Source organism: Chamaea fasciata, unplaced genomic scaffold, assembly GCF_029207755.1.
Source record: "Chamaea fasciata isolate MVZ Bird 193981 ecotype frontalis unplaced genomic scaffold, bChaFas1.0.hap1 SCAF_20, whole genome shotgun sequence".
In the NCBI taxonomy this organism is placed as follows: domain Eukaryota; kingdom Metazoa; phylum Chordata; class Aves; order Passeriformes; family Sylviidae; genus Chamaea; species Chamaea fasciata.
This window is the reverse complement of record NW_027094105.1, coordinates 7,238,902-7,364,523: the sequence shown is the minus strand read 5'-3', so window position 1 is coordinate 7,364,523 and position 125,622 is coordinate 7,238,902. Positions and strand designations below refer to the sequence as shown.

General features: G+C 43.9%; 4 protein-coding genes across 19 annotated transcripts; 2 read left to right on the top strand and 2 right to left on the bottom strand.

Moving 5' to 3' along the window:
• Positions 1–8,351: 8,351 nt before the first annotated feature.
• GFI1B (growth factor independent 1B transcriptional repressor) lies at positions 8,352–19,688 on the bottom strand. Of its 2 annotated transcripts, none has more exons than XM_066201133.1 (7): positions 19,474–19,688; positions 14,426–14,554; positions 12,923–13,069; positions 12,140–12,402; positions 11,734–11,871; positions 11,124–11,289; positions 8,352–10,681 (listed from the first exon to the last, which is right to left on the bottom strand). In XM_066201133.1, the coding sequence occupies exons 2-7, from the start codon at positions 14,538–14,540 to the stop codon at positions 10,503–10,505; spliced, it is 1,008 nt and encodes a 335-aa protein (XP_066057230.1). In that variant the 5' UTR covers positions 14,541–14,554; positions 19,474–19,688; the 3' UTR covers positions 8,352–10,502. The 2 variants fall into 2 exon arrangements, with proteins under 2 accessions (XP_066057230.1, XP_066057231.1); XM_066201134.1 differs by having other exon boundaries at positions 14,426–14,550.
• Positions 19,689–23,640: 3,952 nt separating this feature from the next.
• TSC1 (TSC complex subunit 1) lies at positions 23,641–49,758 on the top strand. 13 transcript variants are annotated; one of them, XM_066201547.1, is made up of 24 exons: positions 23,641–23,787; positions 24,846–25,057; positions 30,956–31,018; positions 32,073–32,248; positions 33,110–33,213; positions 33,847–33,999; positions 35,665–35,809; positions 36,834–36,988; positions 37,275–37,348; positions 38,771–38,949; positions 39,388–39,497; positions 39,719–39,842; positions 40,205–40,320; positions 40,549–40,621; positions 41,192–41,290; positions 41,383–41,950; positions 42,173–42,216; positions 42,736–42,902; positions 43,798–43,980; positions 44,321–44,431; positions 44,934–45,056; positions 46,012–46,199; positions 46,306–46,467; positions 46,731–49,758. In XM_066201547.1, exons 4-24 carry the CDS (start codon positions 32,143–32,145, stop codon positions 47,209–47,211), a joined length of 3,465 nt encoding a protein of 1,154 aa, XP_066057644.1. In that variant the 5' UTR covers positions 23,641–23,787; positions 24,846–25,057; positions 30,956–31,018; positions 32,073–32,142; the 3' UTR covers positions 47,212–49,758. The 13 variants fall into 13 exon arrangements, with proteins under 13 accessions (XP_066057644.1, XP_066057646.1, XP_066057649.1 ...); XM_066201545.1 differs by lacking the exon at positions 23,641–23,787 and adding an exon at positions 23,813–23,929; XM_066201548.1 differs by lacking the exon at positions 23,641–23,787 and adding an exon at positions 24,128–24,744.
• Positions 49,759–54,394: 4,636 nt separating this feature from the next.
• SPACA9 (sperm acrosome associated 9) lies at positions 54,395–58,023 on the bottom strand. The gene is made up of 3 exons (XM_066201422.1): positions 57,880–58,023; positions 55,263–55,465; positions 54,395–54,728 (listed from the first exon to the last, which is right to left on the bottom strand). The coding sequence occupies exons 1-3, from the start codon at positions 58,021–58,023 to the stop codon at positions 54,395–54,397; spliced, it is 681 nt and encodes a 226-aa protein (XP_066057519.1).
• Positions 58,024–58,906: 883 nt separating this feature from the next.
• Positions 58,907–125,256, top strand: AK8 (adenylate kinase 8). Of its 3 annotated transcripts, none has more exons than XM_066201427.1 (13): positions 58,907–58,998; positions 61,260–61,344; positions 65,190–65,239; positions 65,935–66,048; positions 71,552–71,620; positions 77,439–77,520; positions 79,039–79,110; positions 79,707–79,907; positions 82,629–82,760; positions 85,006–85,095; positions 98,705–98,846; positions 122,613–122,693; positions 124,717–125,256. In XM_066201427.1, exons 2-13 carry the CDS (start codon positions 61,263–61,265, stop codon positions 124,952–124,954), a joined length of 1,353 nt encoding a protein of 450 aa, XP_066057524.1. In that variant the 5' UTR covers positions 58,907–58,998; positions 61,260–61,262; the 3' UTR covers positions 124,955–125,256. The 3 variants fall into 3 exon arrangements, with proteins under 3 accessions (XP_066057524.1, XP_066057523.1, XP_066057522.1); XM_066201426.1 differs by lacking the exon at positions 58,907–58,998 and adding an exon at positions 59,306–59,468; XM_066201425.1 differs by lacking the exons at positions 58,907–58,998; positions 61,260–61,344 and adding an exon at positions 64,785–64,861.
• The last annotated feature ends 366 nt before the right edge of the window (positions 125,257–125,622 follow it).

Here is a 125,622-nt window from a genome sequence, read left to right as displayed (position 1 = left end):
GCTGAGCCCAATCAGGTTCTCACCCCAAAACCAGGAATTATTATATCTCTGTCTAAGAAACAGGGCAGGGATCAAGTTTTCACTCTGCCTGTGGTTCACACAGACTTGGTGCTGTCCCTGAAACATGTGAAAATGAAGTTTTTGCTTTGGATTCCAGAGGAGAAGGGACTCACCTGAGTGCCCAATGGGTTCATTTAGCTTTGGCCTAACCTCTGCATCAAGGGGCAATGCAAGAGCAAAATGCCATTAAGACTTTTTTTTTTTTTTCCTGCTTTACAAAGCACAGATGAAGGCTAACAGTGAGAAAATGAAAGATGTTTCTTGTGGGAGATCTCCCAGATTGTTCTTCTGGCAAAGCGAATCGGGGCTTGGGGGCAGGCACTGGAACACATGGCATCGATTCCTGGCAGAAAGCCAGGTTTGCTGCATCCCAGCATGTGTGGGGTGTGCTGGGAGGGGCAGGGCTCTTCACCACATCCCCAGGTCCCTTTACCTCAAGTGGACTTTGGCTGGAGTGGCCACTGCCAGGCAGTTTCTCCCTGTGCCTTCTCTGTTGCGCCAGACCTAAAGGGATAAAGCAGAACAAGGCAGCAGCTTCAGGAGGTGAAGGTCTCCAGCCATTCCCCCCTGTTCCTGAGCTCTCCCTTTCCCACGGGGATCCAGCATGTGGGACATCTCTGCCACAGCTGAGCCCTGTCCCCCACCGCTGTGGGGTCTTTGAGTCAGGGTTGGTGGCATGTCTGTGTGTCTGTGTTACAGCTGCTGCTCTTCCTCCTGCTCATCCCAGCAAGGTGGGAACTGGGTGTGTTCCTTCTGTGAGAGCTCTGGGATGGGGTAGAAACAGAACCAGCCCCAAATACCCAGGAGCCAGCCTCCCCCCACAAAACCATAAGCCTGGCTTAGAAGTTGTGATTAATAATAAAAGAACTGTTTGCAGCCTGTAGGGTGCAGCAGTAGCACACTTTGATGGAAACAAAGAATACCAGTTTGGAAGGGATCTCAAGGATCACCTGATCCAACCTCCCTTGGCAAAAGCCCCGTCTAGAAAAGACAACCCAGCACCCTGTCCAGCTGGTCTGAGAAGTGTCCAGTGTTGGGGAGTCCACCACTTCCCTGGGAAGGTTTTTCCAATGACTGATTGCTCTCAGAGTGAAAAACTGTCCTCTGGCATCCAGTTGTAATCTCCCCAGGAGTAACTTGTACCCATTACCCCTCATTTTTCCCATGTGACTCCTCCTAAAGGGAGTCTCCATCTTCTCTGTAGCCACACTTTAAACATTTGAACCTGGTGATAAGTTCTCCCCTTTTTAGGCCGGCTGACTTTGGAGTTCTAGAGCTCACCTGAGTATTGCCAGAGCAGAGGGGAGACTCCCGGAGCTGTGAAAGCAGGTGGCAGCACAGCACAGGGAAAAGCTTTAAAAGGAGACACCCCTGGCACCCTTTACGTGACTTACACAGCAGCAATGTCCCGGGTGAGCCCGAGGGGAAAGCCTCTGGTTTGTGCCATGGTTCCTTCTTTTGTATTTCCTAGGGAAGACCAGCACTGCAAGTGTGTACCCCAGAATTCTGTTCCCTCTGGCAACAGTTCATCCATCCCATATGTGTCCACAGTTCCTGAGCTCCCCTTCCTTCTGTGCTTACTTTTTGTGTTGCATTTAATCCAGGGGAAGGCTGCATCTCTCTCACAGGTACTGGTGGTCTCACTGGGCTGAGAGATTCCCCAAATGTGGCATGAGCTCTCCATAAATTCCAAACACTTATTTTCCCCAAGATTTCATGGCATTCTTGGAAGTCTGGGCTCTGAGTGGAGTGGAATGCCATTAGAGGAAATATTACACCTCCTAGCTGAGATCTGGCTGGAGTTTCTCTTTTACTTTTTATTCTATGGAGTTGTTACACTGATCCTGTGTTTCACCTCAAGGAGGAAACAAAACGTTTATGGAAAAGGGCTGTGATAGAAAAATATGATGCAGTGGCCAAAGCTGTCAGGAGTTAAAACATTACTTCCAGCTGCCTTCTGCTAATGACTTGCATCCTTTTTTCCAGGAACAGTGACATTCAAAGTGCCTGGCAAGGGGCGTCCAGACTATTGGAAGTCTTGGTTTCAGAGAGCAGAAACTCCTTCTGAAAATAACTTTCTTAGGGGAACTCTGTTCCAGTGTAAACCAGACTGGACTGTTCAGTTGTCATCTATACCAGTAAAAATCCCTATCAGCCCTGTGCAATGCCCAGATAGTAGAGGGTAGAAAATGCTTCATTTCCTTCCACATTGTATCCTCTTACTCTTAGCAATGTTTCACAGCATTAAGGATCCAAACTACAACATTTTTTTTCATGTTTTTATTGCTCCCCTTCAAAGAAACCTTGTCTTTATTGCCCATTTTCATCCTTGGCTCGTCTAACTTCACCAACTTTTATCTCCCTCCTTCGAGCTGCAGCTTTTCCCCGCTCATCTTTGTAATCTGACATTGTGATTTGTTCACTTGTGTGCTTGTTTTTCTCCTCGAAGAAGATTTGCTGAATCATTGGGGAGGAGGCAAGAGCTGCAGAGGCAGCTGGTGGCCAGTGATAAAACCACAGCCACATCCAGCCTTCAGGGTTTGCAGGTGACAGCCCTTCAGCTGAAGGCTTGAGTCACATTCCCTTCTGAGCTAAGATTGCTGGGCACTTTGGGATTGAGGAAGAGAGGATGAGGAGGTGGTACCCCCAAAGTAGAAATTATTGTTCCTGATGACTACAAAGTTTCTGTTGTACCTCCTGCAAAATTAATAACGATGCAGTGAGAACTTGCAGGCTGGGGGCTAAATCCTGCTGCCTGTTGGATGCTGTGCCCTTTTGAAATCCTTAGGCACGATGAGCTGTTCAGATGCAAAGTATTATCAATCCTGCTGAGTTCACCACCACCACCACGGTTGTGGCACAGGGACACGGCTCTCTGACTTTCCAGCTGTTTCCCTGCATTCCAGGTAACATGAGAAACCTCAGCTGTCTCATGCACACTCAGTCTGAAACCCAAGGTCTTCTGCCCTCTCAGCTCTGCCTTTAAGACACTAGAAAATGAGTTTTGTGCAGATCTCATAAGTATCATTCAGAAATAAATTCTTACCAAATAGTACATGATACTTTTCCTAAGGAAAGAGTTTCAACTTGGGATGTTCTACTTAGTTTTAATACTTCAAGGAGGTAAGTTAAAGTTGATTAACAAACAAGACTGCAAGTCCAGCTCACCTGAGTTCCATTTCTTGTTGTCCTACTCAAATTTGGGCAAATATTTTAGGGTGAAAAATGCAGGTTGGCAGATCCCAGTGCAGAGACCTTGCTTTGGTGCTTTATGGGGTTTTTGTGGGATTTTTCATGATGCCAGTCCAGGGTATTGCTGTGCATGTGCAGGAATTCTACCTTGCTCTTATCTGCAGATCTTGAAGCTGCTACAGGCTGGATCTAAATAAGGAGCTGAGGCAGGGATGCCTGACTGGCACACTGCTTCACCATGTCCACACTCTCAGGATGGGGCCCTTTCAGGAACAGGAATGCTCTGTCATCTCCAACTTCCCCTTCCTCAACTGAGACAAGAGATAATTTCTACTTTGTAAAGAGAAAAAACCAGTGAACTTGACCACTGCTAAAAAATCCCACCAAAGCTCCTAATATAGATTAGCCTGGGGTGTAAGATAAAGTCCCATGGCTTTAAAATTATCCAAGAGGAAGGCAGAATCAATGGAGACAGGTTTTTAAACCCCTTGCTCTTCAAGAGGAAGCCTTGACCTTCAGAACTGTGTTGGCCAGTGCTGAATGTGGCTGTTGGAGCTTGCTGAGGAGCCCTTGATGCACAGAGGAATTAAATGGCTTAGAGGTTGCTCATGACCTAGAGAACTGTAGATTATGGGCTGGAGCAGAATCAGCTGTGAGAAACTCAGCCTGACAGTGGTGCAGAAACCACAGGGCTGTGACTCAGCTCGTGTAACTTTAGATGCCTACAGATACTGGGCTCCCTCTCTTCAGGGAGAGAAGTAGGTGCATACTAGGCAGGACTTCAGCCCTGGTTTACATAGTGCTTTAAGAGCAGAAAAATCATTTCCTAGATATGTTTCTTATCAAAAAAAGGAGCCTTTGAGTCATGAGGTCACAGCAGAGGTCTGCTGATCTACTGCTGAAGGTTTCCTGCCTCATATCCCATGGAGAGCTGGGGACAGCACTGCAGGATGAGCCAAGGATGAGAACATCCTCCCAGCACAGGGGCAGGGCTTGCATCTCAGTAAAATCCCCAGATATAGGCAGGACCCGAGACACCAGCCTGAACCAAAGGTGGTTGGATGCAGAATGAGGGCTGTCCATACGGTCTGGATGAGCCGTGACCTGCTAACAGCACGGTCTGGCAGGCTAAAGAAATGTGTTAAAGCCGCAGGTGTGACACTGGTTCATCCTGCAAAACCCTGGTTTTCTTCAGGGAAACCAAGTAGAGGAAGGGCCCTGCAGGAATCTCTCATTCCCTTCCCTGTCTTGGCTGAGGTGTTTGCACAGGGAGCTTGCACAGCTTCAGGGAAGCTCATCCAAACACAGGAGGGTGTCCCTGGTATGATCTTCAGCTGAATTGATTTGGTTATTGCTGCCCTAGGAGAAGATGTGAAGGGGTATTTGCTGGCTCATGCTTTTGGAGCTCAAATGGGAATGGTCAGGATTTTCCCCCTTCTATTCACTCAGGGGTTTTTTTCTATTTTTCAGAGACAGAGTAATCATCTGTACACCAAACCTTAGTGACTGGTGCACCTGTGAAGTGGTAGATCTCCCTCCCAAACCTCAGGGAAGGCAGCACAGGGGAGAAGCTGCTCTGGGCACTGAACAGGAGCAGCTGGCTCAGTAAGCATCAGAATTGTTTGTTGCAAATCTGTCTCTCACACTGAAAAAACCTTCCCCATGCACTCCTTCAGGACCCAATGTTCACGTTTGCAACTCCCAGGCTGCACTTACCAGGGTTATTTGCATGGATGGGGGCTCCCCGGGTGCCTGGGTGGCAGAGGCAAAGGGCTGACAGGCCCTTCCTGCCAATCTGTCTGTTGTTCAGATGAAGTGGTTGGAAAGTGCTCACTCTCCAGTTCCCTCTTTGGCTCAGGCGCTCTGATAAGGCCTGGGCTGTCCTATCTTGCCCTGGGAGCTGTTCCTCCTCCCTAACAGGCTCCCTTCCCCGGCTGACAGTTAGCAGCCGGCAGTGCTTGATAAACTTATCAGACCAAAGCTGAGCTCAGTGCACACTCAGCTCCTCCCCAGCCCCAGATTTCCCCATTCCTGAGGACTCTCTGCTCTCTGCCTGCCTTGCTGGCTGGTGCAGTGAACACAGATCCCCCTTGGGCCCACAGGTCAAAATCAGCCCAAGGACCAGATTGAGAAGTGCTCAGATTGAAGCAGCACATTCAGAGCGAGGGCATTGAGTGGGATGTTTACAGCATCCATATCCAGCTCTGCCTCTCTCCCTGCAAGATTATCCACCAGTGGAAATACTCTTGTCTGGTTTATCCTCCCTGTGTTGCTGCTGGTTCTGAGTTTTTTGGGGTTAGTGCAGGGTCTCGCTGTGCCTGGCTGGAGGATTGCTGAGGCAGCTGTGCAATGAGGGTGCTTGGCTGGATTCGGTTCCTATCACTGGTTATTGGTGTCACAGTTACACTCGGACGTCCCAGCCCAGATCAAGGCTCCATTGTGCGAGGTGCTGGATGTGGAAGATAAGGAGGAGCAGTCTCATTCCGGACTATCTTACCGTTGAAATAAACAAATGAAATGAAGGGGAGAGGGGGAATGATTATCCTCCTCTCACAGATGGGGAGAAGAGCTTCTGAGAGCTTCACAGTGTGCTGTACAACTTCAGAAATCCAGCACTCGAGTCTTGCCCAAGGTCATGCAGGAAATGTGTGGCAGATCTTAAGTCTCAGTTTAAAGTTGCAGCCTTAAGATCAGTGTGTGTCCATGGTGACTGTTAGTTTTAAGATGGTGGGCCAGGAATTGTGCAGAGATCTGTGTTTTCTGACAACTCATTCAGCAGAGATTCACCATCCCTGAATAATTCTTGTGTGGCTGTTCTTGGTTGCCTCCCTGAGTGGATGTGCTATTCCAGGTGAAAAGGGGGGGGGGGGGGGGGGAATCTCTGCTTTGTGAGCAGATTAAACGTTTTAAAAATGGTTTGTGATGTACTTTTTTTAAATTATTCTGTAGCAGCTTTGCAGGATGAGCTCCATATACAGTCCCATGTTAGGCCCTTAATGGCAGGCAGGAATGTTTTCCCTGTGCAAGGAAATGTGCATGCAGCTATTTCTGGGAGATTGCCCCACGCCTTCAAGTTTCCTTTTGTGTGCTGTGCTGATCGGCTGGAATTAAACTGCTGCCATGTGTCCATCACCTGTGACTGGGGAGCAACCTGCTGTGAGGACAAGGGACTCTACTCTTATCACTTTTTCACTGAAAACTCTTTCTTGTGACGTCTAAGGCAGGAAACAAGTGGATGCAGCAAATAACTTTAACCAGTAGAACCTGCACCCAACTGGAGTCTAACTCTTCCCTGTCCGCCCTCTCAGTTCGTTTTAGGGCTTCCCAAACAACTGCCAACACAAGAAACTTCAGAATCTTGCCTTCTCCAGGACTGCACTCTGTGAAGTTATTCCAACCTGAAGATAAGTTCCAGCCTAATGCCCTGCTAGCTGGGAACACCCCTCTGCTTCCTGCAATGTCCCGTGGCTCTGTCCTCATTAGGAAGACAGATTCATCCCGTGTCCAAACTGAAATCCACCCTTAATCACAGCTCTTCTGGGCTGCTGCTCTCAGTGCCTCAAGGCTGTCTGGAAGACAGAGGCACCTCTCTCCTCCTGACAGATGCCCGGGGTTAGTGCTTTGCATGTCCCTCATTTGCTAAACAAAACAGCCCAGAGACCAGGATTTTTTTTTTTTTTTTTCCTAGCAATAAAGGGAAGAAGGTGTGAAGGGGACCGGGGAAGTGCAGGATACAGAGCGGGCTCAAAGAGAGGCAAAAACAATCAGCTCTTTCTTCAGCCACAAAGATTAGTTGAGATTTTGCTTTTTGCTATCTGTTTCCTTGGCTGACCGACCAGAATGTTTGTGATGCAAGGGGAGGTGGAGGGAAAGGGGTTGTACCGGAGTGATCAGAACTGGAGGAGGATTTGCATGTTTGGAGAGCGAGGCCAGGTGTGTCTGGAGTTGCTGCCAGGCCTGGTCCTGACAGGTGCTGGGCATCCTTGGGTGCCCATGGTGTAGATGCCCCAAGGATCAGGGCAGCCCTTTGCCTGCTCTTTGTAGCAGGTCTGCCCACGGCTGGTGCTGTGCTGGGGGGGAAGAAGGGGCAGTGGGGGCTCTGCCTTGTTTTTTCTTCAGGCTGTTGGCAACCACAGGCCTCAAGCAATGCCAGGGCATGGGCATTAGGTGATCTTAAAGTGGCAACTCATTACTAGAGAAGAAGAAACTGTAGTGTCTTAGTGGAAATAACTGCAAGTTAATTCCCTGTCCTCCTCCTCCTCCTCCCTTTTGTCACCTCCTGTCTCTGGCTATTCTGTCTCACTGCTGCCTTTGCCAGTGCCCTCCCCCCATCCATAGGCTGTACCTCTGACACGCCGTCTGTGCCTGTGGGAGTGGGTCAGCCTGGTTCCCTGCACTGCTCTGGCCACAGATGTGTTCTCCTGTGCCCTGCAGCTGCACACTGCCTGCAGTCATCGCAGTGTGCTCCTCCACTCGCTGCCCATCCAGCCAAAATCACCCCTGGATCTCCTGGGATGTGCTCCCCAGGCTCTTCACAAACACCAGGCTAAGGGTTAACAATACCAGCTCTCTCCTGGCACTGCCTCCTGCAGTGTCACTGCTCTTCAGGAATATCTGGGCTCAGTAACCCACCCTGGAGTCCTGGGGAAAGAGCAGGCAGGACTGGGGTGATGTGCGCTCTGTTTGGAGGGAGAAGCTGTAGGAGCATACAGGAGAGAAGATCCCAGTTGTCCATTGAAGGTTACAGCTCCTCTGTACCTTGGATCAAGGACAGGAATGAAAATCTAATGGACACAGCAGCTTTTCTACAAGAGGCTCAGAAGAAGCAGCTGTCTGGTTTAGTTTTATGAGTGGTCACAGGCACTCTTGCCAATCGATGTGTGCCAGCTCTTGACTCCAAATGGCCAAAATTGGGAAGCTTTACATAAGTCAGACACTCCTGCTGTCCCCAGGGAAGTCTGTGCTGGTGTGCCTGTGTGGTTTGGGGCTGGAGGGTTTTGCTCCTGAGCAGCCCACATGCTGACACCCTCTTTGAATATTTCTGTTTGCAGATTAGTAGAGGACAAGGGGAATAACAAACACAGTTTGCATATTGGGCAGTAGTTTTAATAAGCTGAAATGACCTTACCTTGAGCAAGGCTTGTGCACCTGTGGGTGTTCACAGGTGTGTGTGGGGCTGGGGACCAGTTCCATCACAGCTTCTGCACCTTCCCCAGGATGGCTCAGGGAAGGACAGCAGGGATTTACTGGGGGCTTTGGCACTGTCTGTTGGACACACACTCCGTGTATCTGGTGTCCTGCTCTACAGAGCTGGCTCTGACTCTGTGGGGCTCTGCACCAATTTACCTCCAGGATGAAAGTCTCTCTAATGGGAGCCCTTTCCTGTGTGTGAATTTCCATCTTTACTCCCACTCAAACCAGAAAGAGCAATCCTAGACTCTTTCCCTTCTCCTTTTTTCACCCCATCCCCACTGCCTGTGTCCCCAGAGTCAGGTATGAGCCGTTCTTTAAAGGAGTGTTTTGAACATGAAACACACCATGTTAGCCCAGTTATTAAGAAGGAACAGATTTATCAGATAAATCCCAGCAGGCCTGTACACATCACTGTCTGGTATAGTGCAATAAAAATATACATTAGACTAAGTATAAATACATATTTACAGTGTACAAGTAAAGCCAGGAGTACAGACTCTGGGTTTGAGCTTCCAGGTACGTATTAATGACTTACAGCTTAGGCACAGAATAAAAGGGGCAAGTACATTTTGGGTCTTAGGAGAATAACTTGGGATTTACAGCAGTGGAACTGAGGGCAGTTCTCTCTTGGCAATACATGAATTTTCCACTTGGACCATTTTGTCTTTGCCCATGATGGCAGCTTTCCCTCATAAGCCTGTGGAGTGAAATGGCCACAGCCTGTTCCCAGGGTAATTCCCACTGGTGCCATTGTCCAAGGCTGTGTGTTCAGGGATGCAGTTATGGAGCGAGCCATATGCTGCTACAATGCCCCAATTAACTGAAAACACTTGTCTATGCTATAATAATGCTATAATAATACTTTGTTCTTCCTGTTAAGAACTCAGGGGACTCCACAAACCTGAGTGAATGGCCCCACGTCACCAGGAGGGGTGGGAAAACAAAAGCCCATTGCAGTGACTTGCCAAAGGTTATAGAGAGAGAATTTGGCAGAGCTTGGAGGAGAACTGGTTCTTTACTTGCTCCAGTGCTTTGCTTCAACCCCTAGACCTGGCAAAAGGAGGAAATACCACTGCTCTCTTTGTATAATATTTGTGAGGTACTTGCATGCTCTGCCAACTTGTACAGGCTCAGTCACTTCCTCCTGAGGAGAGTGCCTGGCAAGCAGAACTCTGGCCCTTGACATCGATATCCAGGGTCACTCCTGCCCAGGCAGTGACTCAGGATTGCTCAGGACAGCTCTAAGCTGGGATGTCCAGCATGCAGGGAAATACTGTGGCACATACCAGCCTCTCCCATGGTACCAAGACATGGGGATGATTAGCTCCTGCCTGGTGCTGTGCTGTGGCACTTCCTGGAGCCTGCTTGGGATCTCTGCAGCGTGGTGTGTCTGGGGAATGTATTTAGAGACCCCTGTTATCTGCTAGGGATAGGAGCTGTTTCTTCAGTATTTTCCTCCCACTCCAAGCTAAAAATACAGCACAGTTAACTTGTCATTTGATCACAGTAAATGCTCTGCTGAAAGAAATGACTTTAAGGTGTCTGTTGGCAGAATTTATGGCCTGGGCAAGTCTCCGCAGAAGGCCTGTGCAGGTTGAACACAGCTGACTGAATGCAATCTATTTGCATGCCCTGGGCTTATCTTCCCAACCATCAGAGCAGAACATGGTTACAGCACCAGCTTGGCACAGATTGTTGCTGCCACCAGCCCAGGAGTCCCCTCTTCCCCTCTGGGCAGCCTGACGAACTGGGTTCTGCTCCTGGTGTAAATCCAGAGTACTAGTGACCTTGGAGGAATTCCTCTGGATTTACACTTGAGCAGGTGATGTCAGATCTGGGCTGGTACCTGTTGCAGGTGAAAAGTGAAAGCTCCCACAGGTTTCTTTGGGATGTGCAAGGCCCTGCGGTGCCAAACACCAAAGCCAATGCATGACTTGGCCAGTCCCCAGGGGAACACAGGACACCCTGGGAGCTTTATCAGGTGGATGGAGGTGCTGGGGCAGTCTTCGTTCCTGGAGCATGAAGTGGGAGCTCCAGCAAGGACCCGGAGCCAGCCCTCACTTGAGGCTGTGCTGGGTCTCTCGGTGCCTCCGCAGATCCACCTTGCGCTGGAAGCCCTTGGCACAGAGCTCGCAGCTGAAGGGTTTGAATCCCGTGTGTTTGCGGCTGTGGGTGATCAGGTTGGAGCTCTGGCTGAAGGCTTTGCCACACACCTGGCATTTGTGGGGCTTCTCCCCTGCAGGGCACAGAAAATGGTAAAAAATTGTAAAAATGGTAAAAAACTCCCACATGAACAGCTGAAGGAAGAGAGATAGAAATGCATTTTAGCAGAGTCAGACCTGCTCGGGCATCAGGGGGCTGCCAGCCCAGCTCTGCTGGTGATGTGTCTGGATTGTGATCCAGCACCAGAGGGTGGGAAGAACCACTGAGTGATCCGTTCCCTGCCTCCACGGCTGGGTACAACCCCCAACAAGCACCAGAGGCTGGCCAATAACCACCTCCTTGTCAGGCAGATGTGCTTCAGCCTCCTGCTGTCTCACCCCACATGGAATAATGACTTCCCAGTGCCTCTGGACACTTTTCCCCAGTTTAATACCTCGGTGTCTGGGGACTGTGTGTGCACATCGTCACTATGGGCTCTAATTTTGATTTTCTCATTGGAATATTTGGTTTCTCACCTGTGTGGATGTAAGTGTGCTTCTTCATGTCCGACTTCTGGTGGAAACGCTTCCCGCAGTACTGGCAGGGATAGGGCCGAGTGTCCGAGTGGATCAGGAGGTGAGTGGAGAGGGTGGAGGAACGTTTGAATGTCTTCCCACACATCTTGCACTCAAAGCTTCTTTCCTGTTGGGGAAGGAAAATCATGGGACGTCTGAGGCTGCAAGACATGTGACAGAGCTTGAAGAGTGATGAGAATTGTAGATTTGATAAGCAAATCTCCTTGGCTCGTGGACTGATAGTGCTGGGTGCAGCACAAAGGGAATGCAGGGAGGGTTAATTATGGAAATGGATCACATCTTGTGATCCAAACTCCTGCACCCTTTAGCAGGGGGTGAGGCACAGAAGAGTGAGTAGCAACAATCCTCCCTTCCCTTCCAAGGAATTCTGAAGGGCAGTCTGAGATTTGTGAGACCAAGAGCTCTGACTGTGGTTTTCAGAGCTCCTGCCCTTGTCACCGCGGGCACAGGAAAGGCATCACATCTGTAACCCAGCAAGGGTCACTTCCTCTGTAATGGATTGAGCAAGAGCTGAGGTCCAGAGCTGGTTCTCTGGAACCACACCACCCACCTGGGAGTGGATGTTGGTGTGCTGCTCCAGGCTCACAGCGTGCCCAAAGGTTTTGCCACACACTTCACAAGCAAAGGGACGGGTTCCGCTGTGAGACCTCCGGACATGGACCTCCAGTCCATGGGGAGTGGAGAACACCTGCAAAACAAAATCCCAGGGATCTTTCTGACATGAGGTGGCTGCATGTCCATCTCCGTTTTCAATTCCTTCTCTATTTTTAACCCTCCCCTCTGGGAGAACTCATGTGAACGGCGCCATTCCCAGTGCCTTGTTCTCCTGACTGCAGGCCCCACTCTGAGCAACACACTTTGGTGTGACCAAATGAAGAATGGGTTTCATGCTTCCTGTGTGCAATGAAAATTCCTCCAGACCCTCCCCACCCCAGAGGTTCTCATCCAACACACACCTTGTTGCACTTCACACAATGGAAGGTCTCCATGCCTGAGGAATAATGCAGGCTGTAATCCAGGGGGGGCTCGGTGCTGGGCAGGAGGTGGCTGCCATACAGGCTCACAGGGTGCTCCAGCAGGGCTGACTGCATGCTGGAAGACATCTGCTGGTAGCTGTATGGCACATGGAAAGCATCCCAGGAGAAGCCAGCTTTGTAGAAGGTTGGGGTGCTCGCTGTGTTAGTGCAGTCCTTGATCTGCAGCCCTGGCATGGCCATCTCTGAGTTTGTAAAGGAGAGAGAGAGGTGAGTGTCACACCATTGCCTGAAGTTGGACACCTGTAAAAACGTTCCCCACCTTGCCTGACCTCGGGAGCTGCAGTTGGCAGCTTCTCCTTGATTCAAATCCTGATTCCCCCTGTCGTGACTTTGATTTCAATCTGAGGGAATTTTATGGCAAAGAATGCCATGGAAATTTGATGGATAAGGGAATACTAAGTCCCCTGCTAGCCCTCCTTGATGGAGTATTTGAACAAGTATCCTGTGGGCCTTGACCCACATAGCACAGAGCTGTATTAAGATGGGGCAGGTCATTCACTGGGAATGACAGCACTATCCTTCATTCTTTCTGATGTGGACCAGAACTGTAAAGGGAAATAGAGAATGCTTCTGCCTGTGGCAAGTTTGACCATTGATGTCAAAGTAAGAGCTCTCATTTACTGAAAATCCAGGCCCAGTTTTAGGGGCTCTATAACCATCTCAGCCCTGACCTCTTTACATTTGGGGTTTTGGAGAGCCAACCTTGAGCTGAAGGGCCTGGCAGCATCCTGCTCAGGTACTGGACAGGGACACTTTCTTCTTTCAGTTCAGGTGGATCCTTTTCTTGTTTGGGAACCACACACCCCAGGTCCTGTTTCCTGATGTCCTCTGGTGTCCTGTCTCCTGTGGCTGTAAAGAGCAGTGTCACAGTTATGTCACAGTTATGTCACTCTTGCTGTTCCAAGAAGAGTCTGTTTAGGTGAGTTTTGTACTCGTGTGTGAACTCCTGCCTGGACACAGCAGCCCATGCTCAATTCCCTGAGGAAATGCAGAGTGATGCAATCAGCATTCAAGGTCTGCCCATTGCTGAGGAAGGGAAATTCCAAACAGGATGAGATAGGCAAGGCAGAGGGGGCAGGATGAGATGATAGGATCCTTGACACCTGATACAGTTAAAGAAAATCAACCCTAGAATTATGTCTGTACGAATAATTTCCCTATTTAAAACCATTTCCGTTTGTGTGGGTAACTAACAATCACTAACTTATTAACCTCCCCACCCCTCTCCTGAGAGAGCTGGGTATTGTTAACCCGGATTTATGGACAGCCAAGTAGGGAAGCAAGTCCTTATGCACTGAGTTTTGTGTCCTTCTCCCTACACTCTCACTTATTTCTCCATGCTTGTCCCAGCCTTTAAAGACACCAACCAACCCTTGTTAAGCTTTGTAGTAAGAGTCTAAAATGGACAGAGGTCCAACATGTGTCTCCTTTCTGCTGGACATGGGACAGATCTGCTGAAGGACAGTATTTATCTGTTGTCAAACCTGCCACTGCACCAGAGACACAACAAGTGGCTGCAGGATGATGGCAGAAATGGAAATTAAAACGTTACCTCCCTTCTTTTTTATCAAACTTATCTGAAGGCTAGACTCTAGTTTGATAGCCAGGGCTAGAACAAAGGGTAAATTGATCCTAAATTTGCATAAAGAAAATTTGAATGGTGCCTGAAGGAAGAAGATAATTACTCTGGCCCTGCCACTGCTTGGATGGCTGTGGGGGAGTGAAAGCAGAGAGAGGTCAGCAGGGATGGACAGAACTGTGCTGGGTGGTGTTAACACCAGGAAGAGATGGTAACACCCCGAGGTAGAGAAGATGTGTGGAGTCCAGAGGGAATGTGGGCAGTGAACACAGGAAACCAGAGATGGAGCTGGCAGAGCTGTTTGTAGAACTGACAGCCCAGTGCAAGCTCTTTTCCCAGCTATTAGTGGCCTGAAGTTGGTCATTTTTCCCAAATGTGACCCACTCCACACAGCATCTCATAGCTCAAATCTCCCCAGCAGCCCAGTGGGAAACAAAGGGAGGATCAGTGTGGATTTGGTGTAGAGGAAGGACACACAGTAAGGGATCAACTTGCCCTTAGACTGACATCCCTGTGTGGAAGCCCTTGGATGCTCTTTAGCTCACTCATCCTGCTTCCTTAGCTGCCTACTGAATTATTGATTCACCTCAGTGTGTTCCTAAAGCCCAGGGGATGGATTGACTCACCAGTGAAGGCAGAGGTGACTGGAGCCCACGTGAGCACTGGCAGGTCATCTTCCACACAGCGGTGCTGGTGATAGGTGTGAGCCTTTTTGCTCTTCACCAGAAAGGAACGTGGCATCTTCCATTCACTTCCTGGGATGAAACACAGAAAAACACCAGGTAAACCTCTGTGGCTTGGGGAGTAACTTCCCACTTGTCTCAGATTAAATGTACTCTGTAAAAATCACACTTCACAATCTACCCCAGGCTGAGGCAAAGGATTACAGAAAATGAGACAGGGACAGGCTCAACCCAAGAGCTGTGTTACAGACCAAAACTGTCTGTGGCAGACACGTTGGAAGCCAGGACCTGACTCTTGTAGTCCTGCTCTGACTACAGGACAGGCTGCATCTCTGATCTTCTCCTCCCTGACAGGACACAGAGGGAACCACGGGTTAGAGATCCCCATCGGACAAAGTCTGAGTGTTTGTGCTGCACCTGGAAGGGCCCAGTCCCAAGCCATGGCCTGGGCTCTACTGTGAAATTATTATATAAATAATAATGATAGAATCTACATCAAGAATAGGTGAGAGACAGGGAAATCCCTGCAGAATGATGCATGGAGGGTTTCCCTCTTGCTTGAGTCGTTGGAGTTCTGGCTGACAAACACCAGAGCAGAGGCAGAGCAGGAGGGCTGGCTGAGAAGTCACCTTTTGGACCCAACTCAAATATTACAGACCGTTGAAATGGCGGGTTAGGGACAAACATAAAATGCTGAAATTTAATCATCCCAAATTCTCCTGCAATGCCTGTGTTATCTTTGCCACCCAGAACGCAGCCCGCCCTGTGCCCGCTCCCTGGGGCTGGTAACTGCTCTGGTGGAGGCAGGGTGGCAACAGGGACCATGTTGTGTGCAGTAATAGCAGCTGGTGCCTTATTTGCATGTGCATTTGCATTTTCCCTTGTAATTGTTTGGGACAGAGGCACTAAAAACAAATCTTGCGATATTTCATTTGAAAAGTCAGCATTTAAGTCGTGGCTCTCTGTTGACTGGAAACTGTTATTACGTTTTGTTCCTTCTTGAGAGCAGTTCAGTGGAACCTACTTATTTACTAAAGAAAACCCCCCAAAATCCATAAAGGTTGCTCCTGTTAAGCAGGAATGATATGAAATGTCTGTCCAAGGACAGAACAGTCCTGGAATCCCAAACAGGCAGGGATGGAAAGGTCTGCTCCCCAGAGTTCAGAAGTGTCTGTACTACCCCTTCATGCTAAATATAATTACAGAGCACAGTGGCGTTTTGTTTAAAGGTCTGAAGGTCACATTTACAGTGGTGCCTGAAGCTGTGGGATTCCCACAGCCAGGTCTGCTGGGGACAGGGGGATTGCCAGGGTACCCCCAAGCCCAGCTGCCTTTAGATATGCTGCTGTCTTTTTAAAATCTGGTCCAGGATTCCCACTGTTCCAGCTATGATTTCAGGGATAACTCCTGTTGGCTCTAACCATTTTTCTCTTCTGAAATGACTCACCTGTTTTTCTTCTTTTTTTCCAAGAAATTTACGTGTAGCTTGAGATGAATAATAGAAAGCTGAGGCCAAGAGCAGATTTCTAATTTAATTTTAGAAAAAGGACAGAACAGCACTGAGGATGAACCATAAGCAGGCCCTTGAGGGAAGGGGCACTGAAGTACAAGGCAGCTTTTTGCTCTCCTGGAACTCTCTGCAGAGGTTCATTCAAAGAGCTGTAAAGAGTCTCTGCCCAGGGAAAAGCTGCAGGCACAGAAATAGCTCAGTGCAAGCACAGGGGTGTTCTGCAGTGGGTTAGAACCCTTCAGCTCAGCCTGTGTCCCCCCATTCCATCAGCACTGCTGAGTTCTTGGTCAGCCTCAGCTGAGCTACCTGTGCACTGACCCAACCCTGCATTATAGACCCATCCCAAGTTAAAGTGCTGCCTTTAGACCTGGAATTTCCACTGCTGTCACAGGGGTTTTCCCATGTGGTGGGGCAGCACTATGTCCACAATGGGGAGTATTCATGCCAGGAAGCTTCAGACATCGCATTTCTCTGCCTGAATTAACCAGCTCGTTTCCCTGGGCTTCCTCCACGGTGGGGGAAGAGGCAGTGGCAGTGGGTAGCTGTAGGGTGAGAGCCTGCATCCAGCTGTGCCTGCTGGAACAGCCACTCTCCCTGCCCTCAGGCTAGAGAGCCCTGGAGAATCCTGTGACAGCAGCTGGGCAGCTCAGCCAGGTAAATCACAGGGCTGGAGATGGGTGGTTTAAGCAATCCAGCAAAGTTTTACGGCAGTGCCCATATGCCAAGTACACATAGCACTAAGTACAGCCCCTCTTTTCTAGTGCTGGTTGAAAGCAGATGTCCATGAATAAAAAGAATCTTTCTGGATGTGTTTGCCCCAGCCTGTGTAAAAGTCAAATTTGGTCCAGTATCCTGACTGCTGATAAGGGCCACGACCGAGCACAACCATCTTCAATGGACAGAACGTTGCAAAAGGAAGTCACCTTCCCCCACCCCATTTTACAGAAAAAAAAAAAAGGAACTGGGAGCCCAAAGCCGAGTTAATTAACAACTGCACTGGACTGGCTTTGTGATTCACACAACCAGGCTAGAGGAAAGCTACAAGCAGAGATTGTGGGAGGAAAAAGGACTGGTTTTCCTCGAAACTCCAGATTATCTGTAGCAAGAGATCAGCTGCTCCTAATGGCTCACTGTATTTCCCAGGAAAAGCAGTGCTGTGGACAGTGGACCCTGCACCCTGCTACGTTTTAGAGTTATTGAAGCTTCTGACAGAATTTAGCTTCAATCTTTGCTGAAAATTAAACTTTCTTTTTTGGGAGTCTGTTCATTTCACAGCCCCTGTGGCAGCAGTTTCTACCTGGACTGGTAAGTGCACAAGGGAAATTATTGCTTGGGCAGGATTGCCCATCCAAAACAGAAGTGTTCTGGCATTTTTATTAATTCAATATAGGACATAAAACCAGTAGGTGGCTAGAATTGACATTCTTATTAGCCTGCCCTCCATGCAGCTGTATAATAATGTTATAATGTGCCCTGAGGAAAAGACAGCAGGAGCCAAGGGGAGAAAAGCAGATTCATTATTTTGGGTACCTCACCTGAAGCACCTTAGAAGGGTTTCTTTCACCAGTTATAAATTCCCCAGTTATAAATTCCCCAGTCAGATCTGAAAGCAGATCCAGCATTTGCATGCTCCAACTCCAAGTTCCTTCATCCTCAGAGATGCTTTTGGATGATTTTGCAGAGTATCTCAGGTAAAACTCCAACAGGACACTGAAACATTGCAGATGGGCTTGGTTTTTAGTTTAGGGCTGGCTTCTGACTCCAGGATCCTCATTTTACTGGATCCCATTTTCCTCACAAAGCCCTAACTATCACTTCACTGCATGACAGCTCTCAGCACCCAAACCCACAGGACTGGTCCTGTGATGTAATTTAGAGGAAATTCACACTCTCTGTGAATTATGAACCCTTTGGTGGGGATGGTGTTTGCATGGTTGTGCCACGCTGAACCCAATTTGCAGTGAAAGCTCCATTCTAAAGCTGATTTGCATTTTGCTCTAAATTCAAGTAATTCTGTTTTCAGATTTCCAAACTTAATTGTAGAGACTAAAAGCTTTTTCTTGCTACACTCAGTGAAACATTAAATTTTAACTGGCATTACAAGGCTGGTACTCACTAGTAGTACATGACACTACACCTTCATATAAGTTGATGAGCATACAAAGTTTTAGGCTAAAAAGGGCTTTGCCTTTCCATTGTTTAATTTATATTGTTTATATTTATATCTTAATATTGCCCTTTCCCTGCTTTTTTTTTCCTTCTTTTTCTTTTTTCCAGGAAAAAGTGAAGCTTCCAAAAATAAGAACAGCTTCTCTTTCAAAAGATTATATTTTTGAAGAAAAAAAGCCCAAAGTAGAACACGATGCATCAGTGGTTTAAGAGCCCAAATAAAATAAGAGGTTTTATGGACTCTTGATTCTATAAATACAATGTCAAATTTGAAAGAATTTCAACTCTTTACAACAGAATTAATAATCTCTTCACTAGTCCACCCTTGCAAAATCCAATGTACTCAGGGAAAGTAATTTAAACGTGACATTTTATTGGAAAAATGATCAGGACATTTTTAACTCTTGTGGTAAGACTGGATAAATGGACATTATGGCAGGGGCAGCAAATTATGGTGGAAATTTTGTCCAAGAAATTGAACAGAAATTCTGGCATAGCTGCAACACCCAGAAAAAAATATTTAGACTGTAATTGCAGCACTTGCTCTCTAGAAAGCTCACATAGCTCCCTGTGATGGTGGGAATGCCACTGGCTCTAGGAAACTTTGCCTGAGACTTCCATGGATGGAATTACACAGTGCAATCTCCCAAATTCCAGATCTCCTTAATGTACAGATGCAATTTCGATGTGAACTTGCAAAGCATTAATGTATTGAATCAATCTTGCGATATGAGAAGCGCCTATAAATAGCTAATCCCATATGCTAAAGATTGTTAAATTAATCAGCCTATATTTTAAAAGGGTGGGAAAATAATAAAAGATGGATTCAAAGCAAAAATCCTGAATGGGAGAGGAATTGTCATCTACAAAAACTGGCCCAGGTGATGGCAGAAGAGGTGTGCTGCTCTCTGAGTGTAAAAGCCTGGCCCTATAAAAGAGCAATTAAAAGGAAAAACGCAGTTTGCCCTCTGCTCAATCGCAAAATAAAACACTCCACAGCTCCTGCTGATGGAGCTGGCTGGGGCATAGGTACCTGAGCCCGTTGTCACATCTCTTATATTTTGTTCTATCACCATTTTCACGTGTGAAAGTGAAGTACATGGCATATAATTTCAAAAGGTTCAATTCAAATGAGTCAGGTGAACTATTAGCATAAAGGAATCCTCAGGACAAGTGGCTTAGGCAGTGGAACATGTTACATATTTGCAGACATAAGCAAAGAAGAAGAAGGAGGAAAAAAGCTTAGAAAATCATATCAGAAAAATGAGAAAACCAATGCAATTTAAAGTGTTTAAAAGAATAAATCAATCACCTGTTTGAGGGACTTTGCTTTACTGGATTTGCCTTGAAATCTCCCCAGACAAGCGAGACGTTGTCTTCTCTCGGGACTCCTCTTCCACTTTTTCACTTGGTTGCAGTCGGCTGAAATAGATACTTCTCCTTTTTTCACTCTGTTTTTTTTTCCCCCCCTGTTCCCCTCCCTGATTTTTCAATCAGATTATTTGTGTCAAAATCTGGCGGTGAAGAAACAGCCAATAAGAGGCAGAGCCCAGAAAAGTATTTGCTTATCAAAACTTCCCAGGACTTTGACAACTTGAAGAGAATTCACGATGCCCAGCTCGAAGCCCTGGGGGCAGCACCTTTCACTTTTGGGGGCAGCTTCGTCTTCTGCAGGAATACTCCTCTGTCATATTGACAAAAAGCATGACACAGGAAATAATGTACTGAGCAGGCATTTGTTGTTTTGTCTTTTCCTTAAAAAAAATAAAAAATAAAAAAAAGCCCTTAAGAAACCTGTATTTTTACACACATTCATCCTCGCATCATATCTCTCACAAGCAGACACACCATCTGTCTCACACACACACACACTCACATTCTTGGGGCTCATAAACAAAACCATCGAGCACATATGCACAGAATTATTTTATTCCAGAATGGATCTTTTATCTCTCCAATTTCCAAGGAAAAACGAATAAATACTTGCATGGTACAACCGAAGAAGATGCGTGTTAATCACCCTTCATTTTCCCAGGCATATGTGTGTGCAATCCTCACATATTTTGGGCACTGCTCTATCTATATACAGCTGTATATAGGGTATAAATATAGATTTAAGAAAGCTCATTAAGCAAGCTCATTAACAACAGCTTTGCAAAAAGCTCTTCAAGAGCAATAATAAGAATTTGCACTTCTATCGCTCGCTTTCAAAAAAGGCTTGAGACTGGGTTTGCAAATGTGAAATAATTGAATGTCAGAGTAATGGAGCAGTGGAAGGAGGGAGGATGGAGCAGGGGCACAGTGACTGTCCCCAGGTTGTTCTCTAGCACAGGTGGGAACAGGAGCTGGAGAACAGTTTTTTCTTTTAGATTCCTTAGGCATCACTCTTATTTGGAGACAAACAAGGAGAGCTGAAACCTCCAAATACTTGGGAGAGAGAGAAGGGGAGTAATTCCTTGATTCTACCTATCCTCTAGTTATCCCAACCCTCCTGGCCGTGCAGGTGCACAGTGGCATGAGCTCTGTGTGCCCTCGGATGTCTCCTGTGCTCACAGCTCTCTCTGTGTATGGTGGAACTGGGAGTGCAGAGATGCCTTCCAAGGAATTTATCATTCCAGAGGTAAATAGGTGTACAGCAGCTGTTGCATGCTGAGTACTGGACTGACACCAGCAGGGAAATTCCTCTGGAGATGGAGTTTTCCTGCTCCCTGGGAGCTTCCAAATGCATTTCACTGCTTCCTCCAGCTGCATGGCTCTGCTGGGTCCCTTTTCCTGCTGCAGCTCAAGGTGAGGAACATCAGGAAGGAACAACCTTTGTTCTGCCCCGGGGCCAGCGGGAGGCTGGGGCTGCCCTGACAGAGCAGATGTGCTCCAGGGACACTCAGGGATGACAGCAGAGGGATTCTCAGTCCTGCTGTCCCCAAGGCTGCGCCAGGACAGGCACGAGTGGCAGCAGTGACATTGCCCCACGGCCGGGCTGTGCAATGGGGTTGATGCAACTCGGAGATAGGAGCGTGGATTTCACCCGCATTGAGAAAGATTCAGATTTTGATCTTAACCCATCTGTCATTTACTGAGCATAATTAATTCTCCTTGTTTATAGAAGAGAACAATCCCTTTTCCCTGCTCCCTCCTCCCCTCCATATTTATCTAGCTGGGTTTTGCATGAAAGAAACGTTCCCAAGGCATTGTGCATGGAAGCTGATTTGCATCCTCTTAAACACAGGCATTTGAGGGATTACATTTCCCGCTACAAAAACAAGCATTGTAACAGAAACTCAAAATGTACATTGCAGCTTCAGGGTTTCTGATGAAGACAGTTACAGGAATTAAAACAGGAAAATGACAAGCTGCTGAAAAGGACTGAGATGTTATTTTGTGAAACATTGGAGCTGGCTTCTGCCAGCATCCCTGAGCACAGAGTTCCCGTTGATAAAGTGCAAATGGCTGCAGGACGTGGCTCTTAAACTCGAAACAGTCAAAGTAAGTCAACCACACAGAAAAAAGACCCTAGAAAAGTAGTTTTGTCAAGATCTTTAAGGTCCCTTCCAGGCCACTCTAAGATTCTATTTTCAGTAAAACCTCCCCAGCCAGCTGATTTCAGAGGTGTTCCAAGGAGCACTGGGCACAGCCCTGTGGAAAAGGAGGATGGCTCCATCCCCAGTGTCAGCAACAGCTGGATCAGCTCTTCTGCCTCCCCAGGCAGCCACGAGTTCACAAGGCCCAGATATAAGTGCAGACAGACGGATCCCTGAGCTAAGGGCACAGAAACTCTCATTCAAGACCAATGTCACCACACCGCAAAGGCTGAAGGGACATGGGGACACTGCTGTGGTTTCTCCAGCTCTCACCCACTCCTTCTCCCTTTATTTCATTTCAGGGATTCCTGTAGAGCAAAAAGCTGCGGGATGGGAGTGCAGTCAGCTTGTTGTGTTCTACTCTTCTCTGGGTTTCTGTCTATGGCTTCTGTTCATCTCTCCACTAAAAGCACCATCAAAGGGTGACTTACACAAGCTGAATTATAAACCCAGAGAGCTGGAGGTGCATTTGGGGCTGGAAGAACCTTAGAGCTGACCCCGTGTGGTCATTCTTATTTTATGTTCTTCCTGTTGATATCATTTTCCCCGTTCTCTCTTCTTCAGGCTCAGCAGAGAAGGGAGAGCCACAGAGAGCTTATCTGGGCTCCCAGAGGCTTGTCCTGGCCCTGACCCACACAGCCCATGGGGGATGTAGAGAACCCTGCTTGCACACAAGGACAGTTTAATTTTGTGTGCTGCTGTGAGTGCTTACTACGTGTCACATGCTCTAGTGCATCCTAAGTAAATAGATCATTAAATGTACAGCTCAGTAATAATAAACAGGTTAATTACAACGTAACACGTCACTTTAAGTGCAGTTGTTTCTCCTTTCAAATCCAACAGCAAAGCCCTGCTATGGCATCCATGTTTTCTTTGTCAATTTGACTGTTACAGCAATTAAGTCCCAGTAAAATAACACGACTAATTGCTTCCAGCTCTTTTCTGAAGCTCGTCTTAATTTCCACTCTTTTTTCTGTGGCAGATTAAACAAACGTGTCTTCTGCACATCAAAAAAAAAAAAAAAAAATTACCATCACTCTGTCCAGACCATAATAAATATTAATTGCCAGGCACAAGGCAGGACTAGATTAAAAATATGCTCGCTTCAAGCAACTCTTATCTCATCCTGAGGCAGGATGCCCCACTGCAGGTGCAGCAGGAAGGAACTATCTCAGTCCTGCAGGGATCAGAGCCGGGAAACACAAAAAAACTGCTGCAGAAGTTAAAAATCAACCGATGCCTCTCTCAGATGGGGCTCTGATCTGCTTTTCTTCCCTTGGACCTCATTTCCACCTGGTAAATTTAATGAGATGTGGAGTTTTAAACCTGTTGCACATGGCACACAAAACCGAAGGCTGCAGATCCTTCGCCGCGGTAACTTCCTTTCTTCCCACCTTACCCTGCATTTTCCACAGGGAAAAAGATTAACCTTTATCCGCAAGGATGGGATGTTCGCGTTGTGTGGCTGCTGCGTTCTAAGGGGGGGGAGGGAGAAAACAAAAACAAGGACAGGATCCTTGTGCACGGTTTGGATGAACAAGTCCCAAGGGATCCAAAACCAGGAGAAGGAAACAAGCTTTGCACGCTCATCAATTAAAATCAATGAGATTTGGGGCGCGTGCCCGGGGGCTCCGTCCGGGAGCCACCACAGCGGCGTCCCGCCAGCACCGCTCGGCACAGGGCGGCACTTCCGAGACGCTTTTTTTATTTCTTTTCAGCACATCCCCGCACTTTACACGGGACTGCCGGGTGCGAGTCGGGAGAACGGAGCAAACCCAGAGCACCAAACCTCCCTCGGCCGCGTCCCCTCAGGGCCGGGCCTTGTTTACCGCCCGCGCGCGGCCCCGCCCCCCGCATCACGCGACCTCCGCCCGCCGCCGCGCTGCCCCCGCCGAGATCCCTCCGCCCCGGGATTCCGCGGGGGCGCGGCGGACCCGGGCTCGCCCCCCGCTCATCCCCCGCGGCGGGAACGTCCCGTGAGGCGGGAGGGGCGAGCGGGGCGGGGAGGCAGCGGGAGAGAAGCGGGGAAGCCAGCGGAGAGCCAGGCGGTGAGGCGGGACTAGGTTGTGCGGCGGAGGGATCCGAGGGGCGAAGCGCTGTGATGGGAGGGGGAGGCAGGGCCAAGATGGCGGCGCCCTGTGGGCCGGAGGAGCCCGGAGTGGTAAACAGCTGAGGGGAGGAGAGGGAGAGGTGAGTGCGCCGGGCCGGACCCCGCCGTCACCGCCGCGGCGACACCGGGGACGGCCGCGGGGACGGAGAGGAGGAGGCAGAGCAGAGAGATGAGCGGGGAAGCAGGGAGAAAGGGCTGGGGGAGGAGGCGGCAGGAGAAAGGGAAGGGGTCGGGGGGATGGGGAAGGCGGGGGGGTGATGTTCCCCCTCCGTCCCCTTTGCTGCCTCCCGCTGTCCCCTTTCCTTCCTTCCAGGCAAACTTGCTCCGGGTCGCTGCCCGGGGGGGCTCGGGGCTTTGCCCCCACCCCCAAGGGTCCCCGACCACCCAAAGCGCCCTTTTAATTCCGCGCTTTTTATCGAAAAAGGCTCAGTACCCCCATTGCAAAGGCTGAGTAGCGATTTCCAGGTTTCCCCTGCCTGGGTTGTTTTCCGAGGAGGTTCCCTTGTCCGGGGTTGGGTATTTAATAAAGCAGTTGTTAAAGTCTCGGCGAGGAAGGCTTTTCTCATTTCCTTGCTCCTGGGTAGGTAATGTGAAGTCAGGATGTTGTTTATTTCTACAATAAAACATTTTGCTTCCTGTTATCACAAAGAACTTGGAAGGCTGCAGTTCTGAAGTTTTCACCCTTTGTTTGCGATGGATTCAGCCTCTGTCATTGTTTTATCAGTTTAGGCTGAGCTTCTCTCCTCGCTCTTCTCTTCGGGCTTGGGGTTTTTTTGTTTTTTTTGTTTTTTTTTTTTTAATGAATCTTTTACAAGGCAACGAGTGGAAGGAAGAACGTGCCTTAAAGGAATGCATGATTCAAACCCCCTGGAAATGACCCAGAAACCGGCATCAGGTTTTGTGTGCAGAACTCTTTCCAGAACTGCTGTTTCCAGAGAAGCTTCCAGTGGGTGCTAATACAGGTTTTCATTCTTTTTGTGTGGTCTGATCCTGCAGTTTTCTGACTTTAACTTCTGGGGATAATCGTTGGAAATCCGTCAGAATCGAAGCACTGCTGAAGTGATCCCGTTAGGTGAAAACAATTCCTCTTCACTTTGCATGTGTGAACAACTAGAAAGGAAATCTTTGAAAACTCTGGAAGTTTTAATAATCAGTGCAAACCTTGGGAATCCATCAGTCTGCTGTTGCCTTTGCTGAGCAGCAGTCAGGTACTCTGATTATCAGAAACAGCCATGCCACACTGAAGTTTAAAATAAAACCAGGGGCTTAAAATCCTTTATCCAGTGAAAACTCTTTTTGCTTTCTTTTTGTTTGTTCATTTGTTCTGGGGTTTTTTTAGCAGCCCAGGACTCCATTTGTGGGGAATTGCATGGACTTACACCGATGAAAATGTAGTCAGAATATCTAATGTGTCATGAGATAAGCTTTAATTAAAATGATTTTATCTCTGGCTCTGTTTAATCCTGACACCTTAACTCTTTGTTACCTTGACGGTGACTAAAAAAAGTGGCATTATTAAAGGATTCCCATGTGAGATGGGCTGGCCAACTGCAGATATTTTGGTGTTTGGACAAATATTTGTCCTCAGTAACTATTTGTAGTTTAAAATGAATGCTGGCTCTATTTGCAGCTGGGCTGCTGGGGTGTTGACTTGTCCTGATTCCTGAAATTCTTCCAACTGCCAGGCACCTTCTTGTCAGCCCTGACAGGAGCTGGGGATGTGATTCAGCCTCTGGATGGCCTGTGACACGTGCATGCTGCAAACACACACAAATATATATTTGGAAAAGATGCCTTTTCATTTATTAGGGAGAAATCCTTCTCTGGGATGATGGGGAGGCCCTGGCACAGGTTGCCCTGAGATGCTGTGGCTGCCTCTGGATCCCTGGAAGTGTCCAAGGCCAGGCTGGATGAGACTTGGAGCGATTTGGGAGAGTGAAAAATGTCCCTGTCATGGCAGGGAGTGGAACTTGATGGTCTTTAAGGTCCTTTCCAACCCAAACCATTCTGGAATTCCTCAATAACAAGCAAATGAAATAATCAAAGCAACTTTGCAGTGGTGGGAGCAGGGGGAGGGCATCAGATTTTGTGGCAAGTTGCAGACAGGTGTGTATTTAAGAAAGAACGTTCCAGCTTAGTGTCTGGTATTATGTGTTCATGTAGTTTCATCAACATAATGAGGACAAGTAATGATGTTTCCTTTCTTAGCCTAAGCGTTTCGTTGAGTAGCACATTAAGATCCAGAGGAAAGTTCTTGCAGTGGGGAATTGCTGTCACTTTCCTGGGCATTATTCATGTTTTGTTTTTTGCTTTACAGTTACACATCGTCTGCTGTTGTTCTGTGTAATGCTGGGTTTAATTCTTGCAGCAGTTAAAATGCCTTGATGAGTACATTAGATAGGTTGCAGTGGTTTCAAGGTTTACTGAATTGCTGCCTAACTCTGTGAATATTTTAAAAGGTTCCTCTTGGGGGAAAAAAAAAAAAAAAAGCTGCAGAGATTTAGTAGTTCACTCCTTGTGTTAGTGCCAAGTTCAGAGCTCTCTGATCACCTGTTTGCAGTTAAAAAGATTCCATGGTTGGGCTGACTTTCCGTGTGTAGTGTTAATTAAATTGTTCTAGAAAGCCAGGGCTTGTTCTTATTTATTTATTTGCTATTAATATATGCAGCTGTGTGTAAGGAATTGCAGTAATTCCCTGACTCCCTTTAGTAGCTGCCTGGTTAGCCTGGCTCCTGCCAGAGGGTGAAGTGACAGCCCTTCCGTGTTTGGGCTTTTTATGACATGGATTGTTTTTAAACAATTTTCCCTCTGACAGAAATGTGATGAGTAGCAATTAGCAATAACGTATTAGCACAGCAGAGAGTCCAAAGAATTCTAAATATTGCTGACTATGATTTTCTGTCTTTGTTTGGGCTTGCTGGTTGGTTTTTTGGTGATATTCCTGTTCAGCACCTGTAACAAAGTACAGAAGAATGTGTGTAATATCAAGCTATAACTATAAATAATGATCTAGTTTAGTTATAGAATCTTGTATCAGATCTTAATATAACCAGGAAAATATTTACTATTAGAAGAAGGCAGATACCTTCGTTCTTTAAAGATGAATAAATAAATTAAATTGTTTGTATTGCCAGTTGTAGTGATCAGGTTGAAATGAGGTTTAGAGTTATTATTTCTGGGTGGTGAAAAAGGGAGTTATCGGCTGCTTGCTTTCCTATGCCACCAATGGTTTTACTCCCTGCTGGAACTTTTCATTCATTGCTTATGTCACTTGTATAATGGGAACGTTCAGTTTAACTGTGAGGGAAATGTAAGATTGGGCATGGTTAGGAGGCAGAAAATGGGCTTCAGTTTTGTGTGCTGAATGGGAGGGGGGGAGGCTTAATCCTTCCATGACCAACATTTCAAAGATGAGAGTGAAAAGGGCTGCTGTGTTGTCAATCCGAATTTTTCTCTGAACACAATTGCTGTGAAATCCTGTCCTCGTTCGTGGCTTTTGCCAGAGCAACACCTGGGGATGTGACCTGACCTTACCTATAGAAATCAGATGGAAAAATGTCAATCTGGACCTGTGGTGTTGAAATCCCCTTTTCTCACGGGGCAGAGGGGGCAACAACCATTTACTGACACACCCGAAATTTAAGTGCTGCTTAATGAGGAGGGAGAAAACGCTGCTGCTGATCCCCATCCCCGGGGCAGGGGCTCCCGGTGCCTGAATTCGGGTGTTGCTGCAGCAGAGGCCGAGGGTGTGTTTGTGGTGTGTCCCCCTCCTCCCCACCCCTGCCAGCCGCATAACTGGCACTACCAGCTGCTTTTTCGTTTGCCTTGGGATAAAAATACACTGAACAGAAGAACATCTTCTCTTGACAGAAATACTTAGAGAAGTCATAATCTTTGGGAATACTCTGCTGTCTCTTTCTCTGTTTAGTCTTTTCCAATTAATATTTCTGTAGTCTGTTACTACAGGCTCTCCCTTTTTCTCGAGTTTGTAGCTTAAACTGGTTTGTGTTCTTAAATTAGCTACTGAAAAAAAGAAATTTAGGCTTGGTTCTTGGCTTCTTCTTTTCCTTCTGTAACATGGCTCCAAAGCTGGATTGGTACTTTAATACTTTTTACTAAGTATATCTTAAAGAAAGCACTTGAACATAAGAAGTGCTGTTGGTGTGATGTTTTCCAGTGAGATTAGAAAGTCACATTTTAAAAGGTATTTAAACCGGCTTTTTTCTACTCTTTACTAACCAAGTACTTTATTTAGATCTTCTGTATAAAACTAGTTTTTAAAGTTAGTGAAGAGTCATTGACTCAAATCACATGGAAAACTTACTTGGTTTAATCCTATTAGTTGCAAGAATGGCTGCAGGGATGTGGAAATCCTTCTGCTGAGGGAATGGCTGCAATATCTGGGGATGGAAGCATTAGAGAGGCTCATCCTGGAACTGTGTATTTGAGCAGGGAGCCATGCTGGGGATGTGATACTGTAAAGGTATCAGGGATGTACAAGTATCAATTCCAGATACAAAATATCCGCACGGGCAGTGCCTGATCCTGCTGTTTCCCAAGGTGATGGGAGCCCCTTCACCTGCCCCGTGCTTATCTACAAGATTTGAAAATCACATCGCCAATTCCTGGTGGGACTGTGATAAATCACACTGACAGCACGGAGCTGAACTTCATCCCAGAACACGGAGGTTTCTGTCTAAAAGCCTCTTGCCTGTAAACTCCTTATTCAGCTGCCTTTGCCTGAGAAAAGTGTGACATGATTTAAAACTACTGCTGGAATTTCCTGGCTTGTTCATTTGTGTTGGGCACAGATTTGGAGCATCTCAGTCTTACTTAGAGTTGAAAATGACAAATGACTTTACCTTGAGAAAGCTGTGATTTGCTTTTTTTTTTAAGTTGTGGCCATTTGTGTACAGTGGGGTGACAACATCGACTGGTTTGGTGTAACTTAAGATAAACTTCCACCTCGTGAGGTACCTGTGTGTAACATTGCCCCATTTTTAGATGTGCTTTGTAAATATTTTATTAATATTTTTGAATACTTTTGGAGTGGAGACTGCTCCACTTTAAAGTACTCCAGTGCACGATTGACAAGTTGAACTAAACGATGCTGGATTTATTGGCACAAGGTCACTTCAGCCATCTGTTTTAGTCAGGGAGCTTGGGAAATGATCCCTTACCTACCTGTGTGTCCTTATCAGCCTCGCCTTTGTCTGATGGCAGCGTTTGTTCGTGCCAGCACAATGGCACAAAGTTTGAAATCCTCTTAACCTTCTCAACATTTAAACCGGGGGTTTCCCCAGCTGGCTGCAGAGGTGTTGTTGAGCCTGACTTCCAGAAGCCATCCATAGAGTCTCCAAAAGTGTGGTTTATGATTTCACCAGGCTGCAGATTTTCCTCTGGCAATATCAGAATCAGTGAAACTGCTGTTGAGTTTGGTGTGACAAAGATCTGGTCCAATGTAATGGTATTGTTCAAGGAAAATAAAAAAAAAAAAAAATCACTCTTTTCACTGGTGTGGAATAGGAATCAAAGGGAGGAGAGTTGACAAGGTTTTTATGGGGTAAAAAAGCAGAGACTCGTGTTTCTGCTGCCTTAATTCTCAAAACAGGTTTTGCTTGCAGTTGCTCTGGGGGTGTGGCCATGCATCTCTTTTGTTAACAAGACTTTAAACAACTAATTCACGTTGCTTAGGAAGCTGGTGAATCTATTGCTTAACCATAGCTGAGGCTGTGTCCTGATAGAAACTGAGGGACAGCAAGGCCTCTTTGAAAGATGTGTTCTCAGAAATGGAGGAATAGATTCTTTGCAGTGAGCTGCTTCCCCGTACAGTGTTGCAAATGCAGTCATTGAGTCAAATCAATATTATAATGATTACTAGAAATGGAAAAAGCAGCTGATTCCTTAAAAGGATTAACAGAGTGGAAGGCTGACTTCTTAGGTTGGGTGGATGTGTGGCTTTAAACCTTTTGAAAGGATGGTGTCACTCTCTGAGCGTTGTTTGTCTTGTAAACAGCAAGCCTTTGAGGAAGGAGTTGAGGCTTGGGAATCTGCACAATGTAGGGAAAAAAAAAAAAACAGCAAAAAACCCCAAACCAAAATCCTAAACCACAACAAATGCCAGCTCTGATTTCATGAAAAGCAACAATCCATTCTGCTTTCAGTAAAAAGCAACTTCCTTCACCCCGAGTCTCTTTTCTATTATTATCCCAGTCTTGCTCACACCACCAGCCAGCCTTAAGTCTACAGGTTTAGCGTTTTGCCAGCATTAGACTAGAAAGGAGATAGCATTTAAATCTAAACACTTCAGTGATCAGACTCTGCTGGCTGCTTGTTCAGGACCTGAAGTTTCACTTGGACTGTTCAGTTGGGATCATTGAAGGCTGAGGGTGAGGGCAGTTCTGTTCTGCAGTGGTGATCACTGCAATGCTCCAGCCAGTTTGCTGCTACTGAAATGCCATTTGGGAGTGTGGTGCCATATTATCACCTTTGAATTTGCAATCAGTGCCAGGTTAAGTAAGCTGATGTCTGGTGGCACTAAGAAAAGTGACCTTGGGCACTTCTGCAACTGCAGAGGGATATGTTGCAAATGACAAAGTTTACTGGTGGACACATTAACTCCTGCTGTCCAGTGCCTTTGTTAAACAGAAATATTCAAGAAAGCAAAATATGTATAGGTAATTACAGCATTGTCATTTAAAACAGAGTAGTGATCTGTGCTCCTTGGCTAATGCCTGAAAATGTTTTGAATAGAATTTAAAGGCTTAAATTAATTACTGTATGTTCAGAGTAGAGAAGAATCCTTTCTGTGTGAGATTCTACCTGCCATAAATAAAACTTCAGCAGCTTTTGAGGGGTCACAGTACAAAACCACGTCTTGTGAAAGTTTGAGGTGATTGCACAGCTTAACCTGTGGACAGTTCTGGAAAGGGCAACTGCAGCACCTTTTGGTGTTTTTCAGACTGAGGACTGACTGTTCTCATGCAGGGGCTGCACAACTCTTCTGTGTAAAAAACTTAATGATATTCTGGGTGTATATACCTGGTGTGATAAGGGAGAAATAATATATGCCTTTTCTTAACCTCTTTCTGGTTTTCCTTTATTAGTGATCATGAAAGGTGTGTGGCTGACAGCATTGCAGACAGAAGCTCAGCTCATCCACAGAACAGGTGCTGTAAACACAACTGCAGTAGAAAAACAATTTTGTGTGTAAGCTTGCTATGTGTCAGTCTTGCCTTCCATGGGGGAAGTGAAAATTGTATTCTAGCTTGGAGTGGGAGGGAAGAAGAAACTCTTGCTGATAATTATATTAGATGTGATCTAAAGCCAGATTTGTTCTTCCACTGGGAAAGGTTTGGTATAGGATTCTTCTGGGTGAAATAAAAACTGATTCATTTTGTGGTAGGTAGGTCAGTGTGACACCTGAGTCCCTCTGGTGCTGGGACATGGGAAGAAGCCATTTTAAAAGCCTGACTTTGCTGAGATTTGGTCTCACTTAGCACTTTGCAGCTGACCAGTTGTTACCTGCACACTGCTGATTTAATACTTCATGCAGCTTTTGCACTGCAGAGTTGGTGATCACAAATCCCATGAGTGCAGTCAAGGTGTGTTGTGCTGCTCGGGCTGTGTTTGGTGTGCTCAGGCTGCCCAGTAGCAGCAGCTGCAGCAGCCCTGCTTGAGTTTCCCAACAGCTGCAGCCTGGCCACGTTGCAAAGTCTTAAAGCCCAAATCTCTCAGAGTGCAACAATGCAGAGCCCAGGGCAGTGAATTCCTGACCTGATCACAGGAGTGGAGAAGGATCTGGAGTGTGTGTTTTCTCAAATTTTAGTCTTATCCACAGGCCTGAAAAGGTGGTTTGAGGAGGAATTGCTGTAAGAACTCAGGAATGGAGGGATTCCAGGGAGCTTTTTGCATTTTATTCAAAACTTCAGCTTCAGTTTACTGACCAGGAGAGCAAATTTAAAAAAAAATATGGTAAGAGAATGCTCTGACAGTCCAGATACTGAGGTCTTCTGCAAAACAGATTAATGTCTTTGTGAAAAACACGAAGAAAACCCTGCTCATGACTCATTGGCTTTTTGGAAACTCTTACAGCTTTTATTGCAGGTGGAAACCCTAACAATCCTCTCAGTGTTACATGGGCACTTGTATGGAAAAGAAATAGGAGGGATGAGAGACTTGGAAAGGGAAAAGTTCACTCATGTGCTGTCTCTTCTCTCCTAGTCTGGTAGAAAGACACCAATGAAGAACTTCCTGAAGTTTTAACCTCCACATTCATGTCAGTACGTGCATCATGGCACAGCAAGGAAATGTTGGTGAGCTCCTCTCAATGCTGGATTCTCCAATTCTGGGTGTCCTGGAAGATATAACAGCTGCATTCAAAGATAATCTCATTTGTGGTATGTATCCTTTTGTGTAGTTTTGGGAAGGGTTTTGCTTTTACATCAATAAAGGTAGAATAATGTGGGGGTTTTTTTCCATCAAACTCTGTCTTTGCTAATGCAGCTTGAAAGAAACTCTTGATATTTGGGTTTGAAATTGCTTTAAGGATGGAGGCTTCTCTTCAGTCCATTCTGCTTAATGGCCTGGCTCTTGGAAGGTCTGTTACATAATTGTTAAAACACTGTTACAAAATGACTGGCTTTTCCTGAGGCAGAGCCTCAAGTGTGAGCTGATGAAACTTTCTTTGTCAAATGTATCTAGAAAGAATTAGGTGTCACCTACATGATGGGAACCAGTGGGATTTTGTTAATAGTAATAGAAAACACCAAAAAACCCTACTGCCAAACAAAACAGCCTCAGACTTTGTGAGAAGTGATTGCTGCTGTTGAAGCATCACTTGTGCTGACAGAGCCTTTTCAGAACATGAGAGCACTGCCAGTGTCCTTGTCCCTGAAGTTGCTCTCCATTATCTGCTGAAGAGAGAGAACATCAAGTCACTCCTGAACACTTCACTGGGTAAAACACCCTTGTAGCTCAGCTACCTGTAGGGTTTTATGGTTAGGCAGGAATTGTTGGTTGTTAAAAAACCTGATCCCTTTCTCTGAGCTGAATGCAATCCCTTGAATGGTTTGGAACCAGGAAATGTAGTTGAGAGGTCTCATTTTCCCAAAGGTCTGCTAAACACCAAGCACTGCTTTATGCTAGAAATTGTGTAATAGTTGCTTAAAAGTTCTGCAATGTCCTTGTAGCAAGTGCTTCATTTTTAGTGTACTGAGAATGTTTTTGGGTTTTTTTTCTTGCTGTCCCCAAACTGACAGACCGTGGGCCTATGCTTGTCAACAACCTGGTGGACTATTACTTGGAAACCAATTCTCAGCAGGCACTGCATATTCTGTCCACTCTGCAAGAGCCTCATGACAAGGTAAAAAAAATCTTGTTATGGCAGATTTTAGCCTGGTATTGAAGCAACCTTTAAATAGCATCTGTTAAAACTCTAGGAGTTCCAGTCTGGTGTAGAATTACCTTGCTGTAGAGATGTAGTATCTCTGTAGTAAGAGTAGTTTAAGCTTTTAAAAAAAAACAACTTCAGAGGTCTCTGTTTCTTGAGTTGCTTAAACTGACCCAATTAAGCAAAGAACCTCTATAAAGGAAAGGGTTTGGAAGATTAATGTTGTCTCTTTATAATGCCCCTGCTGCACGATGTGTTAGCCTAAAACAAATTGGGTATTTTGAGAGCAAGATTGATTTTAAATAGATTGGAAGTGGCACTGCAAATTGGCTGCTGCCCAGATTTTTTTTTTGTTAATTATTATTATTTACTTATAAACATTTTAAAGTGCAGCGACTGCTTCTGGCCTGTGTAGTTTGCATTTGTCTGCCGGTAGTCTCAAAGTTACTGCAGGGTTTTATTTCCTCTGGGATCCTGTATATTTGTAAAATGTCCATAGTTTCCATATTGACAAACTCCTGAGTATAGACTGGTCAAAAAGAGTGTAGAGCAGTTAAATATAAATACCTTTGTTTTTCTACCACTCTCTGCAAAATCCTTTATCAGCATCTACTGGACAAAATTAATGATTATATGGGCAAAGCTGCTACTCGTTTACCCACCCTCTCCCTGCTGGGACACGTGATAAGACGACAACCGTCTTGGAAACACAAACTTTCTCAAGCACCTCTCCTGCTTTCATTACTTAAATGTCTCAAGGTAAGAGCTGTCAGTGCTGTCTGTGAAACACTTGGTGTAAACTTGCATATAGATGCAAGGCATTTGATTCCTGTTTTGATGTCATTTAGTTAAGCCACAGTGCTGTTAATATCAGCTGAATACTCTGTACTCATGCTGTTATTGCTGACAATCTCGTTTCTAAAACCCACTGTCACTGTGAGTTAGGAATGTTTATTTAAACTTTTCTGAAATAAGGTAAAGACAAGAAGGCCCTTGGTGAAGTTGGTGGATATCTTAAATGTGAACCTAATGAGAAATACAGCAACTTCCTACGGGTGCAGTTTGAATTTGTGTGTCCTCTACTTGTAGTGTAGATGGGCCATGCAATGGACTGTTCCCTGGTGAAATTACCTTGGAATTAGCACATTTTCCCTTCTTAGCTACTGACATGCTGGATTACAAGGAGGTAGCTCTTTCCCCAGGCTTTGTGGGTTTTTTCCTCATCTGCAGATTGATCAGGTATAATGCTGTACAGCACTGTACCAGTGAGTAAGGAGTGAAAAGTGCTTTGAGACTTAGAGTGCATTGTCAGTAATGGAATTTATTGTGATAGTGAAGAATCCACAGAAGTCATGAAGTCGCATTTAAATGCACGATGCAGTCTAGTGCCAGCACTCTTCAAAACAAAACCTCCACAAGTTTGTAACTGCCAAAGGAGCCGCTCCAGCTGCTGTTACTGGAGCTCCTGATGTGCTTGACAAGATCTGTTGCCCTTTGCAGTGTGACTGAGGGAGGAGTGAAGTGTGTCAGAAAGCTGCTGGGAGTAGGACAGAGATGTGGAAGTGCTGGGGATGTGGACACAGGGTAGGGATGGACAGGGAATGTGCTCTGATAGGTTTTGTGTGTCTGAGGGAGAGTATAGGCTGTAGACACACTGAGGAGGATAAATCCCTTTAAACTGACTGTCCCATCAGCTTGAGTGGCTCCTGGGAGATACCCAGAGTGCTCAGCAGCACCTGCCCACAGCTGACCTGTGCCCCCTGTGCTGACAAAGCAGAGCAGCTGCCAAGGAAAATGTGCATTAAACTGAGGAAGCAAGGAAAGAGTTTGAACACTTTCTGTGTCCTTCCCTAAAATATGGTTCTCCCTTCCTGTTTCATCCAGCCAAGGGTTTGTACTGCCACATCCCTTTCTTGTGGCACAAGACAAGGTGTTCTAGTCATTATTTGAATTACTGCTGAGTGAATTTTCCAGCAGCCAGGTTTAGTAGAAAAGCTTTTGACCTCTGTGTTGGTAACTGGCCAACACCCTTGAATACCCTGATCATATCTGAAGTTTCTGAGCCTCTGAATGCTGTGTGTGTTTAGCTCTGGGAAGGAAGGAAGGTGGCACATAAGATGCTTCACATACCAGTAATTGTTTTTACTCAGCTGTGGAACTGTGGTGATGTTCCCTTTTTAACCAAGCCAAGTGTTCCTACAGAAAAGCAGCAGAGTAGGAGCAAGAATCCCAAATCTATTTTTTCTTCAAATTGTTCTGTATGAAAATACTCAATAATCTTGGATCATTAAGTTCTGGTAGGTTTCAGAGGGACTATTTCAACAGAGAACTTTTTCCATGATGATGATTCAATGTTCACTTCATCCTTGGAAAAAAATTAAGTTCAACACATTTAACTAATGCAGGTTTTTTCCCTTCTTGCAGACTGACACAGATGTAGTAGTACTCACCACAGGTGTCCTAGTGCTAATAACCATGTTGCCAATGATCCCTCAGTCTGGCAAACAGTACCTTCATGATTTCTTTGGTATCTTTGGGCGTCTCTCAGCCTGGTGCTTGCAGAATCCAGGTGAGATTTCAACTTTGTTGCATGCAGTTGTGGTTTAGCAGTATCCTTGTGTCTGGTGTGCAGTTGATGAGCACATTTCTTTTGTGAGACTCTTAATGGTCTGAGATTATTTAAACACAGAATATCATGTCTTAAGCCCACGAGCTGTTCTGTTCTTTGAGAACATGGGCAAGTTCTTTCCTCAGAATTTAAAAGTCTCTTAGAATCTTCTATGTGGTGCTGCTACTGCATGAAAATTCACTGAACCAAAGTACTGCCCTGATGACAGTGAAAAGCAGAGATTGATGTTAATGGAGAGAGAAGGGAAAATGCTAACGTTTGAGGCAGATTTGGGGGAATTTGGTATTCCCAGATATCAGTGGGGAGGGGAGAGAAGCCACGTATGTGAGTTTATTTTAATGTGCAAGTATCAATAGTCATGAAGGTTGATAAAACTGGTTTTCTCAGAGCCCTGGCTTTGCTGAATTTGTTGTAAGGGGTCTGATGTCTAACACCAGCAGTATCTGTGACTGTGGCTCATGGCTGAATGAACAAATGCTGTGTTAAGCACATAGAGCTGCTATTTAGAGAGCCATTCTGCATTGCAAGTAGGATTGGAACTTCTGAGGTGAATACTAAGATTTGTCTGTTGCGATTACTTTTGGTGGCTATAAGCTTTTAGTTTTTACCTTTGGAAGTGAAACAAACCTTGGTTTCTTTTTTTATCATTCAGTCAGTCTTACTCTGGCTCACTATCTAGAGGAGTTTCAGGTTTTAACTTGAATAAAAACAGAGCTGTGCTTTGAGAATGACAGCGCACTGGCTGGAATTAATGGTCCTTATCTTAATTTCTGAGTTTGCTGTGAGCTGATGACTAAGTGTTGCTTGTTTTCTAAGAAGACTTCACAGTTTCACTAGGGACTATTTGTACCTCAGAAGACTTGTTCCAGTTAACGTTTCAAATTTAAAAGTACTTTGCTTGCATTCTTAGAACTTCTGTTCTTTTCTCCAGTGTAATGAAAAAGATTTTAACTACTTTTTCCAGGTCATGTGGCAGAGATTTATCTTGTCCATCTTCATGCCAGCGTTTATTCTCTCTTTCATCGTCTTTATGGAATGTATCCTTGCAATTTTGTCTCCTTTCTGCGCTCTCACTACAGTATGAAGGAAAACCTGGAGACCTTTGAAGAAGTAGTTAAGGTAAAATGCTGCTCATCTGTGTATTTATAGCTATATATTCCAATTTCATACAATTGATTTGCCAGTTCAGCTGAGGGCTGTTCAACAAAACAGTATAAAAATGAGCACCTTGACTGAAATCTCGGTTGGTACCAACTCTTGAAGCTGTGGTGATGGGTATTAACCTTATCTGTTAAATGTAACTTTCTGAACTATTGGGATCAGTAGTTTGCTCCTAAGCTTTGTGTGGTTTAGTGCAATCCAAAGGTGCTGCACTGATAACAAAAGTCCTTCTTCTTCCTCCCAGCCAATGATGGAACATGTGCGAATTCATCCAGAGTTAGTGACTGGATCCAAGGACCATGAACTGGACCCACGAAGGTATTGTATGTTCTCTCTGCTATTAGGAAAGGCTCAAATTGAGCAGCTTTCTGTGGGGTTATTTCAGAAGGCTGCAGCAAAACCTTTTCTGTCAACAACAGTTTGTGTGGGGGTGTTTTGCCACCCAGATTTGTAGGTGCACCAGGTAAACACGTAGACTTTCCTCATCCCAGCTTACAGCTGGATGAATAAGCAAAAACTGTTGTGAAAGGTCATTAACAGCAGTGTTGAGCTTCTAAATTCATTTTGTGTCTGGGATGGCATATGTCTTCTACTTTATCTTGTTTTTATGACTTAATGATCAAACATCCTCATAAAAGATCTAAAACAGTTTGCCTATAATGAATAAAGTGAAACTGCCAGAGATGCTTCATTGGGTGAAGGTTTGGGTCATATTCCTTGGATTTGTTGAAGTATTTGATGGGATTTAAGTGTTTAAAATGGCTTCAGTGTGTCTTGTTTTGGTACCTAGATATTGGTTCATTTAACAGATCAGTTCTTTTAACAGGTATGTGTTAACATTATCAGCTGTATTAGTTTTCTTTAGCAATAGGCTCATTTGCCTGCAGCAGCACCACTTGCTGCTTTTCTCTTGTCTCCACAGGCCCAGCCACTGAAGAGGAGAATTTGACTCTTGTTGCTGCACAGTAGTGCTCTTGCCCTGCTTTTCAGAGCCACTAGGAAATCACTCCTAACTGGGAACCCATTGAATGTCACAATGCTCAATTTTGCAGGGGGGAGGGTGGCACCACTCAAGAGCACAATTGGCACAAACCTACCAGTGGAAGCCTTCTGTTTTGGTATCTTGGACAGAGAGTATTTTACTTTCCAAAGCAGCCCAGCCTTTAATAGACAGCCTTCAAGGCTTTCCCTTCTTTACAGTGAACATCCATTCCCTGAAGTATTGGGCAGATCTAATCTGGCTGCTTTATTTTGTGAGAAATAGTTTTCAGGATGAAGGAGATAGTAATAGCAAAAAACATTCCCCAAACTTGGGAGGCAAAACACAGATCTGAAACTGGTATTGCAGACAGTGTTTGCTTAAATAATACAGATTCCCTCACTGCTGGCATGTCTAGATTTTGACTACCAACATCTGAGTGTAGTTGAGCTGATTTCTACAGCTGCTGAAGCTCAGGATCAACCAAGTCTTCGTATGCTGTTCCTCCTTTCCAGAGTGCTCCATGGCAGACCTTCATGGATCTCTGTGTCAAAGCTGTTTGTCTCCTCTTTGAGACCCCCTCTCACAAGTCATCTGGTTGCAATTTCTGTCTGGTGCCTTGTTCCAGTTTGGCTGGGAGCATGCAAAGCTGCCTGGAACAAATGAGCCATCCTGCAAGCCAATTCCTCCTATCTCCAGGAACTCTTGTTTTTAACAATAATTGACTAACTTACTCTTTTGGATCCAAAAACTGTCTGCAGGTGGAAAAGACTAGAAACTCATGATGTTGTGATAGAATGTGCCAAAATCTCCCTGGACCCTGCAGAAGCCTCGTATGAAGATGGTTATTACTCTGTGTCTCGGAAACTCTGCACAAGCTTAAAACATCATCAAACTGACCCCAGTGCCAGCTCTTACATTGACACACAGAGCAGCTATGGTAAGACCTGCCTGATGGCTAATCAATCCCCAATTGCTGGAGGAGAACTGGCCCTAGAGCAAAAAAAAAATCTCACTAATTTATCCCACTTAAAATCTGATTCCTAAGCACCAGAAAATAAACCATCATTAAAAAAATAAATACATAGGTAGATTTCCTATGTGCAGACATAGACAGTGTGTTCTCACCATTGTCTCTTCATCCCCTTGTCCTCCCTACCCCAAAACAACCAAAAAAAAAAAAAAAGCTATAGTATAATGTGTTCAATAGATATTTTCTTGGGCTGGAAGAAAAGTTTCTAGCTACAAATGTGTATGTTGAATGGATTTGAAATGCTTTGATTAAAAGCCTTTAAGTCCTAGCCAGAAGAGTCATGGGTTTGTATTTGATGTGTTGGATGCTTTGGAATTTTGATTTTCTGTTTTATTTAACTTCCAGGGACTTCTACCCCATATTCCACTCCTCGGCTAACACTATCACAAATGCCAGGGCAGCTACCTCAGATTCTGAGCCCACAGTCCACGAGGCTGTCAACTGAGCCACAGCAGGTAAAGCACAAGATGAAGCCCAGCAAGTTTTCATTCTTTGCACTTTCATAGTTTATTGTGCCAGTCTTAAAAATCCATGGTATTGAGCTGTGCTGTGAATTCTTCAGAAGCTGGTGTTCATTTCACATTTAACCTCTGCCTGATTTCCTGTGGGAAAACCTGGATGCAGGTGCTTCACATGTTCCTCTTCTGAGCTCTGCTGTGTTTCCCTCCGTGCACAGGTCACCATCTGGAGCCCTTCTGCAGTGTGTGGTATGACCACGCCACCGACATCCCCTGGCGTTGTCCCATCAGAGTCATCCCAGTCTGCATCACAACCCTACAGCAAAGCTTTTGGCACATCTGGTACGTGCTGCCTTTTGGAATTAGGCCTTCAAGGTTTGTTTTACTGGAAAGTCTGGCTGTAAATTTGACTGGCAGTTTTTAAATGGGAATGCCAGTTGATATGCTTGAGTGATTACTCCTGTGAACTGAGTACCTCACCTAGAGCAGCGCTGAGGCAAACTGAGAGGAAATCTGTGAATTCAGTGCCAAAGTCTGAAACAACTTTTAGGAAACTGCACTTTTGTCTTGATAAACAGTTGAAGGAGATTTAAGAAGTAAACAAATGCTACGAGATGGTGTTTAAATGTACAATTTTTCACATGCAATATTCAGCTGAAAGGAGGAAGGGGGAGCCTGCTGAGAGAACTTGTGCTCCTTTTCAGCAGGGGGGAAAGGAACACCTTTGGGAACACCAGCCACATCTCCTCCTCCACCCTGCACTTCAGATGACTTTGTGCATGTTTCACTCCCTTCAGCTGCTGCCACACCTCCTAAAAAGGTATTACAAAATTCTTCTGCTAAACTAATCTGGGTTTTTTTCATTGACTTGCCTAAATGCAGTGACCTTAACTGAGAAAGAAAAATCAGAGTAGGTGGTTTATAAAAAAATTTTGCATTTCACTGCAAAAACTCTTCTAAATGTAGACAACTATTGCCACTTCCAGCTGCACAGTTGCCAAGGAAATCTAAGGCAATTAATGTGTTCTGGGTTTCTTTTCTTTTCCAGGAGGACAAACCAGATTCTGGGAGGCCTTTACTGTACCGACAGCAAAATGTCATAAACAGCGATAAATCATTGGGTAAACTCCATTTTCCTCTCTCCATTACTACAACGTGTTGTAAACAACTCCAGTTTTTATCGACACTTGTTCCAATTCCCAAACACTTTTTCCCATTTTTTTTTCCCTGAGTTCTTTGTAATTCCAGGATCCTGCTTTAACCTGTGATTCAGATTAAAACCTTCTTGTGATGCTTCTGATTGCTAAAGGGGGGTTAATGCTAATTGGAAGTAGAGCAGTCACAGTGCATATGATGAGCCACCTTATTTTATTAATTTAATGGGTTAAATTGCAAACAGCACATCCTTCCTCACAGAGGTTGTGCAATAGCAAATGTTAAGTTTACAGAATTATATTTTGGGATCAGGACTGACCTGTGACTGATCTCTGAACTGTTTTCCATGTGGAATGGAACAGGAGTCAGATACCTTCCTCCTGAGGAAGCATCTGAAGGGGAGTCAAGCTTTTATTCTGAGCACCTTGCAACCGTAAAAGACTTGTGCTTTGTGCTGTGCTAAGGCTGGAGAAAACAGCACCTGTACAACTAACTTTTTGTTTTCTGTTTGTGTTGTTTTTTTTTTTTTTTCCCAGACATCCCCAGTAGTAAAAGTTCGGTAACCTTAAGTGATCTTGCAGAGTTTTTAGGTGGGTTGTCGTTTGAAGATAGCGCTGAGAAGGACAGGGAGGAAGGTAATGTCTACCCTCCTTACCTACATCTTAGCTAAGGAATTGTTTATTCTGTTGAAATACCAGATGCATCATGATGCTCCCCCTCTCCTCAGATGCAATATCTAAAGAGATCTCCGAGATCACGACCGATGCTGAACACATGGTGCCTAGAGGAGGATTTGACTCCCCATTTTACCGCACAAACGAAAGTCTGTCAGGCTCTCAGAAGAAGACCCACTCAGCAGCCTCCAGTGTTCAGGGACACAGTCAGACCTCTGAGCCTTTAACATCTCTGGACAAGCCTGGGCCTGAGGGTGCACGGGAAACACCCAAACAAACGTTTACTCCCATAGACAAGCCCTGTGGAGGCCCTGGGGAAAGCCCTGCTGGGAACAGGGAGGGAACCTCTGGGGAGCCGAGTATTCTCACTCCCAGCCCTTGTAAAGTACCAGCACAAAGGAGAGTGGTGTTTGGGAGTGGGCAGCCTCCCCTCTATGAGCACCTCTTTGAGGTTGCATTACCAAAGACTGCCTACCTCTTTGTTGGCAAGAAGACTGAGGAGCTGCTAAAGAAAGCCAAGGGAGCCCAGGATGAAGACTGTATGTCCTCGACTTCTCCCGTGGAAGTGCTGGACAGGCTGATTCAGCAAGGAGCAGATGCACACACTAAGGAGCTGAACAAGTAGGTGACTGAAAATCTTACTTTGCAAACTTTATTGTTATTCTTTTTTTGTGCTGGCTTAATTTTAAGCTGTGCCAGACAAGCAGTTGCGCAGTTCCTCCCTAATCTTTTTATACCAACTGACCTTAATTGTGCTTTTACCAGGCTATAAGCTCTTTTGAGGTGAACATTCCATTTTTTTTACTTAAACTTACCTGTTAATGCTGCATTTTCTTTTTTCAGATTGTCTTTGCCAAGCAAATCTGCTGACTGGACTCACTTTGGAGGTGAGGAAATTTCTTGTGTTTTGGCAATCTGTTCCTCTATTATTAGACTTGCTTAAACAATGACCTGCATACTTTTTGCTTGTGGGTTTTTAACTAATGCTGCAGAAAGATGAAGCCCTCCACTAAGTCATGGTTTATCTGCTTAGCAAGTAGCTGTGTTCCAGAGAGATGAGCTGCTTTTTTCATCTTTGAAAAGTGCAAAATTGTAGACGCTTCTGCTTTTGACCATTTCCGTTTTACTAAGCTTCAGAGTGCTGCTGGTCATCTGGCAGATCCTTGCACCTTCTCACTGCTCATTGAAACTAAAACTGATTAGTTTTCTCACTTCTTTATGTGTCTATGTCTTAGTTTTGTGCTGTGAGGTTTCTGTGGTGATAGTGGCTTGGCTTTTTTTTTTTTTTTCCTTAATCCATTTGAGGCCTAGATCCGTTGCTTTGGGAAAAACGTTTATGATTTTGTGTTGGAGATCAATTGAAGCAGAGAGAGCAGCTCAGTGACCTCTTCTGTCTCCCACTGCAGGTTCTCCCCCTTCAGATGAGATTCACACCCTGAGGAACCAACTGCTCCTGCTGCACAACCAGCTGCTGTTTGAGCGCTTCAAGAGGCAGCAGCACGCGCTGCGCAACCGCCGCCTCCTGCGCAAAGTCATCAAAGCCACGGCTCTGGAGGAGCACAACGCTGCCATGGTGAGCAGGGACACGGCTCCACCAGTGGCTGAGGCACACTGGTGCTGATACAAGTGTTAATTGGCCTGGCTGGTGTCTTTTGGTACTGCTCAATTAACAACGAAGCCTCATTTGTCACTTTATTGAAGTTGGTGTTTGTGGAGTGACTCGTGCACGAGTTCTGTGTGCTGTCATTATCAGTGTCAGTAGTTTGTAGTTGACTGCAGGCAGCTGAATCCTTCATGCTTCACCCCTACCAGCACTTGCCTTTGGATAATGGTAAAGCCATTCCCCGGCTTCCCTGTTAGTGGAGTGGTTGTTCAATGCCTGGCAAAACACCTTACGGCATATTTGATAAAGTGTTGTCCTTTTGTTCCTCAGATAAGGACTAATAGCAAAAGCTTTGAAAACTCAAGTGTTGTTTTCCAGAGGTGTTCACTGTGATAGAATTTGAAGGTATAAATGCACTGAAGGATGTCTCAGTACAGATTTAGGTGTGTTTCATAATATATTTTCATGTTATAGCTAACTGTCCATCAACAGTTTCACCTCCTGATAATTAACTGCAAGAGCCAAAAGTAGACTTCCAAGTAGGTTTTGGAAGATGAACTATTGTTTCAGCTGTGAGGCCCAAGCCCCTGTTGAAAGCATGTGGGAAAACAGGCTATTGCTCATTGTGCCTTTGAATGTGGCTGTGAGTTTTCAGCCTGTCCACTCTTATCACCATTTCATCTCCTTTTCAGCCAAAACCAAGCCAAGCTCCAACAGCCTTGAGAATATGCTCTGCATAAAATGTTGTGTGTGTGGAAAAGTGTTTTCCTGCATGCTGGTAATGACAGCTTTGCTTGGCTGAGCATAGATATCCTAACTGCTAAGCAGGTGTCTTGTCTGATGCCTCATGTGGGATTCTTAACAGAAAGATCAGCTGAAACTGCAAGAAAAGGAGATCCAGGCCTTGAAACTGAGTCTGCAGAAAGAACAGGCGAGGTACCACCAGTTCCAGGAGGAACATGATAATATTGTGGCTCAGCTTCACAGCCAGATCCGACAGCTGCAGCACGACCGGGAGGAATTCTACAACCAGAGCCAGGAATTGCAGGTATGAAGCATCAACAAATTTGTTGTCTACTCACTGGTTTTAAAAATAACCTACTTCATAACAAGGCATGAAATACCTGAGAGAAAGCTGCACATTTTTATTAGTGATATTGTCCTGATTCAGAACAAGACAGTACATAATTGGAAGAGCTTAACTTAGTATTTTCCTTTTATAGTTCTGTTTTGTCCTGTCTTCAGCTTGGAAATTGGAAAAGGCAGGTTCTTAGCTGTTTGGAGGGGTCACTATAACTTGATTGAGGCTTACAGCCTCCCAGCCCTGTGCCCTTGCTGTCCTTAGTGAAGTTTCAGAACCCTGAGTAATTATTTTGTTACTTGAACAGACCAAGCTGGAAGACTGCAGGAACATGATAGCAGATCTGAGGTTAGAGTTAAAGAAGGCAAACAACAAGGTGTGTCACACTGAATTGCTGCTTAGCCAAGTTTCTCAAAAGGTAAGAAAAGTCAGTGTTCCCAGGGTCCCTTTGTGTCTTTGTGATTAATTTTTATCTGATAGTTTCCATCAGGTGCTTTTTCTTTCTTGGTCTGAAATAAGCTTGTGCTGAGCTCCACAGAGTTTGATAATAATTGTACAAAAACACTACAGAAAAATGTATTTTGGTGAAGAAACTCTGAAGTCAGTTAAAGGGCTTCTGAAACTTCTTATTTTGGCTCTTTCCACAGCAGGGATTTGTAGATTGAGCATTATGAATTTGTATTAAAGCTCTGCTAAACCTTGACAACTGAGAGATATTGTTTATACCATAAGTTGAATGGAAATTAAAAGTTTTTTATGAAAACAACTTATGTAACACTTAACTACCTATGATGCATTGGATTTTAGCCTTTGTTTCCCTTCTTTATAAAAACACCCTGTGAACACAGTGCCTGTCAGCTGTGACTCTCCTGCTGAACTGTTCATCCCAGTGCTGGATTCTGTTCCATTTCCCTCCCCAGCTTTCCAACAGTGAATCGGTGCAACAGCAGATGGAGTTCTTGAACAGGCAGCTGCTGGTTCTTGGGGAGGTCAATGAGCTGTACCTGGAGCAGCTGCAGCACAAGCACACAGACACTACAAAGGTACCAGTGCAGAGGACTTTTGGGGAGACTTCCCTTGAGGTCATCATCCAGCAGTTCCCAGCCCTGAGTTCAGAAGGAAAGGCTTTGTAACTTAACAGATTCTTCGTTCTGAAATTGATTTTCAGGGATTTGATTTTATATTTGGTCTTCTGTTCAGATGTTTTGTTCCCTGTGGGTTTGAGGAATATCTTTGGTGCCCCTTCTGAAAGCCAAGAAGGGGTTGTTGGGGTACACCTGGGGTCTTTTTTAGCCAACTGATGTAAATTCTTAGCAATTTCTTTTCCAAAGGCCAAGACTTCACTGTGTTCAGATGTAACTGACAGCAGATTGTTGGTAAAATAATGCAGGGTAGTGCCAGAATTTGTGGAAAGATCTTAACAAGGATTTTACGGGTTTTCGTGAGGTGTTACTTTAAAATGAGCATCTCAGCCTTCCCACTCAGTCATTTTCCTATTAAAAGTTACCAGTAACTTCACTAAAACTTCTGTGGTTCATATGGTTTTACTTCCTGACTTCAAAGAAACCTTTTTCTAATTAGGAGCAAGTAAATTACACAACAATATAACTGTTCCTGCGTGAGAGCACGTAATTAAAGAAGGTGAATAATACTCTGAAAAAAAGTCTTTTACTGGTATTTAATGAAGGTCGTGTTGGAAAAATGGATTTAAAATAGAGTTTGTCTACTCTAATCCAGTGCAGAACAGGCAAGAGTGCTTTGATGAAAAGAGGTTTTCATAAGGAACGTTAATGTGCTAATAAATTCCAGTGCTGCGTAGTTATTTTAATAGTGTACATCCTCAGCAGGGCTGGTTTTCTATATCTGTTTTTAGAAATGCTGCTTTTATTCTGGCTTGCTTTAAAATGTGCCTATTTATAACATCAGAAACATGTCTAAACACCAATAAAAATAACACAGGATCAAATTATACTTTACCATTGTGTTGTTTGCTTCGAGGAGGTTGAAATGTTGCACGCTGCTTTTCGGAAAGAACTGGAGAAAGCAAAGTTGTGTGTTCAGCAGCAAAGCCAAAGGCTCGATGCTTCCCAGAAAAGGATAGCTGAACTGGAATCTCAGCTTTCAAAAAAGGACCACCTCTTCCTGGAGCAAAAGAAATACCTGGAAGATGTTAAAATCCAAGCAAGGTAGGAACTTCCTGTGTAACATTTTAGCTGTGCTTTGACAGATGCACTATCACGGCTGAGGCAGAATCTGGAGATTTTGAACATTCTGGTTTGTCTCTTTGCTCAGGGGTCAGCTGCAGGCAGTAGAAAGCAGGTACAAGGCCCAGAAAAGAATCACCCAGGCATTTGAGCTGGAGATCTTGGATCTGTTTGGGCGGCTGGAGAAGAGCAGCCTACTGAAAAAACTTGAAGATGATAAAACAGAAGCAGCTGAAGCAGCAGAAGAAAGGTGAGGGTGGTGGTGTGAAATCTGCAGGACCCATGTGGGATTATTGCCAGTTTTGGACTTAAAAACAGTGGCTGTTGCAAAGCTGAGCGTGTGACACATCTGCTTACCCCCTGTCACTCCTCCTTTGCCCCAGAACTGTGAAAGGAAGCTTGTTGAAGAGGCAGAAAGGGAAAGTAATCAAAGTAATGTGTCCTGGCCCGCATTTCCCTCTCCACTATTGAATTGCTGTGATTTCCTTGACACTGTCTCCTCTCTTCCCCAAGCAGGCTGGATTGTGCTAATGAAGATACAGCAGGCCACAGTGAAGAAACAATGGGTAGAAATGGAGAGACCAAACCTCCCAGCACCCGAGGCAGCAGTAGCAGTAAGGGGGGCAGCAGCAGCGAGCTCTCCACCCCAGAAAAACCCCAGAACCAGAGGCTGAGCAGTCGCTGGGAGACATCTGTGCTGCTGGAGCCCTCGACTACTGTCCCACTGACTGTAGGTTCACTCCCCAGCTCCAAAAGCTTCCTTGGAATGAAGGCACGAGAATTATTTCGCAACAAGAGTGAGAGCCAGTGTGATGAGGAGGGGCTCACCATCAACAGGCTGTCTGATGCCCTAAAGACTGAACAGTGTAAAGATCCAAGCATGGAGTCAAAAGCCCCTCCAAGCCCTGATAACCTCTCACCTAAGCTCCAGGAAAGCAGTGTTGGACAGCTTCATATCATGGACTACAATGAAACTCATCATGACCACAGTTAAAGAGGAAGATAGTCAATCAGTGTTATTTTCATATTCTTGGCATAGAACAGGAGGCGTGAGTGCAAGTTTAACTAAAAGCTTTTATGTTTCTTTGGTCTGAGCAGTGGCTCATGCAGCGGAGCAGGATCGATGGCCAGGAACGGAAGGAGGCTGCTGAATGAATGCAAAATGGATTTTTGGGTCTGGAATTGAAAATGCCCAGCCTAACTCTTGCTTCTTTCTCAAATTCAATCCTTAGCAGCGTGTACTAATTTGAAGGGACAACTGTTAGCATTTGCAAGTATTTTTTTTTTCCCTTTCTCCCTGTCCCCAGTTGAGTGGCTGCGTTTATGAACTCGAGTGCAATATGAGGCCAAATTAACATTTGTGAGTTTACTCTGAATGCTTTGTATTTCTTTGCAAGCTTCCCATTTAGAACAGTTGGTTGTGCTGCATGTCCAGGTGACTTTGGTTCCTTTCATCCTGGAAAGAAGCAGCACTAGGATTTCCAGTGCATTCTCTATTTTTGCCTGTCCACTGTCCCACATCCCTCAGAGCCCAGCCTTCATTAGGTTGGAGTCTGATTGAATACCCAAATGTTTAAAGAACATTGTACCTCTGCAAAATGATTCATTCACCCTAATTCATGATCATTGTTTATATTGTCCTTAACATTTCCTGGGAAGTTACTTTTGAACAGACAAAAAGGAACTGGAACTTGTAATGCAGAAGAGACCGTAGATGCTGAAGACTTGCTAAAACACCAGCTTCAGATCTTCTTGGTGTTTGAAGTGTTTGCCTGACAAACTGTGATTGACCTCACACTGGTTCATATGGGAAGGCAGTTGGGGTGGGAGAGGAGGGAAGAGGAAGCTTTACTTAAGTAGGGAGAGGTTGCAGAACATGGAGGTAGAATTCCAAGCTTATGAAGATCTGCAGAGGAGGATTTGCTTTTCTCATCAGGGAAATGTGCTGCCTCACACTCCTTCATAGTTCTGCTCTTTGTTCCTGGTCTGAGCAAGACCACTGTGTATTGAGTCCAAGAAATTGGCTTCATTCTTCCTGGGAATACCTTTTCAGGCTTGATTTGGAGAACATGGTTTCCTTTGACTGCTCTCCTACTCAGATTGCAGTACATTTTTGAGTTCAGCAGTGTCAATTTGGCTCTAGGTCTCACCCCTTCACCCTCATCCTGCTTCCTTAGATGACAGGGCTGAGGAGGAATCCTGCTCACACTGAAATCAGAATCCTGGCCTGAAGCCTTTTGGTGTTAATCATGTTTTAAGTCAATTATGAACCTTCTGTGAAGGAGGATTGTGGGATCAGGGCTTGTCAGTGGTCAGACTCAATCTCCTTCGTGACAGAACAGGGCCTGCTGTTAGGAAGGCAGTGCTTGTTTTAAATGTCCCACGTGGCTGGGTCCAGGTGTACTCAGACGGTTTAGGCTTCACAGTTCCCCTGCATCACACGTGGCCTCTTCTCCTAAACATTCTGTGGGTGGCAGCTGCTGTTTAAGAACCACCTCACATAGAAATCAAGTCCAAGCACACTTGCATTTGTAGTTCAAATCCCTTCTTAGCCTGGGTGGGAGCGAGGCTGTCAGAGCAGCTGGTGCTCGGCTCATTCCTGACAGGACTCCTCCTCCCATTCCCGCCTCCTCCGTAACTCCAAGGTCTGAATACATTTCTGCCTGTCTTAAATTATTCTCCGTGTCCTTTCAGTTGGTCAGTCCGAACTCTGAGAGTAGAGGTGAACTTCAGTGGTTGTGTCAAAGCTGACTCTGCATGGAGTAGAGAGTAGAGAGTTGGTTGTAAGTGACAGCCTGGTTTTGTCGGCGTCTTTAGACTTTCTCAGACGTAGTGGTAGCAAACGTGGTAGCGCGTGTGTCGGTAAGATTTGGAGGTTTCCTGCCCCTTTCCCACTGGATCCCAGCCCTGGGAGTGAACGGTTTGCACACAAAGGGCCTGATGGGTCAGCTCAGCCAGGAGTGTTGGAGGAGCTCGTTCCCATCCTGCTCTGCCGAGCCCAGATCTGGCGTTCCCAAGAGAGGCAGGTTTTGTGTCAGTCCCAAAAATGCCCTGGCAGTAACGCGAGCTCTTCGATAAGGTGGCTTTTTTTCTTCTTTTAAACAGGATTTTAGCACCAGGATAGTAATGGAAACCACTTTAGGTTTGTTTATGGACCACAAAGATTATGGAGGAACAAATTTTGCAATTTTCTTTCCTAAGTCTAAAAATCATGGATCTGCTGTATGTAGTTAACTTGCAGTTTGTTTGAAGGGGTCCCATCGGTGAAGTGGAAACAGATTTTTTTAACTGACTGCTTTTAGTTAAATCTAAAATTGCTGTCTTTGTCAAGTTAATCTGTTCCCTGCCTCGCTCTTTGTAAGCATGTTAAACAATCCACATTAAATGCCATAAATATGAAATACGAGGAAATGGTACAATCGTAAGCTAAAGAGAACTTAAACCAAAAGGAGGTTTTGCTGTCCTTATTAGAATGTTCTAAAATGTCAAGGCAGTTGCTTGTGTTTAACTGTGAACAAATAAAATGTATTGTTTTGCACTACTCTGTGTTAAATTCCGTGCCAGACCTCTTTGGGACCAAACACGTGGAAGGGAGTTCAGTGTCCAAACATCTTCCCAGATGGGACAGTCCAGAGCAGGTCAGTGCTGCTGCCCCTTTGCACAGGATTCACCATTAGAAGCTCATTTTTCTGCGTGGAGCCAAAGCCTGTTTTTTCTTCTGTGACAAACAAACTCACCAACAATGTGCCAGTATAATCCATAAATGAACTGCAAACAGCTCAGTGCTGTAAATCTGCGCGTGAGCTTCTGCATGGCCTTGCTCCTGCAGGCCAGGACTGCACAGTGATTAGAGAAATTAATAGCTGGAAATGTTAGAGCCTTGTTTGCAAAGCTGGAGCTGCTATCAAGAGTTGGCTCTGTCTGTGCTTTTCCCTTCCATGCAGTGCATACACGGGGACACTTCCTCAGACCACGAGGGATTTTGAGGCCACTGTTCCAAGCTTAACCTGCTGAGGTAAGATTGTTCTCTTGTTTTGTTTTTTTTCCCCAGACTGGCACTTTCTCACTGGTTCTGGTCTTTCACTGGTTATTATTTGTTTGGGGTTTTTTTTTCCTCAAAATAAATGAATATTTGAAAGATTGCCCAAAGCAGTTTAGCAATCCATACACGAGCCTCAGCGTTCCAGTTAAGGACTGAGTATAATTCTTAAATATGAGCAACACAGGCAAGAGTCTAAGTTGTGTAAGTGACACATTGTGAATGTGCTTTGTCCAAGTAATGTTTATGGAGAATTTTACATAGAAAATACCATAAACATCATTTTGGAGTTCAGTGACACAGAAAGTTGTTTGTACCCCTGCACTGGGATTAGTTCTACAGCATGAGGTAGTAAAATGAAAACCACAAAGTGAATTTAACTTGTCCTTGCACAGAAAAGGGTTCAAAATAATAATAATAATGCATCCCTTGGCATTGCAAAGCTGCACTTGCCAGTGTAAAAAAATCATTAGATAAAAATTACCCACGGAAGTGTATTACTAGGGTACAAAAAGAGAAAAATTAAGTGCCTTCCTTACTCACTAATGCCAAGTAGTACATTTGGTAGTTCATAACATAGCTGATAATCACACAGGAGACATTAGGGAAGGAAATACTTGAAATTCAGGAAATTACAATATCTTTGCTGATTGATCCTGATTTGTTGGAACTACTTAGCTGCTGGCACAATGGTGGATTTTAAAAGTGGTTACAGAACAGGAAATCACAGGAGTTGAGTTGCTTCATGTGTTCCTACTCAGGAGCTCTGCAAAAAAGGAAGCCTGGTTTGCATTCCCTGGGCTTTGCTTTCCAGACGAGACTGTTGCAAGTAGTTGACTTATGGTCGTCATATTCTGGTGTCTGTGTGCTTTACTTGGCTAAACCTTTTTTTCCTGGAGGTCTTTTCACTCCAGTTTTGGGCTGGCTGATCTTTCCTGTCTGCCAGGCGCTATTCCTGGTTTCTGTGAAGCTGCCTCTGGTCGCTGTGCTCGATGCTCAGCTGACTGAAAGCTCAAACTGGTGCTGCACCAGCACCAGGGGAATTCAGGGCTCCCAGGAAAACCTCTCCTGCCTCGGGGTGTTTATGATGTGGGGAGCTGATGGAACAGGGTGGTGGTGACAGGGCACAGCCGATGGCTCTTCTGAAATTACAGCTCTGGGGATGGGAGTGGGAGCGGGCGGCCCCACAGCTGCCCTGGGCTGTATCCCAGGGGTTGGATGCCTGTAACCAATGTTTAAAAGGCCCTGTGGATTCAGGATTGGGGCCAGCAGGGTTGTTGGAACTGTTCAAAAGTCGCTGGTGAGAGGTTTGGACACTGCTCTGAGGCGGCCGCTAGAGGCCCCGCCAAGCCCGTCCCTTCGCTCCGCATCAGCTTCCGCGGCATCTCTGGGATGCTGAGGTTCCTCTCTCCCTTGAATCGTCCCTTCTGGTTCTCTCCAGAGCTCATCACCATTCCTGATACTTCATCTTCACTTCTCGGCGTCTGAGCTATGTCCTGTCCTGTCAGTGTGGGAGAGGTTGGAACCACATATTGAACAAACAGAATGTTCTGTCACAGAATTGCTTGGGTTGGAAAGGACCTTTAAAGCTCATCCAGTTCAGCCTCCTGCAGTGAGTGGGGACACCTTCAACTACATCAGGTTCCTCAGTTTGACAAAAGCCTGGTTTGACCCTCAGCTGAATCAAGGGGAGCACAGAGATAATTCATACAGATGCCAGGATTCTGTTGATATCATCTATTACCAGCCCATATCTCTAGTTCAGCCTTTGAACAAAAAAGCAGCATTTATTTCTGGGACTACTTGACAGATCTGTAGGAAAGTCAGGCTGGTGCCCTGCCTGGTTTCTCAGTGTGTATCTTGCAATTTTATGCTCACCGAGGCTAAAGTAAAACTTTATTGCACTTTTGTGTTTGGCATTTACATCCTGTTTATGTAAATTCTTCAAACAGCTTGATTTGTAGTAGAGGAAAACAATTCTTGCTGTATCTTTTTGTCTTTTGAAGTGTCCATCCACTCTGGAAGAGGAGAACTTGTATGGAAATTAAGTAATTTGTCTGGATGTTTTTGTGAGACTTAACTTTGCAGTCTTCCAACAGATTCTGGTCTTGTCACTATCAAACCTCAGACTGCAAGTTTTATGCACTCATTTTTCTGCTTAGGTCTTAAAATTTTGGCTGCATGACGCTGACTGAAAGGATAGGGCTAGGTTAGAAATTATTACTAAGATTTGGGAACTGTTTCTAGTGTGTATTAATCTTACTATTAAAATTTGGGGACTTTTTTTGTGTGTATCATCTTGGTCAAGTGCAAAATGACAACTTGCACTGGAGCTTTGAGCAGCAGTGGTGGACTGGCTTTGGTAGGACTGTTCTGACAAACCATTTGTGCTGTGCTCATCCCTGGAGGCTGAAAGTGAGCTGGAGGATAATTTTGGTCTCCTCACAGGCCTGTGTGTTCAAATTTAAACCATAGGACAGGGCCAAGAAGGTTAGAAACAAGATCTGGGAATAGCATCTCTTGTGTCCCCAACACTTGTCATTGTTCAGTCCTTGCAGCTTGTCCTGAAAAGCTTTCCAAGACATCAGCTGTCACTGGACACTTGTCTGCACCATGGAGCACAACGGGGCAGTTGCCAAAACTTGGATTTTTCAGCCTGAAGCTGCCTCTGCAGCAGGAATCTCAAGTGAAGCCAGAGAGGGTGACAGTGACATTCCACTGGCTGTGGCCCCAGTAGTGCCCAGGAGTTGCTCTGTGACCCTTTGTTACCATTTTGAGTTCACCAAGGTTCAGTTCAGTTGGATCAAATCTCCCTAAAAATAGGGCTTTGCTCCAGACTGGGTGGGTGCATTGCAGTGCAAGTGGATAGGGGGAAGGAAAAAAAGCACAGAACAACTATGGGGCTATGTGAGGAATAAAATGCTCCTGAAAATACTTCCCATTTCATCTGAGCTGTCATTCCTTCCTATGCCCCTTCCTCTGTATTAATTCTCCTTTCTGTTTTCAGCTGCTTGTTGCCAGAAATGGGTGATTTTAAGGCAAAAGCTTTCTCACAGCAAGCTGAGCCCAGTATGAAAGGGGAAATTGTTTGTTCAGGAGTTTCTTCCAGAATAAGGTAATTTGCCTGTGGGAGGAGAAAAGAGCAGTCAGACACAGGGAGGACACTTATTTAGGAAAGGCTGTAGGGTCTGATCACGTGCTGACCTCATGCTCCATATTTTGAGCCCCAGGGCCATCATGGGCCTGTCCCGTAGGTGGGACATCAGCCCTAAGGTAATGCTAACCTTGCCTTGAAGCAGAGAAAGCACAGGCAGTTTAATCTGCAATTTGAACAGAAACTATCTGAACGTGATGCTCCCACCATGTCTCCATGAATCACATGGTCTGGAGATGGCTTTTATTCTGTAGAGGTCTGAGGAGCTCAGGGGTGCTTTGTCCATGATTGGCTATTGTCAGTACACACAAACTAAGGTCAAAATGAACTCTGCTCTCCTTTAAATCTCCAGCTCTGACGGCACAGGAGTCAAACAGGTGTAAGGGGAGATGTTCTGTGGTGTGAGGAGCTACAGGAGGCTGCAGCAGAGCACAGCTGGAGAACACTGGCTACTGGAGCCAGTGGCAGGTAAAGGAGACCTCCAGGGATTCTGATGTCCAGCTAACCAAACCATTTCCATGGGGGTGAGGGAATTTTAGAGACGCGTCTAAATATCGAAGACACGTCTGAATCCATAATGCCAGGCCTTGGCTGCTCTGTATCAAATCCTTCAGACAGGCAGGCTCTTCACCCTGCTGGCTGTGGTAGGGAGGGGATGTTCCTCAGAAGGAAGGCTGAGAAAACGCAAAATCCTTTTTCAAACCACTTGTCCAAGATTCATGTCTGAGTGATTAGAACCTGATGAGTCCTGACTGTTCCCTGCTCCCACTGCAGTGCTGGCCCCAGGCACCAGCTGTAGCTACTGCTACTTCTGTGGGGAGATGAGGAGAGAGGAAATACCAGCAAGGGAGAGCAAGTGCATCTGTCCCAGGGCAACTCTTCAGAAAGTGGACACAGGCTGGATCTCTAGTGTTCATTTCACTGCATTTTTAATCATCCAGGCTGTAAAAGGTGGTGAGCAGATGATGCAGGAGCTTTGATCCTTTAATAGGGGTGTTTGCCCGGTGGCTTCCAGGGAGCCTTTTGTTTTGGACGTTGATTTGCAGCCAGGAATTTCTTGAAATCTTTTTCCTGCAATTGTAGATTTTTGTTACTAATGGAGGTCTGAGCTGCAAAGGGCCTAACAGGTGGATTTTGGGAAGTGAGTGTCTCCTTGGATGTGGCATGCCCATGACTCACAACATAGAGCGTGTGCCTCTTACTGCAGCTTATCCACTCCCACATGTTGTCTATAACGATGGGGAGGAGGCTCACCACCCCTCCATAGCGATGCCTTGCTTCTCTCAGGCTCAGGTAGTTCACAACAGCGTGGGGGTAGCTGTGGGACAGAGGGAGACAAGTGGCAGAGGAGTGCCAGCACTGCAGCCCTGAGAGCCACCCTCAGCCCTCCCATGGAGGAGCAGCATTGCACAGCCAGCCGTTTCCCAAAAAATGGAAAAGGAGGGATAGAAATGGATGTAGAGTCCTGCCAAAAAGCACCCTGGCATAGATCTGGAAGTCTTGGAGAGGACACACAGACACTTGCCCTGCAGAAATCAGCTCTGTGCAGAGGAGCAGCAGCAGGAGGAAGGAGCAGGTGATCTGCCTGAGCACTGCACCGACCTCAGGGCGCTCACCTGCCCTGCCATGCACCAGAACAAGGAGGCACAAACAAACCAGCACTCTTCTTGGGAATGGACACTGGCAGTGTTTTCCCAACAGCTGCAACAGGAACCTGGGCAGGTCCTTTAGCCTGACTAACGCCAGGAAGGTGCTGGGACAGAACTGGTGGAGAAGGCAGGCGGGAATGTGCAGTGCCAGTCCCCCAGCACCGACAGTCAGGTCCCAGGAGCTGAGCTGAGCAGGCACCTACGTGGCTCGAATGGCAGTGAAGTCGTTGCTGTCGTTCAGGAGCACTTTGCACTTCTCAAGGAGGCCGGTGGTGACGCTGTCCCCGGGGTGCAGCGTCTCCATCTTGTGGCACAGGTTGCGCAGGTCGTTGCAGATGGAGATGAACATGTTGAGGATGCGCCTGTCGGTGGAGTTGTAGCAGTGGTGGTCCCTGTAGCACTGCACCTGCGCAGGGGGAAACACAGAGGTCACTGATGGCAAAGTGCCCCAAAGGTGCTCAGGGTCAGTGAGGAGAAGCCGCTTTCCCTTGTGGCTGTTAGCTGTGAGCACTGAGGGATGTTTGTTTGTTGTTCCTCGTGACTGGGGAAGGCTGGAGTAAGGGATCTGTCTCTCAGCACACTGAGCCTGCCTCAGTCTTGGAGCTGGAGGAGTGCCCCAGCCAAACCCAGCTGTGCTGGCAGCACTGCAGGACGCAGGCTGAGTGAGGCTGGGGCCTTGTGTCTGCTGGGCAGAGCAGGGTGAGGAGTGAGGGCAGCCACCAAACTGGGAATGGTTTGGAGTGCTGTGTTTGCATCATGCATCCTCTGTGGGATTTTATGTGGCACTGGCTGCAAACTCAACCCATTTAACCCTAATTGCCCTGGCTAACCTGTTAGACCAATGCTATTCCCTGCCTGCCCTGAGTAGTTGTGTTACTCAGTCATGGCATTGCATGAGGAAATGTTATGCCAAGGCACTAAGTATCTTCTCCAAAGAAATTACAGGCTCTTCAAAATAGAAAATCCTGCGTGCCTGGTTGGCAGCCAGAGCTGGGCTCCAACACCTCCGGTTCTTTCTGTAGGATTTCAAGACAAGAGTGAAGGAGCTCTTCCAACATGGATACAATCTGTGCTTACAGAAGAGCCATGGAATGTGCTTGGCTAAATTCTCACCAGGTTTGTAAGAAAAAATAAAACATGGCCCCTTAGGGTCCATTTCCACCACAACTTCCTTCTTCCACACTGTTTGCTGAGTGCTGTGTCCTTGTGAGTGGCAGGATTTTTTATTGCTGCTGGGAGCAGAAATTGTCCTAAGGAGAGTATCAATTTAGCCTGGATGTTCACCAGTGGGGTAACAGGACTTGTTGTCCACATCAACAACAGAGAGTTAATGCCCCTGAGTGACCTGGATGGGGACCAGGACTACAGGAACAACTTGCAAGGGCTGTCGAGTTCTGCACAAGCCAGACTTTATACCCTACTCCATGCAGGAATCTTTAAAGAGCTGTTGCCATTGCCTGTGGTGTGCACTCCCACCTTTCCACCTTCCTATGCTCTCCTCCCTGAGGAATCTCATCACTCCTCGCTAAAAATGGTGCCACATAAAACTGCTGGGGGTTGGAAACTCAGCCACGTTCCAGTGCAGTATCATTTTTTTTTCCTGTAGTGTCTATATTTCCATGTAAAGAGAGCTGGTAGCCAAGTCAGCTGTAAGGGCTGAGACCACACACATTTCTGTGTTTGCTGCTTTTATTCTTGTGCCCTCCCCTGGCAAATTAAAAATAGGGAGAATGGCAGTGAACTAAAATGGGTGCCTGCTTTTGTCACCAGTGAAGTTTCTTTGGTAGGATTTTAGCTTCTGCTCAGTGCTGCACCAACTGCTCCCTGTCCTTCCCAGTAATTTGCTCTTTTCCTTTTCCCACCCTTCCCCTCAGGGGTACAGTTTTGCCACCACTGAGTTCCTCTGTGCTGTCACAGAGGAGGCCATGGATCCATGGAATTCTAAGGTACCACCCACCAGGTTTCACCCCCATCACAAGCAGCCCTTCCACCTCTGCCAGCAAGTACCACTGGAAATATCAGTGCTTCTAAATACAGCATAATGTTACCCAACATCTCAACGGGAAAAAAAGGCCCCGTGCAATGTCTGTCACAATCCTCTTCAATGCAAGGAGCAAAGCCCTTATATGAGGGAGAGGCAGCCCTTGGAAAAGACAGCCAGCTCATTTTGTGTCCTAACTCTGACAGCAGCCTGGCTTTCACTCTGCCTTTGGCATCCATCTGGGTTTTGTGCCTGAGTTCTGCTGTCTCAAATCCACAGTTCTAATTTTATTTCGATTTTTCTTCCCCTCTCTGTCTCCAGGTGCTCTAAGTCCCAGTTCTAAGTACTCCATGTTATAAAAATTCCAAGACAATTGACTTACCAGCCCAGAAAACCCCTTGCCAACTTGGGACTTTCAGCCCTCAATCCATCATCCTCCCTCTGTAACACAGCCATTATTTTTAATAAGCACTATAGAAAGATACAGCAGCACCAATACCAGGGGGAAGAGCCAGGCATGCTGGTTCCTACAAGTCAAGGATTACAGATTCCATGTGTGGCTGGGGAAGGAGGCTTGGGTTGGTTGTTTTGTGTTTCTGGCTCTGCCTCAGCAGTGCTAAACTAAACAAGAAAGTACTGCTCAGCCATGAGATTCCTCCTGAGATAACGAGAGGCTCTACAGGTGCTTCTCTCCCCACATCTTCAGTTACACACAAACGTTCCTGGAGAGGTTTTGTCCGTCTGCCCTTCAGTAAAAACATTTCGTCATCCCTGAACTGGCCCCAGCTGCTGTCCCCGCTCTCACAGGCAGGGAGCTCTTTGTGCTGAATCACTTGTACCTGCACGATGGACGACACAGGTCTCATCATGTCGTGGGCTTCCTCCCGGGTTCGTTCCAGTGCTCTGATAAACGAGAACTGCTGCTGCTGGAAGAGCCTGTAGTTCTGCTCGATCCGTGTTAGGGTCTCCACTACCTCATTCATGTTTACTTATTTCTGGATCTGCGGGCAAGAAGAAGAGAAAAGGAGCTGCTTTTTAGAAATTATGCCATTCTATGTCTCGCCTGAGCTGGAATTGTGTAGGTTAGTGGAAAACTTAAAAAAGAAAAAACCAAAGTAAAAAGCAGGAAAAAGCGCAGGTATATTGTGTGGAAGCGCCGCAGTCCCCGAGCGCCAAGCAGTAAGTCAAGGAGTTGGTAACGATGCTGCAGAAAGAGGCAGAGAAGCCAGAGGGGAGCGCTGACAATCAGATGCCATAAACCCTGGCGGCTCTGTTGTAAAGATAACGCGGCAATGCATCAAGCGCGCGGCTGCGGCGGGGCCGCGGGGAGCCGGGGCTTCTCCTACGGCTCTAAAACCATCGCCCAGCGGCTTCCGAGCTCTCCCGTGAACCGGAGCCGCGGTTAACCCGCCCCTCCTCCCGGGGCTGGTTCGGACCCTGCGGAAAGATGAGAATCTCTCGGGGCAGCCTCGCCCGCAGCCCCGGCCCTCCCTGCTTCACCCCCCGGCCGTTCGTGCCGCCGGGACCCCGCGCTGCGGGCGGGTCTCGCCGCCCGGCTCTCGCCCCGGCGAGCCCCGCGGCTCCTACCGGCCGAGTGACGTGCGGCGGTGGAGGGGCAGCTCCCCGGGAGGGGCCGCGCTGGCAGGGCGGCCTGGCTAGCCGGGATGAGCGGGATGAGCGGGATGAGCGGGCGGACAGCGCTGACCTCGGACCCTGGGCCCCGCCGTTGCCGCGGCAACCGCGCCGCCGTGTCCCTGGCAACAGTCGCCTTTCGATGACGTCTCCCCGTTGCCGTTAACGGGGCCGTTCCCCGTCGCGCAGTGATGACGTCTCCTTAGCAACGCGTCTCGTTGCCAAGGGCGGCCATGGCGGAGGCGGACGCGGAGGACGCGGCCCGGCCGTGGCCGCCGCCCGCGGGCGCCTACGCGGAGGAGCGGGGGCTCTTCCAGCTCCTGCAGGTGAACGGGGACCCCCGCCAGCTCCTCCGCGGAGCCGGGTGGCCGAGCGGGGACGGGGGAGGCGGGGAGGAGCAGCGGTGCGGGCTCCTGAGGAAGCCGATGGGCGGGTGTCCACGTACGGGAAGCGGCCGTGGACTCTCTCAATTAATTATTTTAACTGGCAGTTGCTGCGGCTCATAGGTGTCATTTGATTTGCGGATGAAGGCGGCAGCTCGTGGAAGAAAGGAGTCGCTGAAAGGCGGGGCGGGAGGAAGGGGATACAGTCGCAAATTGAGTGCGGGATTTTGCCGTGGCTGAGCAAACCACCCCCTGATCATCCCCCGGTTAAAAGCCTTTCCCCCCGCGTTCCTCTTGTGGCTGTTCGTGGAGGTGTCAAAAATAAAGGGAGAAAAGTTCACTTGTGGCGTCGTTGTGATTTCGGTCCATGGCCAGGCTGGTTGCCCTGCTTTAGGGACGGGTGGTTTTGTTCTGTAAGTTCGGGAACAGCCCTTGTGCTGTGCGTGGTGAGGTTTGTGTGAAGGACTGAATATCCTGGTGCTGTTCTCATTGGAGAACTTGCTGGGGAGCTTTCCCCTCTCTGCTGCTCTTAACTCTGTTAAAAAGTCATTTTCACTTGCTCAGAGCTTACTGAAATGCACATGCATGTTTATTTCTTTTCCTGTTTTTTTCACTATCATTTTTTTTCTCTGTTCATTCTGACTATTGCCGCATAATATTTATGATTTTTTAAAAATGAAATACTGGTTTTTGCAAGCCACAAGGCATTGAATATAGCTGCAGGGACTCATATTACATGAAATGCTTGTGGAATTTACTCAGGGTCATGTTTTCGTGCTTGGTACTTCGGTTGTGTTGGAACAAAACAATGACACAAACACAGCTTGAAATTGTTTTGCTAAAACATTTGCAAGAAACAAAATGTAAAAAATGGGAGACCCAAAATGTGAACCTCCCCCAGGGATTAACAGAACAACTCGTGTGAAATTAAACTGAGTTTAGCAGAATTGGATAAAATTAATGGTTTGGGCAAGAAATAGTGCCAGTGTCAATCACTGTCAGCCTGAACGTTTTTGAATTATAATAAACCCAGATTTTCTTAGGTTTGTTGTGCTGGTAAGTGTAGTGGAAAATCTAGATTGCTTAGTTTAAATAAATGTTGCTGGAAAGTAATAATTTTTAAATGAACTTCCAATAAAAATACAGATTTCATCATTCATGCTCTGTGCTACCCAGACCTTGATGCATCAGAACTTGCACGATCACCAGTTTATAAACAAAACTGAGTGTTTTAATTATTCTAATGAAGTGGATGAAGTAGAAAAGGAAAATAGGCCACTCTAATGAAAGACAAGCAGTTGGTGAGGATATAAAATTTTATGGACTAGACGGACTTTATGGAATTTACTTGCAAATATAAAAGTGTTATGACTGCTTTTTAGAAACGTCTCTTCCAGCACGAACATTTCTGCAGCTTGTCTAAATTAGAGCATTAGTTGTGTTTGATGTTTAGTTTTAATTACAGAACTCGTGGCTGTGCTGAAATATCTTATTAGGAAATGTATGAATTTCTCAGGGTTGTTCTTTTTTCTGCCTGTAAAGCCCAAACCCTCCCTGAAACCAGTGCAAGATCCCCCCTGCTATGAGTAGGAGCTGAAACAAGGCCCTGTATAACCTCAAGAGTTTAACATGAAAATTAGCTCCAAGATAGACATTCAAGGCAAGGCTTTAAGGCTTTTTTGCTTTCCCCCCCACTCCTTTTCATGCAGGAGGCAAGGCTGGTACAGGTGTGAAATGTGCTGCTTCTGTGGGTTGTGTTTTCCACAGCTCTTGCCCGTTCTGTACTCCTCTGGGCTAGTCAGAAACTTGTGGGAATGTGCTAGAGAGGGCTCATCTTGCCCTGCAGAGACACAAATTCAAGTTAACTCTGGTTTTCAAACTCCTTGTATGGTTTCTATGTCAGTGCTGCCTCAACCATTTTCAACTCCAGGCTGCTCGAGCCAAACCTTTCTGGTGTCCATATGTACCATAAATAAGCCAAAGCAAACAGGTTGGGGATTTTTAACTGGCAATTTTCTGACCATCTTCAGTTTTTCAGCATCTAAAACAGGTTCTCATGTCTCAATTTTCTCTGTGAAAGAAAATAAATAAGCATTTATAAGCTGTTTGGGATCCTCATTGTAACATCGCTGTAAAAGCACGAGATATCCACGACTGCAGAGCCGTGTTAAATATTCCTCTGACTTTGCCCCATTTATTTCCAGACCATGCTTGAAGAGCTATTAATTCATAAGCCAGATGATCCCATTGAGTTCATGATAAACCACTTAAAGGAAAACAACGATGATGGTGAGTGAAAATGGAGACAGCAGAAATAGTTCAGTTCCTGATTTGTGAGTAGCTGTTGGGAGCTGTGCTGCCGTTGGCAGGTGATGGATCAAACTTTTCAAGGCTCAGTCTTGGGGAGGGGGGGAAACAAAAAGAAAAAAAAAAGGTGAGCATTTTGGAATAGTTATAGGCAAGATGCTTTTAATTTCTTTTTTTTAGTGGGTAATCTAATAAGAAATGCACTTTAACAGTTATAACAATGAAACCCTCTAAGGGAATAACAAAGAGTTCTGGTGTATCAATTATTAATGCCTTCTGTGCCCCATCTGATATTTCCTGTTGTCTTTAAGCTCGCTAATTACTCCTTTTGTCAGGTGTAAATTTGGGCTCCTATTCTACCTGGGCTGGCAGATTCTCTGCTTTTTGATTAGTTTGTTACTCGCTGCTGTTAATGAGTTCCACAGCTCAGTTGCATCTCAGCTGAAGGAACAGTGAGTGTGTCTGCTCCTCTGTGTAACAAAACCTGGTAAATTGAATGGGAAGCCTGTATTCTGCACAATAAAAGCATGTACCCTCAATCAAATTATTTGATTTACAAACTGTTCACCCTTAGGCAGATTATATTTGGATATGCACAACTGAACTGTAATTTTTGTTCTGCGTGAGCTGTCAGGGAGAGCTGGTGTCATGGAGCTTTGATGTTTCTTTAAAACCAGAGTAAACCATTACGAAAGTTCTGCTGGCTGCAGCATCAATGAAATCATTATCACTGGAGGTGCTGTGAGCTCTTAGTGGTGTTGATCAGATGGATGTTGATTGAAATGCTGCTAAATACGTTAAAGAAAAGAAAAAATCAAATCCTGCAAATTGTGCCCAGCCTTTTCTGGTGCAGGCGGCGTGAATAATCAATCTGCTTTGTAGACCCATGGAAAATATGTGGATGAATTTCCTGCAGTTTGATAGAATGCTGATAAAATTTCTTCACATTGGAGTAACATTTGTCCTGAAGCCCCACAGTATTATTTTAACAGAATTAGGCAGGTTTCCATCTCATGACTTCAGTGCTTAGAGGCTAAAGATAGAACTACAGCAGTTGTTTGTCAAGGGGAAAATGCTGTCTGCTTTTGGTCTGGAAAACCCTGGTAAGGAAGGAGAGGAACTCCAATTAAAATTAAAGCCTAAATGTTGTTTTAAGGATAAATTATATGGGAAATAATGTAACAGAAATGTGTAGCAGAGTTGATTTTACTTTTTGATCATGGTGGAAGGTGCTGACTATTTAGAAGAAAAAAAAACCTTGTTAGAGCCATCAGTAAAGTGATGAATTTTCATGATCTTGCCTTGCCTAGACAGTTTTAGCCCTAGAGAAAATTTCAAACAGAGATGTGTGGAAGAGAAGCATTGTATCTATCCCAGGTGTGGAGTTGGAAAACCTTTTTAATTGATAATAGGATCTAAAGTACTTTTAAAAACATAAACAAGTCTAATGGTGATTATAGCTTACAACTGCCTCGAAAATCTTGGAGGTCCAAATGTGTGGCAAAGTGTTTGTGCTTAAAGCTCTCTCCTATTGTTCTTTCATGTGTTCCTTCTTAAAACCTTCAAGGGCCACGTAAAGACTGATAATTCTTTCATAATCAAAGATGCAAGTTTTCTACATAGTATCTTGGTTTGTGCTAATGAAAAAGGCTTTCAGGGCCTGAGTGGCATTTCTGTGAGTTCCTCCTCTACGTTCAAACCTCTGAAAGAATGTAAAAAAAAAGTTCTGCAGGAATGTTTAGTACGTACCCTGTGCTTCTCCTCTTTGACAAAGGACTTCTCTTACAAGTTAAGCAAATTTTGTTGATTAATATTAATCATTGTACCTTTTGGATTTAAATGGAATTCTGTGAGTCCAGCTGTTCTTTTGTGTTATTCCAGGATTTGTTTTGTTGTTGCTAAAATCATTGTTGAATGTTAAAACTTGCTTTACTTGGACAAGTAAATCCTGTAACATTTCATCAAGACTAAATACAGAATTAAATATGATTTCTCACCAAAGAAAAAGGCATTTCCCAGAATTTCCTGACTTCATTTAGCTGCTGCTTTGGAGCTGCAGTATTAAATAGTGACTCTTTGTTGATTGGAGGGGTTAAACATTACACCCAGTGGTGTCCTGGTTGTGCCCCCGTGTCATATGTTTGGGGAGAACGCTTTAGAGGAGTCCTACAAGTGTGCAAATGAGTAAATCAGTGAATTACACTGCCCCATCTGCTGCCAGCCACTAAGCAGAGAGAAAACCAGATTTAGTACAAAGTGAGCATTTACAGTAGCCCTGGGCAATATTAAAGCATGAGATGGTGTATATAATGGTATGTTTCGTTTTTTATCAAACGTTTGTCCAAGAAAGCTGTGTATTAAAGCTTCAATACCTAAGGGCTTTCTTGTGAATTTTAAATCATGCTCCTAGTTAAACCTCAAAAGGATCTGTGGATGGAAAGGTTTTTTGATTTTCTTTGAAGTGGTTTGAAGAAGTTGATTAGTGTTGGCACCCAAGCACTCTTTTATGACGCTGTTTATAAATAATTCCTAAGTACCGGGCTGGAGTTTCAAGGTGTTAGATTTTTTTAAAAAAACCCTAGGATTTAATCACATTACATTTGAAAGAAATTAGGTGATAAAAACAGCTGATGTATCCTTTTAAAGTATTTTTCTACATTGTGTACTAGTTCTGTTGCACTTGCAAGAACCAATAAGGGGGGAGTTGTTCTTAAACCTTCCAAGTCAGATAACTTTGTAAAGATGAATCTGTAATTTGGGTTTCATGTATGTTTAAAAATTGCACCTGCCCAATAACTGTTAAGTGCCTGGAAGGCCTCATGAAAATACATTTCACATCCTTGCCTGTCTGTTATCGTCAGACACGATCTCCCTTGGTTATCGAGAGCTGAGGAGGTTTTTGGGTGAGTGGATCCCTCCTCTGCTCTGACCTGTGTTACTCCCAGTAAATACTAACCAGTCCCTCCTGACTCTGATTTGGGTTGGTTTTTTTCTTCCCCCTGTGGTATAGGAGGAAAAAACATCAAAGCTGTTAATATAAAATGAAAGTTCAAGGGATTGCAGCCCAAGGTGTATTTATGGAAAAAGTTCCAAATACTTTCCTGAGAGTGACTCCATTTTCTCTTGTTTGTCTTGCCTCTAATTCATTCCGAAGGAAGCTCAGGGCAGTGATGCCTATTGTGTTGTGTGTGTGCATTGGATTAAGAATTCCTCAGAACTGGGATGCATTTTTTGCACCTTGCCCCCACAGGGAAAGGAGAGGGACGTGCAGCAGAGAAACACAAGAAACAGAAATGAGGAAAATTACTTTAAATGGTGACTAGAAAAATTGAAGGCAGCTGTCAAAAAGCATAGTGAGGGAGTCCTTCATTTTGCAGTATCTAAATCTTCTCTGAACCCTGACACAACCTATTTAGATGAAACTAAAAACTGAAATGGTTTTTCTTCACAAAATGTGTTACTTCTGAATCAATATTTCAGGAATAAAAGTCAAGCTCAGGTAAGGAAATGTTTGTATCTTATGGTTCACCCCCTAAACTCTCCATGTGTTTAAATGGATTGAGATATACATATCTCATATATCTCTCCAAGTGGCAAAGTTAGAGTGTTAATCTCATTGACCATGGAGATTAAAGGAGGACCCAGCTGGCACTGATTTTCTGTTCCCCCTTTTTTTCCCAGTGGAGCCCAATCCCGAAGTCTCCACTGAGGCAACTGAAATAATTGTTTCATGGTGGCTTCACTGATATTATCCAATACAAGAGTGGGAAACTGGTTGGGATTTTTGCTGTTCTGCATCTTGACATTTGCATATCCTTGTTCCATAGCTCCAAGAATTTGTGTCCTTGGTCCACCTGCCTCTGGAAAAACTACAGTTGTGAGTACCTTAGCCTCAGTGTTGTAGCACTTCTCACTCACTTTCTGACTTTCTACTGAGAGAGAATTTTATCCTGGGAAAAGAATTTTTAGGTTTGTCCAAGTGATAGATGAGTAGGAGACAAATTAAAGGGTGTCATTCCTGAGGGATACACCTGAGGCTGTTACCCTACAGGTTAAATAGATATTTTCAAGTGAGGTCTGTGAGAACTCACTCAAGTAGTGAAACTGCTGGAATGCAACAAAATTCTGCCTGCCTTGTTTTCCCAGCCTTTTAGCAGGACTAATTAGCCTGGGGGAAGTAAGATAATTATACATTTGTGGTGTTCCCTTGCTGTGAAGTGCTCCATTTGCATGGTCAGTTGTCTCATGTCCACTGGCACTGCTTAAATGCAAAGGTCAAAGTTGCGTTTGAACCTCAGAATCGGCAGGTGATGCTGGTGAGGGCATGGCAGGAAGAATGTTTCCTTCTATAAATTCTGTGTTAAGGTACAGGAGATGAAAAAGCCATTATTCAAAGCTGAATACTCTTGAACATCTTTATAAAAAACTACTTAAAGTTGCTTATATACTTAAATGTCTGTAAACTTCAATGTATGACTAGGAAAGCTCTGTCTTTCTGCAGCCTTCTGAAAAAAAAATTGCTTCATTTTCTTTCCAAATATTTCAACCTGTATTTTTTTTTTCTCCCCTCAGGCGATGTGGCTTTGTAAACATTTCAATGCCATACGTGTCTCTCAGGAGACTTTGTTATTCAAGGAAGTATTAATGCAGACAGAGGAAGCAAAGGCATATAAAGAAAGAAACCAGGTGTGTAAGAGAATATAATAACAGCTGTTCTCGTGTCACAGAACAGGAATTGTGTGGCATTCCCATGATTTCCACTGCTGAGTTGAGCAGATGAGAGTAAAGATTCTCTTCACTCTGTGTTGTACCTTGGTGTCAGGCCACAGAACAGGGGCAGGAGAGGGAGGCAATGCAAAGTAATGAAGGTCTTGAAAATACTTACCTTGAAACAAGCAGCAGAACTGGGAAAAATCCAGGAATGCACAATCCAGTTTAAAGAATGATTCATTCTATTATTAAACACAGTGTCTTCTATCTGGGCACGTTTGATAATCTCGATAAAATAAGCGTTAATCTCTGAGGTCTCCTTTGGTACAAAATGCTCTGGAAAATATGTACACAAAGAACTTTTTTTGATCTGACAGTGCTACTTAGTTGTGCGTGCTTGATTTCTCTGTAGCATGACACAAATAACTTACTTGGTGCATTAACTCAAAAGGAGGATGACAATCCAGTCAGTTCCTGACAGCCCTGGAAGCTCTCAAGCTGAGGCAGGAGCAGCTGACTCAGATTGTTGAATTTCCCCCAATTCTGTGTACCTGAGTTCCTCCAGTGAGATTTTTAAATCCATTCATTGTGGGCATCCTAATTGATATTCAAAGGAGTTGGTCCAAAGAACATTTTTTCCAGGTGTCATGACTTCCAGGATTAGTTGATCAGTGTTGCAATTAATTGTCTTATTAATAAAAATTAGTGACAGATTGGAAAAATACATCAAAACGTTATCTTAAATACAGAGAAGCATTTGACTCCTGCCTTTTTGGCTGATTCCTTTCTCCCATGTCAAGGCATTCCATGAGAAATAGAATGGAAGAAGTCTGGGCTTTTTGTGACTTTCTCTGACAAGTCCACTAGTTTGAGTTTCTATTTTGTCCCTTATCACCCATTTTCATAAAAATTGAAGCAATTTCCTATCTGTGGGAATTCTACACCCCTGCTAAGTCCAGTTTAGGACTGGGATTGGCCAACAGGTTTGTAATTTACTGAGATGGCAGACAGTGTGATACACAGATTAGGGTTTTTTCCTTGGAAAATTAGGCTAAAATATTGTTTGTCAAAATTGAATAAAATAGTGGAGCAGTGAATAAAGTTTGGAAATGCCTCAAGTAGCACACTTCAAGATCTGAGAGGAAAGAGTTCATTGAACTCCCTGAACTCGCTGGCAAAAATGTTTGCATTTGGCTGGGGTGATATAGAATTATTCTTACTGAGAATATGTACTTTGAAATCTTAGTTCTAATTACTAAAGATTGTTTTGATAGGTTCATAAATTTATACTTGGAGGGGGAGAATTTAAAACAAAAATTCCCTTTGGTTTAATTACTGTAATTATTAACATATTTCAGACTATACAGATGCACTTTCAAGGGTGTCCTTTTGGGCTTATTTGATTTAAAAAGATGGATGGTGTGGAAGATGAAAGTCAAAAATGTCAAGGCTAATCAGGTAGTGAGGAGGGCCCGCAGAGCAGAGGCTGCTGGTGGTTCAGCACTGTGCACTTTGCCTTTGGGTTTGATTTTTCACACTCTAGGAGGAGGTTTTCACTAAATAATTTTGTTCTTTTATGTGAGTTTGTTGCTTCCAATGTAACTCCTAGAATTAAGGGGGAACTCCTGGGCTCCTCCAGGTTGGGATGTCTGTTCAGGAGCAGAACAAGAGCTGTGTACATGAGTTTGCATAGAACCAGGGCATTAAAAATGTAGTCCTGGCCAAAACAATTTAATAAATGGAGAGGGGGAAAAGCAGGAGCTAAGGCTGTGGGTTTTGGGGAGTCTGATGTGAAGATCATAAACACAAGTTATTTTTGTTTCTCACATCTAAGGCTACTGTGGCTGCATTAACCCCAGAGCCAGAGGTTGGGCAGTTTGAGGTCACTTGGCCACTGTCACTGGATCTGGGCAAATGCTGCAAAAAGCTCTGCAAATGTTTGTTCACCTATTTTACCTGCTCATCTTTAGCCAAGCTTTCATCTCTTTAGTGTTCACCCATTAAAGCATTTGGGTTTTCCTAGCATGGGAAGTCATGGAAGGCATATTTAAATCTGTGATTACTCTCTGAAGCTCCATTTTTCACGTTGGACAAGCAATCATTCACCCACACACACCTGGCCACTTACTAATGAGCACAGCTCAGGTAGTGAATTTTAAATATTGAGTGTTCAAAGCAAGATGTGATCATTTTGCATGTAAAAATACTCCAAAAAGAAGTCAAATATTTTTGAATATTCAGTAAATTGAAGAACCACAAGCTACCAATAAATATTCCATGAACAGAAAAAGAGGCTACATTTTTGGATAAATCATTGCAAATTATTCCCTCATCTCTAGTTATTATAATGTTAAGAGGAAGCATCTTCAGGTTTTCCTATAGTGAAGTCTAATGATGAGCTATTGCATGTTTCACTTTTCCTGTTAACTGGATGAAATAAGAAGCTGAAACAACTGTGGTAATTGTGGTTTTGTGGGATGGGTGTGCTCTTTATGCTACACTAAATTGCAGTTAAGGTGTTTGCATAATACCTAATAACTTAAAACTGCTCCAGAGTTGTGTCACATCCCTGTGCTTTTTAAAAAGAAATAAAAGAGAAGAGAGAAAAAAAAAATTCCTAGGCATCCTTAACTATGCATGGTGAGCATTCCAATCTATTCCAGGGTAAGCCACTCTGAAGGAGCAAAAAGAAACTGTTCCAGTTTTGTGTATCCAAAAAACTGTACTTATTCATATGTATTTATCTGAGCAAACTAAATCTGAACATTTATGTTACTCAGGAACCTGAAGTAAATTTCTTCAAACTTGATTGCTGTTCTCTCCGAGGTGCCAACTTGGAGAAGCCAGAAGTTTTTAGCTGCAGCTGTTTTCAGAGCAAATATTCCCAAAACTTCCAAGAAAGATGTCTACTGATAAAGCTCCCCTACAAAAAAAGTGTGGGAATTTTATGAAAAGGGTGTTGAAATATAAATCTGAGAAGACCAGGCATGGAAATTGAAGTATGATGCTCCTGAAATAACGTGGAATATTTAAAATTAATCATGAGTGGGTCCAATTTTTCAACAAATGTGGAAATAGTGATTAAAGCAGCATGGATAGAAAAGTGGTGTGAACATGACCAAAATCCCACAGCAGTGTTTGTTTTCTTTACCTGCACTGAGTGTTGGGACAGCTCAGTGGGTAAGGTGGGGTTTGGCTGTTATTAAATGTGTATCACTGTCACACATTTCATCAATTATTGCAGATTTTTGGGAAGTACAATCCCATCTACCAGGCTCACCATGTATTTATGTGTTAATGAGAGATAAATCATAAATGGGCTACCTGATATGTACCAGATATCCTGATTTCTAGTGGAATCATTAGGCATTCTGCAAGCAGCCTATTGAAAATGATTTTGTAGGCCACTGCTCAGTGGGAGGAAAACTGCCCAGGAAATGAGACTGGAATTGAGCCACAGAGAGCAGAAGGAGCTAAAACCCTGAAACTCCTGATTGTGTGTCCTTGATTGTTTTTGTGCAACAAACCCCGCTCCAAAGACAGGAGCAAGAATACCACTGCATGGAGAGAAGTGAGGATAAATTTGGTTTAAATTGGTTTGGCAAGGAGAACAGAGCAGCCCCCCAGCAGCCTGCAGCCTGTTTTGACATGACACATGAAAGGAGCAGGCAGGCCCTGGCTGTCCCTGGGAGCAGCGTGGTGCCCCTTTGGAAGGTGACAGGTTCCAGCAGCGAGGGGCTGCAGGAGGCTCTGACAAAGCACCCTGGGGACCTGCTGACTCTCAGCAAACGCTGCAATTTCCTCCCCTCCTTCTCTGCTACCTGCTTGAGCGTTGTCTCACGCACGGCTGATGTGAGGAGAGGCACTGAGAGCTGGGCACAAAAGACAGAAACAAAAGCAAACCCTGCCTGGCTGGCCCACCTGGGCTCTTCTGTGTGTTCTGGAGCACTTTCTCCATCCTCCTTCCAAGTGCCTTCTGTGGGACCATTTCCACCACTCCTGGGGAAATTGTTTCATCATCTAATGAAGATGATTTTATGAAATCTTCCCACCACATCATCAGCCACGTTTTTTCATTGTATGAATTGACGTTCAAAGGAGTTGCTCCAAAGAATGTTTTTTCCAGGTGTCGTGAGTCCCAGGATTAGTTAATTAGTAATGTAATTAATTGTCTTTTTAAAAGAAAATTGTCTAATTATTAAAATTAGTGGCAATTAGGTTGGAAAAATATGTAGATTGGAAAAATATGTTGAAAGGTTATCTTAAATACAGAGAAGCATCTGATTCCTGCCCTATCTACCTCTCCAAGCTTGTAGAAATACTCCTTTTTAGTTTTATACCCTTCAGACTGATTAGGAAAAAGACAATATATGGAACGAAAGGGAACGGAGAGTCAAGCTCACATTGTTAAGTGAAAGATAATTTATTTTAATTGAGAGATAGAGAATCTGATTGCAGGTTGGGTGTTTTTTTTTTTTTTTCCTGGGTATTCATTTTACCAGTAATGGCAGAATGAATAAGACAAAGCATTTAGTGAAATGATTAATGGCTGTCATGAGCTGCATGGACAGAAGTTTAGGCTTTGAGTTAAACAGGCTAACACAGAGTTTAACCAAGTTCGGCACAGAATGAAAGCCTAAATTAACAAGATAGTGAAGCGAATTCCGACTAGAAGGAAAGGAGAGTATTGCTGATTTCTTGTCAGGAAATCAAATACAATGGAAGAAATGTTGTGGGGTGTTAATCTGTATAGGAGCTTTGTTCTTCTGTCACACAGCAAATAGCTTCTTTCAAAACATCTCTGAAGATGGACAAAGTAGTAGGCACTGAACTAAACAGCACTTTGAAAATATTGGCAGATGCAGTTTCCATCCCATTTCACAGTCCTGAGTCTAAAAATAAACTAAGTTCAACTATACAGTATATTTTAAATAAACCTTTTGGATGATGAGAGTTACTTGAAGCTATGAAACAGACCTCCCGAAAATCAGACTCTTTGTGTAATTTGCTCAGTGTCTGAGGTTCTGTTTGTGCCACTGAGAGCCAGCAGGTCCCTGGTGCTGAGCCCTCTGTCACAAGGAGCAGTGGAGGGTCAGATCCTAGTGGTTCAAAGGATGGTTTGTGGATGTGATGTTCTTCTGGATCCCTTTGCAGGTCCAGTGTGTGTGTCAGTGTGAAGAACTTGGCACTGCTTCCATGTCAGTGTGCAAACCCCCCATGGATATTCATGCTCTGTGCTCAGCTTCCCTTTAACACTGATTTTCATGCCCTTATTAACTCTTTGTCATTAACTCATGTTAATGACCCGGGACTCGCACAGAATTATTTATTTCTTTATTTCCAAGAAGACATCTCACTTCACCTTTAACCACAACGTGCCTGCATGGTAAAATTCCTTTTGAACTCAATTGTGAATATTCAGCCCTTTTTTTTTTTTTTCCTTTTTTTTTTTTTTTGGTTTTTTTTGTTCTTTCTTTAGAAAATTCCCAACGCGCTTTGGGCCAATCTGATCCAGGAACGTCTGTCAAACGTGGACTGCATCAAACAAGTAAGAATTGCTCCTCAGAGGGCCGCTGGATAAGCACTTACACAACTCGTGCCTGGTACTTAGCATTCCAAGTCCTGAGCAGAGCAGGGAATGGGGGCAAATCATCGGGGCTCCCGAGCCGGTTTCTTTCTTGAACATCAGCGGAGGGAGTTTGGAGCTTTATTAACAGGATAAAGGGGAGGATGAGAGTATGCATATGCTAATCTTCCAGCACAGACATGATCAAAGGCTGAACAAGCAGAGCTTTGTTGATTGCCTGGGGCAACTGGCAGAGATGGAGTGGACAAAACAGATAAACAGCAAATAGATAGAAATCAATATTGTGTGAGGTTTGGGGCTCTTTCTTGAGGAAAGGGGAGGAAAAGGGTCTCAACGTTGCTAATTTCAATTTTTTTTTCATTTCTCGTTATGTATCTTTTTTTCTTCCTGTGTTAGGAAACACTGCACTTGAATAGATTGTCTTCTGGGGAATAATTAATATGTTCACTCTTAGCTTACACAAAGAGGCAACCGAATGGGTTTAGTTGTGTTCAAATCTCTGGGATCCCTTGTTTTTTGCTTCATGTTTCATCATCTGGGAGACTGAAACAATGATTTTTTTTTTGATCCTTAGAAAGAAAAAGTAAAGGGATTTGCAGAAATCCTAAATGGTACCAACTGTTCTTCATAAAATACTGCAGGCCTTTCCTCTATAATTGGCCTATTAATGTTGAACTTGCAAAGTAGAATTAAACTTCTGCATTGCTATTCACTGCGCTTGAATTATATGGGTCTGTCTGGTTTTCCTTGAAGGTCTTTTTAGCTGAACTATTATACTTCATTTTAACTCATTATAGTTACTTAGCACTCCAGATTATATATGTGGTAGCATTTAATGTATTTTTTTATCTGTTGTAAATCCACACAGGACTTAGGCCCTTCAGCTGGCAGGAGAACCTGTTTAAAACCACACATGGTATACTGTCTTGTTCATTTTTGTGGTATTTTTAGTTCTTTTTATACCAACAGCTCTAAAACCTCTCAAAAATGCTCATTTTTTTCACAAAAGTCTCTTTCCCTGATTAAAAGAAGAGATGTTTTCAACAGCTACTTGTCCCAGTGTTTGTTAAAGTGAGTTTTACTGTCAGTGTAGAAGCAAAATCCATCTCTCTCCACAGGCTGCATCCACCTTATTTTCCACTTTTTTTTTTTTTTTCCCCTGTGCTTTCTATAATTGTTGGCATGGCTTTGGTTGTCCTGTCAATAATGAGGGAAGGATCTCTCAGTGAGTTATTTTAAGTATTAGGTCATGTATGAATAGGGTGACAAGGTGGTTGAAATGCCAACAGCTGCACAGAGTCCTGCCTGCATTTTATGTTCCTGTTGTTATCATCGGCAGCACTGAATCAGTGCTGGGTGTCTCACAGAACCAAGGGGGAAAAAAAAAACCTTTAAGGAAAAAAAAAACTTCCCTGACATTCGGCAAGAATGGAGTGGATGTTTTCAACCTAGCTGAGGTTTCAGCTGGTTTTAGGAGAAACACAATTTGTTTTTCAAAGGTGTGATGGTTATTAAAAATCTTTACGTTAAGAGACAGACACACACAAAGTGCCCACGAATTATTTTCTCCTTTGAAAGGGGATCTGTGCGTTTGAAGTGTAATATTTTCCGTGTGTAACTCAAAATAGAATTAATGCTGTAGGGTTTTTACATCACTGACCAGATTTATGCCATTTCTTTCAAAGCATGAGTCAGCATGTTTTCACTGAAAATGTTCATAGATGAAGAGCAGCATGTTGGACCACAATACCACCAGCTGTTTGTTTTATTTCTCCTTGTGGTGTCATTGGCTTGGCATTAATTGTACAGCTTTCATCCCACTGACAGTAGGAATACAGGATTTTTTGTGCCGTTGTTTTGACACTCACAGGTTTATAGATGTCACTGGCATTCTCTAAGGAGAACATTTTTATTGATCAACAGCTCTGCTGAGGCCCTGTGTTATGTGTTCTTCCAACGCAAACCCAGTCAGGGCTGCGAGGGATCAGGTGGGGAGGTCTTGCAGCACACACAGGAAACTTATTGCAAACATTATGTTCTAGCCTGGCACTTTGTGAGGATGATTTTTCAGAGAGGATTTTCATCTTGCAGGGTTAGCACAGCTTGGCTGCAGCCCCTCTGACTGCTGGGCTTGTGGAGGGAATTCATGGAGCTGGAGAAAGCCAGCGGAGAGGGACTGCTCAGGATGTGTTTGACAGAGAGAGCTGAGCCACCTTCCTGAAGGCTTAGGACCTTTAGAAACTAAGCTTAGGCCAGTGATTCACACAAGGAGTGACAGAATGACTTGAGATTGGTATTTTTTTTTTGTGGCTGCCCTTGAAAGGGAAGGCAAAAAGAGCAACGGCTCTGCTTGCTTTTACCTTGATTGGTTCTGTTTGGTTTTACCTTGGTAGCTAAAAGTCATCATGTTTTCCTCTTTGAAACTCCGTGCAAAGCAAGTGATGGTACAGAGATTTATCCAGGGAGAGAATCTGCACATTCACCACATTTGCTGTTTTCTGAGAAGAATGGAACTTGTTTTAAAACATCTTTGCACCTTACTCAACTGGCAGAACTAATGTGGGGCATAAGAGGCTCCTTTCTAATGGGAAATTTGGCAAGGTTTGAGCTTTTCCCATCATCCATACTGCTCATGTTGATGGACTGCAAGAGCTGGTTTGTCAATATTTCTACTGCACTCCTCAGTCTGCTGTGCTCTGAAAATCTCCAGAATTTTACATCCATACTGGCTAAGCTATTACTGATATTATTTTTTTGGTGTGTGTGTTATTTTCTGACCCCTTTCTTTATTTGGGAGTGAAAACCATGTAATACTTATTCAAAACCACTGAATAATAATGTGGAAAAACTGTTGTGATTACTTGTTTTCCTAAAAACAGCTGTATTCATGACCTTTGTGCTTCCAGCTGAGATTTTTTTTTGTCTCATGTGCCACATAATTCAGCATTGTTTCTTTCTGCTATTTCTTTTTCTTTATTCAAAGGCGGTGTCAATTTTGGATTTGGTAATTAAAAAAAAAATATATGGAGGATGTACAGGTCAAATATCAGGAGGGAACTTGAATACCCAAGTCATTATTATTGTGGTGGAAAGTGGGAAAGTCTGTAGGTTTGGTATCATAGCTGAGAGAAACTGCCAGACAGTTGGGGAGATTTCCATTTGGGAATGACCTTGAGCATTTCCTTTTCTCCAGATTCCTGAAGTCTGGAGAGGAAAATGATGGCTTTGAAAGCCCTTCCTTGCTGCTGAGTTTTCAGCATGGCCTGGGTCTCTGAGGAGCAGCTCACCTGGCATTTAGGCAGCAGCAGAATCTCTGTTTACGGGGTTCCTGTAGGAAAGGTGGGAGGTTCCCAGCTGGAAGAGAAGGAGCAGTGACCACAGAGTGAAGTCACCATGGAATTTCTCACTTTTAGCCTTTGTTCCACCCTTGATGTGATAAGGTGCAATCCATGCCTGGATAGAAGGTTACTGCTATCAAGAACCAAAAAAAGATGGCTTCTTTCAGAAACAAATTTACCATGTGAACGTACTAATTACACTTTAATGACAGTCAGGAGGGCAAAAAAGGACCAGTGTTTGCATAAAGCACGATAGGCATATTGTAAGTCAGGTCTTGCTCTGCTGTGTCTTGCTTCCTCTTGCTCCGTTCCCAAGCCACACTCCCTTTTCACTCTTTTTTTTTTTTCTTTCTTTCTTTTTTTTTTCTTTCTTTTTTTATTTTATCTGTGACATCTGCTTGGAGCTTGTCCCTCCTGTGATAGCACACTACTTGCAGCTGTTCAGACCTCCAGCTCCGAGCTGTGCATGGGGTGCCCTGAGCATACGGCCTTTTTGATGTGTGATAAAACAGAACCGAGCCACTGGGGGTATGGAGAGGGAATGCAGCAGAATATCAATAAACCTGTTCTGAACAAAGCTGCAGCTCTGTGCTGGAATAGACATTTCACTGAAGTGTCAAGTAGATGGATAATATATTCTAATTAGGGACTGACTGATACCCTGCAACTCGGAGACCTTTGGAGATCAGCTCCAAAATGCTCACTGGTTTTGTACTGTGTGTTGATTTTGCATTTGTTTAATGCCTTAAACTCTATTTTCTGCAGGAAGCTATTTATTGAGCTTTGTTTTCCTAAATAGCCAAAACTTTTCGCTCTAAAACTGTTTATTGCCAGTTTTAAGGACCTTTGAAATTTGTATTTAAACCTCTTGAAGTTTGCTGTGGATTGTTAAAAGCATGGGTTGTGGATTGTTACAGTGTTGTGTTTACTGCCTGTTGCACATTATGTGATTTGAGCCGTAAGCAGTACTGACCTCAGGTTTTGTGGGGTGGTTTTGGGGTTTTTTTCATTTGTTTTGTCATAGATTCTAAAAGTGTTGTACTCAGAGTGGGGAAAATAAGCCAGATTTGTAGTTTGTGTAAATTGGCATCGATTTGTTTACCTCAGAGCTCAGATGCCATTTTTCCCTAGAAGATCTGGGCCTATATATGTATTTTTTTTGTACCCAGCATATTCTAAACTAGTGCTGAAGTTCCTGGCATAGCACTACAAACACTGTGCAGCTTTGCCTTCTGCAAGTCCCAAGGGATAAATTGATTTCTTAGCACCTGTGTGACCTTAGCCAGTGGTTCATTCTAATTTGGCAGAGCAAACACTGGGAGTGGCAAAAATGGCTTGCAGTTACTTGAGTCTTGTATTTTCTACATCTGTCAGCAGGATGACATGTTCCTGAAACCAGGCTAATTAAGGAATTTTAAATAGTCTGCTCTATTTTCTTGTGTAATTGGAATGGCCCATTCCCTCCCACAGAAGTCCTGGAGATAGATTTCCCTGAAATACTTGGAGAACCTTTGGACCCCACACTGACAGAGCACCAGATTTGTGTGGGAGATGATAATGATTGCCAGCTAATGCAATATTAAAATATCTCCTTCATTTCAGCACAAAGATGGCTCCCAGATTTACTGCGGTATCACAAAGTTGTTTTGAGGGATGGGATATAACAGCAAGGACTTGTGTGCTCAGGCAACTAACAGATAAATTAGGGAGAGTTCAGAAGATTCAGGCTTGAGCCTGGGAAGTGGATTAGATTTCAAATACTGCATCAGACAGAAAGTGAGTGAGGCTGCAGCTCTCCGATGGTATTTCACAGATCTGTAAATGTTTTTTTAAAGATGCTCAATCCAACACTTAGCTGGCTATAACAAGGACTTAAGGGAGCAAAAGGCTCTTTTTCCTTTTTTCTTTCTTTTGCTCTGTTGCTTCATTAGCTCTGGGAATGCTGGTTCCATTACTGTGAGTTTTCCTGTATAATTTAAGAAAATAATGAAAGCGTGCATATTTTCCTCAGCATTCTTGGCATTAAATCTGTCTTTAGATTTGTTTAGCTCCTTTTTTTTTATATATATAGATATACTCAGTGTGGGTTGGTATCCTTCTGAATATTTCAAAACTGTAGAAATTGTTTTGGGTTGTTTTTATTCAAGATAGAAGTTGGTTTGTTTTTATTTTTAAGATTGAAAGATGAAAAAAAAAAGATCATTGCTACAATCCATAAGTTCCCATTGCTGTGTGGCAGTGGAATCAGTGCAGGCATTTCACAAAAATATCAGTGCTCCATGTTTGCTTTCTTCTCTCACAAGCATCCATGAGAAATGCTGTGCTGGGGAGGGATCAGAACGAGGTAATTTTTGTGTAAATAGCACTGAGATTTAGTATGAATTTGGGGGGTTTTTTTTCTCTTCCAGGATCAATAACTGCTTCATGTTTTTGTTCAGTAGGGATGGATTTTGGAAGGCTTCCCTGCAAATCAGGAACAGGCATGGATGCTGCAATCATCTGGCATTTTTCCTAGGCATGTTGGTAAGCAGTACAAGGTTTGTGTGTGATTGCATCCAGGAGGAAAGACTTGAAGGGTTTGTCCCGAAAAATCCTCAATAAATTCAATACCAATGCTGGAGACAGAGTCACCAGACATCAGAATATTTTAGTAGGGTTGAAAGCCTGAGGTAATAACCTGGGAGACTTTAACCCCTGTCTTTCACACCCTTTTCTCCTTCCACGTCAGAGCTCTGTAAATTCCAGACCCTTCACCAAGTGGTTTTGAGCAGCTACAAGTAGCTTTGCTCCTGAATTCCATCTCTAAAAATCAGCTTTTATCCTCAGACTAAACCAGTTCCTCGTGTACTAAACACAAATTTATGCTTCTGTTGAATTTGGGAATGTAAATTTCACCAAGGTAAGTGAAAACATGATGATTTTAAGCTTGACCATTCACAGTGGCTGGTTTGGGGTGGAATGTTTTACTAGACAAGACCTTGACAGCTGCCCTTGCCATACAGGAGAAGCCATTTGTCCCAAATTACAGTTAAAGGACCTACTTAGAATATAAAAAATTGCTGCAATTGTGTGGAATGATAAATGCAGACCTTGCCAGTGCACAGTGAACAGAATTTATCCAACTTGATGAATTGTCACTTTGGATTTGATTTGGATGATATTCAACTGTTAATGAAGAACTCAGAAATGTTGCAGCAGAGTTAGGCAAAAATGTTTAATGTCTAGTACTTGCATGTATTTTTAATATATCTAATAACATCTGAAGTTGAGTTTTGCTCACAATTATATCTGTGCCACCAAGACCTGAACGAGAATCTTAAAGCTCAGTCTGTCTAGTTAATCAAAAAGAAGATTGAGAGGAGATGAGCTTTACGGTGTGTGAGTACCTTAACAGGGAGAAAAGTGCCTGAAAAAGCCATTTAACACAGAGAAGAAAGTTATAAAAAGAACTTGTTTGAAACCTGTAATCAAATGCACTGAAAATAGTAATTAAATTACAATGTTTAACTGCAAGGATGATTAGTCAAAAGCAACCCAGGGAACTGACAGGTTCTTCCTCTTTTGATGCTTTCTAATCAAGTTTGAAACACTTTTCTGTGAGATTATTTAAAAAAAAAAACAATTTCACTGGTCTCACCACCAAAGCACTTGGGTGAAAAGTAATGGGTTGTGGTGTAGAAGAGAATCAGTCTCGAGTGCTCAGTGGGAACTTCTGTCTGAGGCTCCAGAGACAATTGTTTATTGCTGGTGGTGATGGTTTTTGGATAATGGGGACAGTTAGTGCCCATGGGTACTGCATTCATGGTTATTTTATCCCACTGTATTGTGTAGTATGGTGAAGCAAAATTCTGATTAAAAGTGAAGTAAAACATTTGCAGGGAGAATGCTGGGAAATGAGAAAGAGACAAATGTGCTCGAGATAAATTCAGCCACCTTTAATATTAGGAGACAGCTGAACAGTTACAGGGAATAAAGCAAATAATTAACAAGAGATACACTTTTAATTTTTTTTTTCTTCTTTTTTTCCTTTTTGTTGCCTAGTTATGCTCTATGCCCCAGACACTGTGCTGCTCGAGAGGAGTGGTGGGAAAAGGCTGGATCCCCTCACACAAGGTGCAGTATGTTTGTTCCTGACCTCCACTGCAGGCTGGAGTGTGGCTTGGGCTCAGAAACGTTGTAGTACTGCTGATGGGATTAAAATTTACATGGGACCCATTTAAGAACTAGTAGGAATTTATAAATTTCAGCTGTTTGGAAATGGTATTTGTTGACATTGCATTCTTTTCAGTGCCAATAAAACACAGGGAAATAAAAAAGCTCGGTATTGAGCCTACAAACAGTGGAGTGTGGCAGTACAGAATATTTAAAGGTTAGATCTGTCCATGAGAGTTTATAATTTTGCTGTGCATCTCTGCTCGGTCCGTCTTTGTTTCTGAGGTGCAGGGATGCTTTTAGGGTAAATTAAATCACTTCCATTATGTTAAATAAAAGCATTTCTATTCAATAAAATAAACTGTCAAATAGACTCAGCTCTGTATTGTCTGTTGAATTTTATCATCAATCATCTATCACGAGATAAAATCCTGACATTGCTCAATAAAAAGATCAGGTTGGATGTTTTAAGGAGTGGAATTATGAGGGACTTAATTTAATTCTTAACTAGAGACCTGTTAAATCACGCTCTTAGTTCCTAACCCTGTTCCCTGTAGAGGTTTTCCACACAACCTTTGACTGGCCAAGTGACCCCGTGGTGCAGCAGAGGTTGGTGAAGCCAGAAGATCTCTCTGAGCAGGAGGTGTCCAAGAAGCTGCTGGAATATCACAGAAACTTCCCAGAGATTTTCCGCATCTACCGGAAAGTTCTGAAATCCATCAATTCAGACCAGCCCTCCGTGGATGTTCTGTCACAGGGTAAAGATGTGCTTTGTGGCAAGTTGAGAAAGTCCCGTTTGAGGGGTAGTTCCTGGCTCTTAGAGTCACTTTGTAGGATTAGGCAGCACCGATGGCTCCCAGCTGAGTTGTGCTCTCTCTAGAACATCATTTGGGCTGTTCCTGGTAATTATTTTACTGGAGTAAGTGCAGATAGCTGGAAATTCTTAGCTCCCAGTCCTGCCAAGGAAGAGCTGACTCAGTAGAGCAAATGTCACCATCATTTCTGTGAGTCTCTCTTCTAAAAGGGAGCCCTGTGGCTCAATTGTTCATCTCCCAAAGGGCCACTACCTTCCAAAGTCTGAGAACAACAAGGAGGAGCAGTTCAAAGCCGGGAACATTTCATTGTTTAAAAGCTGTTTGTGCTGGGAGCTTTCCTGTTCAACAATTCGTGTTTGCCTTTGCCTGACTGTAATGCAGTCTGACTTTTAATGTTGATCCCTCTAGAAGAGAATAAGGAAACTGCCAGAAAGACCAATTGATGATGTACTTTGTAGCTGTCAGTCTGCAGATGATCTCTTCTATCCCAGTAATTTTGCATCTCAAAAAGGTCTCTTTTTTTAATAACAAGTGCTGCACTTTTAAGATAAACAAGTAGGAAGTTTATATTCTGAATTTACACATTAATTACCTCTAAATTACTTAATTAAATTTAAAAGTTCATATCATCATTCATAAAGAATTCATGCCTTGAATTGTAAATAAAAATGTGAGTGCCTGAATATTAATTATTATTAATTAATAATGTAGTGAGATAAATTGAAAACTGGAATGAAAAAATCCTCTCTAGATCTTTTTTCTGCAGTGCATCAAGCAGCCAGATTTTTTTTTAAAGAATAATTAGATGTGGAGACTGTCTAGGGGATCATTACTCCTAATTAACTTGGTTATTTACTGCAAATTAAGCATCATTTGTAAGCAGGGTGCTTTGCCTGTAATGTTTGTGCTTTTCAATACACTGGGTTGTGGAAAATGTTCAGAATAACTGGAGCACTGCTGGGGTAGCTGATACTCGGGGTTTAGGAAGCCATGCAGCAAACACTATTTTCTGGTAGGATTTTCCAGGTTTTTTTGGTTTAGATTTTTATTGCCCCAGCTAGAGTTTTAAAACAAAAGAGGAGATCTCTCATAAATATGAGCAGTATTGTGAGTCGTTTCACACAACTATAAAATTTTGTGAACTTGAATGCCGTTGGTGCTGCCCTAATGTGGGATGTGGCACCCAATTCAGTTGGGCAGTGCAGGATTCCAGCGCTGCAGGAAGAGATGGACACAATCCCATGTGGTTGCAGTTTTAGTTTCTCAATGCTTTAGGGCTGCTATGTAGAAATTGGAGTTTGCTGCAGGTGCTTCTTTATTAGAAATGATTTTTTAATCATACCAAAGCATCTAAGGGAGGGTTCTCTGAATAAATTGTTGGTACAGAGCAATGTGTTGACAATGGCACTTAAAATCCTGATCCTCAGGATGTTCCCCACCAATCCTTTCGTGCTTTTTTAATATAGCTTATGGCTCATACAAACAGTCATGTTTAAGTTTGTCCTATTCCTTAGCCTAAAATACTTCTTTTATTACAAGGACTCTTTAGAGAGTCTTTTATTGGAAGTGAGGATCTCACAGAAACTGAGAGAGGCTGCAGCTCATCTGGGCTCACCTTTAGGTGTATCCACTGCAATCCCAGAGGAATCAGAGCCGGTGCAGATGTGTCCTTGCTGCTTTAGTCATGGCCAACCATGGCAGGTGGGATCAGTGCCAGAAAGTTTAGCCCTGGCATTTGACTGACCCCTGGAAAACTTGCATGGCTTGACCTGCTCCCTTCTCTGGTATTCTCAGCCATCAAATGGGCACAGCTATGTCCAAATACAATCCCAGTTTGTCCTCACTGACAAAGCTGGGACGTCTTTTGGCTTCTTGGTGGTCTCTCAGCTTCTCTTTTGGGCTTGTAACAAAGTCCAGGTCTCTATAATGTGGCAGTGCTGATGATGCTTCACATGTCCTGTGGTCTTTCCAAAACTGCAGGCTGAGCTAAAGGTGCTATTTCCTTAAAGCAAAAATGATGTCCAGCAAATGAGTGGAATCAGGCAGAGAAGCTCAAATATTCTTTACAAGTTACACAAAAAGGATGGGTAAAAGAATAAAACATCCACACTCAGTTCTGTGTTGTCTATGCTGAGCAGTGTCATGACACACTGTGCTGCAAGTCTGTAATATTGTAATTAGGAGTCTTAATCACACACAGCTGGATAAATGTCATTAATTTAACATCCCAAGTTTTTACGCTTAAATATTTGTTCAGAAACTGCAGAAAGTATTAAATGTAATTACAGCCCTCTATAATTTGCATGGTAAAATTGTAGCTATCAAGCAAAAATTACTTCTGCTAAAAACAACATGGTAAGAGAGCAATTATTAATTGAATCTGCTCTTTAAAATGGTTTGACAGGCACTGATGAAAGAAAGAGGAGTGTAATGATAGTGAGATTTCTAAAATGCGTCTCAGAGTAAATTGCTGACAGGACAGTTTTATCAGTGTCCTGATTTTGGGTGCAGAGCCTGGATGTTTCAGAGATAAAACAAACCATGATCAACATGACAACGTTTATTTTTTAAAAAAGAGGGTAGTTAATCAATATTTATATTTAATTTTTTTAAAGAAATGAGTTAAAACCTGTATTTCTTTTTTGCCTTTCTCCCCTGTTCTAGTTCTTGCCTTTGTCCAGACCCGGCACCGATCTGCTGCCCCCTTTACACCCCGGATTCTCTTTTTGGGCCCCCCAGGCAGTGGGAAGAGCCTGCAGGCAGCACTAATAGCTCAGAAATATGATGTTGTCAACCGTAAGTTCTCAGTAAATATGCACTTTGCTCAATTCCCCCTTTCTCTCTTTTTGATCATTTATCTTTTGCTGTCTGTCTTTCTTACTTGCTCATAAAATGTCTTTCTTAGTCCATTGCTGTGGGTGTCAAATTTTTTGAGGGGAGTGAAAGGTATTTGAATGAAGAAGTGTAAACCAAGTGTATATGCTGTGACAAACCAGCTCTAAGGTTTTTTTAGTCATCCTTTCATCATTTTTTATACCTTTTACATCTGTGTTTTTCCATTGTTAGACTCCTGTAGTGCTCTGAGTTCTTCTGTGGATCAGTGGATCATGAGCAAGGTCTGCAGTTTCAGCTGTCTGACCAAAATTGGGGCACTTTAAAAACAGAATTCACTCTGAACTTTAGTGGAGTCTCAGGCTCGACTCGTCTCAAGTAATGTGTGAGAAAATGAAGGAATTCGTTAGAAGTGCATCTTCTTTCTTTTTGTAAAGGAAGTCCAAAAAAATTCTGCATGAGACTTCCTCCTGATTAGCATTTAAATGTTAAAAAGTTCTGTATATAAAAGTGCAGCTTGGTGATAGGATCAGTGCAATATTCTCCATGTTCTGTAGTGCCTTCTAACAGTGGAGCGGCCATAAATTATTTTAAACAAATGTCTGGTAGCTGTAAAATTTTCTGATTACTCACATTGTCTTAGTTAAGTAAAAGGCAGGTTTAGTAGAATATTTCTGCTGTCAGTTATTGTGCCATTGCTGTATTTTAAAATATCATGTGAAAACCTAAATATTTGTAGATTTATTCAAACCTGTGTTTTTATTAATAGTGTAATTGGCTTATAGAAAACAAAACATGCTTGAATGTATTAAAATTGTTTTGTTCTTGTCCTTTTGATTTTTTTCCAACTTTTTTTCTAAAACTGCAGGGTTCATAGTGTTCCATCTAGGTCAAAACTTGCATTTTTTAAAAATTAACTACAGTATGAGGGACTCGCAGCTGTTTTTATTAAAAATCATTACCAGTGCTTTACCCATGCGTTGAATTTTATTTTAAGTATTCTGTAGCCCAAATATTAGAAGAATTAAATATTTAATACAGAGTTGGAAGACTGTAATTTTTCAAAATAATATTCAGTATACACCTTATTTCTGTTGTGCCATTGGGCTTGAAGCACAGGCTCAAAAATTTAAATCTGTGTTTAAATAATTAAATAGTTTAAAGGAATTGGATTGAATTTAGATGTGTACTTATTAGGTGTCTTAAACTGGGGTCTGTGCTCTGAGTTTCTGTTATGTTTTTACACTGTTTATGATGAATATGAATTTGCTTCTCCAGGACAAGTGGTGACTGTTGAAATTGTCACTTAAGCATTGAACTTTATCAGCTTTGTCCCAGGAACGCTGCTGGGGGGGGCGGTTCTCACTGCTGTTGGCCTGGCTGTGTGATTAACAGCAATAAACTGATTAAAGGGCTCCATCTTCTCCCATCAAAGTCGGTGTCTGATGGTGCTGTTGATTCCAGAAGAAAGGAATCAATTTAGGATTATTAATTGAGTAATCTACAGGGGGACTATAGCTAATATTTACCAAACTGGAGGTGACCAGGATTTCTGCTGTTGTGTGACCTCTCCATGTCTTGGTTCCCTCTCTGTGAACTCCCTCACCTGGGGCAGCCAGTGCTGTCCAAGCCCAAACCAGGAATATTTCATGTACAGCTGTCCTGGCTCAAACCTGAAATCTGCATCTCCTGGTGTTCTGTGTGTTTGAAATCAATGATAATATCGCATTAGCACAGTTGTTAAAATGCAATCCTTACATGATCATTAAATGATCCAGGGAGGCCCTTCCTGAACTGAGCATTATGCTGCACCTCCAGCAGCGTGGTTCAGATGTTGTTCAGCAGCTGGAACTTCATTCAGTAATTACAAGTTTATAAAAAGTGAAAGCCACTAGCAATCCCTTGAGTTGTTATTTCAGAAATATATTTGATTAATATCGTTCTCTCAATTTTTAATACGTTCTTTGCCAAATATATTCCTTTTTTTTTCATTCCATATCCTCAGTCTCCTTGCTTTTCACTCTGCTTGGCCAAAAAAATATAAACAACCCTAACAACAAACTCAAAAACCATACAACTTTTATTTTATTCAGTGACCTTATTCTAGTATGCAGCTTCTTGGTAGTTTGGGTTTTTTTTCTTTTCTTTTCTTTGTTGCCTCCTTTTTAAAATTTAACCTTGTGTCTTTTTTGTTCTTCCTTCCTGTTAGTTTGCTGTGGGCAACTGCTAAAGGAAGCTGTTGCAGACAACACAAAACTTGGAGAACTCGTTAAGCCTTACATTGACAGTGGATGCCCAGGTAGGGCACGTTGTTGTCTCATTACACTGTAGTTACAAATTTGCAGCAAAAACCAAATTGTGAGTGAATTTTTGTTGGTCAGATTCTAATCAGAGTAGCCTGAAAGTCGATTAATTCCATTTATTCCATGGGATTTAGAGCACTGCTTAACAGAAGGGCTTTTTATATCCTTCCTCCAAGCAAATATTCACTGTTCCAGTGAAATTCAGAAATCTGAATTCCATGTTTTAATCTCTAAATCAAAACAAGAATTCTGCTATCAGTTCCAACTGCTTTTAAAGCACATTACTGTGTCAAACTGCTTTCAAAGAACAATAACATTATGCTTCAGTTTATCTTTGGACGTCGACTTTTAGAATGCTACCATGGTTTCCTCTACTTTCATGTAAATACTTTAAACTTAAAGTTTCTTTGTGCTTCATTTCTATCAACATTTTTGTTCGTGGGAGGGGACTGCCACAACGAATGTTGAGTATACTTTGCTTTTGGAATTTTTGCAGGGATTTCAGATAAATCATAAATACTGGAAGCTCCTGAGGGCAGCAGCTTAAACCTGTCTGCCTGTTACACTTGTCCTGCTGTGTGTGTGTGGTGGGTGTTAGAAATCAGAGAATTTCTCTAGTTAAAGAGGAGAAGTCATGTTGCAGGAGGCTGGAAGGATGTTTATTTTGCCAAATTGCAATGGCCTGGAAGAGGAACTTTCAGTGCTGTTTCTGGCAAGAGCCCAAATGGTTTCCAGTGGTACAAACACAAGGAGACAATCGTGCTGGAGATGGGGAAATCTCAGTTAAGCTTCAGTATTAATGGAATTTTGAGCAAAGCCCTCCTGAGCAAAGAGAAATCTTCACTGTCCTTTGTTTTTAGCAAAGAAATGTATTTGGTACGGTGAAAAGCTTGAAAATCTCCTTTGTTTTTTTGCTCAATAGCTTAATTCTGAGGCTGAATTAGACAGTTCTGAAACACGAGCCTTTAAAATTAACGGAGGTTCCCTTGATATCAGACCCAGAGTTGCAGGACTTTTCCTGGCCTTTCCAAAAGATTTTTGGCAGCCTGCAGCTTTGGGGGTGCCACCCCTCTGCCAGGCACTTCATCGAGCCACAGAGTGATGGATTTTAGCTCTGAACTTCATCTCCAGTGAGTGGATTGCATTTATTCCTAATGCAGCCACCACACTGCTGGGAGCAGGAGCTGCTGTGGGGGCTATGGGAATGGAATGCAGGAATCTCTGCAGCCTGCAGGAGAGAGGTTGAGTCCTCTGGAACAGGCACAGAGATCTAGGAGAGGATTTTCTGAGTTAGAGATACCCAGGATGGGCGTTTAACTCAAAGGCAAGAGATCTCAGAGTATGTTGTGCAGTGGATCCGATGTCTCCAGGCGTGGGAATATTCCTTCCCGGGTAATCTGGTTGAGCTGAATGTGGCTGGTTTTGAGTGCACTTTAGCTCACACATGGAGATCCTTTTAAGCTCTGGGCCTGTCTTTCATGGTGTCTATTAATTTCAGAATCTTATGTGCATACTGTAATTTCACTGTCTGCTCATCTCTGTGGAGAGGAGGATTGTAAATACCTCACTCTCTAAATTTCAGTTATGGCTGAGATGGGAGTTTGGATGATCTGTTTATTCAGACAGCTCCTTTAAGAGCTTCCTTTACTAAAATGTTCTTTGTGTGTTTTATAAACTTCGTCTTAACCATTAAAGTTCCTTAAAGGGGATGCATTCCCAGTAGAGTAAAATAATTGCACTGATCGTAATGTTTAGCCAGTCCTAAAAATATGCACATCCATAGTCTGAGGGAGCTGCTTTCATTTCAGGAAAATGGAATTGAAGTTGTAATTCCTTTCTTCCTCCAAATTAGAAATTATTTCAGATTTAGATTAATTTTTTAATACAGCATGCACAGATAAAGCTGTACAACACTTCTGAATGTTAATAGGGATCATAACTATATTCCTGTGCATTATGCTAAAAATTCTCCCTTAGATTTGCTGGTATGCACATATCTATTTTATTTGGTGGGACACAGCACAGAATTAAGGGCTGAATAAAGATAAATATCATCCAGCAAAACCAGAAATAATAAGTTCTGTCATTTTGCTAATCCTCCTCTCCCAGGGATAACAAAGAATGAATTTACATTAGTAAACACTAACAAGAATTCATTACTGCCCTCACAAGAGGCTTGGAGAAAATGGAATAACACAGGGCACTGAAGAGGAAAGGTGGGCAAAGAATCTTTACATCTTTGCTCTCTCGCTGCAGCCCAGGTTAAAACAGGGGAAAGATTCTCCTGCTAAGGTTGACTACAGACAGTTTCCAGAAAACCTCACTTGCAAAGACTCAACAGCAGACATGGTTGTAAGTGGAAAAGCAATTAGAACTTTAAACCTTTTCTTTACATTTCTGGTTCTAAGGAGGCTTATCTGTTCCTGTGGGTGGGGAATCATGCAAGTGACACTGGCACAGAACAGTGGAACCAAAGGCAGACCAGGAAAGATGTTGTTCTCCAATCATTACTTGTCAAAATGAAAGCAGGGCCATAAAATCTTGAGGACATGCCTCATATATTCTTAAAATGCTCCCCCAGGGGACTGATCTCAGTGTGTTTCCCTTCTCGTGGACACCACTGATTGCATACAATTAGTCATTTAAGATGTGCCAGCAGGGCGTGTTGTGGTGCTGTAACAAGGCTCAAAGCCCAGCCTGTTCAAAGCCGACTCATTATGGAGTTACTGAGGCTGCCCACTGTCTGTTCTGCTCCAGTTCTGCTTGGCTAACCCACATCTCTTCATGGCTTTAGGATTCATCAACATTCTTTGTGCAGCTTTTCCTGTACCGCTGCTTCATGTATACCCCACGTATTTCAGGAACAGCCCAGACAATTCTGTTGTTCACTCCAAAAGGCAACCCAGTATTCCCATTTTCCGTATTTTCTAGTGTTTACTGTCTCATAAAGACCTGATTTTTGTCAAAATCCTCAGTTTTGTATATGGTGATTTATTTTACCTAATGAAGTCAACATAGATATTTTTGAGGCCGTTAACTTTTTAATTCCCAGGACATTCTAGTCTACAATAGGTGCACACTAGATAATGAAAAATGCATTTTTGGTGATAAGTTCGGTAACCTGACAGCTTTCTGCCTGTCATAAACATTGAGTTGTGCTTTGGACAACCAGTCTGAAATGCAGAGACTGTTCCTTTAGGATGTTGTGGTTTCACTGAGTACTGGGTAGTTATTATTAACTGTACTCTGGGCAGAAAATTACCAACACTGGAGTCTAAGACAAATCTTCTTGTCACTAACTCCAGTTAGATCAACTCTTAGTCAATATGCTAAATTCAGCACACATCATTTTCTTGGACAGCCTGGCAAGAAATGGAGTAAGAGGTGAGTGCAGTGGCCAGAACCCTCCCACAGGTAGCAAGACAAGTGCCATAATTTAATTTATTTGGTTTGATTCCTTCTGAAATGTTCTGAGGAGGCAGTTTCATAGACTTGGCCCTTCCCTGGGCACGTGATGCCTGTGTAGAAAGGTCTTTCATAGACCCCACTGGCCTGAAGGAGACCTTTAAACAGAATTCCTGTCCTCAAGTTGCTCCAATTCTGAGGAGGGCTGGACAGCCTGCTGGACATGTCTCACTGAAAACACGGACAAACATTAATTTAAAGTTCCATCTTCAGGATCTTTGTTCACCATCTTAAAGATGTCTGTCAGAATTTGACACCCTGGGAGAACAAAAAAAAAAACTGCAGAAAGCATTTTGGATTTCCCCACCTAAACTTCCCTGGTCTTTGCCCCTTGAGGTGTTTGCATTGTATTAATGAAAAGACAAGCAGAAGCATTTTGGGGGCATCACAAAGATAGGGAAGGTCATCAGTCAGTTGAAATCTGCTTGTCATTCTGTCCAGTTGTTGTGGTGGAATAGCATGGAGTGATCACTGCTAATTAATATATCTGTTTGTGAGGCTGGAATAAATATAACCAAGAAAAGTGAGGTGACAGGAAAGCAGCATGAAGAAAAAAAATGCTCTTAAACCAGTAAGATTCTGCTTTTCAGCTGGGAGAACTGCTATTAGTTTGGGTAATTGGGTTTTTTCCCACCAAAATGAAGATTCAGGAGGTAGGAGAACAGATTCATGGAAAACACATAACACTGCACTGTTTGCAGCCTGTTAGAGTTGAACACACACAATCTGTGTTGGTTTTTTCCTCTTCCTTTTTCTATATATTTTTTTAAGTTGTTATATCTGAAGCTGTCCCCAATGGCAATCTGCACGTAGGGGGTAAAATCTGGAATTCCCTAATTTCTCCTGTTTTCTAATAAAAACCTTTACTTGTACAAATACAGATTTCCCCTTATTTTAAATTGCAGTGGTTTTAAAGGGGTGCTTTTTGGTGTAGCCTCTGAAACTTGGGGGTCCCCTGGTGATTGTGATCACAGTCTCACTGAAAACACTTTGCTCTGTTCAGGGTGGGTTTTATTTTTTGGGGGTTTTTTTTTTGGTTTTTTTTGACATCAAATTAATATTCTCATCACTGTGCGTGAAACACAGATTTGACAATAGAGCAGCTCCTCTTTGTTAAAAACTCGCCGAGAGTTTCAGAGTTGAAAGGATGAGTAAATCTTGATATCTGAGGGGGTAAAGCTCAGTGTTATTTCTTGTTTTTAAGAGTGCTGTACTGGCGAGCTGCAAGCTGTCTGAACATTGCAGAGACCCTTTGGGAGCTCCATTGGTTTTCAGCAAGCCTTTGCATGCAGTGTGTTTGTACTGGCTGAAGACAGCGCATGGCTCTCTAAATAATTTACAAGTTGATTAATAGACTCACATGGGTATAATTAGAAGAGGGAGAGACAGCAGCTACAGTAACGGGTACAGTGCTTGGGGGAACTAGAGACTTTATTTTTTTTAAAGAAACTTTCTAGGGTGCTGGGCGTTTGAAGATAAGTTGGGAAGAGCTCAGTGCCTCTTCTCTTTTGAAGTGGAAATAGGACAGTTTGAATCCGTCGAGTTTAATTTTTCACAAGCTTTAGGGGCCCTGCAGTGCAACTCCCTTTTTATTATTGAAAAAAACTCTCCATTTTTCTTTCATTTTTTCACACACACGCACACACACACACACACACACACACACGGAGTCCAAACAGGAGCTAATAAACAAATCGATTTTCTACTTTATTTAAGGTAGTTTTGCAGCAATTCTGTAGCTCCCCTAAATGTGCGCCTTGCTCACAAATAAACTGTGTAAAGTTACAGAGATATTTATGACTACACCACACTTTAATTTATGCATTTTTAAGAAACCTTCACCTCTGTTTGACAATGCTTTTGAAGTAGCTTCGTTTTTCAAGTCAAACTTTTGACTTTTCCTCTGGGACTGCTACAAAGGTTTTTTTTATGGAAAATAGGTAGCAGTCTCTTTTTTCTACTAGGAGAAAATTGGTGGTCAAGAGAACATAATAAAATTAATTTTTTTATTTTTTTTGTTTTAAGTGGCCATATTTTTATATGAGATGCAAGGTTGTAGAACAGAAAGTTTTAAATGCAGACATGTAGAGAGTAGGTTGTAATTTCATTCCCTGAGTTTTAGTTTTTCATGACTTGAATCACTGCAAGATCATAAATCAGAATTCCCTCTTGCTTTATTTGAAAATCTAGAATGCATTTTTCTTTATTCCACAATCCAGACTGGTGTATTGACACTCAGAGCTGGAGAGAGCCTTGGTCTACAAAGAAATTTTTAAAGGTCAGCCCACTTAGGAGTAAAAACAAAGCAACCAAAAAATCCACCCTAAAAAGCCAACCCTGGAAGCCAGACCAGGCAAAATAAATGTGATTTGATTAAAGAGAAGAGTGCAGTTGTTTTCTGGAGCAATTGTGATAATCAAGCAGGTCATAGATATGGTCCTGCCTATATCAAATGGTTTTGCGGTGATAGTCACCATTCCTGCTGTTGCTGGAGGATCAATTTTCCAATATTTGTGCCACAAACCCTCATGGATTTGAGTGAAGATGTGGCCCTTGGCCATTTGGGGCCTCGTGGTCAGGGGCTTTTAAACAGCAAAGTACAATATAAACATTAAGTATTAATCTTTTATATCCTTATTGATCTTTGTTGCTGACAGTCATTCTTTAAAATTTAGGGAAGTAGAGGTTCCTTTCCTTTTCTTGCAGCACTGTCTCCTCACCAGAGGGCTGCTCACTTGAATTCTGTGTGGTTTTGAGTTTGGGATGGAGATACCATAGGAGGTTTTATACAAAATAAAACCAGAAAAGCACATTGCATGTTGTCAGCCATCCCCTTTTTCTGGAGTCCAACATAAAATTCTGGGTTTGGCTCTGTTTCACGGGGTGTAATACAAACAGAACCAGGCTGCTGTATGAAACAGTCTGTCTTCACAACAAGGAAAGCATTAAACAGCTCTTGTGTGTCCTTTTCTAATTTTAAATGTCCCTTTAATGTGGCTGGGAGGTGTCAGAAGAAGGGGAGACACAGGACGGGGCAGGATCCATCATCTCACTCTTGGGCATGTGAGGAACCCCTTCAGGAGCACCCTCCCTTCTCATCCCATGGGGAGCAGTATTTGGTGTAAAAAGCCAAGATGTTTTTCACCGTGTTTATCAGACCAATTTATTCCTTTCTTTTTAAAATATTATCACTGTCAAGAAGGGTTTGTGGGTCAAATTCTGCACTGTGTTCTTCAGCAGAGCTGAACTTTTAGAAATAACGAGGAAATAGGAACTCGGTTGATCGTGGAAATGAGGAGTCCAATGGGTTTGAAGCGTAGTTGTTCTCTCTATCCAACTATAGTCTCTCTGTGGAAACCAAAGGAGTAAAAAGAAATACAAATAAACATTTTGTTACTGGTTTTAGAAACTTTCAGAACAGACCCATCCCTGTGAGATAGTTCAGAGCAGGCAGGTAAACTGAGGCAGGAAACCTCGTTCAGCTCGAGCCCTGCCACAATCAGGGAGCGTGGATGGGAATCCAGGTGTGTGGATCCCGCCCTTGGAGGCAGCCCTGCATCATCCTGGGGCTCCCTGGGTGCCAGGGCCATTAGTCAAATCCACGGAAAACAGCACAGAGGCCATTTTTAGTGGGGGGGAAATGCTTTTTGTTTGCATGCTGGTTACTCAGTTTGGAGTGAATTTCTTTTGCTGCTAACAGAAAAAGTGGTGTAAGGGGCTGGAATCTCTAAATCACTAAATGTGATCCAATGTAGATTCCTGAATCTCTGGCTTGCTACCTGTGAGGAAGCATTTCTGAAGGTCTTAATTTATCCTGTATCATATGATTTATTGTTATATATGATCGATAATTTGGGATTGTATCTGCTTTAGAAATAGTATCATTTCCACTTTAATACAGCTAATTCCTATCTTAAATGGCCAAAAACCGAAAAAACCAAAAATAATAAAAAAAAGGAAAGACTGGTTCTAATAATGCTAACAAGCAAAAATATTTTGAAGGTGGAAATTAAATATTTTATCGCATTATTTGTTTTAGTGTATTAAAAGAATTACTCCGATTCTTACAGAAGCCCTTCTCAGCAGTGTGAAACGAGCGAGTGGAGACGGGATTTCTGTAGGAACGGTCCCTTTGATGGATCACCGCCCGCGTTGTGCTCGCAACGGTGCGAACCCGCGGCGGTGCCGGTGTTTGCTGTCCCTTCTTCAAACCCGATAAAACCGGAGATGTTTTCAGTGTTTTCGTGCCAGCCCGGCTCTGTCGGGGTTTCAGGAGGCCTCAGCAGGTCCGGAGCGAGCGCGTTTTCCCCGAATTCCCAATTCCCGACATTTCGGCGGCGCCGCGGCCGCTGCTGCCCGCGGGGCGGGGACCGGCTGCGCTGCCCGCAGTGACCGCGGGGTGGCGACAGAGAACAGCCAACGGCGGCCGGGCCGAGCGGGGCTGAGACCCCGGGAGACCCCGGGACCACCCCGGGACCCTGCGGGACCGCGGGGCTGAGACCCCCGGGAGACCCCGGGACCACCCCGGGACCACCCCGGGACCCTGCGGGACCGCGGGGCTGAGACCCCGGGAGACCCCGGGACCACCCCGGGACCCTGCGGGACCGCGGGGCTGAGACCCCCGGGACCACCCCGGGACCACCCCGGGACCACCCCGGGACCCTGCGGGACCGCGGGGCTGAGACCCCGGGAGACCCCGGGACCACCCCGGGACCCTGCGGGACCGCGGGGCTGAGACCCCGGGAGACCCCGGGACCACCCCGGGACCCTGCGGGACCGCGGGGCTGAGACCCCCGGGAGACCCCGGGACCACCCCGGGACCCTGCGGGACCGCGGGGCTGAGACCCCGGGAGACCCCGGGACCACCCCGGGACCCTGCGGGACCGCGGGGCTGGGACCCCCGGGAGACCCCGGGACCATCTCGGGATCCTGCGGGACCGCGGGGCTGAGACCCCCGGGACAAGCCCGGGATCCTACGGGAAAACCTCGGGACCCTCCGAGTGCGCGGAGCTGGAGACCCCCGGGATTCTCCGCGAGCCCTGAGATGCGCGTAACCGGAGAACCCCGGGTCAATACCAGGACCCTCCGGGACAACCCCAGGACCTCTCGGCATCCTGCGGGACCGCGGGGCTGGAGACTCCCGGGACCCGCCGGGAGCATCCCCGGAGGAACCGATCCCCTTCTCCCGACCCCAGCCAGGCAGAGCCCGGTGTTTTCCTCCCGGCGCCGCTGCAGCGCGCTCGGCAGAGTGTTTATTTACTGTTCCCGAGGCGGCTGCACGCAAACCTGCCCGTCCTCACCCACCGCCGGCTCGGAGGATTAGCCGAAATTATCGATCAGCCCACGCGATGGTAAATCACTGCTAAATCATTCTCAAACACATTAAAACCCAATTTATACGATCTCGATCGATACCATCTCTGAGGACCTTAATGTGGGCAAGAAAACAGAGTAGAAAGAGCCAGTTACTCATTGTGAATCATCCAGAGTTTTTAGAGCAATAAAATAAGGAAATCTCATGCTTTGCTAAATTTGGGATCTCCTGGACAATTCAGGAAAGTAGCCTTTGGCAGTAGCTTGTACTCAGGACAAGATGTTAACTGTCAGGACTGGGATCAAGCCTCAGGCATCTGAATTAGCTGTGAAAGTCTTCAGACCTTGCTAAAAAAAAATCTCTGTAAGCAGAATAAAGCATGGATGGACAGTATTGTCAAAAGGACTTTTTGGAGCACAAAGCTGACAGAATTTGTATCTGTAAATGCTTTTATGCTGTACTTTGAATCGAGGTTTTATAGGTTTGGAGAAGTGAGTCGATACCCTTCAAAAGTCTGTTTTAAAGGGAAATATACAGAGGAGGTATTAATTTAAATATGATAATTGTATAGCTTGGAGCACTGACAGCGTTGAAGTTATTGGAGAATAGTGCCCTGCAATCTCTCAAATGGTGTTTTTCCCTTTCAGACTGTGCCTTTAATGCTCTGTTGCTTTTGTCTGGAGCAGATGGTATGATTCTGTAACTGATTGCCTGATTTTGTAACTGATTGCCTGATCCGGGTTTCTATTAGTCCTGCAGATCCATGGATTGGGGAAGAGCTAATAGACCACACTCCTGTGAGCTTCATGAGGACATGCTTCTCACGAGAAGTACCTGATTCCTGTGCAAACCTTTGAAGCTCTGAGAAGTGAATTTATTTTTCAAATGTTCTGCTGGCAGGTGCTGATTTACGGCCCTGGAGATGGAAAATCTCTGGGTGTCCACGCAGCAGTTCCAGCACTTTTAGCCTTCTCCCCTGCCTGATCAAACCCCTGAAATGATTAAATCACTTCTTAGATCCACAGCTGCCAATTCAGGGGTGTAGTCTTGATCACTAACGTGGTGAAACAGGCTGGGAGGTAAAGGAGACAAGGAGTGTGGGGTGGGTGTAGGCACAGACAAATTATATTTCCATCTGGAGCTGCTCGTGGCCTCATTCTGCTGTTATTCCGTGCCTGGGGTTTGCTGTGATCCCGGTTGTAGTGGTTTTACGTTTGCTAATTTCTGCATCTCATAATTAGTGCAGTGGTTTGAGTGTTTGCTAGAATTATTTACTGGTTTTCTGCTGTGAGATGGGATTAGGAGAAAAGCAAAATAGGCTCCAAGTAAAAAGGTATAAAGACAGGCTTATTAACAAAACTATAAGAGAGAAAAAAATTAATAAAAATCAGAATAAAACTTTTAAAACACTTTTCTTTCCCTTAACCACTTTTTTTTCCCCCCCTCACAGACAACATTGGTGAACAGCTATGTCTGATGCTCTCAGGAGTCACTGCAGCTCAGTGGCTCTGCATCTTTACTTTGAGGGGTGACTTTTACTCCTGTGCCTTGATTTCTCTCCCTAATAGAGATGTGCCCCCACCTTACCCAGTCTGGATATCTCTTTGCAGCAGCACATTGTAATTTTTACAAGAAACCTACCTTTGGACTTCTCTAATGATAAAGTAAAATCTCTCTCGAGTCTCATTCCCCCAACTTTCAGAGTTGGAAACTCACACAAGCTTAGGTTGAAAAGGAATTGATTATTCAAAGCTCTTGTGCTTCATAATCTCCTTAAAACATGTAGATTGACTGTCTCATCAGGAAAGCTCTATATTTTACTTTGCTATATGCCCATTGGGTCATGTGCTTAAGGCCAGGAGACCTCTGGCTAGTTCCTCACAGGCTGTGTGCCCCTCCAATTACAGGTTATTAATTTGCCTTACATTCCAGAGACAGTTCCACATGAGTGAAAAGGAATTCTGTACAGCAGAGTTCTTCATTACCTACTCTGTCTGTACTACAAAATAAGAATAATACTGATTTTTTTTTTCTTTCTTTCTTTTTTTTTTTTTTTTTCCTTCCCTCTGGTCTGTGGAAGATGTTTTACAGTTTTAATGCAGCTGTTTTAAGTGTGACTGTTCCTGTTCAAGGGCAGCTGATGTACTTTGTAATGCCACCAAGCAGCCAACAAGCTCTGTTCCCCCATTGTGTTGAAGTGATAGGTATGTTTGCTAATCAAGAGGAGAGCAGAGCTCGCTGTCTGACTTGTTTATGTTTTATTTCTCACCATCAAGCTTTAGAGGGAGGCACAGAAAATGTGTAAGCATCTATATTATTCAGTGATGTATATGTGTACATGGGTGTTGCTGATGTCTTGCAGTCACTCCTGGCTGAAGGGAGAGAGGTGTCAGGTGTGCCCAGCATCCTTCAGAACACCCCAAACCTGGCATGTCATTAGATAAACTATTAATTAATTGTCTTTGCATCTCAGTTTTTTCCCCCCTCCTGTGATTGCTTCAGTTTTGTTCCAAAATAGTGACCAGAGTGGAGGATTTTGATCATCAGGGCTCACAGAAGTCCTGTGGGAAGTGCTCAGACCCAGGAGATGCCCCAGGTTCCCATCAGAATTGCTTTTTAATTTCCTCATAGACTGCAGTGTTTCTCCTTCCCATGTGAAGGATGGAAGCAATCTGGAACCGGGGAATCTCCCAGGATCTGCTGGAAGCTCAGCAGCACAGGATATCCCTTTTTCTGTGCCATTCCTGGGCCTCCCAGCCTCTGCCCTGACCCCCTGTTCATCTGACAGGGATGTCAACTCTGGCAGAATCCTGCTGCACTTTTACTCATGGGTTTGTAGGTTTTATTCCAATTCCTTGCAAAACTGTTTTGAGCACTCTGAAATTAAAAAATAAAATCATGTCCCTTGGCGTCTCTGTAAATCCGTGTCCGTGATTCCAGCAGGAATTGTCATAAAATAACACACATGAAAAAAGTTTAGTGCTGCAGCCAGAAATTCAGGACCATGGGAAAATTCCACTGGTCTTTGTAGGGAATGCATTTTAGGGAAAGAGAAGGGTGGGTTGGTTTGTTATTCTTTATTCCTGCTAGGATGTGTTGGGTTTGTATTAATTCTTGTAAGCTGGAGGGTGGGGACAGAACTGCCCTAGAAAGAGCACTGAAATTCTCCTGTTTCCCTCCCATGCCTGCTGCAGCTCAGGTCTTGGATAGGGAAGAAGCATCCATCTGATAAAATTCCTTCCTGCTGCTGCTCTAGTGTTATAGTTAATTTTATGAATCCCATTTTTAACAGAATACTCAGTTTTTGCATTGTCATTTTGCTCTTTGTCAAGTGTGTGGGTTTATTCCATTCCTTTTTTCTCCTTTCAGCAGATGGAGAATATTACTCTCTTCAACTTGTTCTTTTATAATGTGAAGTGGATATCCTCAATTAATACACTAATCTGTTTCCTAATTAATTCCCTGTGGTTTTCCTCTCTTTTTGTTGGTACATTGAATCCTGAGTGCTGTTCTGTAAACTCAGTAATTTGATTATTTAAAGGAGAAGCCATGAATTTCATGATGGAGGTGCAATGTTAAATTCCAGGAGCAAATGGATTCTATCATGGCAGTTTAAAACCTGCTTGTTCCCGGGGTAAAACTGTGCACTGCTAATAATTCACTCTGCTAAAATCCAGGCAGATTGCTGTCAGCTTGTCCTGAAGAGAAGTGCAGTGCTAGAAATCTGACACATACACTCTCCTACAAGCACTTGTTGTTGTATTTTTGTATGCAGATGTGATGGCAGGGTGAGCATCAAAACATCAACCTGCCATGAAGGGGATTTATGTAGCAATTTCTCTCTTGTTTTCAGGAGAGGCACGGGGTGTATCAGACAGATAGAGGGAAGGGGCTCTCCTTGCTGCTTGGGAATTGGTTTGGCTGCTGCTTTGGGAAGCAGCTCCAGGTGATTTTGCTGTCCTTTCTTTGGGGTTTTTTGACACTGAGCCTGAGACATTGACAACAGTCATTGGAAAATCTGTAGTCACTCTCGTTGAACTTAATAATTTAATTCTGAACACACCCCCTCCTCCCAGAAAAGGAAGAAAAAAAAACCCCTAAAGATTAAGTATCTTAATTGAAGTATTTTACTTTATAAAGACTCTAGTGAAAATGTGCAGGATTACTAAGGATGACTTCCTTACCACTGTGTCCCACTAAAAAGAATTTTTAAAGCCCCATAGTAGTTGTAATCCTAGTCAGTATCTTGCTGATGTTCTCTCTTGCCCTAAAGAAAAATAATAACAGAGAAAAAAGAGCTTTTAGCTCTAAAATTTGGGGTTCATCAATGCAGTAGTTCAGGTTGTTGAAATTAATTTTGAAAAGTATTTTCAGTTATGAAATCTTCAAGCCTTTGGGTAAACGGGAGCAGTAGCACACGTAGCCTGTTGTGGCAGAAGCATTATCACCTGCTGAGCTCGATCCAGAATGCTCAGAAATTCCTTTCCTGTCTTAGGATTTCTTTTCCACAGCTTGGGCCATTGTTTTTGCGTTTTGATAAGATTGTGTCACACACTTCATTGTGACAGTGTGGCCGAGAGGAAAAAGTACATTGCAAAATTTTGTGGGCACCAGGTTTTACCAAATCCAGGTAAAACTTTGCTTTGATTCTACAGTTCCTTGTGAGTTTGGAGGTTCCATGACAGTAAATATGCAGAAACCCAATGCCAATCAGTCATAAACGGGAATAACTCTTTGCTTTGGTTCCAGAAGGACTTGTGAGCATCTCCCTTCAGTGCAGACTCAGCAGACACAGAATAAATGTCACCTTTTTTCCTCCTTTGCAGTGCCAGACAACCTTGTCCTGAGGCTGCTGACAGAACGCCTGAGCGCCCTCGACTGCCTGACCAATGGCTGGGTGCTCTCTGGCTTCCCCAGGGACGTGGGGCAGGGAGAGCAGCTGCAGAAAGCACAGATTAATCCCAACAGGTGAGGGAGAAACCCAGCCAGCACAGGGCTGTAGAGATGACAAATTTGTTTGTGGAAAGATACAGATCTTTATTGACATCGTTTATGCTGCTGCATCTTAGTTTTTTGCTTCCTCAGTGAGGAAAGGGGTCCTGCTCCTGGAGAGGAGGAAATAGAGCCCTGGCCTGACAAATGCTCCAGATGGCCAAACTGTGGGAGAGAGAAGAGGTTTGTTGTTCTGGTTATTTGTTTGAGTTCACTCTAAAGCCAAACCATAAGAAATGGATTAAAGTTTGGATTATATGAGAAGATGTATTTTATTTGCAGCAGGAGGGGGGGATCTACATCTTCTTTCTTCAGCGTTGACATAATACCATGGAAATATATTGGTATTGCAAGGAGCTCATTATGAGACTTTTGGGTTTTGTGAAATAATTAAAAACAACATGAGAATTACATTTTATTTGAGCTATAATGAATTGTTCAGAAATGTAATATGAGAGACATCAGCATCCAAAGAGAGCTGTTACCAGTGCCAGGCAAATAAAATAGAGTTACTTTTCACAGCTGGTCCAAAGGTGGGGAGGATTTAAAGTGCTGGTGCACTCATCAAAGCTGAGAGGCTTTTCCATTCCAATCCCTGGCCTTCCTGGTTCTGTACTGGCACAGTGGCCGTTCCAAAGGCAAACACGGGAAATTTGTGATCTTTCTGCTTCCAAGGAAGGTGTTGTTACCTCAAAAGTGGTGGTAGGAGAGGTGCCTTACCCACATCGGTGTTGAATTTGGCAGAGTTACTCTTCCTGTGTGATCGCCCTGGATTCCCTCCTGTACAGGGACAGGAGAAGGATGGAAAAGGTTGAGGTTGAGTTGGAGAGAGAATAGAGGGGAGTGCTGAGGGAGGGAGCTGCCAGTCATCCATCAAGGTCTGAAAAGGGAAGTGTGTGAAAACACACTTCATTTAACTTCGTTTATCCAAAGTAAGACCATGTGCATCTTAAACAGGAATCCATTGCATGGAAGAAATGGAGAAAGAACCTCAAAACTTGTGCTGGACTCAGTTAAACCTAATTCCCCACAGATTATTATTCTTCTTGTGCATTTAGAAGGAAGGTGCTGAATCCCTAAACACATGAGAGTCCCCGAGATCAGTGTGAATACTCGAGTGTGCCCCGTGTGCTCCTGCACAGGATTGAGACCTCATCAAGGGAGGAAGAGCAACTCATTATGGAATTGGATGTGTGGAAATTCAGCACTGATCCATTTGCTCAACCTCCCTTCGCTTTAAAGAGCTCTGCACGTTCACATCGGAGTTTAGAATTTGGTCCCTGTTTTATACAGGGGTTGGAGTGAGGGACAGAAATAGACGTGGAGCTCCCTGATTGATCTCGGAGCTGATATTTTCCATGAAGCTGAAGTGGTGGGGATGTGAGGGAGAGAGGGTGATTATAAACAAAAGGACACATTGCAGCCTAGGATAGCAGGGCAGTAATTCAGTTTCAGTTGTGATGCTAGTTATAAAACACTATCTGCAGAGGTGGTGTTTCTGACATCAGGAGAAAAACCTGATAGAATTATAGCCTTGAAATCAATCTGGGAATAGGATGCAGAAATCTATAAATCAGACACAAAACAATCTACAAAGTCTCATTTTTAGGAGGGCTCTGTTGATGAAATTAGATTAAAATAAATTTACATATATATCAAGTTTATTATTAAAATCTAGTCACATCAGTAAACAAAATTATTTGTGAAAGAGAATGTTACTCTGGTTTTTGAACTCAGAGTAGACCTCTTTGGCTGATCAGAACACAGAGTTATTGTCTGCTTGTCAAGTCACAAATCTATTCCTTAGAGCTAATAAATGGTTAGTGTTCAAATACTGTGTTTTATCTGACTCCCACCTCATAAAGCTACCACACATAATACTAAATTATACAGCATTGAGCAGGATCAGTCTCCTGACTCCTCCATCTTACAGAAAGAAAAACAAACCTAGTAATTGATGGTAGAAAAGAAGGAAAATAAAGTTATTTGAAAACAAACAAAATGGGCTATAAAGTTTGTTAAAATGTAATAATAAAAAAAAACCCTCATACAGCATCAGCTACCGCATCCAAAGAACTGCTCTGGAACAAAAAGGAAAATAATTCAATTTTCACTGAAAAAGTAGGGGGTTTCTTGAAATTAGAATTTGCAGTAGAGCGAGGGTTTGCTCGTGGAGTGGCACAGGAAAAGCTGCAAACCCCGTCTCCCAAAGAGCCCAGGGAAGAAGACAGGAGCAGCTCTCTGTGTTCCCCCTGTGAAGCAGCTCCTGCCTAAGTGGACAGGATCCTCGTGGCATTGAACTGGGGCAGCCTTTAGGGCAAATGAGGAGCTGAATCTGTTAATGGCCTCTCAGCTGGGGAGGAAAAGATTAACCATTTAGCGCCATCAACCACTCCGTGCCCGCCTGAGTGGGAATCCACAATCACAGGGTGGCTGCTGAAGCTCTGAGTCGCTGCCACAAAGGACTGACTTCAGTTCCTCACCCAAAAGAGTGGAAATGGATAGTAAATGAGTTTAAATTTTGGCTTTTTTTAATTAGTGTTTAAGCAACAAAAAGAAATGTGTAGTATAGCCATGGATGGTTCTACCGAAAACTCGATGTAATATCCACCAAAGTACTTTTTCTCCATTTTGCTCTCTCCCAAATTTAGAGTTAAAATAAGATTCAGCAGCAGCAGCAGTGTTGTGTTGTGACTCTCTGGTTGTCACCTTCAGCTGGTTCCTGCCCGTTCCTCTGCTGGGCCCATGCCAGCTTAGAGCAATCAGAAATTTAAGGATTCCCTGAGCCAGAGGATCCTTTGGAAAACTTCTGATCACCCCTTTTCCTTGACTTTAGAGTCTCTTTTTCAACGCTGTACTTTGGGCCACCAAAGTCATATGGAAAGGAATTTCATGTTTCACTGGGTGTCACATGAAAATATTTCATTAATTTTTTTCCAGGTCCATTTTTCTCTTGAGAAACAATTACAGACATTCCCTGGTTGTGTCTACCAAGACTCCTGATTTTCTAAGCCCCTTGTATTTGCCCTTCAGTCACCTCGTTCCCAGACAAAGAACCTTGATCTGTTTATCCTTTTTTTTTTTGTCCTAGAAATCATTTCACTCTTTTGGTCATCCTGTTCTCTCCCCTCACTGGGCATTCCAGCTGGTTTTTGTTTGTTTTTTTTTTTCTGAGATGGGACACCCAGAACTGCAGTTGAGGGTGGCACTGTGGACTGGAGGTGGATAAAATAAACTTTTTTTTAAAATTTTAATCTTAACTCCATCACTCATAATTGCTGCTGTTCTATCAGATGTTACTGGAATAGATTTTGGAAGAACATCTTGTGTGTATAGACTGTGGTAACTTAACATTGTCTCTGTCGCTGAAAAAAAGACCAAAAAATTACAAAGTGTCAAAAATCTCAGTTGAGTGAGTTCAGACTCAGCAGAGAATCTAATGAGATGCTTTAACTCAAGATTTCTGTATTAAAGTTGGAGCCAGGTTTATGTTGGAGCTCTCCTCAAGCCCTCCCATCACTGCCAAAGGTTCTGCTGCTGCCTGTCCTGGGATTGCCACTTCCTTGCTCCATTGTTTCCTTGGTTTTGTCCTTCTGATCTGAATCCAGGGTCACTTATTTCACTTTTCAGTGTTGATTAATTACATTAGAAATAATACAAGCCAACAGACAAAGCTGGGCAGGGGAGGGCTGAGCCAAAGGATTGACTTGACAGCACATCCATTATATATTTCTAATACCCATTTTTCCAAAATTAAAGTTGTTTCTTTCCCAGTAGAGAAAATAAACAGCAACAGCTTCTCCAGTGCAAGCTTTCCAGCAGGGTTTTATTTGGTCTTCAAAATGATGTGGCTGTGTTCCCAATTATGTCATCTTTTTACATAATATATTTCAAGCTTCTTTTTCACCGTGCTGCTGAGAACATGTATTCAAACAGTTTAGGATAATGAAGTTCCTAATTTCTAAGGAAGAACCTGTGAATATGTTGAAAAGGGAGAAATCAAAATGGAAAATTAAAAAAAAAAAAAGATTTTTTTTTTTCTTTTTAACTCTTTGGTCTTTACATGGGGCTTTCATATTTCTGCAGCTGATCCCGATGTGGATTAGGGATAATAAACAGCCTGTTAATGGAGGCCTGAACTAGGAAATGGAGTTTGAATCAGCAGCAAAATTCAATGGCTGGCGAAGGTTAATAACTCCATTACTATCAGCTCTATTTTTGAGCCGTTTGAAGAGCTGGGTGTTAGCCTTATCTTACTCCTCATTAATTGAGCTAATAGAACCCCAGTGACCCCACCATGCTGCCATTATCTGAGAGTTTACCAGACATGGACTGGAATACTTATCACTGAATATGTATTCCTCAGATTCATTTTGATATCAGAAATATTTTTGTTAAAGATCGGCTGCCTTCAAGTTCCTTTTAGCCTTTTTATTTCTTTGCTGCCTTTTGTAACAGCTACTTATTTAGAAATTGCATGTAAATGACTTAATTAAATCCCTATCAAGGAACAAGCTAAATCCCAAAATAGTTGCATCAAGGAAACATGATAGTGATTGAATTATTCTGATGTGGAAAAAATCTTACAGAGCATTTTAAAAACTTTGACCTAATTTAAATGATGGATATTGTGTACTTTTAATAGATGTGGTTTTAGTCATTGGCATACAAAAATCTGATGAGTAGCAAAGAAGAAATGTTATGTCTTATTTTCACCCCATTTTCAGACAAAAAAAAAAAAAAAAGCCAACAAACCCAAACCCAACAGAAAAATGATGTGGTAATCAAGGGATTAAATCAGTGCAGTAAAATTTGCCTGCACCAGAGAGACAGAGAAACTGTAGGAAAAGTCCAAGTGAACTATGTAGGATTTGGATTAATTTGTAAAATAGTAAAAATAATAGGCAGCACAATTTTCTATTTCAATCATTCTCATTTTTTTTCTCAGCTCACTCTTCCAGCCATTCAGAGGCTGCTGCTTTAGTGACTCTTGTCTTCACTAACTCTAATTGGTTTGGGGTTCATTTTGCCTTTGCATTTCAGTGCTCCCATCTCAGCTGGGCTCTTCCTCCTCCATCACCAAACCAAACAGGCTTTTGGTAAAAACCGAGGGGCAGTGGGGCCTCAAGGAGCCAGATCCTGCAGAGCTCTGTGATGTGCTTATGGAATAGAAACTTGCTGGAAACTGCGGCTTTAGGTGATGAATCCTGATCTGTGTTCCCACCCCAGCAGAGACATTCCCCCTCTTACTGTGCTGGGTGTGCACCCACAGCCGAGCTCTGAGGGGCCACAGCACCCTGGCCAAGGGGAAACATCACAGGTTCTGTTCCCCGAACAAAACCCCAGTGTTTACTGGGCAAAATTAGCAAATCCTCCTCTCACCTGAGACTCGTCCGCTTCACTCAGTGAGTGGGATCAGTTTAATCCAGTTTCTGCTCCTGTAGCCTTCTCCAAGCTACGGGACTAACTCAGTGATTAGGGCAAAATAAACCCAGAAATTTCCCATTCCCTCACGTGTCCCTGTGGCATGAGGGCTCTGTTCAGCTCTCCCAGGGCTTACACATAGTGCACAAACTCACCCTCATTCTTTTGTCCACACAACCCCAATGCGAGCAGCTCCTTGCTCAGATTTCTGAGGTTTAGCCACTGGTGGGGAATCCTTATTCTCCATTCTCCTCCTCAGACTGTGCTCTCTCTTCCCTTACAATACTCTGAATAGAAGCTCTTGCTCTTAAATAATCCAATAGATAGAAAATTGGATGATTACAATAAAAAGATTATGTCACTTCTGCTGCACATTCTGCCTGACCTATATTGGTCCCATAAGAGCCTTTCTCTCCTGGGGAGAAGCATTAATATGCATCTTGAGCCAGCTATAACAAAACATCAAGTGCAGTTTTAAAATCTTTCTATGGGCCTTCTGTAGGATGCTGCATTTGCTGTCACAAGCTGATTTTGCTCCAACAAGAATAGGAGGTATATTTGGCTTCAGTTGTGGGAGGCAGGGATTATTTTTAGAAGTTACCTCATCTCGTACAAGCTCCTTTTGATGGCTGGAGTTTGTGTGGTGAAATCCTGGATGCAGCAATTAAGGAGTGCTCTGATCTCAGCAAGCTTCCGAAGTCTCCAGGAAGAAAAAGAAGAAAAGCTTCTACTTCTAAGTCAGGATTTTTATTTTTATTGTTATTTTTAAGGACCCAACACCACATGCACAACGCTTTCATTCCTTTTGCTGCTGAAAGGAGGGAGATTTTCCTGCAGTAACTACCTCTCACAAATGAGGAAACGTTAGGAAACCTGAAGACTTTCTATCCTGGTTGCCCTTATGTTGGAACTGTTTCTCTTGGAATATCAAGGCTGCCTTTCTGTACTCAACACCAAACTGGAGAGGGAAAATTCTGTAAAAGCAGCAGAATCTGGGCTAATTTTGATGTCTTTGGCACTGGCAGCAAATTTTAGACAAGACAAAGCAAGCCAGTCATGTCTCAGTCCAATGACAACTCCATGATACCAATCTCTACAAATCAGCAAAGGTTGTTCAGGGCATTCACCTAAAACACGACTTTGGCTTAAGGAATGAAGTGAGACAGCCAAGGAAATCCAAGTGTTATCATTTAAACAGTGGCCAAGTTTACTGTGCTTTTCCCCTCCGCCCTCTCTCTGCTGAAGTTTTTATTTGCACATTTTGGAGCATCCCCAAGTGTTCACTGAACTCTTCAGGTCTCTCAGTTTGCTCCCTGTTCATCTCACTCTCCGTGGCTGACTCTGGGCTGGGATCCAGCAGTGCTGGGGGTGCTGTGGCATTGCCTGGGGTCCTCCTGCAGCTCTTCTCGAGTCCCTCTGAACCAACAATTCTGCTGGGATGGGTGTGTAGGAAAAGCTGTGGCTGCAGTCATGCACCATCAGTGCATTTCATGGTGTGCAATGCTGATTGGTCTCACAGGGTAAAATATGATGTGCTTTGTCAATTCTGACTATTTCCTCGTGGTCTAAAGCAGTCATTTTCAAAATTTCACCTTAATCAACTCAGTAGTTAACACACAAATTAAAACCATATACATGCAAGACTGATTTTGTAGCATTTTTGTAATGAAGATGCTGGCTTTGAGATCTGATTAGAACCAGAAAAACTTCTGAAAAATGAGGGAGGAGAACTTCAAATATAAAGATATTAAAATGGCAGCATTTTAATTTAATTAACATAGGCATTTATTTGCATTGGTAAGAGGACATGTGTAGATAAAACTGAGGACAGTTTTGCAGGTGTGAGGACTGTAAATGAAGATATTTAGCAACTGAGGAAGCACGAGGGGAAAGGAGGGCTGGCCAGTGTTGTCCAGCATCTCCCATCATGTCAATACCTTGCTGATTACTTCAGTAGTGTGGTAGCGAATTTGGCTGAATATTCTTCTGAATAAATGCACTAAGGCCACCCTTACATCTTGTACAGGTGAAAACTGAGTTTATGAACTCCACAATCAACGAGATTCAGGATTTCTGAGGTAAAAACATGGGCAGGATTGTGTCAGCTGTGCTCTGATTTGGTGATCTCCTTGGATCTGGGACTAATCCCAGAGTAAGGCTTTACTCAGAGCTCGTGTGGCAAAATTGGCCCAGGCAGAAAACCCTCAGCAGAACAGGAATTGTGCTGGTTTTGCTTGGATTCTCCAGGCTGAAGGTTTGGGAAGACAAGTGCATCAGTCTGTCGCAAATAGAATACAGTTTTGGTGATTAAAACTGACGAGTAATATTGCATATTGAATTGGAGACTGCTTTGTCATTACCACGAGGATTAGAAAGTGTAATCTTCATTAAAACATCAGTGGATTTACTGCTGTTTGCCTTGGAACAAGATATTTGCTCAGAATTTTCTAGTGAGTAAATTTAGTAAGTGCAGGGCAATTTAAGAGAGGGGAGCTGAATCCTGCCATGGCTGATTCTGCAGGAATGATGTGGGAATGATCCCTGATGTCTGACACATGCGCTGGATCCAATTCTACGGGCTTGGATCACCTGCAGCCACATAAATGTATTAATCACCATCACTTGAATTGGCTTCCTTTGGCTCAGGTGTAAGAGGTGACCCAGGGCTTTTATGCTTTGCAAGGATCATATTTTCTGTCCCTAAATCCATTATGTTTGCAAAATTCCATATTACAGAGTGCTGTCCTTTGAAATACATTTTGCGAAAGATTTTTATCTATTCCACGGAGACTTTTAAACATTACCCTTTCCTGACAGGTTCTGTGTCTCTTAGCTCAGTAGGGCACTGCCATGCTTTGATAAAAAAACTCTTTAAAATTTGTGGTCTATCATTCTTTTGACACGAATGCTGATTAATATCCCACTGAGTGAACAATCCTGTTCTGTTGAGAGACTGACCAAAGGTGAAGGTACAGTAGGTTAAAAGAGTAATGGTTTCATTTAACCTTCTAGTAAAAGCTTCTACTTCTGTGAACACAATTTGAGCTGATTTTCAGGACAGTCTATAGAAAAGGTTCCTCCTCACATACTTGCAGTGAAATCAAAGGGTTCATTGTGGCCATGAATGTGCCCCAAAGTTAAACAGATACAAAACAAAGAAATAATGTGTTTTCTCAACCCCTTGAGTCCTGTGCACTCTTCAGTTTGACCTTTTTTTTTTTTTAATACTTTGCAGCAAGACACTGAACTGTCAAAGCTATGTGGTGGTGGGTATGGAGGACTTACCATATTTTGTTAAGTTTCTTTTCTCCTTTTAAAAGTCCAGTTTTCTCATAGAACTCTGTCTCCAGTTGTACATTGCTAACCTCCATGGATGCACAGGTTTAACTGGCACAGGAATAAATCCTTAACTTCCATTCCACCAGCCAAAATATAATTTAAATTTGGAAACTTGCTGCCATTTTTTTGTTGTTGTTAGAGATATTACTGCCAGTCCATTACACTGAATCCAAGTTTTTATTAACTTCCAATGAATAAATTGCTGACATGCATTTTGCTTTGTGATTATTAAAGAATTCAGTGTACTCCAGTTTTGTGATTACAATCACAGAATCCTGAAGGTTGGAAAAGATCTTTAAAATCATCAGGTCCAACCTTACACCCTGCACCACCATGATGTTCACCACTAAATCACATCCTCAAGTGCCACATCCACACGTTTTTGGGCACATCCAGGGATGGTGACTCCACCACTTCCCTGGGCATCCTGTTCCAATTCCTGACCACCTTTTCCATGAAGAATTTCTTTTCTACTATCTAAACTTCCTTTGGCTCATCTTTAGACCATTTCCTCTGTTCTTACAGCAAGTTTTGCTCAGAAAAATCTTAAAATCAAACACAGCCAACCCAGTGGTGGCAGGAGCAATGGTTGGACACAATGACCTGGGAAATGGAGGAATGAATTCTGTTCTTAAGGTCTTCTCTGTAGCTGAACATTTGCATCTCAAACCTGGGAATTTTGATCAGCACAGCTTCCCAACTGCCCTGTGTGCAAAAGCTTGAGAGGGGCTTCCTTGGATTTATTAAGCATCAGGTTGTTTCACTGCTAAGGGCAGGAGAGCTCCAGCATCAGGCTGGATATTTGGGTTTAGTTCTTGTCTCGCAGAGAATTTCTCTGGTGGTTCCTAAGTTTCTCCTGAAGGTGTCTTCCTTCACCCCACCCCTACCTGACCCTGCTCTGCATCTCAACTGTTGTTTTACCTTGTTGATGTTTTGTCTATATTTGCTTTAACCAGATGCCCCTCTTTGCATGCAGCACTGGGACTCATCCCCTCTCTCCTATCAACAATAATTAGCCTTGTAAGACTAATGGAAGAAATCGTGTCTAATTACCCTGTTGAAGGCCCAATTATGTTATTAACATTTGTGGGCTATAAGCTAATGATGAGGAGAGCCTCTCATTTGCATAGCATTAAGTTAATTGAGCTGGAAGCTATGGGGTGGATAGCAGTGATGAGAGCAGGATTCTGTTACAGAATGGATAATGATGACCGGAGCAGGACGATTCACCTGACAGGTTTATTAATTAACAGCTATCTGATTACCTCAAAGAAATGGCAAGTGGCAGTGCTTCTGAAGGAAGCTGCAGTATTTTTTTTAATGAAAGGTGCTCTATCACTGTGGATGTTCTGGGGTGATTTATGGTAATGGCAGAGTAAGCTCTTTCCTGGAAGCCAACACAAAAACCTGTTCTGCTTTCCTCCCTGCCCTTAAAAAACATTCTGCAAAGGGCTGGTATTTGTGAATATTCCTCATACGCAAAGTCTGTGCTGCTGAGTTTGTGTGGTTGTCTGAACTGTGCATTTGGGAAATTCTTAATTGTTGTGTAACCTGGAAGCTTTGCCCCCAGAAGAACCAGAGGATTTGATTTTGTAAAAGGTGTTTTTCATTATGGTGTTAGGCAGGATTCTGTGTTATGTTACTGGGGAAATAATATAAACATTCAGCTTTTCACATTTTCCTGGTGTGTGCAAGCTGCAAGTGGAGGTGAGTGTCCTTTCCTTCAGTTTATTTCTGAGTACAAACAGTTGTGCATAGTGGTTGGGCCTTTTAAGGAACAGGAGCATTCATTTAAAACACTTCTGAGAAGAAAAATCCATCTTTTGCTTTTTTGTTAAATGTCAGATTCTGTCTGATTAATTCCAAACACATTGTAATTCACAACAGATTCAGACAGAGTCTTGTTTGAACTAGAGTATCTTTTGGAGGAAAAATCACTCTGTTTAACAGTTGCCTGTGCAATCAATCCAAGAGCGAATAACTTCCTCTGCAGTTACTCATCGTTAGAATCCCACACCTCAGTTGTGAATGTATCTGAATGTCAAACACAGTTTCCAGTCAGCAGATCTTTTATATTTTCTTCATCTACTCTGAAGAGCCCATTATTAAATCCCGTGAGCTCCAGACCTTACCCAGTGACTGAAATCCTCAGTTCATCCTCAAAATACCTTTGACCAGACATGTCTCGGGGAAAAAGAGATCACTACAGACTTTAACCTTTCAGATAATGACTTTTTATCCATTTAAGTGGCCTGATGATTAGTGTGTCAATAGTAATAGACTTGTGAGGAGCAGAGACTTACAGATAAAATGTGTTCACTGTTATTTTCATAGAATCATAACATGTTCTGAGCTGAAAGGGACCCACAAGGATCAGGGAGTCCAACTCCTGACCCTCACCCAACAATCTCACCATGTCCCTTGTTGTCCAAATGTCCCTGGAGCTCTTGGGACTGTGCCCCAGCACCCTCCAGGGGAAGAACCTTTTCCTAATTCCCACCTAAACCTCCCCTGACACAGCTCCAGCCATTCCCAAGAATTTCTATGCAAAATGTTGCCCTGTATTCTGCATCTGGCATTTGTTGGACACTGAGAACATTGAACTGATGTTGGTAGAGAGGCCAGAATTTTAGTTTAGTTGCTACATAGAGACATTGACATTGACCACAGGCACTTCTGGTCAACAGGAGAAGAGAAGCAAAATGAAAGATGAAGGAAATAATCTGGGGGAACAGCTCCTGATCTGAGCTGTTCAGTGGTCCTGGCTCAGGGCTGCCAGGAAGAGCAGATTCCAGGGGATTGAGGGTCGATTATTCCATGTAGCTGAGCTGTTGTGGTCATCTGTGTGATGTGGAACAAGTCAGAAGCATCTGTGGGACTTTTCCTCCATTTCCTTCCAGTCTGTGATGGTTCAGAGCCTGTGGTTGTGTAGAAATCACTGGAAGAGGTTGTTCAGGACAACCAGCACAATGAATAAAAGCCTTTAATGGAATTTAAACCCTCCATCCTCCTCGTCCTCATTAGCTTCCTGTAATCACACATTCAGTGTGGGTAGAAATATCTTTACCATATAAATTAGATTTTCTGTAAGGTGTTCTGTGGTTCACCACAGTGCCTGGCTGTGTAAAATAGACAAACACCGATCCGATAGAGCAGGAATTATGTATTTAATTCAGAGTTCTGTATAGAGTGCTCATAAAAGCTTGATCATGACAGAGGGGCCAATAAACATTTGGGAACATAAATATTTCTGTAGGAAATGGCTTTGTGAAGCATTTAGTTGCTGAGTAATAAGAACAACAGAAAAAATCAGAATAACAGAAACCTGTAGGTACTGATCTGATGGGTTATATATGTTGCAATGGTAATAATGTTGAGGGAGAATTTTTATGGGACCAGTAGCAACGAATACATCGAGTCCTGCCAATTTACTAATGAATTCATTTTTCTTGTGCTTGCCCCACTTGCCATCCCTGCTGTTCAAAATTCAGCTTTAAACCTGAAAAGCAGTGGATGGCACGTCGGGGCGCTGAGCTGCTCCTCTGAGTTTGTGTGAGCTGAGTGTTTTGAGTCTTGGGCCATTTCTGGAACATCCATTATTTGTGTATTTAGGCAGCAGTCCAGCCAGACAACACAGGGACATGTATTTTAGGAAAGCACACATCAAAAAGTGTTTTAAATGGCCAAATTGTAGGACAAAACATTCTGGCAACACAGCTGGTGCTCTGTCAGTCTGTGGGCTGGAAAATAAGTAGAGAACCTGTAAGAAAAAGAAAAGCAACCTAGGAATAGCTAATCAGGTTAGAAGGGATGTTTTGGCTGCAAGGATTTTTTATGGCCATAGAGAAAAATTGAATAAGATTAAAAAAATGTTTGTCCATCCTGTCTGACAGATGTGGGAGAAGATGGAATCGTTTGTTACTTCTCTGTTTTTCCTCTGAAAACAGCAGCAGCAATGAGCTGGCAGGCACAGTGAAATGCAGTTAGCAAAAGTAATGGGAGTTGAAAGTTTGACCTTTTGTGATGGAAATTTGATATGAAAAAAGGGTCTTTTGATAATTTCTCTATCCAATCAGATATGGGAGATGTCTTGATCCTGTTTCCTTATTTGCATGCTGACTGATCTCATTTGAAAACCCAATCATTCAGAAATATTGGGACGTCAACAGAAATGTTACAAACAAGAAGTTGTTTTATCTGAAAGGTCTGCAGGATGTCATCTCTTGTTTTTCACTCCAGTGGCCTGATCTCTTCTTCATGATTCCATGTTTTTATTGGCAGGATAAGCTGAACATATTGAAATGCAAATAGCCCTTTCCACATTGAACCGAAATATAGGAGTTTTTTTCTGTGTGATTGATTGTATCCAGGGCACTTCAAAAGACACAAAGAAAATACTTTCTGCAGTGCCTCTGATTCCTTGACATTGCCAAGTTCTGACGTTTCCTGTTAGCAATCATTGGCACGGAGTGATTCCTGAGCCTGCTCTCACCTCTGCTTTTCTCCCATGTACTGCCCACAGTGCTGCTCACTGTTCCCGGGACAGAGTCTGAGCTCAGTTTTTCTGCACAAACGCTTTTTTCGTTATTAACCGGCGCTCTTTGTTGCTGTCCCAGGTGCTGAACGTCAGAAACGTAATTTAATGGATTTTACCAAATTGCAGATGTATCTAATCCTACAATGGGTAGTTCAAAGCCCCCCCAAGATCACATGCAGGGTGTAGAACTGTCCCCATGATTATCTGGAAAGTCAGATTTCACAGCTGAGGCGCTGCCCACTTAGGTGAGCTTAGGATCAACTTTATCTCCCAGACAATTTAACCTTTCTATTTTCTAGAGCAGGCAATCCAATTTCCATTTTACTCAGCCTCCCAGTGGGTTGATGACAAGTTTTTCCTGCTGTGTGACTGGTGTCATTATCCCTTATGTCGGAGCCTACCTGTTAAACTAAGCCAAAGTTCTGCATCTCTTAACCCAGAAACTGGGGACAAACTATCAATATATGGTAGTTCTGAATAGAGAAGCATTTAAATTTTTTTTTTTTGCATGCTTTTTAACATCAGTGTCAAGCTATATGAGGAATCTTTTTTCTTTAGTACCCCGGGTTTTTTCCACCCAGACTGGCCTAAGCCTGCTAGTCTGAGTGCTGCCCTGGGAACTGGGATGTGCAGCTCCTTCTTTTTGGGGCCACTTAGGTTTGCTCTTTTTAGAAAAAAAAGCAACTATTCACTGAATGAAGGTCTCTTGCCTCCCTGCTGAACACCTGCTTGCAAAGCCATCCTGATTTCTGGTGGAGGGCTCTCCAGAGGGATTGCTTTCCAAACCCAAATCCTGGAGGGAACAGGTGTGAGGAAAGGGATGAGCCAGATTATAAACTTTGCATAATGACTTATCTTGGAAGTTGCTGAGCTGGTGCTTGTACAACACTTCGGAATGGAATGCTCCAAATTAGAGAGGTCAGGATTTACCACGGAGTCCCTCAGGTGGATGACAAAACACTTTGCCAGGGACACATGGAGGTCTGCAGTCTTCACCACTGAGCTAAAGAAATCCAGTATTCACCCAGCTTGTTGTTTACCCTGGAATAGATTCCAGGGTCTAACCACGAAATAGTGCCTGTGTGAGATGTTGATCTGATTGTACCTAATTTCTTCAGCAATACCTCTGGATGTGGGCTGGGGATTTCACTGCTGGAAGAATGTGCCTGTTTTGACTGAGGAGTAACTTGACTGATAGGCCCCTTCAAATCCAGAGAATCTGTTTCATCAAACCCTGTGGCCTGTCAGCTGTGGGAGAGTGCTTTGTGAAGCAGCAGGAATGGCAAATTCCCCCATTCCTTGTGCAGCAAACTGGAGTTGTTGGGATGAGCAGCTCGCACGTCTCAGCAGCTCTCTGAATTAGACACCGAGCGTTCTCCCAGATGGGAAATCAACCTCCTTCATCTCTGGTGTGCTTTAGAATATCAAACCACCTAAGTTTAAACACGATGTGTTATTCTTGATAACCACAGCAATCCAGCTCTTCCTTGCTGGATTTTTTTAATGCACTTCCCTCTCCACCTTCCTCGTTCGCTCCTCGGTATTAGAAAAACAAAAAGGCAGCTCAGCGCACCAATATTTTCTCCACGGTGAAGTCAGCATAGAATATTAGTGTCCAAAAAGTTGTAAAACAAAAGACTATCATATGTTGCAGCTTTTAATCATGTAATTGCTGAGTGACATTTAACTCTGAGGCTTTAAGTTACTCCTTTTCAGCCAGCCTTCTCCTCGTGCCCCTCTCGTCCCTCCCTCCTCCCAGAGCAACCTGCTTTTGCAGAGTAGTGCTTTAACTACACTGAAGTTTGGCTGGGCTTCTACATATTACAGCAGCAACACGAAAGCAAACAATTGAAGTATTTGAGAACAATGAAATATGTATGGCTATCTGTGACAGCCCTATAAAGCAGAGCAATTAGCCGCGTAATCCGAGAAAGCCAAAGCGCCCGGCAGCCCACGGTTCCCTATTAGTTAAATGCTTTTTGTACGTCCTCATCCCATCAAATCAACTAACACTTCCTTTAATTGGTTCATGAATTATACAGCTCGGCTGCATTATAATTTAATCACCAGTAAACATTCCTGGGGCCTGCTGTAAAGTGTATAGCGCTCATTAATTCCTTAATTTCAGCAGATGGAAGGGGAGATCGGATGAACGGTGGCAGTACAGAGCGCCTTGGGCAATGGAAGAAGGAAAAAAAGGTGGGGGGCCGTTTAGATTTTTTAAGGGCTGTCAGAAACTCAATCTGTGAGCTGTCAGCAGCCTGGACCCGCTCCCCCCCCCCGCCTCCCCCTGCCTTCACCCCACCTACCGCTGCAAGTGACTGACGGATTCATATGGAGCCTTGTCAAGCCGTCTTTAAACATCAAGCCAGCGGGTAAACCAAGCCCAATGTAAATTAATTCTTGTCTTACGGGCCCCCCTTTCTCTGTCCCCATGAATATTTCATGGCGGGCAGCATAAATATTAATTCTAATAGCTCTGCACAGTGGTTATTATTTCTGTTTTATGACAAATATTCATAAAATATTCAGGACCCTTTTTTAGAACATTTACACACTTGATTGTGAAATTTTCCAGCTTCCTGGGGACACAGTAAACATATTGGGGTTCTCTTGATGGACTTTTTTCTCTCTTAATTAATACTACGCCACATTAATATTTAATCAGATTTAGTTTTCCTTTCCCCAGAAGTGAACCCTATTACATTTGAGGATTTATTTGACAGTATTTAAACAGGGAATTTTTATTCCCTATTATGAAATTGGTTTCCTTTGACACATATATAAAATGACACATTATAATCCATCCTTTTATTCCCTCCCCTTGCCCCCAAATCATACACTTTTCCGGTGTCAGTCCTTTTATTTATTTTCACATACCAAATACCTTACTAACGACAAAAGTTAGTGTTTAAATGTTGGGGGTGTGGGTTAAGCATCATTTACTCTAAATTTGATTCAGTTTATTTAATAAGGGAAAAAAGCATAGGTTTTACCCTTGTTAGGAGCAGGAGGTGCTGGTGCCAAGCTGCAGGCAGGTAGCAAAGGCGTCAGTCCTGAGATGAGTTTGTTGGTGCTTAACCCTGGAGCTGTTGCTCCGCTCCAGATTTGCTTTGCAGAATCTAATTATTGCAGGGCAGGGTCACAGGGATCTGAGGAAACACTTCTGCATTTGAGGGAGAGGCTTCAGGTTCCTGACCTCGGGCCTCTGGGGCTGCAGAGGCTGTGGATTATCTGAGGAGGGGTTTGATTAACCTTGTGCAGGGCAGGAATGGTGCCAGGCACACTTCTCTAAAGCACTGCTGGCTGCCATCTTATTCTGTGATTCATAAAGCACCGCTGGAATGAACTCCGGGGGGAATGCAAAGATGCTGGAATAACAGCTGAGAGGAAGGAGGAGGCAAAGAATAGAAATGAGGGGAGCAATGTGAAGCAGTTCAGAATGCAGGTATTAATGCATCCAAGCCACTTATTACACACAGAAGGAGTTAATGTTGCCTCCTCTAAAGAAGCTTTAAAAATACATTGAAGCCACTCCTACAAACACATTTTCTCTCTGTGTGTGCCTTTCACTGTGCTCTGTCATGTTTGCACAGCCCCAAGTCCTGCAGGCCATGGAAGGGCTCAGGCTGCCCAAAGGCCTGCGGCTCCTTGCTGCTGTGAATCCATGGAGCTGCTTTGCTTTATCCCAGCTCCAGACCCCGTCCATTGTTCTGTCAGACAGGCACCAGTGCCTGTTCGCCCCGTGTGAGCTGGTGTGGCATCCTCTGGGACGCTCCTGAGCCACCAGGCTGGTGGGGTGGGACACAGAGGGACCCTGTCACCTCAGCTGTCTGGGCTGGTGGAGCCCAGCTCATGCAGCTGGGGGGGTGGAAAACATCTAACAGAGTCATAACTCTGCACTGCTGCTGAGGGGAAGGAACATCTGCACTCACGAAGGATGTTGTTCACCTCACTCCCCTGGCCAGCAGCCATGCCCTGGGAATAGTGCCCCACTTAGCTGCCTTTTGTAGTTATTTGACAGAAATGCATCCATTTGAAAAGATCCGGGGTCTGGAAATAGCTTGTCATGCCATGAATCATCATAAGAGCTCAATGAGCAAACTACTTGTGCTGATTAACCTGTGTTTTAGTGTTTATGCAGTGTATTTTCCCTGATGGTTGAAACCTAGAGGGTGAAATTACTTCCCAAAATAGAATCAAGCATCTTTCATCAGAAGATATCCCAGAGTTTGAAAGAAATCAGTGAATAAAACCTCCCAACAGCTCCTTCCATAAATAAGAGATAAGGATCATTTTATCCATTGCAGAGACATGCAGGAGGAGTATTTAGGGTAGGGAATAAACTGCGATTCATGTTGAGTCAGGGGTGCAGCCTCAGCAGAGCCTTTGTAGGCTGGTTACCCATGGGCAAAACACCTGGTGAGAGCTGCACTCACCCCTGAACAAGCCTTGGGAGAAGGTAGATGGGATCTGTGGAACCAGTTTGAATTTTTAAGAGGGGGATTGGGGATGCAGAATGTAATTGCGGAAATATAACCTGCTTGGCATCCTGTGTCTGGGCCATGGCTTGAGAAGAGATTTAGCCAAGGTTTCAGGTTCAAGGTGTCCTTATGTCATAGGGAAGGGGATGTTCTGTATGGGAATTGATTGATCCAAGGCGGTATCTCTGGCTGGAAAGTCAACAAAGATGAAATGGTCAGGGTTTTATCTGGAATTAGGTACTTGGACTCAAATCTGAACCTCCTCGTACCTGTCAAGTTGGACAACTGTCTTGATTTGTCATGTTGTTGTGATCACTCAGTGGTGCTATCCAAAGAAAAGACCTTTTTGCTATGCTGATAATTTTTGTACCCTGACCAAAGCTGCCATCCCTCTCTTTTCTGCTTGTGAAATCCAGAAGTTTGTACAGTTTTGTGCACTTTTTGTAACTTTTAAAAGCTAATAATATGGTCAGTTTTAACAATGAGAGTCTTAGAGTTCACCCAGATTCAGGAAAATTTCTAGAGATGGTTTTGACCCTCTGCCAGTTCAGTCCATGGTGCCCCCAAGGCTTTTCCGTGCACTGTGAGAACTCTGTGATTTCCTTCCCCACCTGCTGTGGCTGCTTTGTGAACCAAAGGGAGGAGCTTGTGTTTGTGCCAGGGTTCACACCAGGACTGTACCTGTGCTGGCCTTTTAGGACCTGCAGCATCCTTACACTTCAACCTCAGCTCTTTCTCAGCTTTATATTTCAATTACAAAACTTGTAGCCATTGCATTGCCCGAAAAGAATCCTCCAGGAGAGTTGTTTTCCGTGGGGAATTGTGCCACAGCATCAGGAACGCTGTTGAAATCTCCATATGGAGTAAGATGTTCTGTGCCTCATGGAAGGCACAATTATTGTTAGCCTTGAATTTGACATTTTCTATTTGTCTGCCTGGAAAAGGAGGTAACTTTATGTCCCTTCCTCTCTCTTTCTTTCATTCCCTCCTTCCTGTTCTTTTTGCTCTGATTTAGCTGAGGGTCTGTCGAAGTTCTGCCAGCAAAGTTTGCTGTAACTTTGACATCACACAGGCATCTGATCTTCACATTTTTATTATTTTTTTTTTTAAGCAGACTGATGTGGTACGTTGTAAACTGCCAGGAGCATTTGCTAATTTAGTAGTTAATGACAGTCACAGAGAGTGTTTTTCTTGCCCCTGGAGAGGTTTTAGACACAGCTGGGGTAGATTTGCCACTATCAATTATGCACAATTTTAAACAAGAATTGGCCAGCAGGGGCCTTTTTTTTTTTTTTTTTTGCAGAGTGCAGAGCGTGAAGAATGGGAATATGGCAGCTGGTACCTGCCTGCGATGGGGAAGATATATAGGAGTCAAGAAAATAAGGGAAAGATTAATAGCTTACTATTTTTAAAGTTGCAGTTTCAACTCAAAAGTTTAAAAGCTGCATTAAAAGTGGCCCAGTATTGGCTGGTGGTGTATTTTTGTTTTAATTTGAGCATCCTAAATTGTTGCAAAGCTTGACCTGGCCCTGGTATAGCCATAAGCAAGTCAGTAGTCTCTGTTTTTAAAAGCCAGGTGGGGATCAGGATCCTGTCTCAGATATCCTGTTGTGTTGTCTTTACATCCTTAAATGGAAACAAGGTATGAATTTGATTTCATGGTATAATCTAATTTCACAGACAATAGTTCTATGAAAAGGGCTTGGCTTTGGGCTTCATTCCACCTGTGTCAATCCAGAGCAACCCCAAATAATGGGAAATGCCAAGGATGAGAATCTGACCTAAGTCAATAGCTCAGGTCTAGAACAGCCAACATCTGGATGCATCTAGGTCAGCCTCACGAAGCAGCTGTGCTTAAATGACAGGACCTGGCTCACAGGCAGAGCTTCAGCTCTCTGGAGATGTGAAGGCAGCTGGCAGGGCAGCAGAGCCATCCTGGCAGGGGACTGTCCTTAGCAGGAGCCTTCCTTATTCCCTAGCACAGGATTCCAGGGTTCAGGCACACAGCACCTGCTTCTCTTGCAGCATCACTCAAAATGTTTCCCTTACAGGTGTTTGAAGTCAGTGTGGCTCTACCCAGAAAACAGGAAAACTACCACCAAATAAATTCTTGTGAGGACAGCACTGAGCACTGCCAGTTGTTAATAACTTGGATTAAGTGGGTTGGTTGCCATCTGGAACAAATGCAGCTCAGGATTAGTGGAATGCTGTTGTGTAGGTCACAAATCCTTCACTTATGGCGTGGTTGGGACACGTTTTTTCAAAAATGCTGTCTCACCTTGTGGGGTGAAATAACGCCTCTGCCACCCCTGCTCTTCCCTCTCCTCCCTCCATTTGCCAGGGGAAGCATCAGGATGCCCTGGTGACCTGCAGGCTCTGAGATGACACTGTCTGAATAGTCAGAAGCCAGAAGTGGCTGGAATGCTCTTCTGGAATGCCAGATGGCTGGTAGGAAAACAGCGTTATATTCCAGCTGTTAGGGCTGGAATACATTTCATCACCATCCAAAGGCAGCAAGTTCTCATTTGACTGGGTACACAGAGAAGGTGTCATCATCATTATTAATTTGTTGGAATTTAATCTCTCTAATGTATCTGGAAGCTGCACTAGATTAGATAAGTGATGTCAAGTACAGTGAGGAAGAGGCAGGATTCTGACACGTGGATGTTTTGTGCCTTTTAACAGTTGTGTTCACAGTTTTATCGTCTATAAAAGCTGACAGGACTGGACCTTTTCCCACATATCCCTCTCCTGGGAGATGGAACAAAGGAGAGAGGACAGAGCTGTGCTTGGGAATCACTCAGTGGGAGTCAGGGGGACGTTTGTCCTCAGAGACCTCAGAGGCTGCACCGAGTTTTCCCCACAGTCTCCAGCTGGATGCCAGAGATTTTTTGGTTGCCCATAGGCGGATTCTGACCCTGTGGCACAGGAGTGAGGATTCCTGGTGCCCCTCTGCCCAGCCCTCCCCTCACCCTGCTGCTGACTGACACCACTCCCCTCCTGCAGCTGAACTGGGAGCTGTGGCAGAGGAGCTGTGCTGGATGCTAATCCAGCAGGGTAATGTCGTGTACTTTGATACGAGGCTGTGTTTCCTCGCCTCCCTGTCTACCAATCCTGATGACATCTGTTTCATATTCCCCCTTGATAGGAGTTGTGACACATTACAACCTACAAAGCCTGGCTGATTCCTAAAGTGAGCTTTACAGAGGATGCATTTATGTGAGAAATCCACGCTGGCTGTGTGGAAGGGGCCAAGCTCTGCTTGGAGAGGAATCCAGTACTTGCAGGGAGTTGTTCCAGTTACTGCTGGATCAAGGTCATGGGTGCATCCCTCTATGTTACAAGGATTTCCAAGAGAAATCCAACAAATGTGTTACCTGGGCAGCTGGAGGGTCTGCTTTGTTATGTGATCAGAGTCACAGCAGCCTGAGCAAGGGACAGAGGCCAAATGTTGCTCAGAAGTACCTTGAGGAGCTGCAGGAGATGTATCAGATAGCCAAGGCTAACACTTCCCGGCCTGCATCCACGTAAATAGGCTTTACTCGTGTGAGCAAACCTCCTGGGGCTGCGTAATAGACTGTGTGGGGTGTGTGTCTCCTTCCAAATGGTAATAAAGCTTTCTAATTGGAAGTATTTTAAGTCTAGACTGTAGTTCTGTCAGTGGTTTTCCCCTTCATCTTCTTTTTTTTATTTTTTTTTTTTCTCCTTCTGAACGATTTTAAACTGACAGCCCTGGGGAGTGTTGTTTTCTCTTATCTGTGGGAGATGTGTGGAGTGGCAGGGTAAGGCATCCCACCTTCCACTGGAAGGACCCTTGGACTGGGAGTTTGTGCTGCTGTACAGTGAATTCTGTGTGTGCTGTTACACAGTGCACATGGGGGAAGGAAAATCCGTATTAGCAGGGATGTCTGCACCCTCCCACATCTTCCCCCTACACTCCTCTTTAATGGTGACACCAGACTGGATAATAAGCAGCATCTTGTTTGGAAAAGAAGGGAGTCTCAGACAAGGCTTTCAGAGTTCATTTTGTTGGCAGCTTTTTAAGTGGAGTTTTTTAGGCTCTTGTGTTTCAAATACCATAATACTTTTTGTGTTCCTAACTATGAATTACGACAAGCTTTCTTGATATGCCAGGTTATAATCCTTCAGTGGGTTTGTTTATCTCAGGATATAATAGGAAGCCGTATCAATTATCATGACTGTGTAAATGTTGTTCCTCTCTACTAGAATATTCATCTTGAGACATATCATCAGATGTTACCTGTTCTGACAATCACGTTTTTGTGCCATTGTTGGGCAACAGAAACAAAGAAAAACAAAATGTTAAGAGTGTAAGGGATAAAAGAGTGTTGAAACTGTTGTTCTTTTCCTGTCTTTGGAATCTCCAAGATCTTGAATGTTTTATTCCTGGCTGTTATTTTGTTACCACAGTGTGAATAGAAGTCATTATCTGTAAACATTTGAAAAGAGAGATGATTTTCATAACTTTAAATCCTACAAAGGATTCTAGTAATCTGCTATGTGCATGCCAAGGTAGAGCTCAGCCTTTCATCTGGTCTGATCCCACCCAGTCAGTGTAAAATGTTCCTTTGGTGAATGTCTAAACCACGCAGTATCTCCTGTGAGAAGCAGACAAAAAATGAAAATGGGAAGCCTGGCCTTGAAGGCAGCAGCAGGAGAAGGTGTGTTGTAAAGAGAAGTGTATTTACAGCCTTCAGGTTGTGCTTTGCTGGGAAAAATTATTTTCATAGGTTCAAAGGGAGCCTTATTTTTTTATTTTGTTCTGAGCTAATTGTCAAATGTGATCTTGGTGCAGATCTGCTCTAGTCACCAGCAGCTGGGGGACAGGGGATTCATGTCTGCTCACGCTCAGCAGTTTGTCAAGAATTTTCAGCTGAGGAGCTTTAGAAGACAAATATAAAATTAACAGGACCAGTACAATGAACCAAAAAGACAAGGAATCAATGTGAGGTGGGCACAACAGTTGATAGGCAACAGTGGGATGTCCCTGGGTGCACGTGGGGCACGTTGTTTTCTGGTTCTGCATCCCTCATCCACGTAAGGGCGTTTGTGTCATCACTGTGAGATGGGTTGGCAGCTCCTGCTCCATCCCCCAGTGAAAAGCTGCTCCTGGTGTGGGACCCACCCCAGTGACACTGTGGGGCTGCCTCTCTCAGATGCTGAGCTACTCTCACTCACTCAGGCTCAATGGGAATTGCAGATTCTGATCTTCAGATGAAGCATTCAGCATTAATATTTCCTTTTAAGCAGTGTCACCAGCAAGGCCCAGCCGTGCTGAGCTGCTCCCCGTGCCCTGGCAGTGCTGATGGAAGGGACAGGGAGTTGTCAGCAGCATCAGGTGTTCTGTCTTACCACTCACCCTGCTTTGAGGGATGCAGGGCAGGAGTGGGAGAGCAGAGGACTCACTCAGGGGGAGGCAAGGGCAAACGGAGTGGAAGTGGGCTGAAACAGCAAGAGGAAAATCCTTGTCATGGGCACTGGAGAAACGCATAATTCTGGCACACAAGCTCTAACTCTGTCCTTGACAGGAGCAGCAGAGGTTTTTTGTTTACCTTTGGGGGCATGCCATTGTGATTGTGTTTGCTGCTTGGGTTGGGAAGCGGATCTGGAGAAGTTCAGAGGGAAGTGCTGGGTGGTGAGCGGGCTGGAACAGACTGAGAGAGGCTCCAGCTGCAATTCCCCCACACTGAGCTGTCAGAGCACACAGCACACACAGTCCCTGTGCCACAGAGCTCCTGCCTTGCTGAGCCTGCACACCAAACCAAACCCGAGGAGAAGCTGTGCAGAAACGCTGTGCTCGTGTTTGTGGCACTGCAGGCTTGGGGGGACTGTCACTGCCACCGCTGCTCTGCATTTGGTGAGGATTAACTCCCACTCTGAAGGTCACAGGAGATGTTCTCAGGATGTTAATGCACTTAATTGTTGTGTTCTCCACAGGGTGTTCTTCTTTAATCTCCCCCACGAGTCCATCATGGAGCGCCTGTCCCAGCGGAGGACTGATCCCGTCACTGGGGAGAGGTGAGCACTCCTGGCTCTTGGGTAACGTTTTCCTGACTGCCAGGGAGATGAAAGCACCAAATAGGCTTCTTAGAAATCTAAGGAGCTCAGGAATGCTCTACTCCTGCTTAAGGATTCCTCAAAAGAGAAGTTAAAACTTTGATAGCTCCTGAAACACCAGCCCAGCTTCCTGCTGCAGCAGCTCCTCAGAACAGGGGGTTCTAAATGCTGGTGCCTGAAATCTGCAGCAGCAAATAGCTCAGGTCTAACATTTCAATGGTAACTAAATTGGTCGGTAAAATAATGCTGAGGGAAGATGTCTGAAACCTAGCCTAAATGCAGATGGTTTTCAGATATTCCCATGGGAATTCTGAAGGCTTCCCAGCAGGGGAAAATGGAAAACTTGCTGCATTTTACTTCCCCAGGCTCCTGTGATGGTCCTGTCTGCTGGGAGGTATTAATGTATTTCCTGCTCAGCAGAGCAGACTCATTTGAGTCACTGAGTCACTGTAAGGTTGGTTCATCTCACTGGTGTCACATCCCCTTGTCTCACCAGTGACCTTCAGCTTTCCTGCCTTCTCCACCCTTGATTTCCAGGGGACAAGTCACAAAACAAAATTTATCTTCCCAAATACCTGTTGGAGCTGGCATGTGTTCACAACTTCGCTTGTGGTCTGGTTTTATGATCCCCACACATAAATTTTAAGCCTTTATTTTACTTTTCTAAAGGCTGAGCACATCCTATTGCATCAAAGACAAATCCCGAACCTTCAAAGATTAAGGCCATAAGGAGTGGATTTGTCCCAAAGTGATGGGTGATTATTCAGACATCTCACTCGAGGTGCAGCATTAACTTGTGACAGCAGCAGTGATTTGCTGTAACTGCTCTCTTTGCTTTAGTAATGAGCAATGTGGTTTTTCAGCAGAAAGGAACAGGCTGAAGCAAATCATCCCCACATCTTTGCATTTCTCATCATTAGGATTAGGCTGTTCAGTATCTGCTCCAGTTCACACGCTTCCCTCTCTCACACTCTGGGGTTTATTCCTCACAAATTCTCCGTGAATTGAATTGTTTCAGGTGCTGTGTCTAATCCTTGGCACTGTGTAAAGCCTGCCCCTCTGGCTGCAGGGCAGGGGTGGCCTTCAGCTGTGCCCTAAACCGTTCCCATGTGGAATGAGCTCCGTGGCCACATCACTGGATGCAGCTCTGCAGACATAGACTCTGCTCTCTGCTTGGTTTTGTATTTATCCCAAAAGTTTCAGAAAATTTGTCTGTACAGGAGGGGGGGTAAGCTGGTTTTGTGTTAGGGCAGAGAAGACATTTATTCAGAGTTAGGATGACCAATTCTAGCAGGGAATTTAAACACTTGATTGCAAAGGAACTTTTAGAGGTTGTTGGGAGCCTTTGGCAATGCAGGAATATCATCAGAATTCCTTTGGTGTCAGCTGAGCTGAGCTGTGGCACTGCTACAGGACTCTGAGGATGAAAATCCTCTTTCCTGCTGAAGTAACTGAGGGAAGCCACAACTGTGGATTGAGGGAAGCCAAATTCTGGCATTTGGAAAATAAAAAATAACCAAAACATGTCTCAGGTGAATTAACCTCTTTTTACCTTCTGCTACAACATAAAGATGTTAGCAATTAAATGTCTGAGAGCCTTCAACACAGTTTAAGTGACAGGTCGCAGCAATGCTGGACACAGGGCTGTGTTTATGTTTAAAGTTAGGCTTTTTCAGATGCCTTTTTAAAGACAGGAGTCAAAGATTACTGAGTAATGTAATAGAAATTTCTCCTTGTGTGGAGCAGATAAACACTCCCTGTGTCACCTCCAGAGAAACCCTGGGCCTTTGAGGACCCAGCATTCTTAAGGGCAGCAGTGACAGCAATTTCCCTGTCCTGAAATTTCCAATCTGTGTTTTAAAACCCCAGCCTGGAGCAGAAAGAGGCCATGGGGCTGTGATAGGTAAAAGCATGGAGTATCTGCAGAAGTGGCTGCTGTGTCCTCAAGCTGAGCTGAAACTGTGGCATTTCTTCTTCTCTGCAGATACCACACGACATTCAGACCAGCTCCCACTCCCGAGATCCAGGCCCGGCTCAGGCAGAACCCCAAAGATGAGGAAGAAAACATTAAGAAGCGCCTGGACATCTATTGCAGCAATGTCAAGGCCCTGGAGGATTTTTACCAAGATGCCTTTTATGTCAATGCTGACCAAGACCCTTATGTTATCTTTGAGTTCATAGAAAGTTGTGTCATTAAGCCCCTTCCATGTAAAAACATTTGAAGTTTATAATTAGAAGGGATGGTTTGTGGAAGAGTTGATTTTGAATTTTTCCCCAGAATATTTGCAGCCTGGTTGCTGAAGTGGCAGGGAAGGGGAAGTCAGCCAAGCTGTGCTAAATCTGAAGCTCATCAAGGCTGAGTGAAGTACAGAGGGTAAGAAATTAGGCTTAAGGGGGAAGTTTTTTGGCTTTTGTTTCATGATGCAAGATATGAAACACCATGGCTGGGGAAGTCCTGTGTTTAACTCAATTTATTTTTTCTGTTTCTGAATAGTAGTTTTGTCTTCATTAAAACCCATGAGTATTAAAGCTGTTAGATGTGTTTGTGTCTTAATTCTCCACCAAAACCACCCAGGCAGTCACTGCAAGCAAACCCTAAAGCAAAAAGAAAGAAAAACAAAGCTCCCAGCTCTGCAGTGAACTTTCTCCACAGTGTTTGAGATCAGGGGCACAGGTTTTCACTCCCCTGTGCTGACAAACCCCTCTGCAGGTGCACTGGCCATCCCCATTCTGCTGGGCAGAAAGACTCAGAACAGCCGGACAGGATATCCAGAGCCATGGAAAACTGACTGACTGCAGGTTCAGCACTTTCAGAAGCCCATCAAGGACATAACGAGCTGCAGGAGCAGGTGGGTCACTCACTTCTGTTTTCCTGGGGTAACAGCTCCTC

Bases quoted from the DNA above. Each gene is read 5' to 3' on its own strand.
- AK8 (XM_066201427.1), top strand. From the start codon at position 61,263: ATGCTTGAAGAGCTATTAATTCATAAGCCAGATGATCCCATTGAGTTC. The intron at 71,621-77,438 runs GTAAGAATTGCT...TTTGTTCAGTAG, and splicing joins ACGTGGACTGCATCAAACAA to GGATGGATTTTGGAAGGCTT. The intron at 82,761-85,005 runs GTAAGTTCTCAG...CCTTCCTGTTAG, and splicing joins GAAATATGATGTTGTCAACC to TTTGCTGTGGGCAACTGCTA.
- GFI1B (XM_066201133.1), bottom strand. From the start codon at position 14,540: ATGCCACGTTCCTTTCTGGTGAAGAGCAAAAAGGCTCACACCTATCAC. The intron at 13,070-14,425 runs GTGAGTCAATCC...TGCTCTTTACAG, and splicing joins AGTCACCTCTGCCTTCACTG to CCACAGGAGACAGGACACCA. The intron at 11,872-12,139 runs GTGTGTGTTGGA...TTTGTTTTGCAG, and splicing joins ATTGTGTGAAGTGCAACAAG to GTGTTCTCCACTCCCCATGG.
- TSC1 (XM_066201549.1), top strand. From the start codon at position 32,143: ATGGCACAGCAAGGAAATGTTGGTGAGCTCCTCTCAATGCTGGATTCT. The intron at 36,989-37,274 runs GTAAAATGCTGC...TCTTCCTCCCAG, and splicing joins CCTTTGAAGAAGTAGTTAAG to CCAATGATGGAACATGTGCG. The intron at 39,843-40,204 runs GTACGTGCTGCC...GCTCCTTTTCAG, and splicing joins CAAAGCTTTTGGCACATCTG to CAGGGGGGAAAGGAACACCT.
- SPACA9 (XM_066201422.1), bottom strand. From the start codon at position 58,023: ATGAATGAGGTAGTGGAGACCCTAACACGGATCGAGCAGAACTACAGG. The intron at 55,466-57,879 runs GTACAAGTGATT...CCCCCTGCGCAG, and splicing joins CTGTGTCGTCCATCGTGCAG to GTGCAGTGCTACAGGGACCA. The intron at 54,729-55,262 runs GTAGGTGCCTGC...TCTGTCCCACAG, and splicing joins TTCACTGCCATTCGAGCCAC to CTACCCCCACGCTGTTGTGA.